General features: G+C 46.0%; 1 protein-coding gene across 1 annotated transcript; it reads left to right on the top strand.

Moving 5' to 3' along the window:
• The first annotated feature begins 48,654 nt into the window (after positions 1 to 48,654).
• On the top strand, positions 48,655 to 131,617 carry SLC45A4 (solute carrier family 45 member 4). The gene is made up of 9 exons (XM_033155927.1): positions 48,655 to 48,796; positions 90,602 to 90,731; positions 98,554 to 99,214; positions 122,447 to 122,635; positions 125,109 to 125,288; positions 126,093 to 127,168; positions 128,770 to 128,869; positions 129,095 to 129,306; positions 130,845 to 131,617. The coding sequence occupies exons 3-9, from the start codon at positions 98,974 to 98,976 to the stop codon at positions 131,208 to 131,210; spliced, it is 2,364 nt and encodes a 787-aa protein (XP_033011818.1). The 5' UTR covers positions 48,655 to 48,796; positions 90,602 to 90,731; positions 98,554 to 98,973; the 3' UTR covers positions 131,211 to 131,617.
• The last annotated feature ends 12,562 nt before the right edge of the window (positions 131,618 to 144,179 follow it).

The following is a 144,179-nucleotide window of genomic DNA, read 5'->3' as shown; positions in this document are numbered from 1 at the left end:
CGCCAGAAGTGGCTTAGTCATGGTGGCCACATAACCCGGAAGCTGTACGCCGGCTCCCTCGACCAATTAAGCGAGATGAGCGCCGCAACCCCACAGTCATCCGCAACTGGACCTAATGGTCAGGGGTCCCTTTACCTTTTCCTGCAGTCTATATTTCCTAACCCCCTTGGCCTGAAGACTGTGGCTCGGGAAGGGACAAACTCCAGGTCCGGAGATGAGTTGTTGTTGCCATCTCTCTGTCTTGAGAGACAATTGGGGGGGTGCCTTTGACTTATGGGGGTCAACTGCTGTGTTATCAGCACAGAAGTGAGCTGTCTGGGGTGCAAGCCTGGGCGGTGTGTCTGGAGGTCCTGGGCTGCCCAGACGAGACCCCCCCCCCTCAGCATGGCTAGAAGAGAGCTGGTGGGATGCAGTTCTTTGAGTTATAGAATCATAGAATTGTAGATTAGGGAAGGGACCCTGAGGGTCATCTACTCCAGTGTTTTTCAACCACTGTTCCGCAGCACACTAGTGTGCCGCGAGATGTTGCCTGGTGTGCCGTGGGAAATTACTTTATATATAGTCAATATAGGCACAGAGTTAAATTTTTTAACATTTTCTAATGGTGGTGTGCCTCGTGATTTTTTTCATAAAACAAGTATGCCTTTGCCCAAAAAAGGTTGAAAAACACTGATCTACTCCACCCCCTGCAATGCAGGAATATTTTCCCCAGTGTGGCGCTTGAACCCACGGCCCTGAGATAGAGTCTCATGCTCTACCGACTGAGGTTGTTTTAGTAGGAGTCTGTTTGCCAATCCCACCCTCACCAGCTTCCCATCATGTTCGCTGAACATGCTCAGTCCTCATGGGGCTGTTTTAGGCTGGCTCCCATTTTACAGCCCTCCCTCCCCAAGTTATTTTATACTTCTGTGAAAATTTGAGGTTCCCCCTGAAAACTAGCTGATGCCTCCCCACTCTGCGGGGACAGTGCCATTCTTGCTGCCTGGTTGACATCTGTTTGTCTTGAGAGACATTGGAGTGCGCCTCCGGGGGTGAAGTCAAACCGCTGCATTAGCTGCGCCAAAGTGACCTCCTCGGGACGCAGACCTGGGCAGTGTGGATGGAGGTCTTGGGCTGGCCAGAGGACTGTGGATGGAGGTCTTGGGCTGGCCAGAGGACTGTGGATGGAGGTCTTGGGCTGGCCCCTTGGCCTTGCTGTTGTGGTCCAAAGGAAAGCAGAGAAATAGGTTTGGCACCAGCTTGACTACAGGATTTGAGTACAAGACGCCATCCAACTGTCTTGGGGACTCCACTCCAGATCTGTGCAGGGTTTACTCCTTAGCCTTTTCTTCTCCCAAAGATATCCTGCAAGGCAGCGGAGGTTTTCCTTTCCAATGCCCATCTTCCCTCAGGCAACTTCCTGAGCACAGAAGACAGGTTTGGCCTGACTGTTTGACCCTGCTAGAGTCAGCATCCATCACCTTCCCTTAATCAGAGAGCCAGTGTGGTGTAGTGGTTAAGAGCGGTAGACTTGTAATCTGGGGAACCGGGTTCGCGTCTCCGCTCCTCCACATGCAGCTGCTGAGTGACCTTGGGCTAGTCACACTTCTCTGAAGTCTCTCAACCCCTCACCTGAAATTGCTTCATCTGCGCTTGCCTTGCTGCCAATGCCTCAGTTGCAAAAACTGTTGCTCCTTCCTCCGCTGGAAGGAAACAGGGCGGCTCTGGTCATATCTGGTCTTCGTGTGTGTGTACACAGCAGCAGGAAAATATGGCTCTCTTTTCCCAGCAGGTGGACACCGCTGCTCACCAGGAGGCGGCAAGGTGGCAGGGAAGTCAGCTCGGTGCAAACACATCATCAGCAGGCGCACCAGAGAGGCTCTGCCAGTGTGTTTGTGCAGCACAGACCTCCACTGAGAGCCAGTGTGGTGTAGTGGTTAAGAGCAGTGGACTCGTAATCTGGTGAACCGGGTTCGCATCCCCGCTCCTCCACATGCAGCTGCTGGGTGACCTTGGGCTAGTCACACTTCTCTGAAGTCTCTCAGCCCCACTCACCTCACAGAGTGTTTGTTGTGGGGGAGGAAGGGAAAGGAGAATGTTAGCCGCTTTGAGACTCCTTCGGGTAGTGATAAAGCGGGATATCAAATCCAAACTCTTCTTAATACTCCAGGCATTGATTTATTCCTAACATTTAATAAATCTAAGAATTTAGGTGGAATCTAGCCCCTCACAAACTCACAACACGTTTAGGGGGATCTAGCCCCCCCCCCCAACTCAAAAAAAAAATTTTTTAAATGCATTTACTTTTTTGCTTAGAAACTCTGGTGCAAAAACAATAAACGGAGAGAGATCCCTTTTGACAATGCACCAAGAAACGACCCTTAGCCGAACGCCCTGCAACTTCTCTGCAAGTCGCAGACCTGTTTTCCAGCTACCGGGAGGTACCCAGATGAGGCTTGCTAATTAGCACCAAAATGGTTAAGCTTCAAACTGTCACCATGGCAGCACAAAGGATGGAAATTTCTCAGCTGATTATAGGATTAAGCCCCAGCTCCCATAGAGGAACTAATTCTGATTTTCTTTTTCTCTTTGCAGCTGCATGTGATATTTGTGTTGGGCTCCAGCCGTGAACCGCAAGGACACTGGAGGGAAAGGCTTGGCGAGTTGAGGAAGGTTAAGGGTGCTTGGTGCACAGCAGCCAGAATATGCGCAAGGTTCACCCTCGAATTCAAAAAGGAATAAATACACCTGGAGGGAAAACATCTGAAAGCTATTACAGACCAAGGATCTGTTTTAGGGCAGAGCTGGCCAGAGAGCCAGTGTGGTGTAGTGCTTAGAGTGTTGGACTAGGACCCGGGAGACCAGGGTTCAAATCCCTGCTCAGCCACGAAATTCACTGGGTGACCGTGGGTTAGTCACAGCCTCTCAGCCTAACCCACCTCACAGGGTTGTTGTGAGGATAGAACAGGGAGGAAGAGAATCGTGATTGCCGCACCTTACGTTCCTTGGAGGAATGGTAGGATGTAAATGCAGTAAGTAAATAAATTAATTCCTGCATTGCAGGGGGTTGGGCTAGATGACCCTTGGGGTCCCTTCCAACTCTAGAATTTGATCATTCTATGGAATTGGGAAAGAGGGGTCCATGGACCAATGGCAGCTCTCCGAGTTTCTCTGTCTGGCTTTCAGGACTCTCCCCAAGCTATACCCACATTGAGCCACATTCCTTACTAACTGTCCCAAGACAAAGGCTCATACATGTAAGCAAGAGATCTGTATTTAGACAAGTAATAGTACAGGCTCAGCAGCAGACATAGAGTTCAGGAGCTGTGATTCAAGAGTTCAGGGACCAGGCAAGGAGTTCAGAACGAGGACATCCCAACAAGTTTCCACGCCTCGCCCACCAAGATTTTGGAGACGAGGCATGGCATGCTCACTCGCGAAACTTGCTCGTTCTTGTGGGAATGTCAGGACTGCAAACACGTTTCCATCCACAGAGGCCTGGCTCTATTGCACTTTCCTGTTTAGGCTTCCAGTCAGTCTGCTGTTGTCAGCTGTCCGCAGCCCTTCCCAGCCTCCACTGAGGCTCTCTGCTCCAGGGGAAAGGGCTGGTGTCTTTGCTCTCACTTACAAAGCAGCTGAGGTCGAGACCCCCACTCCTCCAACCCTGGTTCCCACTGTTTACCACCAACAGCTCTCTGTTTCTTCCTCCTCCTGCACCTGGGCCTGCCAGGCCAAACCCAAACCCAGCCATGTTGCAAGGATCATGACACCAGCCGTGCTTGAGTGGTTTTTGCCTGCCTGGAATGCACCCTTGAATTCTGATAACGGCTCTGGCTTGCTTGGGAAGAGGATGGAGAGCCATGCAATGTGTTAGGGCGCCAACAAATTGGCGTGCTGAAGTGCAGCAGTCAGACAGATAAGCCGAGGTCGAACAGTCCGAGTCAGAAGCCAGTTGAAGTCAGGTATCAGCACGGGGTCAGGAAAAGCCATAGTCAGGAACAGTCCAAGTCAGGAGCCAGCCAAGTCAGTCAGGAACAAGCCAGGAACAAGCCAAGGGTCAGGAACAAGCCAGGAGTCAGGAACAGAACGAGCAAGAGCAACCACGCACTCAGCATAACAGTTGCAGGTGCTAGCGAAGGGAGCAGTCAGCCTTTCTTAAGTAGCTGGCCTGTAACCACGTCTCTTACGAGTTGCAGCTGCCTCTAATTGTTCCCTGCGTCTCTCAGCTCTACGCTCTACAGCTGAGAAGGGAGGAGGGGAAGGGCCCTGCCTGTTTCTCTCCTCACAAGGGCCTGATTCTGGCTCAACTTCCTCCTCCTCCTGTTCTGGTCTTTCCCCCCTCTCCATCTGACTCTTCCTCTTCTGAAGAGTGCCGGCACCAGTCCTCTCCAGGTATGAACTCCTCCATTTCCCCAGGTTCTTCCGTGGGTGCAGCCTTGCCAGGGGGGGCTTGCCACCACTCCTCCTCATCTGGCTCAATCCTGACACAATGATAGTGGGAAAAGCCTACTGTACAAAAGGCAAAATTCATATTGGTGGCTCCGCCTGCTTTTGCCTCTGGCCCCGCCCACCACTGGCATGTTCATGTTGAACTTTGCAACATAACTATGCCACTTTGCAGAAGGACTCCATCTCTCTCTCTCTCTCTCTCTCTCTCTATATATATATATATATATATATATATATATATACCGTATTTTTTGCTCCATAAGACGCACTTTTTTCCTCCTAAAAAGTAAGGGGAAATACCTGTGCGTCTTATGGAGCAAATGGTAGTCCCTGGAGCTGAATTGCCCAGGGGCCAAAAGCAGATTGTGCTTTTTATTTTGCAAAGAGAAAAGGGAGTGTTGAAAGGACCCGCTCAGCAGCTGATCAGCAAGAGATGGGAGAGAGATAAGAGTCCCCGGCTCCCTTTCAGCCCCGCCCTCCTTTGTTGAATGTGCTGCAGAGGGAGGTTGTTTGTTTCCCCAGGACATGTGACTGGCTGATTAGATTATCTGTCTGGAAACAGTAGAAATGGCTCCCTTTCCTTAAGATTTTTCAGAAATGTGAGTTAAACCCCATAAAAATGGGGCTTTTCCTCTTTGCTTTTCCCCCTTTGCAAAAGGAGCTTTGCTTTTCCCCCTTTGCAAAAAAGCTGCAAAACCTTTAGCTGATCCTCAAAAACAAAACAAAAAACAAAAAAACCCTAGGGCTTTTCCCTTTGCAAAAAAAGCTGCAAAACTTTTAGCTGATTCTCAAAAAAGGCCTTTTGCCTTTGCAAAAACAGCAGCAAAACCTTTAGCTGATCCTCCAAAAAAAAAAAACCCCAAACCCCAGGGCTTTTCCCTTTGCAAAAAAGCTGCAAAACTTTTAGCTGATCCTCAAAAACAAAAAACAAAACAAAACAAAACAGGGCTTTTAGAGGAGGAAAACCAGAAAAATATTTTTTTTCTTGTTTCCTCCTCTAAAAATGAGGTGCGCCCTATGGTCCGGAGCGTCCTATGGAGCGAAAAATACGGTATATATATAAGTGTGTGTGTATATATATATATATATATATATATATATATATATATATATATATATATATATATATATATATCCTTGTTTGTTTTGTTTTTACAAAGGGGACCTGTCCCGGTTCATTTGCACAATTAACAATTGATGGAGAAGGGTTTCCTGTTTCTGTGGGGTTAGGATTTGACAGCGTAGCCCGTTAAATGCATTTTCTATTTTAGGCTTTGCTTTTTCAGTACATCGACAATAGCTCATTCATACGCAGGCTAGCGCTGGCGTCATTGATCCCAAAACTCAATTTAAACCAGGCTTCGGGGTTCCAGGTTCCTTGTTCTTCAAGTCAGGTTGTTGAGAAATGAGCCAGCGCACCGCAGAGAGAGTGCTGCTGCTCTGTCCCTGGGCACTGGCAAATGCAGCCGACCCATTCTCGCTGCTCGTATATGCGGGAATTGCAGCTTGGTCGTGTTTTAACATGCCCAGGGAGTATTTTGCTCATGTTCTGCTTGGAAAGGCGCAGCTGCGACACAGAAGGTATTGTTCCTCCAGAGCAACCCTGACCATAGACTGGCAAGGGACGCTGCCTTCAGTCAACTCCTGGCTGTGCAGACTGCAAGAATATCAGGGCAGCATAGTGGAAGAGGAAATGATAACTCAGTTGGTAGAAAAGGAGACTCTTGAGCTCCAGGTTAAGGGTCCGAGCCCCATGTTGGGCAAAAGATAATGGCATTGCAGGGGATTGAGCTACTCGGTGACCCTTGTGGTCCCTTCCAACTTGAAATATACTCGGAGTTGAGTGTGAATTTCATGCTCTTTATTCAGCTCATCGTAGTGAGGAATGTAGTTCCCCCAAAACGTTTGCTTTATATACACTATTTACACAATGGGCCCCACATGATTGGCTAATTCCGGGATACTCCTGTATGCCAATCGGAGTGCAGATTCACTTCCACCTGGAGCTGGATTGGGTGGCTCCTGCGGACCAATCAGACTGCTGCAATCTCAATCCTATTTTTCTGGGACCAATCAGACTGCTGCAATCTCAATCCTATTGTTCTGGGACCAGTTAGACTGGTGCAATCTCAATCCTATTGTTCTAGGACCAATCAGCCTGCTGCAGTTTGGATCCTATTCAACTCAGTACATAACACAACTCTACAATTCTATGATTCTAGGAAAATGGAGTGACATTAGGGCAGGGCTGTGGTTCGGGGCTAGAGCACATAATTCACATCCAAAAAAAAAATCCCAGCCACTCTATATCCTGCAACGTCTAGGAGGGCTCTTCCTACCTGGTTAAGATGTCTGTTACCTGATTCGTTTTCCAGGAGCTGAAATCCCCCGAACTCCTGTTCATCTGCACATGTGCAATGGCTGTTTCAGACGTACACACCTCAGCTTACGTTTCCTAAAGGGATGGTGGCTGGTTTGACCAGGAAAGCACCAAGCAGCCGTATTGCTGAAGAAACTACAGGATGCATATGGTTTGTGGCTGGTGTCATATATACTTAGCTTCAAACACCAGCAGTGAGAGTATGTTGCAGCTAAATAATAATAATAATAATAATAATAATAATAATAATAATAATAATAATAATAATAATAATAATATTTTAATTTAAACCCCGCCCTCCCCAGCCAAGACCGGGCTCAGGGCAGCTAACACTGAATATAAACACAGTAAAAACATTAAAACAACAACAACAACACACAAACAAACAAACAGTTGATTAAAATATGTTAGAATACAGTTTAAAATGCAGCTTAAAATCCAGCCTCGTTTTAGTGGTAGCCCATAGATCAAAGCCATAAGGGGAGAAAATGTCAAATATTCACCGGGGCCAACTATCCATGCTGGTCCTACATGGGCCAGCGAAAAGAGCCAAGGGAAAATTTATATACAAATCCCATATAAGGGAATAATAATAATAATAATAATAATAATAATAATAATAATAATAATAATAATAAATGAGAGGGGGGTTAGACTGAGTCCTGCCCAAAGGCCAGGCGGAACAGCTCCGTCTTGCAGGCCCTGCGGAAAGATGTCAAATCCTGCAGGGCCCTGTTCTCCTGCGGTAAGGCGTTCCACCAGGCCGGGGCCAGAGCTGAAAAGGCCCTGGCGCTAGAATGAGGCCAATCTAACCTCCTTGGGGCTTGGGACTTCCAAAGTGTTGTCATTTATGGCCCTTAAGGTCCTCCGCGGGGCATACCAGAAAAGGAGGGCCCATGGGTACCATTGGTAGCTAGAGCAACAACTGAGATAGGGGCACATAACTCACTGATGTCTCACTCATCGGCACGGAAATGCTTGGGCCATATCCATCCCCTTGTCTGCCCTCTTACCTTTCAGACACCCCAGTCTTCTAGACGATAGTGCAATCTGCCTCCAGTTGAGTTTAATGCCAGAAAGCCAGTCATTTCTAATGGCACTAGGCATTACTCAAATTAGCTACTCACCCTTTCATGCACGCCTGAGGACGACCACCCCCCAAGGAGACACCTGCAACATTCGGATTGTTTTTCATTTTTAGCCTACTTTAACGAGGGACATCGGCAAATATTGAGTCATAGGACAGAACCGGGCTTTGAATGCCGTCGACACCTTAAGGGCCATCAAGCATCCGGCATACGTTAAGCAAGCAATTTTGTTTTTTTAATCTTTACTATGTGCTGATCTCATCCATCAAGGGGGGAGGGTGGGGAGCGGAAAGGCTGCGAGGGGAGAGAGGAGAGCATCTTCCTCGTCCGCGGATGTACCCAATACGATGGTGGAGGGGGGAAGAGAGAGAGAGAGGAAGAATTTGCAAGGAAGCAAGCAAGCGCTGCAGGATCGGACTGGATTTTGGAGAGCGGAGGAAGCTGGGGGGTCCTGTTTCTCAGCCAGCTGCCTTGCTGTGATGCTGGCACTGCTGGGGGGAGGAAAGAGAAGCGAAAAGGGGTAAGTCAGCAAAAACCAGCTACCGCTATCATGACCATCCCCTGCTATCAGTTGTGAGCAGAAGCAGTTTTGTTGATGAGTGGAAGGAAGACAGCTGTACTTGGGACTGTGTGTGTGTGTGTGTGTGTGTGTGTGTGTGTGTGTGTGTGTGTTTTCTATCAGAGATGGTAGAACTGGCCCGAACTGATATTTTCCTACTTTTTAAAAATAAAAATAAAAAAAGGAAGAGGGAAATGGCACTTAAGGAGCAGAATGCACAATTCCTTCTCCGATATACAGCAGCCGTTCGGGGCTGATGGAAGGCAACCCGGCTGAATTCAGACGTCTGTAAGCTCGGCTGGTGCATGGCAAGGCGAATGGAGCTGCGTTATTTGATCTTGTGTGACAGCTTCGAGTGTGTTAGATAAAGGCTGGCTGGCGGTGTTCGGAATGAATTGGGCAAGGTCACATGGGACACAGCGGAGTGGCAGGAACATAAACACACGCATGCGTCTCAATGAAAGCGCATCGTAGGTTTCTTCGACCTGTGAGATTGAGAGCGCTTCCTGGTAGAAGGGGGTTCTGAGTGCTGAATAAGGGGACTGGGTGCAGAGGGTCCGGTGGCTGGGTGTTCAATTGGAATGCAAAAGGAGGGGAGAATTTTTCACTGCTGCAGCTTCTCTCACCACTGCCTGACACCTGCCAAGAGCTCCTCTTCTTGTTGCATGTTCCTTTTATGGGTTTTTAACGTACGCATCAAATGACTGGGTGGTAAACAAATGGGGTTAATGGATCATGAAATGAATGCTGGTTCTGCAGAACCATTCAAGGTGGGGGTGGGTTTTTAACACTCGAGTGGGAGCTGCCCAGAGTGGCTGGGGAAACTCAGCCACATGGGCAGGGTACAAATAACAAATTATTATTATTATTATTATTATTATTATTATTATTATTATTATTATTATTGATTCTGGTCACCTAAGTGCTGTTGACTTTCAAGTGTGAGGAATCAGCACCTGTTACACCAGCAAACCACATAGGGGCTGCCCCAAAACCCTCTCTCCTTTTTTTATTTGCTAAACCCTGCTGTTGGCCCATAATAATAACAATAACAATAATTTATTTGTACCCTGCCCATCTGGCTGGGTTGTTCAAGCCACTCTGAGTGACTTCCAGCATACATAAAAACATAGTAAAACATCAAACCTTAAAAAAGCTTCCCTATACAGGGCTGCCTTCAGATATTTTCCTAAATGTTATATAATTACTCGTTTTTGTATAATTGCGGCAGGTTTCTGCCTGGATTCTTTTCTATGTGTTATGGCCAAATGGCTAACGCAATAAACTCTGTTAATGTTATTCATTTCCTCGACATCTGATGGCAGGGCATTCCATAGGGTGGGAGCCACCACCAAAAGGGCCCTCCGCCTGGTTCCCTGTAGCTTCACTTCTCACAGTGAGGGAACTGCCAGAAGACCCTCGGTGCTCAATCTCAGTGTCCAGGCTGAACGACTGGGGTGGAGACGCTCCTTCAGGTATACAGAGTGAGAAGCATTAGCGTGATAAAGCAAGAGGCTAAAAGAGTGTGACTAAATAAAATTGTTTTTACTAAAAGTAAGCAACGAAGAGGCTGGGCTGACTTCCCCTAGAAGCCTCTGCCAAATCCTGGACACTCCCAACCCCTGCATGTATGCCCACCTTAGCTCAGCTGGCAGCAGCATGTGAAGGAGGTGTGGAATAAAGGTCCTAGACTGGTTTGTGGGGGGTTGGCTGGGGATGCAGGGCTTTAAAAAGTCAAATCCAGCACTTTTAACTGAGCCTGGAAGCAAAGCGGCAATTAGTGGAGTCAAGAGAGGGTCCGTGTGATATTATCTGAACTCATATCAGCAGCCTCATTCTGGGCCAGCGGAAGCTTCAGGACTGACCAAAGGCAGCCCCACATGGACTATATTACAGCAACCCAGCTTTGAAGTGAGAGCCAGTGTGTTGTAGTGTTTAGAGCGTTTGGACTTAGACCTGGGAGACCAAGGTTCGAATCCCCACTCGGCCATGAAGCTCACTGGGTGACCTTGAGCCGCTCATTTGCCCCTCAGCCTAACCTACCTCACAGGTTTGTTGTGGGGGATTAAAGGAGATGGGGGGGGACCATTGAGCTCCATAGAGAAAAGGGTGGGATGTGATGGGAATGAAAGAGAGAGAGAGAGAGAGAGAGAGAGAGAGAGAGAGAGAGAGAGAGAGAGAGAGAGAGATGTGCATAAAGTTGGGAGGTCAAGAGCAAGGAACATGATGATGATTACTATCATTGTTATTTTCTAGTTAGTTATCTCCTCCTCCTCCTCCTTCTCCTCCTCCTGCTCCTTCTTCTTCTTCTTCTTCTTCTTCTTCTTCTCCTTCTCCTCCTCCTCCTCCTCCTCCTCCTCCTTCTTCTTCTCCTCCTCCTCCTCCTCCTGCTCCTCCTCCTCCCCCTCCTCCTTCTTCTTCTCCTTCTCCTCCTCCTCCTCCTCCTCCTCCTTCTTCTTCTCCTCCTCCTCCTCCTCCTGCTCCTCCTCCTCCCCCTCCTCCTTCTTCTTCTCCTTCTCCTCCTCCTCCTCCTCTGAGGGTAGCTGTCAAAGCTGGCCCAGGTTCCATCAGAGATGTAGGAAGCCGCTTAGGCACCCGGAGCGGCAAACATGATGTGCACCTGGGAGCGGGGCATTGCTATGTAGCACGCATGTGCAGCATCGCGACGTATGTGCACTACGTAGTGGGTGGCCGGCAGTGGCACTCCAGCACTGTACAGACGGTGCCGGGATCCTCTGCAGGGTGGTGTAGTGGTTAAGAGTGGTAGACTTGTAATCTGGTGAACCGGGTTCGCGTCTCCACTCCTCCACATGCAGCTGCTGGGTGACCCTGGGCTAGTCACACTTCTCTGAAGTCTCTCAGCCCCACTCACCCCACAGAGTGTTTGTTGTGGGGGAGGAAGGGAAAGGAGAATGTTAGCCACTTTGAGACTCCTTCGGGTAGTGAAAAGCGGGATATCAAATCCAAACTCTTCTTCTTCTCGTGGCTGCAGCCACAAACAGAGGATCCTCTACATGTGGCTGCAGACAAGAGCAGAGGATCCCGGCACCATCCGTACGGCGCTGGAGTGCCGCTGCCGGCAAACCACATGCCTTGTGACCCCCGGAGACGTGGCACCGGGAGCGCACCGTCCCCACCGCACCCACGTTGCTACACCCCTGGGTTCCATAGGGGCAGCAGATCTAATGTACAGTGGTACCCCGCAAGACGAATGCCTCGCTAGACGAAAAACTCGCTAGACGAAAGGGTTTTGCGAGTTTTTAGTTGACTCGCAAGACGAATTCGTCTATGCCTGTTTTTCGCAAGACGAATTCGTCTGGCGAGGTACCACTGTAAGCCGGCTTACCTTTTCGCTCTGGTCGGGAGGGGTGATGTCCGCGTCCGCCATTTTGGATCGACTGTGCATGCGCAGTCGATCCAAAATGGCAGACGCGGACAACATCCCTCCCAACCGCAGCGAAAAGGTAAGCCCTCCTGGACCCGCGGGGCGCCGCGTTGCCGGTCGGGAGGGGGCCGTGGGATCGTGCCCGATGTCGGGCATGATCCCACGGCCCTCTCCCTCCCTCCCGGAGCCGCGGAGCTGCGTTTTAAGACTGCAGCGATCGCTGCAGTCTTAAAACACGGCACCGCGGAGCTCCGTTGCCGGTCGGGAGGGGGCCGTGGGATCGTGCCCGATGTCGGGCATGATCCCACGGCCCCCTCCCTCCCTCCCGGAGCCGCGGAGCTGCGTTTTAAGACTGCAGCGATCGCTGCAGTCTTAAAACACGGCACCGCGGAGCTCCGTTGCCGGTCGGGAGGGGGCCGTGGGATCGTGCCCGATGTCGGGCATGATCCCACGGCCCCCTCCCTCCCTCCCGGAGCCGCGGAGCTGCGTTTTAAGACTGCAGCGATCGCTGCAGTCTTAAAACACGGCACCGCGGAGCTCCGTTGCCGGTCGGGAGGGGGCCGTGGGATCGTGCCCGATGTCGGGCATGATCCCACGGCCCCCTCCCTCCCTCCCGGAGCTGCGGAGCTGCGTTTTAAGACTGCAGCGATCGCTGCAGTCTTAAAACACGGCACCGCGGAGCTCCGTTGCCGGTCGGGAGGGGGCCGTGGGATCGTGCCCGATGTCGGGCATGATCCCACGGCCCCCTCCCTCCCTCCCGGAGCCGCGGAGCTGCGTTTTAAGACTGCAGCGATCGTTGCAGTCTTAAAACTCGGCGGCGCGGAGCTCCGTTGCCGGTCGGGAGGGGGCCGTGGGATCATGCCCGATGTCGGGCATGATCCCACGGCCCCCTCCCTCCCTCCCGGAGCTGCGGAGCTGCGTTTTAAGACTGCAGCGAGCGAACAGCAGCGCAGCTGTTCGCTCACTGCAGTCTTAAAACGCGGCGCGGCGTGGCTCCGGTGCCGGTCGGGAGGGGCCCCCGGACTTTTTTTCCCATAGGAACGCATTAATTAAATTTTAATGCGTTCCTATGGGAAAAGGTGCCTCGCAAGACGAAATTTCCGCAAGACGAAGAGTCTTGCGGAACGAATTAATTTCGTCTTGCGAGGCACCACTGTAGATCTTAATTCAGGGCCGGCTCACCTATGAAATAAGTGGAGGTGGTGGCCTCAGCTGCTCCTTATCTTGCAGGCACCTCTTCCGGAAAATAAGAAAGGCGCTTGCCAGCTGCGAAGGGTTTATGCACTTCCAATCTGGCACAGGGAGGGCTTGCGGGGGCCAGAGAAAGATCAGGGGGTGGCCATCAGTCACACACACACCCCATTTCACTTTGCTGAGAGCATCGCCTCATTGGCACGGCTGGCTCTTCCTCCAGGAGACGCATGGGTCTGATCTCAGCAAGGTGGACTAATCCTCTCCCCACCGCTGCCTTTCCCAAGAGCGGGAATGAAATATCCCAGGGAGGAAGGACAAATGCTAAGCTGCCATTAATGGTTGGCTCAGAAAGGCTGTGCTTGTGCTAGAATGGACGGCAAGCACATTTTTAGTCCCTCTCTGCATGGAGACATATGTCGCCTATTCGGGTAAACTGGTCCATTGGCTCCAGTCAGTGCTCCTGCCGATGAACTGGATGGCCCTTGTGGCCTCTTCCAACTCTATGATTCTATGATTCTATTATTCTAAACCAGGGGTTGTCAACCTGGTCCCTACTGCCCACCAGTGGGCGTTTCAGGATTCTAGGTGGGCGGTAGAGGGTTCTACGGCACAAGCTGAATCCTCCTTCCATCGAGAACTGGTGGGCAGTAAGGAAATTTTACCATCAAGAAAGATGCATTAGTTGACTACCCCTGGTCTAAACCATAAGAGAAGAAGAGCCCAGCTAGACCAGCCACTTAGTGTGCATTTGGTTGAGCATCCTGTTCCCACAGCGGGTGGCGCTGTGGTCTAAACCACAGAGACTAGGGCTTGCCGATCAGTAGGTCAGCGGTTTGAACCCCCGCGACGGGGTGAGCTCCCGTTGTTCGGTTCCTGCTCCTGCCAACCTAGCAAGTGCAAGTAGATAAATAGGTACTGCTCTAGCGGGAAGGTAAATGACATTTCTGTGCGCTGCTCTGGTTCGCCAGAAGCGGCTTAGTCATGCTGGCCACATGACCTGGAAGAACTGTCTGCGGACAAACGCCAGCTCCCTCGGCCTATAGAGCGAGATAAGCACCGCAACCACAGAGTCATCTGCGACTGGACCTAATGGTCAGGGGTACCTTTACCTTTTACCTGTTCCCTGGAGATGGCCAACTAAATGTTTTCGGAAGCCCACAAGCCAGGACTGTTTGATAGACCTGCTAGTCTGTGATACACAAGGTGTATTAACCAACGTCTCTCAGGTTTCATAAACCATGAGATTTCAACTGAACATCAGGAACAACTTTCTGACAGTAAGAGCTTTTGGAACAGTCTCCCTTCCTTGGGGGGTTGTGGAGTCTCCTTCCTTGGAGGTTTTTCAGCAGAGTTTGGATGGCCATCTGCCATGGATGCTTTAGCTGAGATTCCTGCATTGCAGGGGTTGGACTAGATGGTGCTTGGGGTCGCTTCCAACTCTACGATTCTATGATTTTGCATCCCAAACACCTGTCTTGGACCACATAAGCCCCTGGCTCCTAAAAGCTGCTGCTATGACTCATCCTCTTCAGTAGTGCCCAGAAACATTCTCTGCCCAGAGCATGGCCTCTCCTGGCTACAAACCATTATAGAGTTCTCAACTAATGAAATTGAGGTGGAATCTAGACACATATTTTTAAAAAGGTTGTGATAATGCTTTTTATAAAAAAAAAAAAGTTTTGGAAAAAAATGAATTTGCCATAGCTCACCATCGCCATCTAGTGTCAAGATTGTACAATGCACTTTACGACACACTTGAAACGTTTTATTTGCCGCTGTATAGCTGAGTCTCAAGTATGCACCTTCTTATGCATTCTCATCTACTACTTCTTTACCATTCAGTGGTTGGATCAAACTGCTCTGCATCACCCTAAATGAAACCTCTTTCCCTACTTCAGCCAAGACCTAGCAATAAAGCACCTTATTTTAGCTCAAACCAGGCTGTGTGCATGCCACACAGTTAAAGCACAGGGCTTTTCCAAAAGAATTGCAGTTTGCCTGTCACAGAGCACCCGGCACCCTTAACAAACTACGGTTCCCAATGTTCCCTGGGGGAAATAATACACTTTAAAGGTATGGTGTCTACACAGCTGTGGTCCATTGGCAGTGCAGATTACAGCCTCCTTACAGATTACAGATTGTTGTTGTTGTTCAGTCGTTTCCGACTCTTCGTGACCCCATGGACCAGAGCACGCCAGGCACGCCTATCCTTCACTGCCTCCCACAGTTTGGCCAAACTCATGTTAGTAGCTTTGTCCATGGAGTTTTCTTGGCAGGGATACTGGAGTGGATTGCCAGTTCCTCCTCCAGGTGGATCACGTTTGGTCCAAACTCTCCACTATGACCTGTCCATCTTGACCTGTCCATAGCTTCCCTGAGTAATTCAAGCCCCTTCGCCACAACAAGGCAGTGATCCAGATTACAGTTTAGTTTTTTTTTCTTGTCCCTGGAATTTGGGTCTCCTGCAAGACTCTCTGTCTAGGCTTCTTTCTACTGGTTTCTAGTCGCTCTTCTCCTGCTTACCAGATTCACCTTTTTTGGCACAGGCACTCCCAGTCTCATAATCACAAAAGGGAAGTTAAGGTTTGTTAAGTTTCTGGTTCCCTCTAAAGCTTCAGTTTCTTTTCTCCCGTTAAGTTTCAGTTTCCTAAGCCGACCTCCTGGACCAGTTTGTCAATATTATAACAACCTCTGGGCAGAAAGCAACCGTTTTATAAGCTAAAAACAAAAATGGCCGAGGAGTTCCATTCTTTCACCTCCTCCTAGCGTGCAAATTGCAGATCGATGAAGAACAGACATTCCATGAAAAGAATTAAAGGACAAACTGGAGTAAACTGGGATTGTGGGGGCAGATTTTCCATACCTTAAATGTGCTTGCTTTCATATGAAGACATGCGGAAAGGAGATTTGTTTGTGTACGAAATAAATGCAAGCGTGTCGGTTAAATGTTCCCCATAACTCCCTAATCAGTTTGCACTTTCTGTCCTCGGCATGTGCTGGAAGTGTGATATGACAAGGGACGCTTCTCAACATATTTTCTTCTCGCTTGGCAATTAATGTTGGTGGAATCGTCTGAGCTCCCACAGATATCTTTGGGGGAAGGCCAGGAGAGAACAGCCTAAAAATACAGCTGTGCAGACGATGTTAACCACGAGGCCCGCTGCTGGGGTCAAATGAACATGAGAAATTCCCTGTTTTCTACTGCCCCGATTCACGCAAGACAAATTAAACCCAACTCTGGTCCTCCCAAGCATTTTTATGCCCTCACCCTACTGAGCTGCATAAAAGCTCAGCCTTAAGCTGCAGCCAAGAACATAATAAGTGCCTGTTGGATCAGGCCAATGGCCATCTAGTCCAGCATCCTGTTCCCACAGTGGAAACCTGCAAGGAGGATTCGAACACAGGAGCACTCTCCCTTCCTGTGGTTTCCAGCAACTGGTATTCAGGAGCATTGCTGCTGCTGACAGCAAAGGCAGAGAGTAGCTTTGACGGCTAGTTGACAGCTTTATCCTCCATGAACCCGTCTAATCCTCTTTTAAAGCTGTCCAAGTTGGTGGCCATCGCCGCCTCCTGTGGCAAAGAGTTCCATAGTTTAACTATGCTCTAAATAAAGAATGACTTTCTTCTACCTCAAAACAAAATAAAATAAAAAATTCCTTCCAGTAGCACCTTAGAGACCAACTAAGTTTGTTCTTGGTATGAGCTTTCGTGTGCATGCACACTTCTTCAGATACACTGAAACGGAAGTCACCAGATCCTTAAATATAGTGAGGGAGTGGGAAGGGGTATTACTCAGAAGGGTGGTGGGAATGGGTGATCAGCTGATAAGTGTGGAAAACCTGTTGACGACTCTTAACAGCTGCAATTGGTCTTACAGGGAAAGGCAAGGGGTGAGATGGCTAAAGATAGCTTTATCATGTATAATGAGATAAGAATCCAATGTCTCTGTTCAGACCAGGTTTCTCCATGGTTTTAAGTCTGGTGATTAGTTGCAATTCAGCCACTTCTCTTTCCAGTCTATTTCTGAAATTCCTTTGTATTAGGACAGCTACTTTGAGATCTTTTATAGAATGTCCTGGGAGATTGAAGTGTTCTCCTACTGGTTTCTCTGTCTTGTGATTCCGGATATCAGATTTATGTCCATTAATCCTTTGGCGCAGGTTTTGGCCTGTTTGTCCAATATAGAGAGATGAAGGGCACTGTTGCCATTTGATGGCATACGCAATGTTGGAAGATGAGCAATTAAATAGTCCTGAGATGGTATGTTTGATGTTGTTGGGGCCAGTAATGGTGTTGTCCGGGTTTATGTCAGGAACTTCCTGACAGTAAGAGCTGTTTGACAGCGGAATTTGCTGCCAAGGAGTGTGGTGGAGTCTCCTTCTTTGGAGGTCTTTAAGCGGAGGCTTGACAGCCATCTGTCAGGAATGCTTTGATGGTGTTTCCTGCTTGGCAGGGAGTTGGACTGGATGGCCCTTGTGGTCTCTTCCAACTCTATGATTCTATGATTCTATGTGGCAGCAAAGTTTCTTCTACCTGTCCTGAATCTTCCAAAACTGAGCTTCATTGATTGGGCACAAGTTCTAGTGTAATGAGAGAGGGAGGGAAAAACTCTTCTCCACCCACTTTCTCCATGCCAGGCATAAATTTATAGACTTCAATCACGTTGCCACTGACTCACCTTTCCTCTGAACTAAAAAGTCTCTAACATTGCTCCATCCCCTTGATCATTTTGGTTGCCCTTTTCTGAACCTTTGCTGACTCTACAATATCCTTTTTCGGAGGTGAGGTGGGATAGCTCAGTCAGTAGACCATGAGATTCTCAATCTCGGGGTTGTGGGTTTGAGCCCCACTTTGGGCTAAACATTCCTGCATTGCGGGGAGTTGGACTAAGACGACACTCGTGGTCCCTTCCAACTTTACAATTCTATGATTCTTTGACCAGAACTGTACACAGTATTCCAAATGTGGTCATACTGTATTTCCTGTAGAATGTATTTCCTGAGAATGCTCAGGGGATTGAATCTATCTCAGCACCTACTCCTGTCCTATTATCACAGTACCATTGAGAGTGTCTTAACCTATAGTATACTATCGTGGTATGGGAGCATCTCTGTAACGGATAAAAAAGCTTTACAGAGAATAATTAAAATTGCCCAGAATGTTATTGGGCTCCAACTACCAACCCTGGACGAGATCTTCACATCTCGCTGTTTGAAGAAGTCACACAACATCCTGAGAGATCCCACCCATCCTGCTCACAACCTTTTTGAACTGTTGCCTTCGGGCAGAAGATACAGGATAATGAAAACTCGAACCACACGCCTTCTGAATAGTTTCTATCCAAGAGCTTTGATTGTACTTAATAATGATCTCAGGGTCAGTAGTAAGTAATAGTAAGCAGTGAGTAGTAAGGAATGAGACAGGCTTTTAGGTTATGCTATGCTTTTAATAGGTTATGTTATATTCTGGATTATGTTATGTTTTAATAGATTATGTTTTAATAAGGATGAGAGTGTTGGAGAGATGTGCAAATGTGTATGGTAAATCCGGTCTTTGGGTGTTTGATTTTCGTTGTTGTGTATACTGTGTATATACGGACAATGACAATAAATAAATAAATCTAAATCTAAATCTAAATAAATAAATAAATAAATACTGCAGTATGGTGTTATGATACTGGCAAGTTTCATTGTCAATTGCCTTCTTAATAATCCAGAGTACGGAGGTTGCCTGCTCACAACGGCTTGTGTCAATCTGCCTACACTTGAAACTATTGAGCGGGCATAGGTTCGTGGTAGAGAATCTCCTTTGCGTGCAGAAGGTCCCAGATTAAATTGTAATTCAAGGACCCGACTCCCGCATGCAGAAATGAAAACTCAATGACACAATAAATTTTGGTTAATGGAAGGGAAAAGGCCACAACTTTATTGGTTACAGCATGTGAGTGGTATTGGCTTAGGCACTGGGTTGAACAAACTACAGTAGACTCCCCCCGCAGAGCGTGGTGTCACTCAAGGGTTAACCGCCCAGTAGGTGGAGCCTGTTGATGCAAAATACAACAGGAAGCTCCACCCCTGAAGTCACCGGGGGTCGTGCCATGGCCCTAGCCACCAACAGGGCGTCGGACAGGATCCATGACCGCCGGATTCCTTTACGGAATACCCAGCAGTTGGAGGGTTAGGCGATGGCCCGAACCTTACCCTCCGATACCACACTAAACCCAATGCCTAACCGCCACTCGAGCCAAAGGGGCTCGCCGCCAAATACCATCACTGCTGCAACCAATTCCTAAGACTTTTGGTGATGTCAGAGAACCAGATATCATTTCCCATATCAGAGAACTGGACGCCATCCTTCCGGAACAGAGCAACGTTGCCAAACTTGATGTCGGCATGCTCAATCACAAGGCCAATGGCGGAGAGCACCGCCGCGGCTGCCTTAGGCAGCTAAAACCCTGCCCCTGCATCAGCCCTATTGGCTGATTGCTAGGGGCGCGGCGCGGCAGCAGGAACAGGTAACGCTGGGGCGAGACGTCCCTCCGGTGATGGAGGAGCCGGCTCCCGACCACAACCCCTCCCCTCCCGGAGGAGAGGCTTTCTCAGCATCACCAGGTAGAGCCAAGATCCCTGTGTTCCCAGACAGCTGATCCCAGACAACGTGCAGAATATTTAGCTACATGGACCGAGATCATAACCTAGAGCCACCCTCCATCTCTCCCTGGCTGATATCAACAAGGCCAGACAGAGGGCTTTTTTGGCTGTGCGGAGTTCCAGCTACGGAAAGCTCTCAACAAAAATGTTTGCCTGGCGACAGCACTGAAATCCCCGAGACACCAGGCAAAAAACGTTTTTATTTAGCCACGCATTTCAATGTCATTGCATTGTGGGGGGGGGGGTTGTGGTTGTGGTTGTTGTTTGAGGTTTAACTGGTTGCTCTTAACTTTGGTCTGTGTTTTGCATCCTGAAATCTAGACTGAATAAGGTGGCATCTTAAACACATCAAATGCGTGAAAAGTAATGCGCTGAATTGACGCAGAGCTGCCAGTGCAACGGGGATAACTTAAAATGTTACTCAGATGTTCTCCTCTTTTTTAACCCATGGAAGACAAGGGATCTCTTATGCCAAATGAGTCCCTGAAAATGCTTGGCACTTCAAAATCCAAGTTTGCATAGGGTAATAAATACTTGGTCATTTCTGCAAGGCAGCAGCACTTACATTTTTTGAACTCTGAGACTGCAGAAACACTGCACATAACAAGGTTCAATTGTCCAGACCACAGTTGCGTGTTAAGACCCCCCCCCAAGACCTCCCAAATAAAGACACAATTGACGCCGAATTTAGTTTAAGGTTATTGGCATAATTTTGGCCACAACTTTATTGATTACAGAATGTGAGTGGTTTGCTTAGGCATTCATAGAATCATAGAATCATAGAGTTGGAAGAGACCCCAAGGGCCATCCAGTCCAACCCCCTGCCAAGCAGGAAACACCATCAAAGCATTCCTGACAGATGGCTGTCAAGCCTCTGCTTAAAGACCTCCAAAGAAGGAGACTCCACCACACTTTGGTTCCCGACTAACTGCACCTGCAGCACTGACGACTGGACCACACAAGGGTAAACATCCTGGGGGAGCATTGGACCAGGCACAGACTCAAGCTCACCCCAAATGCTCCCAGGGGCTCTGGCGTGGCCCTAACCCCTGGAAGGGGATCAGACAAAAGCAAGGCGAGCCCCTGGATTCCTTTAACGGAATACCCTTTCGTGCATTGGGAGGGGCAGGTGTGACAAACTCCCCGCGACCACACCTTGAACCAATGCCTAACCGCCAAACCTTACAAAGTTGTGACGATTTGCTACGTGGCAGGCGAAACCCAAGTGGCACCAGCCAATCAGCCAAATGGGAAAATTCCCACTGGGCCCCTGTCCCAAGAACAGACGACCCAAGACGGCATAGCAAGGTCATAGCAACACCTTGGCGCCCATGGGTAAGACGGCCCTGACGGCTATGTTGCACTAGTAAAGGGGCCACAAATGTGATAAATGTGGGTGCACAAATTTTATGCAGATCTGTACCCCCTTTTGCCCTCCTTCTGTGGTAATTCACTTCGCTACTTCTGCTGCTGAGCTTTGGCCGAATTCCCTGACAAGCCCCTATTATGGCCCCCCCCATCACAATAATTTTCCGATGCCTCGTATTAAGCCACAATTATATTCGCAAAGTGAAGGCCTGATCTTGCCCGCCCCCTGCCCCCCCATCATTTCTGTCCTTACCAAATCTGATCTGTATTCCTGGCAATTTATTTTGCGGAAGGAATTCATCCTTGGGTTGTCTGCCTTCTTGCTAGCGGCTCAAAATTCCAATTATCTTCAAGCCTAATGCATTCTCTCTGGACTTACCATTAATTTATAAGTTTCTGAAGGAGCTGGATGTTCTGTTCCATTTACTTAAAAGAGTCGTTTTATCATCTATGTATGATTCAGGCTCCCTCCCAACCCCCCCCCCCCCGCACTTTGCTCTCTCCTTCCTTGTTTCAGTGCTTCGGCTGCTTCTAATTAACCTAAAGTGTATGAACGCCTCAGAAGAAGAAAGCTGCATCTCAAGAAATGTGCACCTATTTACTGCGCGAGCCATAAAGATAATATTCAGGAATGGGGGGGGGGGAGAGAGAGAGAGAGAGACATTGCCAAGGAAAGATTTGGACAAGGAGAAGCCTTCAATAGCAGTGACTTGCTGCATCAGGAGTCACCAATACAGCTCCCATAGGCAAAAGGACATCCTCGAGGTGTTCTGTTGGTGCCCACAAACCCTCTTTATTATATCTACCCCGCCCATCTGGCTGGGTTTCCCCAGCCACTCTGGGCGGCTTCCAAGAGAATATTAAAGACATGAAAAAACATCAAACATTAAAAACTTCCCTAAACATGGCTGCCTTCAGGTGTCTTCTAAAAGTCAGATGGTTGTTTATTTCCTTGACATCTGTTGGGAGGGTGCCACCACCGAAAAGGCCCTCTGCCTGGTTCCCTGTAACCTCACTTCTCCAGCGCTCCAGCTGGGGCTCCCCGTGTGGGATAGGAGGTGAGGGCGGCCAGCTTGCAGCCCTCCCGGGAGCTGCATGAGCGGCAGCGGCTGCGCCGGCGGCACACGAGCGCCCACCCGCCCGCACGTGGGTGCAGGGGGGTTGGGTAGGGGGCGCACGGTATGCCGGCGGGCTCGCGGGGGGCCCTGGGGGGGGCAGCGCCCTGGCGCGGCACGCCAGTAGCCCCTATAGATAAGACAGGGCTGGGGAAAGGCAAAGGACCTCTGGGTGGTTAAGTCCAGTCAAAGGCAACTATGGGGTTGCGGCACTCATCTCACTTTCAGGCCGAGCGAGCTGGCATTTGTCCACAGACAGTTTTTTGAGTCATGTGGCCAACATGACTAAACTGCTTCTGGCACAACAGAACACCGTGACGGAAACCAGAGCACACAGAAATGCCGTTTACCTTCCTGCCACAGCAGTACCTATTTATCTACTTGCACTGGCGTGCTTTCGAACTGTTAGGTTGGCAGGAGCTGGGACAGAGCAACAGGAGCTCACCCCGTTGCAGGGATTCAAACCGCCTACCTTCTGATCGGCAAGCCCAGGAGGATCTGTGGTTTAGACCACAGCCCCACTTGCGTCCCTTTGGCACATGCACATGGCTAACCACCATTCACATATAGCATGTTTGCCGCAGGAAACAGTGGTGGAGGAACTGCCCCGTAAAGTGTGAGGAAGCACACATCTGATGGGATGCAAGTGACACCATGAGCGCTGATTGCCTACCCCCTTGCCCAAATGGGACCCTTCATCTCACAGCTAACTCTCACAACAAAACATAGATCCCAGGGTGAAGCTGCAGGAACGAGCTTGCCTTCTTTTATAGACGTTTTATACTTGGCCCCTGGAACTTTCCATCGTCCAAAACCTTGCACAGCAGGGCTGACCCAGACTCTAAATGGTATCGCTGTGCCTTCCTCTCTCACAGGCCATTTTTAGCACACTCAGCGTGTGCTTGCAAAAAGCCAAAGATGCAAGCAAGCGGCTGCACTGCTGTCCCCTCATTTGTTCTCAGTGCCGAGCGCCCACTCCATTCTTCACCGATACTGCAAGGACAGAAAGGATCTCTGCTTGTTTGTTTTTAGGGTGGGGTGGGGGAGTGAGGAACCTCAGGGGGAACAGTGAAGGGGTATGGGGTTTTCCCACAAGATTTATATTGCAGGGGTGGGTTAGTAAACCTCAGGCCCGGGGCAAATGCAGCTCTTCAACCCTCTCTATCGTGTCTCCCTAGATCAGGGGTTGGCAACCTGCGGCCCATGGGCCGGATGTGGCCCATGAAGACCATTTTACTGGCCCGCAAGCCGCCCACAAACCGAGCCGCCTGCTCGGCAAGTCTTCCACATGCTGCGCTAAACCAGCGCAGCACAGCGCGGTGCGGGGACTCGCCGAGTGGTGCCGGAAATGGCATCTGCACACAGACTGGCTCAGCGTGATCCCAGAAACCGCGTCTGCGCATCTCCAGACGCCGAAAATTGCTTCTGTGCAGGCGCGATTTTTGGTGTCTGGGCATGCGCAGATGCGATTTCCGGCATTGCGGACATGCGCAGACATGATTTCCAGCATCATGCTGCGCCAGTCCGGCCCACGGACGATCTCCATGGAATAGAAGTGATCCGGCCCATGGCCGGTAAACCTTGCTGACCCCTGCCCTAGATGAACCTTCCTAGGTCCTTCAGTATGCACCTTCTCTCCATCCCATTAACATCAGAAGCACAGGTGACACGAGAGCGATCCCTTTCTGTGGCTACTCCTGTGTTGCAGAATGCTCTCCCAAGAGACGTTAGACTGGCTTCCTCTAGGTTATGCTTCTGGCAACAGGCTAACACTAGGATGAACGCTGCCATAGAGGCTAGCTTAGTTATCCAAGGCCCAAGTGAGCAAAAAAGATGGTGGAAACCAAACGATGGTGCCAGGTGTGTTTCCCTGGAGAGAGCCTTCCACAAAGCAGCCAGAGATGCTAACCATGGCTAGACTACTGTAATGCACTGTGTGGGGAGCTAGCCTTGTACCTTGTTTGGAAGCTGCAGCTAGCACAGAATGCAACCGCTGGGGGGCTTTGTTTTACCCCAGTGTTGAAAGACTTCATTGGTTATTTGTTTTCATGTTTGCGAAAGTGGAATCTTCCCATTCTGGTTCCAATCCCAGGTAGCAAAAGTGCCTTGGGTGCGTCCTCGTTAGAGACTGCTGAGGAGACCAAAGGAGAAGTCATTTCATTGTGGCCATGGAGGCCTCTCTTGGGAAGAATCAGAGCTACCACAACTTCCTTACACAAAGGCACAAATTAATTGGGCAGTTGATGTGTACAGACTCCAATGTGCCTCCTTTGCAGAGCTATGCGTAACTTTGAGAGTATTTTCTCACCCACCGCACTCTGTTTATTTTAGTCTGTTTTTCACTTGGGCAATGAAATAGGTGGCTCTTTTCCCACATCAGTGTGAGCCAGCAAATATTATTACTCTTGGCTTGACCCCATTGGTACTGATGGGGAGTCTAGTCTCAGAGCTCTGAAGGCCTGGAATCCTGAATCCCCTGGAATTGTTCTTGGACATGGACCACTTGGCAACTGTTGCCATAGAACCAAGTTGCCCAACAACAGAGCCCGGCGCATATCTGTGCACAAACAGAAGGTGGCCAATCTCCAACTGCTAGAAAATCAACTCTGATTTTGGACCTTCCTTGAGATGCCTCATTTGGGATCAGCCTACTGAGTTTCTTGGCTCCTCTTCTGCACTAGGTGAGCTACATTGCCATCACGAGAGCCTTCTTGTCACTTATTTCAGTGGTAAAACCAGACCTAGAGTAGTGATGGGGAGGAAATTTGGTTCAGTTTGCATTTAAAGATGAACTTTCTTAATCTGCACGTCCCTAAAACAATATGTGAACCAAAACGATGCATCTCTGAATTTTGCAATGCAGCTCTACAGCTAAGCAATATGTACAAAAATGCATATACCGGGGGCAAAGTATGCATATAAATGTGTATATTAGTGAAATTAACATATAAAAATGTATTCAATTGGGGGGGGGAATTGCTTTGCAAACTTGTATATTAGGGGGGAATTGCCACTCAAATACTGGTGAATTTTCACGAGGAATTTAAAAGAAATGCAGAATTATGATGAAATTTGATAGTGGAAAAACAGAAAATGGGAGAAGCTTACAGTTCACCCATCCCTGCACTCAAAGCCGCACATCTCCCTTCCCTGTAACATGAAAGGAATGCCAAAATATGGGATGTAACATCACCATGTTGTCACTGTCCTGGCCGCAAGTCATTGGCTGCCGTTTCTGGGGGCCGGGAAACTTGTAAAACGATGATATCGCTTCGTGTGCTTTGCAACAGATGGCATTATCGGAAGGAAAGGTGAAGAGGAATTGATGCGGGACTTCTGCTTTTGAAAGCAGCGCCTTGTGGCCCATCATGATGTCCAGTTCTAACATAAGAAAGTGTCGTTCATTTCACTGTGGTTCACGCTTTTGGCTCAATCCTGAGCATCAGGATCCACCACTCAGAACAAACTTAGAATGGATGGGTTTGAAAGACTAATGGCCAAAGCCATGTGCTTGTGAAAGTTCTAGGAATCTCCAGGTTCCTGGAAAATGGCAAGAAGATGAAGGCTGTGATTCCCCTCATTAAGCCAAGAGAGGGGGGACTGTTGGGTCGGCTGGGGGCATACGACCCCCAGTCATATGTCAGGAACGTTTCCAGCCCGTCTCTCCCATCAGAGATGAGCGTGCAGCTCTAGGGAGTTTTGACAGCTTCCCCCAACGATTTATTATGACTCCTGTCTTGGAGAGACTGAGCACATATTCCAGATTCCAGCAGAGAAAAACGCAGACTGAGCTAGGCAGAGGTTGTGCACTAAAAGCCAGTGGCATAGGAAGGGCCACTGGCTTTTAGTGCACCCACTGCCCGGCACCCCCGTCCGTGCTTCTTTATGAATGGGGCAGCCCCACAACCCACCACTCGCTCACTGGCTCGCAGTAGCGCATCTGGCAGGTGCTGCTGCTCCAGGCATGCGCAGTGCATCCGACGCACTGCAGCATCACGACGCATGCGTCGCGACATCACGGCACATGCGCTGTGATGCCGCGCCCCCAGGGGGGTGCCTCCGCACTGCCGCCCCGGACAGCACAGAGGCTTCCTCCGCCACTGCTAAGCATAAGGCAGAACAAAAGAAAACATGTCTCCTCTTGCTGGAGAGAAGTCTGAGGAAGAAGAGAACAACAAACGGAAACAGAGTGCAGTAAACAATCTGTTAAGGAATGCATAACACAGACATGTGATAAACCAATCCTACACAGTGAGAGGAATAGAAACCCAACAGGGACTTCCCCCATTATTTATTGCAATAACTTTGGGGAAGTGATGTGGGGGGTACGAGACAATTTTCTGCAGAGCTATCAGCTTCCATCACTTGCTCATCGCCATGCAAGGAAAGGTGTTGGATATTTTCAGCATAGGGCATTTTTTTATTGATGCGGTAGCAGATGTGGTAGAAAATGCAAGCTAGCCACGAATCACGGATGATGGCCTGCTCTGATCTTACCGCTTAGTTCTTACTACTTCTGAGTTCGCCAGAGCTCGCCCCACAAGTTAAATGTCAGAGGACTCGAGGAGGGGTGCAGTAAGCAGAGACAAGGCACAATAGTTGCCTGCCTCTCGCTGGTCCAGCTTCACATCCCAACTTAAGAAACTTAAAAATGGCCAGCTGCATCAGGCCAATGGCCCGTCTAGTCTAGCCTCCTGTTCTCACAGTGATCAACCAGAGGCCTGTGGGAAACTGGGGAGCAGAACATGACTGCAAGAGCTCTCTCCCCTCCCGTGGTTTCTAGCAACTGGTATTCGGAAGCACTGCTGCCTCCTTCTCTGGAGACAGAGCATCGCCATCATGGCAAGAAACCATTGATATCCCTCTCCTGCATGAATTTGTCTTAAAGCCATCCAAGTTGGTGGCCATCACTGCCTCCCAGGGCAGTGAGTTCCACAGGTTAACTATTTGCTACATGGAGAACTTCCTTTTCTCTCTCCTGGATCTTCCAATATTGAGCCCATTGGATGTCCACAAGTTCCAATGTTACGAGGGAGAAAAACGTTTCTCTATGCACTCAATCCACGTGGTACACATAATTTTATAAGCTTCTATCATGTCACCTCTTTTTTAAAAAAAAATTATACTTTTCAGATATATTTCACTGATTTTACAATCATTTTGACATTTTAAAACTTGACTTCCTTCCCCCTCTTTCTGCGGTTCCTTAAATTTATTTTTAATATCTTCTGCGTATCCAAATTCACTTAACTTACTCATTTACTTGTCTTCTTTAAATATATACTCTTATGTAACTGCAAGTTATTACAATTATCCTGCCAGTGTTTCCATCTGTTTACAATTAATCTGTAAATATTCAATAAACCATTTCCACTCTTTTATAAAAAGCCTTGTTATCTTGATTTCTCCTTATTCTGGTAAATTTCTCCATTTCTGCATATTCCATAAGCTTTCGTATCCATTCTTCCTTTGCTGGGACCTCTTCTTCTTTTCATTTTTGCGCAAGTAACATTCTTGCCGCTGTAGTGGCATTCATGAATAAGTTCCTATACAATTTAGGTAGTTCTGTCCCTATAATCCCCAAGAATTCACCTCTTGCTCACCTTTTATCTGAACTAAAAAGTCCCAGACGCTGCAACCTTTCTTTGCTTCATCCCCTTGGTCATTTTGGTAACCCTTTTCTGAGCCTTATCCAACTTGGCAATATCCTTTTTGAGGTGAGATAACCAAGTGTTTTTGCCAGGCTGCAACATGATCCTTGGGGCCCTTTCCAACTCTACAATTCTGCAACACTATGAACTGTGGGTGGCGCTGTGGTCTAAACCACTGGGCCTAGGGCTTGCCGATTGGAAGGTTGGCGGTTCGAATCCCCGCAATGGGGTGAGCTCCCATTGTTCGGTCCCAGCTCCTGCCAACCTAGCAGTTCGAAAGCACAACAGTGCAAGTAGATAAGTAGGTACCGCTCTGGCGGGAAAGTAAATAGTGTTTCTGTGCGCTGCTCTGGTTAGCCAGAAGCAGCTTAGTCATGCTGGACACATGACCTGGAACCTGTACGCCGGCTCCCTCGGCCAATAAAGAGAGATGAGCGCCGCAATCCCAGAGTTGTTCATGACTGGAGGGGTCCCTTTACCTTTATGAATTGTTGTGGGATGTAAAAAGGACAGGAGCAGTCAAACACAACTTTTGCTAGAGTAGACATAAAGGTTGTCTCAGTCCTCCAGCCGGAACTTCCTGCCTTCCTGGACTGAGACAAAACTTCCTTATATGTAACTTGAGATGGATGCGGTCTCTCCTTGAAGAACCACAGGCCGGGCCTCCATTTTGTCTCTTCAGTCTTCTTCTCTCTCATTGCCATCTTAACAGCAGCATTACTAAGATGCACCCTTGGCTCTAGGCCAAGAGAAGAAAAGGGGGACTTTCTCCCATAAGGAGATAGTCACCACATGTATACTGTTTAGTAACTTTTAAGTCTGCCTCTGGGATCCTTTGTGTGAACAGATGATTTCTTGTGAGTAAACGTTTTATACTTTACTGAAGACTGTGTAGTGTCTTATTAAAAGAGGGATTAAAAGGGGAAGACACCAGGATAATATTTCTAATGACTCTAGCGAGCCTGTGCAAGCTATCCGCTGTGTGTGTGCTAAAAAGGGAATGTTAACTCTGCAGATATTATAGAACTTGTAAACACAAGTTGAGACAGGATATCTTAAACAATATATCCTTCCCCACATCCCTTAACATTCCCACAATTGTGATAATGCGTCTATGCGTGTAGGTTTGTGAACACACTTGCCTTCTGTACAGAGGTAAACTTACCATTCATTGGTCTGCCTGCTTTTGCCTTTGGCCTCCTCCCCGCACCTCCCCAAAATGGTGCCTTGTGGCCCTTGGAAAGCTTCCCAGAAGGAACATGGCCCTCGCCACTGAAAGGCTTCCCACCCTGAGTGACATGATGATGTCGCTGTGGGCAAACGCGGTCAATGGAAAGATAGCGCAACCAGGGGTCAGAAAATGAATGAGATGACCCCACGATAGTCATCAAGATTGAGTTGTGTGGTGCATCATTGAGAGTTGACGAAGCTAGTTGGTGGGGCAAGCAAGAGAAGGGGCAAAGCAAATGAATTTCGAAGCGGTGCTGGAAAATAGTTGGGAAAGGGATGTGTTTTTCAATACTGTTGGAAAAACTCCTCACGTTTGTCTCGAGCAAACTCCTTCCCTAGCTAATTTTAATGCCCGCTTTCCAAATATACTTGATAAGAAAGCATGAATAAAATGGGGGGGTTAACTTTCCATTTATGGAAGCCTCTTGTTGCTAAGTGTGTCGATTTACACATGCACTGAGGGGCTTTCATTGTTGCCATGGTAACTAGCGTAGAAGAGCAGTTACATAAGAATGGGAAGGTGCATTCACCTGCCTGGTGGATTGCTGAAATTAATTGCAGGACAGGGAAATAAGCAAAGAGAGGAGAAGGGAGAGATCTGCAGATCTGGGTACACTAGGGTCCACCCTGAGCTGTGAAAGGCTCCTGTTCTTTAAATCACTGCAAAACAGGCAGAGATACAGCATGCTGGGGAAAGCTATTTCTGTTGAATTTCTCCCTGTCATACAGATGTGAAGGGATCAGGCTCCCTGCCAGGAGGGCCGTGTGGAAATGTGGCAACTCCTTAGCCATGGACAGCAGTTTTGGGGAGGTGACTGTCTCATGCTCCATTCCTCGTGTGTAAAATGGGAACAGCTGGAGTGCAACAACATCTGGAAGGCCAAACTGTAGGTTCTTCTCCATCCTCGGTCGGTACTTTGCAGGTTAAAATCAGGACTTCGAATTACAGCCAGAAATGGACCTGCTGCACTAACTCTTATTTTCTACCGGTGCGTGAATAATTCTGGTCGGACTGTCCAGTAAGTATCGCAGTAGATCATAGAATCTAAGAGCCGGAAAGGACCCGGAGGGTCATCCAGTCCAACCCCATGTAATGCAGGAACCTTGCCCACAGTCCTGGGTAGGTTCGAACCACCAACCTTCTGGTCAACCTGGGGCAAGCTGATGAGACAGGAAATAGAACACTAGACAGGAGTTCTTTAAGGGGGGCAAGTGACCCCATCCAGGTTAAATAGCACCCCTCTGTCCAAACCAAACACAGCACCTCCACCTTCTCTGGGCTGAGCTTCACCTTGTCGACACCAATCCATTCCAATACTGATTGCAGGCCTTGCGCAGCTTCTTAGAGGGAAAAGAGCGGCGGAGCTCAGTGCCCTCAGCAAGCTGGCGATACCTCACTCTGGATCCCCAGATAATCTGACTCAACAATTTCGCACCATCATACAATAACCCCACCTGAACCATTTTCATAGTCATCCTAGGCAGCCATCGATTTTGATCGCTGCCTCCTGGGGGAGTGAGCTTCGGTAACTCTCGATGAAGCTTTTCTGTGTAACTCTAAAGCCTGCAGAAAGGATGCGGGTGGCACTGTGGTCTAAACCACTGAGCCTCTTGGGCTTGCCGATCAGAAGGTCAGCGGTTCGAATCACTGCGACGGGGTGAGCTCCCGTTGCTTGGTCCCTGCTCCTGCCAACCTAGCAGTTTGAAAGCATGCCAGTGCAAGTAGATACCGTATTTTTCACTCCATAAGACACACTTTTTTCCTCCTGAAAAGTAAGGGGAAATGTCTGTGCGTCTTATGGCGCGAATGCATGGTCCCTGGAGCTGAATTGCCTAGGGGCCAAAAGCAAATCATGCTCTCTCTTTTTTTTTTTTTACAAAGAAAAAGCTGCACCACTTTGAGCGGATCCTCAAAAAAACAGGGCTTTTCCCTTTGCAAAAAAAAAGCTGCACCACTTTCAGCTGATCCTCAAGAAAGCAGGGCTTTTCCCTTTCCTCCTCTAAAAACTAGGTGTGTCTTATGGAGCGAAAAATACGGTAAATAGGTACCGTGCGCTGCTCTGGTTTTGGTGTTCCATTGTGCCAGAAGCGGCTTAGTCATGCTAGCCACATGACCCAGAAAAACTGTCTGCAGACAAACGCCGGCTCCCTCGGCCAGTAAAGCGAGATGAGCGCCGCAACCCCAGAGTCGTCTGCAACTGGACTTAACTGTCAGGGGTCCTTTACCTTTACCTTTAAAGTCTGCATGCACGTGCTCCAATAGAAGACACCTTCACGTTCCTCTGTACAAAGGCAGAATGGCATCGCCCGCTGCCAAACCACTAACCTTGAATGTAATTATTGCATGATATTTTACTGTGGTCACAAACATGAGGCCTTTGACAGATGAATAATAGCTTTTGCAAAGCCTCTCACCCCCTCTCCCTCTCCCTTTTCTGGGTCTTAAAATAGCTTCTCTAACTCCCCTTCAGCAGCTAGTATCTTCCCATGAGGACTGCTCTGATGGGATGGAAAAAGCAGGACGCTTCCAGAGAGGGCTCGAGGCCCATCAAGAGCAGGGGAACTGCAGGCCTCCTGAATAGTTTATGGCCTTTCATGCCACTGTGCCTCATTGCTGGAGCAATGGGCCTGTCACTCATCTCCTGGGAGCCTCTCGAGATGGTTCTGCAAGTAAGCCGTGTAACGAGGCTTCCAAAATTGATTGCTTTTTAGCGAAATGAGAAAACTGGCTCGAATGGAGCATGGCTTTTGCCGGGGATGGCGAAGAAATGTATTCGGCTTGCCTTTTAACATAAGTGTCCCAGCTTCACTTGAAATTCTCCGATTTTCTCTGACCAAAGAATGCATGCGAATATTCGCACGTCGAGGGGAATAATTTGCAAAAATGCGTTCTATAAGGGGGGGGCAGTGGGTGGTGGAAACCTCTCTGGCACCCAGTGTGGGACGTCAAGGGGCGAGGCGAACGGCCCGGCGGCGCACACATGACGTCCGTATGGACTGGGCAGACACGGCATCCCATACGGTCGCCGTGCGACAGGCAGACCGTACGGACGTCTGTACGGACAGCAAGCGAGAGCGGCAGCGCGTAGGGACGCCATACGAATGGCGCCCATACTAACTGCACACGCGGCCTCAGCCATTCTACAACTTGGGGGGAGCGGGCCAACTAATCACACACCCCCGAGGGGTGCCCAGGGCGGCCCACTCCACCCCCACCCCCTTCGTACACTCTTGGGGGAAACAGGTGCTTATATTAAGCGAAGTTGTTCGCTATGTGTGTTTTTTTGCGGATAAATGCATACAAATTTCCATGTGGACTTCTTTTTTTAAAAAAATGCAACGGGGCGAACTGAATTTAAGAATGGAAAAAATGAGAAACCAAGAGAAACAAACAAACAAAAAAAGGCAGATTACCCCATCCACAATTTTTGCCTCCCAGTGCTTGACGTCACTGTTATTTGTCATATATGCTCTGCAGTCGCAGTATGGATGATAGTAAAATTCCCACAAGTGTGGGGTTTGTGGCAAAAGTATTAGTTTTACCAAAGTGAACTACAACGACTGGCTTCTCCAGGTGACATTTTTATTGAGCATTTGTCCTGATTTGTTGCACAGAGCTTTTGCTGTATTTCGACTAGAGGTATGCCTGGTCCTTATCATTCATTCTGATTTGTGGACAGGGTAGCTATATAACAACACTGTTTCAACCCTGAATTTCTTGCGAGGTGTTTACATGTCTTCCCATCAACCATCCATTCGTCCCGCATTTTTCAAAGCATTCCACTGTCACTTTCCAAACTGCAAAAAGTCCAGGCTTTTTTTCTTCTTCCTTTTTTTAAAGTGAATTTGTTGTGTAAGGGTGACAATGCACTATAAATCTACTTAAATGCAGAAACCTAAAGTTCTGGTATGAGCTCAGCTCTCTCTCTTCCCCCCCCCCCTCAAAATACAGTCTGGAGGTCCCCAAAGAACTCTGGAGCAAGGAAGAATATATATTTTAGCAGGTTAGAAGCACGATTTGCATTCTTTTAAAGCAGGGGTCAAGGGACATGGGTGGCGCTGTGGGTTAAACCACAGAGCCTAGGGCTTGCCGATCAGAAGGTCGGCGGTTCGAATCCCCGCGACGGGGTGAGCTCCCGTTGTTCAGTCCCTGCTCCTGCCAACCTAGCAGCTTGAAAGCACAAAGTGCAAGTAGATAAATAGGTACCGCTCCGGCGGGAAGGTAAACGGCGTTTCTGTGCGCTGCTCTGGTTTGCCAGAAGCAGCTTAGTCATGCTGGCCACATGACCCGGAAGCTGTCTGCGGACAAACGGCGGCTCCCTCGGCCAGTAAAACGAGAAGAGCACTGCAACCCCAGTCGTCCGCGACTGGACCTAATGGTCAGGGGTCTCTTTAAAGCAGGGGTCAGCAAACTTTTTCAGCAGGGGGCCGGTCCACTATCCCTCAGACCTTGTGGGGCGCCAGACTATATTTTGAAGGGGGGACATGAACGAATTCCTATGCCCCACAAATAACCCAGAGATGCATTTTAAATAAAAGGACACATTCTATTCATGCAAAAACATGCTGATTCCCAGACCCTCTGCGGGCAGGATTTAGAAGGCAATTGGGCTTTATCCAGCCCCCAGGCCATGGTTTGTTTACCCATGTTTTAAAGCATCTCCTGCCAACCTAGTGCTTGTGGAGGCTGATGGGAGTTGTATTCCAAAACATCTGAAGGGAATTTGATGAGTGAAAGTGGCTTTGAACAAACAGCAGCCTCTGTTCCATAAAGATTTGGAGAGATCTACCTCGCTCAGCTCCTGGGAGGGAGTGTTGTTTGCTTGTTCACAGCTTCATTTCCTTCCGCCCTCCGATGAAAATGTTGTCTTAAGTGGCTTTTGCCGACACGTGCAGGATCCCCAGAAGGATGATATAGGAAACGGCGAGTTTCCTTTTCGGTTCACTTTCTATTCAAAAGACAAGGGAGTTCCCAACTTAACGGGTGATGGATTGCAACTTATCTGACCCTTTGGCCAGCAGCAATCATAAGAAGGAATTTTTATTGCATCCAAGGGTAAGTGCAGAAATGCGCTGGCTAGTATATAACGATGGGGAGGTGCTTCCTGTACAAAATAAAAATAAAAATACAGCTTTACCACTTTAAATTCCACCTTATAGGGGGTTGGGAGAGCTGTAAATAATGCCAATATATTTCGCTTCTGGCAACCAATGTGCCCCTTTGGTTTCAGACAGTGCATGGGTAGACGATTCTAAAAAGCGCAGGACACAAATTTTCACGGCCCTCTAGCAGCTATGGTGGCTCGTTTTCCAGAAGTAATGTTTTCGTGCTAACTATGGATGTGTAGGGACACGGGTGGCGCTGTGGGTTAAACCACTGAGCCTAGGGCTTGTCAATCAGAAGGTGGACGGTTCAAATCCCCGCGACGGGGTGAGCTCCCGTTGTTCGGTCCCTGCTCCTGCCAACCTAGCTGTTCGAAAGCACGTCAATGTGCAAGTAGATAAATAGGTACCGCTCCGGCGGGAAGGTGAACGGCGTTTCCGTGTGCTGCTCTGGTTCGCCAGAAGCGGCTTAGTTATGCTGGCCACATGACCCGGAAGCTGTACGCCGGCTCCCTCAGCCAATAAAGCGAGATGAGTGCCACAACCCCAGAGTCGTCCGCGAATGAACCTAATGGTCAGGGGTCCTTTTACCTTTACCCATGGATGTGTATACTCAATTCTGACGAAACTGAGTTTGATGAGGCATGATTCCACTTTCCATACTATTCGTTCCTGCCATTTCAGGGCATGGGCATAGCCAAGGGGGCAGGGGGGCAGCTGCCCCCCAAATCAATAAAAATCTGAGGCAATCATTTATTCAAAAATGGGATGTCTACATGAGATGTCTACAGAATAATAACAGTGGTACGATATCTATGGCAGCGTTTGAATACCCTTGTCAAAACGAACTGTTAAGAAACAAGCAAAAAGGTACGAATCGTTGTAAGAAGGTATTAGAAAATAGAGAAAGAGTAAGGTAATAATGATAAGTACACCCATCACCAGAAATTTTACATGCATCGGGAAGTGATAGGAAGTCTATTCTACAGGTGAAATTCGAAAAATTAGAATATCGTGGAAAAGTCCATTTATGTAAGCAATTGTTTTCATTAGCTACTGGAGTTTAATATATGAGATAGACTCATTACATGCAAAGCGAGATATGTCAAGATATGTCAAGCCTCTGTTTGTTATAATTGTGATGATTATGGCGCACAGCTGATGAAAACCCCAAAGTTGAAATTGTTAAATTGGGGTTCTCATCAGCCATAATCATCACAATTATAACAAACAAAGGCTTGACATATATCGCTTTGCATGTCATGAGTCTATCTCATATATTAGTTTCACCTTTTAAGTTGAATTACTGAAAGAAATGAACCTTTCCACGGTTTTCTAATTTTTAGAGTTTCACCTGTATGTTAGCAAAAAGATAGGAAATAAGAGATTGTATAAATTTAATTTAATTTTTTGTAAACATATATAAGATTATCAGTACACGGTTGTTTTCATCTTGGTATATTGTGTATGTTATCTATGAATTTCAATAATAATAATAATAATAATAATAATAATAATAATAATAATAATTATTTATTTGTACCCCGCCCATCTGGCTGGGTCTCCCCAGCCACTCTGGGCGGCTTCCACCAAACATTAGAATACATTTAAAATATCACAGTTTAAAAACTTCCCTAAACAGGGCTGCCTTCAGGAATTTTCTGAATGTCAGGTAGTTGTTTATTCCCTTGACTTCTGATGGGAGGGCGTTCCACAGGGCGGGCGCCACTACCGAGAAGGCCCTCTGCCTGGTTCCCTGTAGTTTTGCTTCTCGCAGTGAGGGAACCAACAGAAGGCCCTCGGCACTGGATCTCAGTGTCCGGGCTGAATGATGGGGCTGGAGACGCTCCTTCAAGTATACAGGACCGAGGCATTTAAACTGGGGTTTGTGGATAAAAAAAAATCTGAGGTTCTTCCCCCCCCCCCCAACAAAAATCCTGGCTACACCCAGGTTCAGGGCAGATATGCTGCCCTTTTCCCGATCAGTGCCTGTCCCATATTTTTCTCCTGAAATCCCATAACTTCTTATACCACAGAAGTTCAGAAGGGGTGCCTCTGTTTTGTTGTGCTGCAGCCTGAGAGTGCTGTTCCAGGTGGAAATGCACTGTTATTGCATCAATACACCTGCAGGATTATATTTAAAAAAAACAAAAAAAAAAACAAAACACCAGCCTGCCTGGAGGGTCCCTGGGAGTGTACCTCCCGTTTTGCTCAGTCTAGGGAATCTGTTCAGGAGCCCAAATTATCTCGCCTGCTCAAATTCTCTTCATTGCAACTCCTTTGTGAATAGGGTTGCCATATTCCAAAAATCCAGGACCCCCGAAAGTTGCTGAGCTTCTTTTAGGAAACACCCAAAATTGTTGAGCTTTTTTCAAAAAACAAAAATGCCAAATCGACTTGTCCAAGATCCAGGGAACCAATTCTTGCCTTTGAAATCCTGGTAATGCCTAGGAAAATCTACACATATGACAGCCGTATTTGTGAAATGTTTCTGCTGCACTTTGCTAGCTCTTTCTCTCCCCCCCCCCGCTCCCGCCAACTGCCCTGTTTTTCTGACTTTGTGTAACTCAATCCCTCCAGCAGAGGCCAGGCAATTTGTAATCTAATTACCGCAGGCCCTACTTGAAACTCATCTACTCTTCTCTTTTAAAGCAGTCGGCGACGATGCTTTTCAAATCCACCTGCAAAATAGGATCCACTGTGTTATTTTTATTTTATTTTATCCAGCAAATGTCCACCTTGTAAATGCCCTCTTTGCTCCTACTTTCTCAACTTAGAAATAGCACCACAAAAGCTTCGGCTCTTGAGCTGTGGTGCGACCCTGTCAAATGGCCTCCAGTTGAAGACCGATATAATAATAATAATAATAATAATAATAATAATAATAATAATAATAATAATAATAATTTATTATTTATACCCCGCCCATCTGGCTGGGCCTCTCCAGCCACTCTGGGCGGCTTCCAACAGAATATTAAAATACAATAATTCATCAGATATTAAAAGCTTCCCTAAACAGGGCTGCCTTAAGATCTCTTCTAAAAGTCTGGTGGGAGGGCATTCCACAGAGTGGGTGCCACCACCGAGAAGGCCCTCTGTCTGGTTCCCTGTAACTTGGCTTCTCGCAGCGAGGGAACTGCCAGAAGGCCCTCAGCGCTGGACCTCAGTGTCCGGGTGGATTGATGGGGGTGGAGATGCTCCTTCAGATATACTGGGCCAAGGCCGTTTAAGGCTTTAAAGGTCAGCACTTTGAATTGTGCTCGGAAACTTACTGGGAGCCAATGTAGATATCCCATATTGCCAATGTAGTTGCTGGACTCCAAGTCCCATCATCCCTTTCCAGTGGCCATGTTGGCTGGGACTGATGGGAGCTGGAGTCCAGCAATGGCTATATACAGATAAAGCCCATTTCAAGCACACAGAAACACACACACACCAAGAATCCTGGGATTTGTAGTTTGTTGAGGGTGCTGAGAATTGTCAGGGGAAAATTCTCTCAGGAAGCAATGTGTTTTACTTGTATGGTGCATATACCGAATTGTTACGGAAATTACCGGGTCGAGAAGGCTCAGCTCCCGGTCCTACGGAGGAAGCCCGTGGTTCGCTGCGGAGGCAATGGAGACCAGCCGGAGATTGGAGCAAAAGCAAAGGAGTTTATTGCGCAACAAGGTTCAGGAGGATCCGAACCCCGAACAAAGGGTGTCCTGGACTTTTAAAAGTTCCCGCGACAGCCCAGAATACACAGCGAAATACATCACAGAAACGTCAGAGATGGGGAGGGGAGAGAGGAGGTTACAGTAAATTTACATAGGGGAAAAACAAGTTTTGCATATCAGGAAGGATGGCAGGAACCAGTGAATGGATCTAGGGTGGGTGAAATACACATTGAAGGTTTCCTCTGCGTCAGGACAATAGAACGCTCCTAGGAGGATGTCTGCTGCTATGGTAACTGATGGATGGGTGCTTGAGTGGATTACCGGGAGGGGTGTATCCCCTCCTGCGGACGTGACTCGCTGCTTAGGGGATTATGAAAGCCACTGAGTGGAGAGTCCAAAAATAGTGCAATATCGAAATACTATACTTCCGATGATCGGAGGATGGCGGGAACCGAGGGGTTAGAAAGGTTATTTTATTAGGAGCAGATAGACACTTGAACCAGGCAAATCGGACACTGCGTTCAGGAGTTGTGGATTTTTACAATAATAAACATTTCGAGCTGTCAAAAATGGGCCACCCAGCGTCTAAATTGTCCATTTGATACATTGTTGCAAGTTATAATTAATAGTTTCCCCAACTGGTTACATTTTGGTTTCGATTCCATTGTTCTCCCAGCAGGGAGCCTGTCAATACCCACTTAGCGTTCAGTCAAGCGTGAAGGTGATGATTGAATCATAGTAGCTGAGCTGAACGTTCCATTTTGCAGGCTGAGCTGAATGCATGCTCCTGATTGGTGGGTTTGCCGTTCATTGAGAAAATGGAGCGCGTACGGAGCGCTGTTTTGACAGGAGCGCTTCTCCGGAGGCAGATTGAGGCTTGGGGGCGCAGATCGGGACATTTAGGGGAAACCCTTTATCGCGAGGGTTTTATGTGGTGCTTGTGCGACTTGTGTGGTGAAGGGGTACCCGCTCATCGTCGGGGGGGGCAAAGAGAAGAAAAGAGGCTTCCAGGTCCCGCATTTGGCAGCGCGGGAGTCCCGCGAGGAGGCTGCACGGTGGGGGAAGGTGGCGGCTGGAATTTTCCCTAACAGTATCCTCTTTTAAAGACATCCAGGTTAGTAGAGTTCCACGGGTTAACTATGTGCTGGTTGGATAAGTACTCTCTTTTATTTGTCTTGAAAAGTTAAAGAAGCTATGCACTGCGATGAAGCTTCAACTTAAAAATATATATATAATGCACTGAACTCACCCACCTCTCTACATCGGAATTGTTTTGAACCCTTCCACCTCTAGTTTCCATCATCACATTAGCAGGTTCTTTACTAGCTTATAAAGCAGCGTGCATTTGGGTGCACAAGACCTATGGCTGAAATCCATGGAGATTCTGTAGGCTTAATCCTCTGTTGGACTCTGACCAATGTATAACTTGCCATGGAGGCATGTCTCTTGCCACACCCACTCTGTTGCAATCCTGCCCCCATCTTCTGACCTGTCGATCCTTCAGGTTGTCCCTCTAAAGTAGAGTTGCCATATTTCAATAAGTGACCAAAATCGCCAAAAAAAGGACGTGGTTTGCCATACGTCTGGATCAGTGCCAGATTTACGTATAAGCTAAAGAAGCTATAGCTTAGGGCCCCACTCTGTTGGGGGCCCCAAAAAAATTTAAAGGGGGAAAAACCTGGATGTACATTTCCAAAATATAAGATAAAAAACAAATAAAATATTTCAGTTCAACAATTACTTTGATAAAATACACATTTTGTTATGTTCAAATGGCTTTACATACCCATCAGGGGCCAGAGAGATAAACAACTACCTGTCATTTAGAAAATACCTGAAGGCAGCCCTGTTTAGGGAAGTTTTTAATCTGTGATATTTTAATATTTTAATGTGTTTTAATATTTGTTGGAAGCCGCCCAGAGTGGCCGGGGAGACCCAGCCAGATGAGCGGGGTATAAATAATAAATTATTATTATTATTGTTATTATTATTATTATTATTATTAAACACAAAACAGTGACTATTTGTTGTTGACAAAGGACAGCTGGACATATAAGGGCCCCCATTACCTTCAGTAGCTTAGGGCCTCATAAAACCTGCCAGACATTTTCCCAGTTTCCACTCGGACACTGCTTCCGACTACAATATTCCGGGTATGTCTGGGAAATTCCAGACGCATGCCGACCCTATTAAAGGCTGTGAGCCTGTTGGCGCGCCTGGACTCGGCCAGCTTCCTCTGTGCCTTCTCAGATGGGTTCTTCCCAACATCATTGCTTGTGATGTATTGGGAGAAGTCAGCCAGCCTGGGCCGGCAACCAGCAGTTATCACTCCTGCAACCTTGCCATCTCAGGAAGATGAGAACAGGTCAGGAAGAATAGCTGTGGAGACATTCTCCAACACTGACTCCTTGAGATGGATGCAAATTTCCTAGTTTTTTATCTTTGGGACCTTATGCCAAGACTTTTTTTAAAAAAAGGAGTGAATATATGCAAAGACAGAAGTGTGTTCTAATACTGACCGAGCACAAACACTGACCATTCCGCTTTCCTGGCACTGTCCTTTGCAACGCAGAGTCTCAGAGAAATAAACATATTAAGCATTACAGTAATCTGAAGGACAATAGAAACGGAGGTGGCAGGTACGAGCATGACTGTGCAATACCAGCTTACAACGATAAGGGACACTGAAGGGAGATCCACACTTGTTTAAGGAGGTGTGGATTCTCTGTCTCAGGATGCTTTCAAAATGCACGTCCTCACCCAACAAAGCCATTGCCACAGTTGCAAAATGGTAGGGTAGGGAGAGGCTGGTGTAGTGGTTAAGAGCGGCGGACTCGTAATCTGGGGAACCGGGTTCGTGTCTCCGCTCCTCCACATGCAGCTGCTGGGTGACCTTGGGCTAGTCACACTTCTCTGAAGCCTCTCAGCCCCACTCACCTCACAGGGTGTTTGTTGTGGGGGAGGAAGGGAAAGGAGATTGTTAGCTGCTTTGAGACTCCTTCGGGTAAGGATAAAGTGGGATATCAAATCCAAACTCTTCTTCTTCTTCTAAGTGGGCGTTAGCAAGCACAAACCATCATCCCTGCCCAATAACACAGTACTATTTATAAGATACAAAAGAGTTTACTTACAGTCATCCATGAGTTACAGTACAGGGTCAGGGAAGCAGACAGGCTTAGATAAATGTATTTACTGTACATGTAGAAGCTAACTCCATAAGGGAGGAAAGCCTCTTTGTGCTCTCTTGGCTGGGAGCCGAGAGAGCATCTTCTCCTAAGATGTTGCTTGTTCACAAGACGATGCAAAAAAAGGAAGATGGGGGCTGCTTCCTGTGGTTTTGTGTAAACCTGCCTAGGTGAAGCAACACCCATCTCCAGTTACATGGAGGAAGTTGTCTCAGTCCAGGTAAACAGGAAGTTAAGGCTGGAGGACTGAGACACCTTCATGTCCACTCTAGCAATGTTTTGTTTTGACTGCTCTGTGTTTACATCCCACAGCAACAGCACTCTACCCACTTGCAAATCCCAACCACTGGAATGGAATTCAGAGGCATTCTGCCTCCAACAGTGGAGGAAGGTTACACAGCCATCACAACCAGGAACCATCAAACGCTTTGCCCTCCATAAATTTGTCTAATCCTCTTCTGTAGCCACCCAATGCATTTCACTGGAGTTGGCTAGCAAATCCAGCTGCAAAGGGTTCAAGTGCTTTTTTTATTTTCAAAAATCATATTAGACAAGGCTATCGTACAGAATTAGTTCAGATCAAATCCTGCAATTTCCATGCTAACTAGGCTCATCTGATTGTCAAAACGCCCATAGGTGCTAATCCTCTGGGTCTACATCAGTCCCACAATTGTACAAACTCCCCTTAAAGGTAAAGGGACCCCTGACCATTAGGTCCAGTCGTGTCCGGCTCTGGGGTTGCGACGCTCATCTCGCGTTACTGGCCGAGGGAGCCGGTGTACAGCTTCCGGGTCATGTGAGCAGCATGACAAAGCCGCTTCTGGTGAACCAGAGCAGTGCACGGAAACGCCGTTTACCTTCCCGCCAGAGTGGTACCTATTTATCTACTTGCACTTTGACGTGCTTTCGAACTGCTAGGTGGGCAGGAGCTGGAACTGACGAATGGGAGCTCACCCCATTGCGGAGATTCGAACCGCCAACCTTCTGATCAGCAAGTCCTAGGCTCTGTGGTTTAACCCACAGTGCCACCTGCATCCCCTTATCCCCCCCCCAAAAAAGTATATCATAAAGCTATTTCTTCCTTCCTCCCCATAAAGGCTTATAAAGCTAAAAATCTTCCTCATTAATGTAATATTCCACATTTCCTTTCTCCAGAATCTCCCAGATGGCAAGTGTGTGCCCCCCCCCCAATGCTTCTGCTAATAATAAACATGCCATAGTTAGCTCTTCACCTCTTTAAACACTTGTGTTCCTGGACCAGTTTTAGGAAACTTGAAAACCTAGGGCAAACACTCACACGGCACGGCTCAAAATCTCTCTAGCCATCCCTTGCTGGTTTCTAGTTGCAGAGATGGCCATCTCGCTACTTTCTCCTGCATTTTCAAGGTTAACACTACAGGTCAATGCAAACATTATTGAGCAAGGTGAGCTAATGCTCCCACCCACTACAGTTAAAAATTTAATTTGTTCTGGAGGTCCGTTCTTAACCTGAAACTGTTCTTAACCCGAAGCACCACTTTAGCTAATGGAACCTCCTGCTGCCGCTGCGCCGCCAGAGCACGATTTCTGTTCTTATCCTGAAGCAAAGTTCTTTATTGGTTTTATTTACACACATTAAAAAATATTTACAATCTCATCAATATAAATTTAAAGAAGAAGAAGAAGAAGAAGAAGAAGAAGAAGAAGAAGAAGAAGAAGAAGAAGAAGAAGAAAACAAAGAAAAAGAAAACAAAAGAAAAAAGGTTAAAATTGGTTTACATAACCACACTTCTCACATACATACAAGTCTTCCGATCTTTCTTAATGTACTTTCGTTACATCATTGTTTGTCTGCACAGTTTTGATCTTTATTTCTCGTTCCTTTATCTTCAATAGCATTCAATATTTATTTAATTACAAGTATCACTCTAGTTCTGCTAATATGGCCTTAGTATTGCAATATATTCTTATGTATTCTTTAAATATTTTCCATTCACCAAAAGTTTTCTGCGTCATTTCTCCTCTAACTCCTCCCGTCAATTTCGCCAGCTGCAAATAATCTAACATAAGCATCTGCCATTCTAAGATTGTCGGTACCGATTCGTTTTTCCACTTTCTAGCCACAAGAATTCTAGCTGCTGTGACAGCGTACATAAGCAGCGTTCTCGTTTCTTTTTTAATTTCCGGGGGTAAAATCCCTAACAGGAAAATCTCTGGGGGTTTTTTAAATGTAATTTTAAACAATTTCTTCAGTTCGTTATATATGTTATCCCAAAATTCCCCAATAATTGCACACGTCCACCACATATGGTAGTAAGACCCCACGTCTTTTTGGCATCTCCAGCAATTTGGTGGCCCTCTTTTTTGATAGTTTCGAGGGGGTGTGGTGCCACCTGTAAAGCATTTTCATGGTGTTTTCCCTTAGGGTATAACAGGCTGTAAATTTGAAGCAAAGTTCTTAACCTGAAGCGTTATTTCTGGGTTAGCGGAGTCTGTAACCTGAAGCATCTGTAACCTCAAGCGTCTGTAACCTGAGGTACCACTGTGTAAGGAAACTTCCTATGTTCCAGATACACAACCTGATTTAGACCACTTGATGTCTTCCCTGCTGCCCGGAGTACTTATGTCTCTGGCTGTTTATTGTTGTTGTTGTTGTTCAGTCGTGTCCGACTCTTCGTGACCCCATGGACCAGAGAACGCCAGGCACGCCTATCTTTCACTGCCTCCCGCAGTTTGGCCAAACTCATGCCAGTCGCTTCGAGAACACTGTCCAACCATCTCATCCTCTGTCGTCCCCTTCTCCTTGTGCCCTCCATCTTTCCCAACCTCAGGGTCTTTTCCAGGGAGTCTTCTCTTCTCATGAGGTGGCCAAAGTATTGGAGCCTCAACTTCAGGATCTGCCCTTCCAGTGAGCACTCAGGGCTGATTTCTTTAAGGATGGATATGTTTGATCTTTTTGCAGTCCATGGGACTCTCAAGGGTCTCCTCCAGCACCATAATTCAAATCATCAATTCTTCGGCAATCAGTCTTCTTTATGGTCCAGCTCTCACTTCCATACATTAGATATGAAAGAAGCTGTTTATTAGATATGAAAAAAGCAGCCATCACAAATGTTGATCTGCATTGCGGATCTTGAAAATACAGAAGAGCAGGCCTTGGGAGCTTGCATTGGTGCTCTGTTCCCAAGCCTGGCACACAGCTGTTTCTGAGTTAGCAGCACAAGACATTGGCTTCGTGTATCCTTTCTTACAGTGCCTCAAAAGCACACCTTGACACAAGTCCTCTGGGTTTTGCCAGACAATAGCCACCAAAGCACCAGACACTCGATTCATTACTTATTAACCCCTGTGGTCAAGAGAATGTGCCCTGGCAGACTATTTACTTTAGGGAGTAGTGGAATTTTCCCTTTTCTTCCTGCAGGAGAGCTAGGGGTGTGTGGAGTGGACCGCATTCTGGTCCTTACTTTACGGGGTAAGAACTATGGGAAATAATCAGCTCTCGTGAATCTCCTGTCTTTATTTATTAAGTAAAGCATTTCAAATCCACCTATCAGGCCACACAAAGGAACTTCCAAGGAAATGTTTATCACGAAAAAAATTTTATTAAGTTTTCCAACCAATAAACACATATTTAACATCACTACAGTGTCACAGATATTAATAGGGAGCACATTCTTGCTTTTCTGCATCACTTTGCTTTTCATTCAACACCAACTGCCACACTCTAGACAGATCGGCTACAAATAGATTCTCCAACCTCTTCCAGTTTTGTGAGATTTCCAGATGTGCTGCTACCAGGAGTTTCAGGAACAAGTATTTTAAGATGAGTGGCTTTGTTTACCTGTTCGCTAAAAACTGACATTAAAATGTTTCTCTGTGAATAAAACCGGCCAACTTCTCAACTCTGCCTGGATTAAAGATGCTTTTAAATAAATACAATTGTTCTGGACATCTTGTAAAGATTAACCAGGTTTTCCCTGACCATTAAAATTTGACTCTTTTTACCTCTGGGTTGTATCTAAAGCCAGGCCTACTCAGAGTAGACCAATTGAAGCTAATAGTCGTCGTAATAATAATAATCTATTATTTGTGCCCCAGCCACTCTGGGTGGCTTCCAGAATATATAAAAACATAGTTAATTTCAATGGGTCTACTCTCAGTAGAACTTTCAACCCTCAAATTTTATTATACTGTTTTTATGTTTGCATTTTGCATACCACTTCAGAGATTTGAAACATTTAGCAGTTTAGAAATGCTTTTAAATAAATAAAACATTATTTGGTAGGATCACCATCATTGCCTTGATGGTTGAATCTTGTGGACTCCATTGGAAGGTAGTGGACTCCCCTTCACTCGAAGGTTTTAAAGCAGAGGTTGGATGGTCATGTGCCACGGGTGCATTAGCTGAGATTCCTGTATTCCCAGGGTTGGACTAGATGACCCTCAGAGTCCCTTCCAACTCTACAATTCTATTTGGTTTGACAACTGCCTATCCTGGTAATAAATAATGAAGATCTGACACAAAATCCATGTGGGCATAGCATGAAATTGCAATTCTGTAGACCTCATTGGTTGACTCAGGCATGACCAGAGAGAAAAAGAGAGTGAGTTTTTCAAAGCTGTGGGTAAATTTTAGCCACAACAAAAACTTAGCGGCATTTTTAACTACTCAGCTAATTTGGGTGCCCAACACTTAGCAGAAGATTTTGCCTTGAGGCTGCCCAAGCTGGTTAACTCAGTTCTTGGAAAAGTCACAAGGCTAAAGATAATTAAGAGACAACTGATTATTCTGAACTCTGTGACTTGGAGCTGTAGTTTCAAATTTTCTCCCACGGAAACAGGAAGTTCGGTAAAGCATGTGTTCCCATTTTAGATGAACCAAAGTTTACTGTGTTGTCCAAACCCTAAGCTACAGTCAGTCTTATCAATGATTACTGAGAACAAGCCAGCGTCATAAACTATGGTTTGCAGGTGACTTGTTTTCAGTACTCATAGAACTGAGTGGTGTTTGCTGAGCTTCAGTCAACACAGCAAGATGCAGTTAATTAAAAAACCGAAAGTTTCAGCTTCTCATATCTTCCTTGCAGGCACACTGGAGGAGGGGTGTGTGAGCTCAAGGCTTGCTGCAGCGCATTACACCTGAGCAAGGTAAGAGCCTTACCACAACCCACAGGGATTGGTTGTGCACAGTGATTCCCAATTGGCAGTCTGTGGACCACAGGGGGTCCCCATAACCCACCCAGGGAATCCGTGGCACATAACTGCCAACTGTCTGGGGCATCCCATTTTTTGCACTGGGACATGTTGGAGGGTACGGTGGCACCGTTCACATAACAAAAGCTACCACAGATAGCAACATTTTCAAAAGTAGGGGGTCCATGGCTTGGCTTTTGAAGAAGAGGGAGTCCGCAGTACTACTGTAATTGGGAGCCGCTGTGCTAGGATGTACTGCAACCCTCCAATGATCAGTAACTATAGACTTTTCTGTGCTGCCACCTTGTTTGTGGAATTGTTGTTGTTGTTGTTGTTGTTCAGTCGTTCAGTCGTGTCCGACTCTTCGTGACCCCATGGACCAGAGCACGCCAATCCTTCACTGCCTCTCGCAGTTTGGCCAAACCCATGTTAGTAGCTTCAAGAACACTGTCCAACCATCTCATCCTCTGTCGCCCCCTTCTCCTTGTGCCCTCCATCTTTCCCAACATCAGGGTCTTTTCCAGGAAGTCTTCTCTTCTCATGAGGTGGCCAAAGTACTGGAGCCTCAACTTCAGGATCTGTCCTTCCAGTGAGCACTCAGGGCTGATTTCTTTAAGAATGGATAGGTTTGATCTTCTTGCAGTCCATGGGACTCTCAAGAGTCTTCTCCAGCACCATAATTCAAAAGCATCAATTATTCGGCGATCAGCCTTCTTTATCTGAAGAAGTATCTGAAGTATCAGAAGTATCTGAAGAAGTGTGCATGCACACGAAAGCTCATACCAGGAACAAACTCAGTTGGTCTCTAAGGTGCTACTGGAAAGAATTTTTCATTTTGTTTTGACTATGGCAGACCAACACGGCTACCCACCTGTAACTGGAGCCTTCTTTATGGTCCAGCTCTCACTTCCGTACATTACTACTGGGAAAACCATAGCTTTAACTATACGGACCTTTGTTGGCAAGGTGATGTCTTTGCTTTTTAAGATGCTGTCTAGGTTTGTCATTGCTTTTCTCCCAAGAGGCAGGCGTCTTCTAATTTCGTGACTGCTGTCACCATCTGCAGTGATCATGGAGCCCAAGAAAGTGAAATCTCTCACTGCCTCCATTTCTTCCCCTTCTATTTGCCAGGAGGTGATGGGGCCAGTGGCCATGATCTTAGCTTTTTTGATGTTGAGTTTCCCAGAGAATCTGATAGACGATATGTTTTTCTGATTGCTTCTTGCTATTTTCCAACTAACTTTAATTGGCTCTTTTTCTTTTCTTCTTGGTAGCTTAATTATATTTCATTCTCAATTGCTTGTCACAAGCAGCTATTTGTTTGTTTTTAAAAAGTCCATTTTTCAGGATTCCCTACTATGGCGTTGTTGACTACATTGTACCAAATTCCAGATTCCTTGGGCAAGGCAGGGTCCCTCTCAGCCTTGCCTACCTCATGGGACCGTTGGCATTACCTGAGATCGGGCAGATCTGAGTTCCTTGGGAGAAGATTTTGGTTGCCCATACGGAGAATGAGCAAACGAGCCTCTGCCACACGAAATGCACCTGCTATAAACCATTCTCGGCAGATCAGTTCAAAGCCAGGCAAGTGCAGACATGTGTAGGATTTCTTTTGCACCATCCATCATGTGCAGAAGGGTTTTTAGAGAAGGGCGTTTGTTATTTTTAAAGCCAGATTAACTTTAGGGAATAATAAGCATTCTGAGGCTGCTTGGGAGTTATGCACTCCGCGGGGCTTGTTTTTGAGCGCGCGCGCGCGCGCGCGCACGTACCGGTTGCAAAGTAGCCGGCGCCTATCTGCACTAGCAAAACGTGCAATGCCGGGGATCCTTCTCCGCACCTTTCCCCAGGACAGGATGATGCACCCCATTCTAAGTCTCCCCCGGCGCGCACATGCAGCGCTTGCCTCTGCACCCCCCGACGAGCTCCCCCGCATCCACGAGGCCTTCCCTCCCTGCCCCCGCAAGGTGCTTTGCGATTCCTGCCACTCGCCTCCGCCATTGACTCTCCCCATGCCCCTCTCCCCTCCCTCTGATTCCTAGCGGGCGCCCTCTGAATAGCTCCCCTCCTTTTGCCCAGGCTTTGCGCTCCCGGCTACGCTGCAGCCCCATCAGCAGCGTCACTGGGCTCAGCAGGTTCTCCCACCTTCACGATGCGCGCGTTCTATTTCCTTGCGTGCGCAGCCAATCGGTGCGCTGCGGGGGGAAGCCCTGCCCTCCCCCTCATTGGCTGGCCGCCTCCCCTCCCTCTTTCTCTCTCTCTCTCCCCCCCCCCCGCCCCACTCTTCGCCCTTCGCTCCCCGCTCGCCCCTATTTGCATATTCATGAGGCGGGCGGGCGCGAGGGAGGGGCGGAAGCGGAAGCGTTGCGCGGAGACGGTTTCCGAGGAGCCGAGGGTATAAAGCGCCCGCCTGCGCCGCCCGCCGCCCGCTTCGGAGCCCGCTGCCGCCTCCGCCGTTGCCGCCGTGACAGAGCCAGACGCTCGGCCGCCCTGCCCGCGACCCCGTCCCCGTCCCCGGACCGTGACCGGACAGGACCCGGCCCCAGCGGAGCAGCCCGGCGCAGCAAGCAGCCCGCCCCTGCGAGGGGGAGCAGCCGGGCCCCGGCAGAGCAGCGCGCTCCGGCAGGAGCAGGTACCGGCCGCGGAGGGAAGGGCCGCGGGGGGCGGGGGGGGAAGGAAGGCGCGCGGTCCACACGACCCTTCTGCCTCGCGACCCTGACACGCATCGGCACGTCGGAACGGGCCGCCGGGAGGGGTAGGAGGTTTTTGTGAGGGAGGGATTGCGGAGGAGCGCGTCCACACGACCCTCCTGACCCGAGATCCTGACACGCATCGGCACGTCGGAACGGGCCGCCGGGAGGGGTAGGAGGTTTTTGTGAGGGAGGGATTGCGGAGGAGCGCGGTCCACACGACCCTCCTGACCCGAGATCCTGACACGCATCGGCACGTCGGAACGGGCCGCCGGGAGGGGTAGGAGGTTTTTGTGAGGGAGGGATTGCGGAGGAGCGCGTCCACACGACCCTCCTGACCCGAGATCCTGACACGCATCGGCACGTCGGAACGGGCCGCCGGGAGGGGTAGGAGGTGTTAGTGAGGGAGGAATTGCGGAGGAGCGCCGTCCACACGGCCCTCCTGACCCGAGATCCTGACACGCATCGGCACGTCGGAACGGGCCGCCGGGAGGGGTAGGAGGTTTTTGTGAGGGAGGGATTGCGGAGGAGCGCGTCCACACGACCCTCCTGACCCGAGATCCTGACACGCATCGGCACGTCGGAACGGGCCGCCGGGAGGGGTAGGAGGTGTTAGTGAGGGAGGAATTGCGGAGGAGCGCCGTCCACACGGCCCTCCTGACCCGCGACCCTGACAGGCATCGGCACTTGCTGCATGGAGGGGTAGGAGGTGTTCTTGAGGGAGGGAGAGCGCAGGCGCGCCATCCACACGACCCTTCTGACCCGCGACCCTGACACGCACCTGCATGTCAGAACAGACTGCCTGGGGTGGGGTGTTTCCTTGAGATGCACCATCCACACAACACTTTCGTCCCACGTCCCTGACACGCACCTGCACATTGGAGTGGTCCAGCTACAGCAGTCTTCTGTGTTGCTTGCCCCCCCCCCCGCAGTCTGAGGGATGGGCATAAGGTTTCACAGCTTTCTCTGCTGCTGAATGCCCCACCCTGAAACAGGTGGCATTTGGAGGTACAGTGCCTCTGCCCCTGGAGGTTTTACTCAGCTGTTGTACGTAAAATTGCTAAAGAATACCCCCCCCATGAGATTTACTGGCATTCAGGGGTAGAGTGATTCTGAACTTGTAGGTTCTATGCAGATGTAATGTAAACTCCCGAGAACACATTTATTCAAGTATGTGCTTGGCTACATTTTGAAAAAAATTAAGCAGTCTTCAGGATTTGTTTTCGGTGTGTATACTAGCCTTGCAAGTTGCCTTGTGTTGGTGGGGTTAGTGGTTTGAGTGTTGGGTCTGGGAGACCAGAGTTCAAATCCCCACTCAGCTGATGTGTGTCACTCCGTAATTTTGGGTCAGTCACTACCTTCCCAGCCTTGCCTACCTCACAGGGTTGCTGTGAGGATTAAATTGGGGAAACGGATGGCACCTTGAGCTCTTTGGAGGAAATGTAGTACTAAAATCTTTCCCAGTATTTTTTTTTATATATATCTTAGTCTGTCTGGTGCTTGTAGGAAACCCACAAGCAAGGCCTAAGAGCAGCCAGCAGCAAAAATAAAAAATAAAAAATTGTGCCCTTGGAATATGAAAACCATACAAGTAGGTCCTGGAATTTGGTGTGAAGACACATGAGGCCACCACCTCATGTGTTTGGGTTTAGTCACTGGATGGGAGACACCTTAAGAACCACATTTATGTCACCTTGGGGGGAAAGTGGCATGTAAACATAAGGAATAAAAATGTAGCGGGAGACATGCTTTTCTGGGCTTCAGGGTATCCTGTTTATACCCTGAAGTTCTTTTTTGGTGTGGCTGACAGCTCCATAGCCCCATGTGGATTTCCCAATCATTCCCTGCCACAAACCAGTTAATCTAAAGGCTGCCTGCTTTGTAAAATATATATATCTGTCGGACCAGCGGAGCAATTCAGGGAACCAAGCCCACATCAGGGTGGGCTTCTCCTTGAGAAAGAGAGTGGTGGAGGAAACGACCCAAAAGGAAACACAAAAAGGGGTGTCTCTTTAGGGAATTTGCCTTGATAGAGGATTTCATGGCTGGGGAGGGGGCATTCTTATGGAAAGGTGTGTGTATTTGAGTAGGGGTGTGTGTGTCTCTGGTGGGAGTTGGAGGAGTGCAGAGGCTCTTGTGTGACTGATGGATTTTTGTTGCTGTCATCCATCTGTCTTGGGAGACACTGGAGGACTGCGCCTTTGGGGTGACGTCAAACTGTTGGTGAGTTACAGATCCTGCTGTGGCTGTAGAAACCGATACAGGAGGGACATGTTTTGTTGCAGCTGGGGCAGATGGAGGCGTCTGGTTGTGATGCTGCAGATGCACCAAGGCGTTCCTCCTTTCTGCGCTCCTCCCAGCGGTCATTCCTCCTCTGGACACTGCTGTGGCTGCACAACCTGACTCTGTCTCCAGGCACTGAGGTTGTCTGTAAGAGATTCCCACACGGCGGGGTTGATGTTGCCAGCCTTCGTGTTTGGAGGCATCTTTATAACGCAGCGTTGGTCTGCCAACACAGCGCAGAGGAAACCTGGAGTGTGTACATTGACTTGGAACAGGTGGGTAGCCGTGTTGGTCTGCCATAGTCGAAACAAAATAGGAAATTCTTTCCAGTAGCACCTTAGAGACCAACTGAGTTTGTTCTTGGTATGAGCTTTCGTGTGCATGCACACTTCTTCAGATACGTATCTGAAGAAGTGTGCATGCACACGAAAGCTCATACCAAGAACAAACTCAGTTGGTCTCTAAGGTGCTACTGGAAAGAATTTCCTATTTTGTATTGACTTGGAAGTGAAAGATACAAGTAGGGGATTGGACTAGATGACCCTCGGGATCCTTTGAACAGCAGATTCGAGAGAGAGACCCTAGCAAATGGGGTTCAGAAGAAGGGCTGGGGTGTTGTTGGAGAGGAGGATAAGGCAGAAAGGGGGCAGGTGAGTTTGAGAGGCAGGATTTTAGGACAAGGGAGAGAATTGGGTTTGGTGGGGGATGCAAAAAGACAGCCTGTTGAAAAGAGGGAGGACACATTTTTTGAACTATTCTTGAGATGTTCTTCAGGGAGTTCAAAAAGGTGAGCAGAATCCCAGCGGTTGAGTGAGAAATAACTGCAGAAGCAAAAAGTTTGTTGCGTGTCCAAGTCTGTTGGTTGATGGGAGGAAATGACTGGGGGTGGGAGAAGATCATAAGGCTGTCTGATAAGGTAAGAAGAGGAGAAGAGATCACATGTTGGGATCTGTGTGTGGAGCATGCAAGGGGTGAGAAAACTGACCCTAGAAAAATCAGGTGCTGAAGGGGCTGTAAGAAAGAGAGAGAGAGAGAGAAGAGATTCTTATCTCTGCAAGGTCAGGTTGAGGAGGCAGGATGAGTTAAGTGTGGGCAAAGGGCTTGGGGTTTGAGACAAGGAGTTTCTTTCTAAAGCAGGATGTGCAACGGGGAGAAAAGGGAAGAAGCAAGAAGCAAATAAATGTGTCGATCCTGGAAAAGAGGGAGGAACTTTGCTCCTTGTAGTGCTTGAGTCGGCAACTATCAGAACAGACTTCGAGGGCGGAATACAGGGTGGGAAAGAATCACAGGGAAGGTTGCAGTGACTTGTGGCAAAGGGGGGGAGTGTTTGGGGTGCAAAAACAAGAGGGGTGCGGAAAGCCAGAGAAGCGGAAGGGGAGAAAAGTGTCGCAGGTAAAGGACTGCTGGTGTGTTGAGTGTCCTGCAGGTGACCAAACAGGGTGATTATAGGAGGAGGCAGCAAAGCATGAGAGAGGGATTTGTTGCCATCCTGAGAGGCATCCACTGGGGGAGACTTGGAGGGCAGCTTTTGGTATGCATTAGCTTTATGTGGAGATGTGGCTTGTGGGTCATTGAATCATAGAATTGTGGAGTTGGAAGGGACCACGAGGGTCATCTAGTTCAACCCCCTGCAATGCAGGAATCCTTTGCCCAACCTGGGGCTCAAACCCACAACCCTTAGATTTAAGAGTCTCATGCTTTACCAACCGAGCTGTTCCACATGTAGCCTAGCGGGTCAGCCCCATTGTATCTGTTGCACCCAGAATGTGTATTGGGTTTTCCCTTTCAGTGTTGGGGACCTTTCCTGCATGACAAAACTTTGTTTCATTTGGGGTTGGGCTGGTCTGGCAGGAGGAGCAGAAGCTTAAACTGGGTGTCATCAATAAACCCAACAATCAATCCTATTTTGCATCACTTTGCCTGTAATGCAAAGGGTCAATTCATTTTGCTGATCAGGTAAAGTGCTTCAATTTGCATATTTGTGGTTTGACCCCAACCAGGGTGGAATTTTTTGGGCCCCCCCTTATTATAAATACGCAGGAATAGCATTTGTAAAGTTATGTTACAGATGCAAACACAGTTAACTGCATAGGATTTCTGAAAGCAGGCATTCCAGATCTAAAAATGCAAAAGTAATTTTTGTGTGTGTCAAAGATCTCTCCGATATTGTTTGGAATGTTGTACCCGAAGCCACATGAAATATATTGAGTTATTTAGGCATGGCTGAAGTGTATTTAAAGAGAAATTTCTTCTTGGTGTTTGGGGGGGGGCGGGCATGGTTGACCTTGAGTCTGCTCCTGGAAAAATGCAATTTGCTTTCTTGATAACTATCTCCACAGCCCATAACGCTTTAACTGCATGTTATCCTTACATCAGATCCTTCACCCGTTATTTTCGTTGGTGTTGTCAGCGATTCCAGCTTTAGAGGAACTAAAAGGAGCGAATCTGGTGTTGCACGTGGATTGAGAGGCTGATTAGTTAGCTGCCTGTTAAGAGGAGGAGGAGGATCTGAAAGAAGCTCAGCAGCAATGCTTGGCTCTTGTACGTACTGTGTTGACTGATGCCCAAACTGAGGGTTTGGTCTACCAAGGTATGTGGATGCCCACTTGCAAACTGTCCGTTACCTAGAGTTGTAGTGCTGATGGTATGATCCCTTTACTGCCATTTAACTTCTGAAAATGTATACATTTAAAATGGCTTGCACTGCACTCTGCTCTAGCATAATTATCAGTCTGATTATGATCTGTTGCACTGCCTGGCTTAAGCACTGCTGGTAACATTTGCTGAAAATCAGCCGCATCTTCTGCTGCCTGCTTTCGGCGCAAGTGGGCGGATATTGGCTTGGCTTTGAAACAGAAGGGTGAGTGTGTCTCTAAACAGTCTGATAACTGGGAGGCGGGGGAGATCCTTAAGCTGTCATACTTGCTTCACAGCATTCGGTTAGTGTGTTTATATGTGCACTCTGCTCTGCCCCGGCACATATTATTCTGCCTGCAGTTGCTTCATAGAGCAAGATAGCCTTGCTGGCGAGAACTGTAGCAAAATTGCGAGCCTTTGGTCAAAGAGTCCGTGCTTGTTTTCAAATAAGGCTGCACAATTGGGGCACTATGCCTTTAAATGAATAGCTCATTTGTAACGAACACTTCAGAACCAATCTTCCTTAAGGAACGGGCTCGGAACTCCAAAGGGGAAATTGTACAGTTTATGGTTTCTGAGCAATCTTGTCCTCTACAACAAAGGGTGAAGTATCTCGAGCTTCATTTATGTTTTTGAAAGCGGTTATTCAGGGCTACTTTTTACTGGGGCCGCTGCCAAAAAGATGACAAGCGCTGATGCCGAACGAAATGCAGGCACTTAAAGGTAGCAGCGGCGGCAGCAGCAGCAGCTGTTGTCTTGGAAATAAACATTAGGCTGGGGCTTTCAGGAGCACAGTTTTCATCTAGCGGGCATTGGTTGTTTTTCTCAAGCAGTCGTTCCAGGGACATTGCTTGAGAGAGGCTCCGGCAGTCGGAGAAAAAATGGCTGATAAGTCAGGCAGGGATGCAAATGCTGGGCATACGTAGATGCTTTGCTTTACACATTCAGACAAATGAGACAGAATTCTGAGATGATAGAATACAAGGTACGATTTGATGTATACCTGAAAGAGCGTCTCCACCCCCATCGTTCAGCCCGGACACCGAGATCCAGCGCCGAGGGCCTTCTGGCGGTTCCCTCACTGCGAGAAGCAAAGCTACAGGGAACCAGGCAGAGGGCCTTCTCGGTAGTGGCACCCGCCCTGTGGAACGCCCTCCCATCAGAGGTCAAAGAGATAAGCAACTACTTGACATTCAGAAAATACCTGAAAGGCAGCCCTGTTTAGGGACATTTTAATGTATTTTAATATTTGTTGGAAGCCGCCCAGAGTGGCTTGGGGGACCTAGCCAGATGGGCGGGGTACAAATAAAATAATAATAATAATAATAAATAATTGCCAGGGATGAGGGATTGGGTTTGAATGCCACAGCACATAAACAAAATATAAAAAACGGGGAGCAGTTGGGGACAATTTCACTGTTATCTGCATGCTAGTTTTCTACTGAAGGGAGCTTTTATGTGCAGTAATGCTAAAAAATGGGGTTTGCACACACACACACACACACACACACACACCCCGCACTTGGATCCTGAAGTGGTACATTCCACCTCACAATTTTACCATCTCATTCTGCTGCAAGGTGTTGGCCGGGTCTGACACTGTCAGGTCACTGGTCTCCCTCGCCCCCTTTTAACAGCATCTCTCAGCAATCTTGGCCCGGGGTCTTTCCCCCACTTTGCTATCTGAGATTCTTTCACTGGGGATGTCAGTGACTGAATCCGAAATCTTATGCAATGCAGGGCGTTAGTTCTGCCACGACGGGCACACTCCAAATATTGCATTTGCACTCCACATTTCTTTCAGAGAGTTCATCTGGCATTGTAGCTTAATATAATATTGCCCCAGCTGTACAACTCCCTTCTTGCAAACTCATGGGAAGGTTACATCATAGTTTTTCAGCTGTTGCTTACACAGTGAAGGAGCCTGAAACCAGGCATAAACCTAGCTTATATAGACTGCTGCTGTTGTGCATGCTTCACAATTCAGACCACTTATTCAAGCAGAAGAGGCAGCAGGAACGAATAATCCTGTGTTTCTGCAAGTGTTTTTACTTGGCTTTGTTCACCAAGTGGCCCTCTCAACATGTTGTTCGCTCTCTGATTTGAGTGCATTGTATTTGGGTTTATTCATACATCAGGCTTCAAGAAGATTATGGAGGTTTAGCACTTTTCCTGTTTTTAGCTGATTTATTATGGAGCTTTCATTTTTATATAATTTCAGAAGGTAACTTAAAAATGCAGATCTCACCAACTCCCTGAGACAAGACCTCCTCATTGCAGAGGGGAGGAGTTGCGAGCAGGAGCCGTTTCCCGCTTCTTGCAGGGGGGGGCGTGTTCGGCCCCCTGCCTTAGCCCCTCCTTCCTGCCGCGCCAAGCCCCATAGCCAGCCAATAGGGCTGGCTGGGGGGTGGTGTCTGACCACATTCAAGCAGCCGCAGCAGCGCCATCTTTCTCATTCTGGGGGGTGGAGTCTAGTGTTGCGTTCTTGTCAGGATGGATAAAAATCAATGATTTTTTTTAAAAAAAATTAAAAAACGGATTTTTAAAAATTTAAATCAGATTTTTTTAAAAATAAAATGCTTTTTGAGGAAAATTACCATCCAAAGGTTATTCCATCATGAAATAAAGATTAGTTTTTTAATTATGTAGAATAAGCCTGTATATGTTTAATTTTTTGGTAAATAAATTCCATTAATCCATTCACAATGTCATGCTCTTCCAGAGGTTTTTGTAAGATTATTGGGCAGTTTCTCTGCCTACAAGATATTATCACAGATGCTTGGTTTACTTTTGCCGTTCTCAAAACTGAATTTGACTCAGCAGAGATCACATGCCTCTTCTTCACAACAAAAATGTTATAACATGAACAGAATTGAGAAAAAGACCTTAATCCTATTGTTCTACAAACCTATGAATACAGAATCAACCCCTTCAGTGCTGAGTTTCAAGAAGTTCAGTGAATAGAATAGAAACAATATTTTTCTGATTGTTTAACCTATTAAACTGGGGATAAAAAAACTAATATGAAAAGTTGTTATTCTAAAAATCTTCATCTACTTGCATATTAAAGTTATACCAGCAAGAATTAGTCTTTATGTAGAAAACTATGATTTAAATCAAGGCTTACTGACTATTGATTTAAATCAGTTTGATTTAAATCAAATCCACCCTGATTCTTGTCCAGTGCCTAAGCCAATACCACTCACACACCATAACCAATAAAGTTGTGGCCTTATTTTCCCCATTAACCTAAAATCATGTGTCCGTGTGTTTTATTTACTCCACCCGGGTGGTGGGTCATCGACTCGCAAATGGTTCTACAGGTGAATTACTTTCTCTCCTTGCCTAATTAGCTTTGGCTTTAGATTTAGAACATAAAATGATGCAAAGCCAGAGTGGGGAGTATTCATAGTTTGAACCATCCCGTGTGAAGGGAGCAAGGTGAGGAGTTTATAGCAGCTTCTAGAGTTCAAGTTCACTTTCCAGGGATTTGGGGCTATGATTACCAGCGAAGAGTACTTAAAGATCTCTTTATGGAGACTACTTTAACGTAAGCTCTGCTAAGAATTTTGCAAATGCCAAGATAAAAGCTTAAGTTGTTAAAGCCCAATGTAGTTGAGAAGCTGGCACTATTTATACCTGATATGTGCTCAGCCTCCCTTTTAAATTCAGCAGTTCCCCTTTTGCATATTAAGATACTCATATTCTTAGCCAAGCTCCCTTTCCTGGCTCTTTTTTCATCAGACCTGTCTTGCAGAATGATCCTTCTTGACTTCTTACACCCTGCATTCCATCCACTTGGCTGGCTGAAGGGCTGAAGTTCACCCCAAGGTCTGGGGCCATTGCCAAGGTCTTGGAAAAAAGATGTTTGTTTATCCTAGGAGAAGATGTCATTGGCTTGGCAGCTCACAGGCATCGCTCTGCCAAGCTTGATTGTGGACTTTGATTGACTGCATAACATGGCCTTTTTTGTGCTTTTACTGGCCCCGTGCTTGGCTTTTAAACTTGCAGATGGAAACAGGAAAAAAAGCATCTCATGTAGCTAATCTTCATTTGCCATAAACCTACCCAACTTCTGAAGTGTGGCATTGTGTGAACGATCTATTAGATGGTGATCACATTGGTGTATGTGACCAGTCTTGTTTCTGCTACTCGGCATTACTGTAACTCTAATGCAAGAGTTTGAATCATGTGTCCATGCTTGACACTACCAGTTGTCTTTGCATGCAAAAGGTCCCAGGTTCACTCCCTGGTGCCTCCAGGCAGGGCTGGACTCCTGCCTGAAACCCTGGAGAGCTGCTGCCAGTCCACGTTGACAATATTAATCTATATGGACCAATGATCTGACTTGGTATAAAGCAGGGTTTTTGTTTTGTTTCTCCTACGATGTGCTCTCTGCATACCTACTGGGTGTGATCCTGTGTTGCACCAGCAGGTGTCTGCTTCTGCAAAGGGACTTCTTCAAAACCTACATCCCTCTTTGGCCTCCTAGTTCTGCTCCAAAGGCTAGAAGAACTTTTGGAGCACGGGGACTGGAGGGGGAAGAAGAGGGACCGAAAACCCCATTGTATATGTGGGTTTCTGTTTCACAAGCAAATACAGTGGTATCCCGTGTTACACACGCGATCCGTTCCGGATTGCGCTATGTAACACGGGCGTGCTTAACTCGAACGCCCCCCCAAACCCCCAAAACCCGGGGGTCACGTGGGGGTCGCACGCGCTCCGGAAACACTTCCGGGTTGCAGGCGTTCTTAACTTGAACATCCACAATCGGGGTGTGCGCAATCCGGGGTATGACTGTAGGCCTAACCGACTATTACCTACCGGTACTATTTTTATTTCTCACTTGGGCTGGATCTACACTGATCTATAAAAACGCTGTTAAAGGCCATGAAAAGAGTTATATAGCTCTCAGTGTAATTTCCCATTGCTGACGGGTCACTACTCTGCAGTGCCCTCTGGTGTCTCATTTTTATAACGTATTTTTGACGTTATAGCCCGCCAGTGTAGATCCGCCCTTCATCAACCATTGTTCCCTGCTGCATTTCAGGTTTAATGTCCCCCCTCCATCTGCTTCATGTAGGCTTTGATTTGTATAATATCCTGGCTCAACAATCCAGGTTCCTTCTCTAAGGTGCCACAATACTTGTATCTGCTGCAACAGATTACTGTGGCTACAGTTCTTTAAAGTACAGTGAGTTAAGTTATACTGAAACTAGCTTTTAACTTTGACTGCTCACAAAACACTAATTTCACAGGCAAGTATGGTTAGAATCTCTGACATGCTGTAATCAAGCCTTGATCTTGGACAAGTGTGTTTATATGGTGCAAATACCTGGTTTTAACCAACACTTTGTGTTTAGCTGTGCCATATCAGGCACACACTAAAAAGCTAACATTTGAAGAAGCCCTTGGAAGTGCAATGTTCAATAATTTTAAAATACATTTTAATGACTTTTAAAATAATTCTATGTATGTATGTATCTCTTTTTTACATATAAGGTGGTATTTTAATTTTTTAAAAAAATAGTATTTCACTACAACAATTGTAAACAGTTAACAATTACAATTTTTAATCTATGGTATTTTATATGAATGTGTTCCAAATTTCATTATACTTGTCCATGCAAAGTCTGTGTCTATAAGCAATCCACTAGTCAGGTCTTCAACACATTGAATAAATAGAGTTGTATATTTATCTTTCCAGTGCAGCAATACCAGTCTTTTAGGCAGATTAAGAGCACAGAGAATCCATTGTCTATTTGTCAAATTCCATGTAGTAGGTATATAGTTCAAAAAAATATTATCCTCTGAAAAATTTAGCCTTTTTCACACAGTTATACTTACATTAATCCACTATTTTCTCCCCAAACTTAGTAAGTGTAAGGCATTGTTAGAAACATGTGTTTTAAAGAAGCATGGTGCTTATTACATCTGCAACAAATTGTCTTAGACAGTTCTTTTCTATGTAAACATAGTGTCCGATAAATTCTAAATATTATTTTCTGTTGTATAACTCAGGTCCACTGACAGCCTTGCTATAAAAGTTAAAACACTACCATTGTTTAGGCAACATAGGAACCTCCAATTCTTTATTCCATTCATTTCTTAACATCTGCATATCAAATTGAGTTATTGATAACAAAAATAAAAGGTAATCACTTTTTAAGTTTTAAAGTATTTAGCCACTTGTTCTAGTATCTCAAGCATCTCAGAAACTGAAAATGCTGCTGGTCCAAACAGAGTTGTTAATAGAATGTTGTAGTTGCAAATATTGCCATTGGGTTACATCCGATAGCTGATATTTATCTCTTAATGCCACGTATCTTAAAAATTCATCTTTTGATTTAACAATAATTTAATGTATGTCTGCATATATGAATTGGGGAATATTCCAAATTTCTTAGGTACATGTTAAGCACCTTCCAGCCACCCGCAATTTCTTGTGGTTTGGCAGTGCTTGCCCTTGTTCTGGGTCTAAATTCAGGCAAATCAATGGACGAAAGGGGTCACAGGGAGGCTACATTGATCTGTGATGTCTTTTGAAGTGCACAAGGGAAGGCTCAAAGGGAAGCAAATACGTAGAAAAAGTTTAGAGTTCTACTTTTGCATGCATGTTCGTTTTGAATGCATAGAGAGCATCCATGAGAACTGTCGTCAAAGCGCATTTCATCCTTTGCCTGCGGTCCCTCCCAGCCGAAGCCCTGCATAAATCTGATTTCGATCGCTTGGCTGTTCCCTGAAAGCTGCTTCCATTAACATTATGATGTCATGGAACGTTAGAATCCTAATGTTTTCTGTTACGGAGTCATCAGAAGCTAAAAGCATCCCTGCTCGAACTTCGGGCAGACCATCGTGGGTAGGGCTCTTTGGGATGAGGGTGGTAATGGTTCTGGCAGACAAAGTTCCATTCTGCTAGTTCATCAAGCTGACTCTTAGTTGCACTATAGAGATGGGTCGTTGTGGACTGCATGTTGGAAGGAAGCAGAGCTTTCCTGCCATAATAAGCTAACCTGCTGCAAGGTTCTGGTCACTGAAACTTTTCAATCCAGGGGGGCAATTTGCCCAGTCCTGCCCTGTTTCAGTTCAATCACAGCTGCAGTGTGCGCCTCATCTTTTGGAAGCTGTCAGATGTATTTTGCAAGCCAGGCTGATTAGATTGGAGCTGGCCTAATTGCATTCCCCTTGGATCACTTGTCTCCTTGCATATGCTCCTGCCCACATCGTATGCTACAAGCCTTCACATATTTGGAATTCCATCTTGCTTCTTCAAGAAAATCCAGGGAGTAAACAAGATGTTGCATTCAGTCACGGCCAGGATCACCATTCCAGAAAATGTTCCAATGACAACACCCCACAACCCCTGATACATAGATTAGCGCTGTGTAGGCAGCAGTGTTAAAAACTCAGATATATAAGCAGGTGCCCAATAGCTCCTTAAACCAAGGTTTCAGTCAGGGTGGATAAAAATCAATGATTTAAAAAAAAAATTGGATTTTTTAAATTTAAATCGGATTTTTTTAAATAAAATGCTTTTTGGGGAAAATATATTACCATACAAAGGTTATTCAATCATGAAATAAAGATTAGTTTTTTAATTATGTAGAATAAGGCTGTATATGTTTAATTTTTTGGTAAATAAATTCCATTAATTCTTTCACAATGTCATTAATGCTCTTACAGAGGTTTTTGTGAAATTATTGGGCAGTTTCTCTGCCTACAAGATATTATCACCGATGCTTGGTTTACTTTTGCATTTCTCAAAACTGAATTTGACTCAGCAGAGATCACATGCCTCTTCTTCTTTTAAATAGATCTAATAAATCTATTTAAATTGTTATTATTAAGGTAATAATAATTGTGATTTAAATCGTGATTTAAATCAGTTTGATATAAATAAAATCCACCCTGGTTTCAGTCGCCAAAATGGAATGTCTTGTTGACATTTTTGGGCAAGACGTGTTAGTTTTTAAAGTGATGGACTGTCTGAGATATCTGGCTAGTTCAGATGACAACCTTGAGCTAGGTTAAGAGCTTTGAGAACTGAAAGAAGAAAAGTCACTTGATCCAGGGACGGTCCACACATATATTGGCCTATGCCAACCCCTTACTGTTAATGGTGACTGGTCTTGCTCAGGCTGCACAGAAAAAGCATTTTGGTTCCAGAAATTCATTCCGAAGATGCAGATAAAATGTAACTGAGAGAATTCTACACGATGTGGTTGGTATTGGTGTGTGAAAACAGCCGGGGTATGATCCCCAGGCGTGCACCTCCAGATGGTGGAGATGTCAGGTGCCATCCTGGCACCCAGGCATCTTCACCTGGTTGCAAGTGGTCAAACACCAGGTGCAAAATGTGCCTGGCGCCTGGCTAATTTCAAACACTGGAGTCAGCCACTGATGGATATATTTTTGTGGTATCTTTGTGGTGGTTCTGTAGCAGTTTATATTTGAGCATCAGTCTAATCATATTTACAGGTATGAGGGATTCTGCGGTGAAGTATTTACGCTTCAGCAAGTGAAGCATGCCAAATAATTTTGGAAAGTGTGGAACTTGGTTGTACTAATTCTCCAGTTAACCAGCTGGTATAGCTTTTTAAAAATAGCATAGTGATTGCACAAACACCTCTTACGGTAATTGCTGGGAAAGATTTCAAATGGTAAAACTCTGAGTTCCAAACTAGACGTGACTTCAAAGTTGCATTAAGTGTGCCAGTTTTTGTTTTGTTTTTATTGCGAATAGAAGGCACAGAAGATGTTGGTCTTTTGAATCTCAGCATGCCTCTGAAAGCGACACATTCTTTGCAAATAATTCCCACACTGAAATCTAGTTTGACCCTTACAGTTACCACGAAGCCAGATTATGTAGAATTTGCATAATAGGTAGAATGTTAGCAACAGGGAGTTTTCATGAAAATCTCCTGTTGTGATCCCCATTTTTAAAATTGTTGGTAACACACTATTGTGCAAGTTATTTCCAATGGCCCGTACCTATCATCCCCAATGGAAATAACTTTAATAGAACACAAATACCTTTCTGAAAATAAGCAAAGATTTACCTTTACTAGGTTTGTCTATATGAACTGGTTTTGTTAAAGGAAACGTATCAATAAGCTGTTGCCACTTTGGTCCCAGCAAATACAGTACTGTACAGTGGGACCTCGGTTTAAGAACAGCCCTGTTTATGAAGTATTCGGTTTACGAACTCCGCAAAACCAGAAGTAGTGTCCCGGTTTGCAAACTTCACCTCGGTCTAAGAACAGAAGCCGAACGGTGGAAGGGCACCGGCGGCGGGAGGCCTCATTAGGGAAAGCGTGCCTCGGTTAAAGAACAGTTTCAGTTTAAGAACGGACTTCCAGAACGGATTAAGTTCGTAAACCAAGGTACCACTGTAAATGTTACTGTTGTGTCAAGTTGGTCTAATCTATTGGCTCCTCCATGTTATAACTATCTCCTTGTGGAAGGCTAGCTTGTGTGAGAGAGATTAACATCTAGCTCTTCTCTAGAACACAAAGGGTACTCATCAATGGCTCCTCTTCATCCTGGAGAGAAGTGACTAGTGGGGTGCCACAGGGTTCTGTCTTGGGCCCAGTCTTATTCAACATCTTTATCAATGACTTGGATGATGGGCTTGAGAGCATCCTGATCAAGTTTGCAGATGACACCAAATTGGGAGGGGTGGCTAATACCCCTGAGGACAGGATCACAATTCAAAATGACCTTAACAGATTAGAGAACTGGGCCAAAGCAAACAAGATGAATTTTAACAGGGATAAATGTAAAGTACTACACTTGGGCAAAAAAAATGAAAGGCACAAATACAGGATGTGTGACACCTGGCTTGAGAGCAGTACATGTGAAAAGGATCTAGGAGTCCTGGTAGACCATAAACTTGACATGAGTCAACAGTGTGATGCAGCAGCTAAAAAAGCCAATGCAATTCTGGGCTGCATCAATAGGAGTATAGCATCTAGATCAAGGGAAGTAATAGTACCACTGTATTCCGCTCTAGTCAGACCTCACCTGGAATACTGTGTCCAGTTCTGGGCACCACAGTTCAAGAAGTATACTGACAAGCTGGAACGTGTCCAGAGGAGGGCAACCAAAATGGTCAAAGGCCTGGAAACGATGCCTTATGAGGAACGGCTTAGGGAGCTGGGTATGTTTAGCCTGGAGAAGAGAAGGTTAAGGGGTGATCTGATAGCCATGTTCAAATATATAAAAGGATGTCATATAGAGGAGGGTGAAAGGTTGTTTTCTGCTGCTCCAGAGAAGCGGACACGGGGCAATGGATTCAAACTACAAGAAAGAAGATTCCACCTAAACATTAGGAAGAACTTCCTGACAGTAAGAGCTGTCCGACAGTGGAATTTGCTGCCAAGGAGTGTGGTGGAGTCCCCTTCTTTGGAGGTCTTTAAGCGGAGGCTTGACAGCCATCTGTCAGGAATGCTTTGATGGTGTTTCCTGCTTGGCAGGGGGTTGGACTGGATGGCCCTTGTGGTCTCTTCCAACTCTATGATTCTATGATTCTTTGGTATGCTAGTCTTCTGCACGCAGGGAGATGGTTTTCTAGGTGGAAGAAAACTCACAGCATGCTGTTTCCCCACCCATAGGCTGAAACGTCGGAGGAGGGCTTTTACCACATGTTTTAGTTGAGCATGTAGGCTGGAAAACAAAACACCTCAATTTTCCATAATATAGGTTTCAGATTTTGGGAGGAAACCTCGTAAAAGCGATGATGATTAGCTTTTCACGTACTGATGCTAATTAAAACCTTAATGTCAACAGTGTGCTTGGCACTGCTCAGAACTTAAGTGGCGGGGCCCCTGCCAAGAGGAATTGTGGTGTGCAATCAGGCAAGCTACCTTGTCCCATAATTTGCACTAATTCTAATCTTAGATCATATTCTTTGGAGACGATCGAGCTCTCTGGTGGTTAAAACTTCTAGTCAACAAGCCTCAGCGGTTAAACCCTCGAACACAATCCAGCAGCTCTGGGTGCTGCGAAGCCAGCGTTTGCTTTTGGGGGGGGGGGAGAGAACCCGAGCGATCTTTGTCAAAATGGATGGCGTACTGCACTTACCCTCAGGTTATGGCTTCCAGATTTAGTTGCAATTTAAATCCTAGCATGCTTATGTCATAGTAGTTGCTTGCTTTGTAATTAGCATGTGATAATGACTTACCTGGAGGCTTATAAACTTACATACTATTATGTGTACTTAAAGGCCTGCAGACAAAAAAAAAGGTGTTTAATTATTCCAAATTAGAACTTCAGCCTTCCTCGCACCTTCAAGTGCTAGTTATGTCCATGTCTCCCCAGGTTGCCTTCCCCGCTCAGGCTGCTTCCTCTGACCTGATCTTTTGCCTTAACTACTGTGTAATGTTCTCTGATCCAAATACTGTATATTCTGGCGTATAAGACTACTTTTTAATCCAGGAAAATCATCTCAAAAGTCGGGGGTCGTCTTATATGCTGGGTGGAGAATCTACGGTCCAGTATATCTCAAACTCTATATTTTAACTGGAAAAGTTGGGGGTCGTCTTATATGCCCAGTCGTCTTATACGCCAGAAAATACAGCATAATTTTCCTGGGCTTCCTGCTGCCTTCTGTGCTCCTTGACTTGCCCCTCTGTGGCCAGAGTACTGTTACTCCCTCGGACGTGAAGGTAATTTGGCCGATCATCATTGATAAATGCCTCACTCTCATTGCCAGAGTAGATTTAAGGCAGCTTTGTATTTAAACACTTAGCTGTTAGTCCTAGGTGACATGGAAGTCCATGCGGTTGAGTATAGCTGGGGAAAGGCCTTCATTGCACCCAGGAGCAGCATGCAATCGTCTTGAATAAAAATAAAAATAATAGTAATGCTCCAACTTGACCTTTGGGGAGTTTTCTGAGGAAGAGCTCATGCGCTGAAGATTGCCAGCTGACACTGTCAGCAAATGGATATTAAGAGTTCCATTACTGACCAGCTAAAAGCATGTTAGAGATCTATGCTCTGGGCTGGTCCTCAAGGTTTAAAAATGTGATATGGGGGAGGAAGACCAATAAAGTAAGGTTGGTGTAGAAGTAATGTTTTGAAACTCCAAATGCAGGATGTTCAATTCCCTAGCTACATAGAGAATGTGAGGAAGAAAAGGCACGCAGTTTGAAGCCTCAGAGTGCTTGCGCTAGCCAGAGGCTTCTAAACGTAAATTTGGCTTGCACATTTCAGATACTGGGATCCACAAATTCGTTTCGTCGTGGAAGGTGTCCTTCCATGTGTGGTGAACATGATGAGTCCCTTGCTCCCTGCCTCAAATCTAGGATCCTCAGAACCTCATCTCACACTGCACTTTGGGCTAGTAGCTCCAGATGTGCCTCCAAAGTTCAGTGTGAACTCAAGCAAGGATCCCCCTCTCTTTTCCTGAGTCCTGGTATCCAAATCATCCTGCGTGTACTTTGGTTCATACCATTTGATGGCAACTTCCATGTACACAAGTCTTGGTTGTAGCATTAAAGTATTAAAAGTTTTTTTAACGTGGTGATCAATATCAAGTTGTACTGATCTTACAGTAAGGGGTGAGAAGTGGAGTTTTTCGCTGGAGTCTCCATTAACTTGTCTGCCTTTGTTTAAAGGGGAACAGTAATGTTTTTGTAGCCGAATATGACACTCGTGTTTTGCTGACCCTGCATATTTTCCCTCTTCAGCTGGCGAGCCTTCTGTTGCACGCACTGCTGGCTCATTAAACGAAAAACAGAAAAGCCCAGTGACTTCAAAACAAGTCCATTACCAAGTGCCAAATAACTGGAGGGGAGGGGCGAATTTAAAGACAAACCTCATGAAGATTGTCTGTGCACTTAATTTCTCCCATTCTTGCCCTTGGTTTTATCTGATCGCTCTGCCCTGGCCAGCTTCCAGTATGCTGTGGTTCAGTCACTCGATGCCGTGTTCCAGAACTGTGAAGCTGACCACCCTGGCAGTTAATTTCCTGAAAACTCTGATCTTTTTTTTTTTTGCAGTAGCGTGTTTTTCACGCAGAACCTGCATTCGCTGCTGTAGAAAATGCTCCTCTAATACCCCGTAGGAATTTGACATTAAATGTTGTTGAGGCAGGAGCTGGGAGCATATGCGTAAAATACAGTGGTGCCCCGCTAGACGAAAATAATTCGTCCCGCGAAAATTTTCGTCTAGCGGGGTTTTCGTCTTGCGGAGCGGCAATGCCCCGCAAAAACGAGAAAAAAAAAAGACGAAATTTTTTCGTCTTGCGAGGCAGCCCCATAGACTTTTTCGTCTAGCGGGGCAGCCTCCCGCTAGACGAATGCTTTCGTCTAGCGAGTTTTTCGTCTAGCGAAGCATTCGTCTAGCGGGGTACCACTGTAGATTCTGGTGCTTCTCATGCGTACTTGCTTTGCGTTAGCATCTTCCATTTTTTGTTGGGACACATGCGTCGAGTCAAGTGGCACAGTCAGCATCTAACTTCAAGGCTGTCACTGGCCACAGTGCTCTGTGAATGAGGGTGGGGGCACCTTTTTACCCCTGCATCTATATAGTGCAAGCCCTATATGGCTGGCATTGGCCCAAGCTGTTTGTAATTCTGGACATGTCCATCAGGGCAGTGTTGGGACTTGGACCTCTTTGAGCCCAGGAGCCCCGTAGACCTAGGAGCAGTCTGAGCTGTGTCCAGGGGGGATGTGAGCGCCTCTGTATTCATTGCTAGTCTTTGCCCCCTCCCCTTCTGATAGTGAGTGGGAGATGGCAAAAGTAACTCTGTGAATCTTGAAGTAGCGGAACGTCAACACCAACTGTTTTGGAGAAGTGGAAGCTGACATTCTCATTGACCCCGGTAGCAGCAGTGGCCTTCATGCCATCAAAAGCCTTCTCTAGCAAGTGCTCTTTCCCTGCGTCTTTACAGTGTAAAGAAACGTGATGATTGATTGATTGAATGCCATACTCACTTTTCAGGAAGGCATGATATATTTTCTCTGTTGGTTTATGCTTACTAGTAAAGGGATAACTATGTGTGTCTTGGATGCTGGCTGGGGTGGTCCCAGATGAATGACTCGGAAGTCTATGTGTTGTTGCTCTTTGCCTGGTCTGTAGACAAATGGCCTCTCTTTGTGATTTAACATCCCAGTTGTTCAGGCGATTTCTACCTAAGCACCAGCTTTGTAACAGCTACAGCTCTATTCTGGGAGCCGGCACATGTCTCCCTCGGAAGAAAGTGGGTCCTGGAAGAGGCAACCGCACTTGGTTCTCTGCTGCCCTCCACCTCTGCGTGAAAGAAGTCCCTATTCTCTGACTTTCCTTTATCCTCTGATTTGGGCAGATCTTGGAGCTTGTGACTGATAGCTGGAAAGCTCAATGATCACCATACTAATTTTTATGTTGCCAAATGAAACTGGAGACAGCTGCTTTGCGCACATAATTTGATATGCACAAGGAGCTCTAGTTACCCTGGAGTACTCCTAGGGCCATGGCGTAATGGGTGAGGACACAGCAGAGGGGCTCAGCCCCCTGCTCCTTGCAGGACGAGGCTGCAGAAAAATCGTATTTCTAAAGTGCCTCCAGGCTTAGGGCTGTTCAATATCAGGACAGATTTGCCTGTCTGCCTGCAGACACTCAACGTATAACGATCATTGTGGCAGTAAGGACACATGAGGAGGAGGAATATTGTATTTTTAAAAAGGTGTAGAGGTGATTTAGGGTGGTGGATTTGACCCATGAACCCTGTACATGTAGACATCTGAAAAGCAGATGTACCTGTTTTTATGATTACCAATCTTTAGTTAAGAACATCAGAAGAGCCTGCTGGATGAGGGCAAAGGGCTATTCGCATCTTGTGTCCAATGAGGATTAACCAGAGTGCCTTATTTAAGTGTCAGGTAGGTAGCCGTGTTGGTCTGCCATAGTCAAAACAAAATAAAATAAAAATTCCTTCCAGTAGCACCTTAGAGACCAAATAAGTTTGTTCTTGGTATGAGCTTTCGTGTGCATGCACACTTCTTCAGATACACTGAAACAGAAGTCACCAGACCCTTAAGGGAGTGGGGAGGGGTATTACTCAGAAGGGTGGTGGGAATGGGTGATCAGCTGATAGGTGTGGAACAGGTTTTCCACACGTCAACAGGTTTTCCACACCTATCAGCTGATCATTTAAGTGTGTTCATTGTATTTAAACAAGCAAGTATGTACAAGGGGTCAGCATCTAAGGCACTCCTTTCCTGGAAAGTTCATTAAAGACTTCCAAGGACAGTGCGAGTCCATCTGGTTAAACGGAGACTAAACAAATGGGTGTATATTTTGTAAAATAGATTTCCTTGCCCTGCCTGTTTTAACTGCTGCACATCCTTACTTTTCTGGATTCAAAACACAGACTTAAATAGTTTCCTATTATTACTTAGTCGTGGTACTTAAGCCGTTAGTTTAAAACTAGTGTTAAATTGGTCTAGTGTTCTAAATAATATTTCTGAGCTGTTGTTTCCCCCCAAGTGGTTTGGGTTACTTCTCTATTCTAACACCTTAGAATGCTGTCCTACTCTACGGTAAAGGTACCCCTGACCGTTAGGCCCAGTCATGGACGACTCTGCGGTTGCGGCGCTCATCTCGCGTTACTGGCCGAGGGAGCCGGCGTACAGCTTCCGGGTCATGTGGCCAGCATGACTAAGCCGCTTCTGGCGAACCAGAGAAGCACACGGAAACACCGTTTACCTTCCCGCCAGAGCGGTACCTATTTATCTACTTGCACTTTGACGTGCTTTCAAACTGCTAGGTGGGCAGGAGCTGGGACCGAGCAACGGGAGCTCACCCTGTCGCGGGGATTCGAATCACCGACCTTCCGATGGGCAAGCCCTAGGCTCTGTGGTTTAACCCACAGCGTCACCTGCGTCCTCTAGGGTAGTCATATTTAATTCACAGAGCAGAAACATTATATAATAGAGATTGGCCCAAATTATTTCGTAGCAAGAGCCATGCAGAAATACGTTGTAGATGGTTGTTGGCATCCGTTTATCTTGAGAGACAATGGAGTGCGCCTCCAGGGGTGAAATCAAACTGCAGGAGAATCCCAGTGCCTGCTGTAGCTGCAGAGACCAGTAACTTGTGATGCCAGATGGCCTGCAAACCTCTTTTGGAAGCATTGATGTCAGGCTTCTGATTGCTGAGCTGTTGATCTGAACTTGGTGTTTCAACACTGTTGCTTCATTTTCACTTCTGTTTGTAAAAAAAAGGAAAGAAAACAGAAAACAAAACGCAGCTTAAGCAAGTTTTGCTTCCTGACTGACTCACCACACTACAAGGCTAACATATATCTTGGAAATACATGTTGAAAATGCTACACTTTAGTCTAATGCAGAATGCTTTATTAATCTGCCTGAATGAGTCATTGCTCTACTGATAAATCGAAACATCATTTACATAAACAGATGCATTGTACAGTACTCTGAGTTTCCAACCCTTTAATTCAGAAGTTTGTTTGTTTGCTTACTTATACCCTTCCTTTTCCCCTGACTGGGACTTTTGTCAACAGATCAATTGTTTTTGACTTGGATATTCCTTCCATCCATGTGAAGTTTTGCATTGAGACTTGTCGGCAGAGTGTGCAGCAGTTCAGGGATAAGCTGGGACTTTGGTGATCTGCCTAATAACTTAGCATTTATTGTGTGCATAATTTTCTGGACAAGTTCCAGAGCTACCTATTGTAACTGAACAGGTGACGCGAGAAACTCGCCCTTTGAACTCTAGAAGATAATAGTAGTCAGGCTTTAACTGCGGTGTTGAAATAATCCCGTATTCTGTGCTGAGGACAACAAAATCCTGTGACCTCAATACATTTTTGCAGACAAAGAGAATTTCCTTATTTCTGCACCATTCTGCTCGAGTGAAGAGAAGGCATGCTGAGCCCTGAACATTGTTCAACACCCACAGACGTCCAAGTTTCTGAGGCCCTCGCTGCATGTTCTCAGATTTTATCTGAGAGGCGGAAATTTTTAAAACACACCTTATAGATCTGCAGTTCTCCCACGGAAGTGTTAAATCTGTGTCTCGGCTGCACCACTTCTGACCTGTAGGTGCGGGCTCATACAGTTGAATAGCCCTCCATGGAGGAAAAGGAATATCTGCTCTTAGAAAACTCATTGGTATTATGGGAAGCTAGGGGCTGTGAAGCAAGCTAGATGAAGACCAGAGTGCAAGTGTTGCAAGTCTCGCTCTGAATCTGACTACAGTCAAACCTCTGTTTACGTAACCCTCTGGTTACGTAAACTTTGGGATGCGCGTGTGGCAAACCCGGAAGTATTTTACTGGGTTTCGCCGCGCTCGCATGCGCAAAAGCAGTCCACAGGTTGCGGAAACCTCAGGATCCGACCAGATCTCCGGAACGGATCCCATCCGCAACCGGAGGTACCACTGTATTGGCCAAAGGTCAATATTGGGATGTTTCTGGATCTTGCTTTGCCACTGAATGCTCAGGTAGCCTTGATGGCTAGGAGCTCCTTCAATCAGGTCTGGCTGTGACAACTACTGTTGTTTCTGGGCCCAGGATAGCTTGAGCACAGTCGGCCAGGCACTGGTGACTGCAGCATGGGGCCACTGCAGTGCACTTGCATGTGGGACTTCGCTTGTTCATGCTCCAGAAACTGTAGTTAGCGCCGATCTGCAGAACTGGCACTTTTACACCTGCCGCATAATATTCCGTACACACTTGCAAGGATTGTATCTTCAGTATGAAAGCACTTGCACTTTAGGACCCCCTGCCCACTGACATTAGGGAGGTACTTCCATGGTAGAGTGGCACCTTGATTCCCGAACGCCTTGGCCCCCGAACAAATTGCCTCCCGAACGCCGCAAACCCAGAAGTAAGTGTTCCGGTTTGCGAATGTTTTTTGGAAGCTTGCGCGGTTTCTGATTGAGTGCAGGAAGCTCCTGCAGCGAATCGGAAGCCACGCCTTGGTTTTTGAATGGTTTCGGGAGTCGAACGGATTAAGTTCGAGGACCAAGGTACCACTGTGCTGTTTTGGGTGTCTGCTAAAAACTCTTTTGTTTAGGGCAAGATATGTAAATATGACATGTATTTTAACATGCAATTTTATGGCGTTTGTTTCGGTCGACCTCTTTTTAGCATCCAGTTTTCTTTGTATTTTTTTTAAATGTCCATTTTATGTAAATCACTCAGAGATTTTGATGATAAAGTAGTGCATAAACCCTGTTAAGTATGCGAGAAGGTTGAGCTGGCATATTCTTCCTTGACATCTAGTTTTGTATATGGATGGAAATGTATTTGTATGGAGGAATGCTCAGTTACGTTCGTCCCCACCTGCAGTCTGAAGTGGCGTAGCCCAGAGCTAGGCTTGCTTTCTCATCGAGGATCTGACTTTTAAGATTGTCCTGCAAGCATTCCAGTCTTAAGCCACGTGGAATACAACGAATGCCAGGGCAGGATGTTCGTTGGCATAGCATTACCGCCTCGGGGGTACATCGTGACCTGCGTTAGGAAACCATCAACTCAGAATATCACCCACACGCCCTGCCAATACTAGCACATAATGACAAACACTTTAGTCGCTAAATTGTCTCCATGTGGCATAACAATACGGCAAAAATACTTAGGGCTATGGCAAGCCGTTGCATGTGTGGACAGGGCATGGATCCTAGCAAGGAAAGTAACAAAGTGATTCACTTTTTGGGTTGGAAGGTGTACCTATTGAGCAAGTGGATTCGCTAATGAAAGCATTTAGTCCCACCATATCATGTGGCCAGGATCCAGCACGGGCAAGTCTCTGGCTGCCTAATATTTTTCCCATGGGAGTTCATTTCCATGCTAATCCTGTGTGTAGCAATTTGTAGAACTGCCCTTGCAGGTGTCGTTACTGTGCTCTGCGTTTTGTTCCAATGGACCAGAGCCAGCTTTGAGATGCTCTGTAATTGGCGCATAAGCGATATTGGCTCTGCCTGCATGAGTCCTGCATCTGCTCAGGACTCTCACCTGCTAAAAATGGGTGCCTCCAAGCTCCCCTCCTCTCCCCGCTTCTTCTCTTTGCCTCCTGCCAAGCTCCCTCATCTCCAACCCAGGTGTTGGTGTAGCCCAGGTCCTAGTCTCATTCTCTGATGTAAAGAGTGGATAGCAAAAACAAGCAGCACAACTTGTCAGGACAAAAATAAGATAGAAGGAAGTTGCTAAATGGAAGGCACTTCAGTAATGTGAGGTTGAGCTGAAATACTGGATCATGTCCATCAAGTTGGGCCGCCTTGAGTAACCACCAGCCGTTGTGCCAGAGCAGATCTCAGAACTGCACAAAGTCCTTTTTTGTTTTGTTTTGTTTTTGCGTCCTTGAGATTGTAGTCGGGCAAGATGGCTGTGCCAATGTAGCAGGATGGGAGGAAAGAAATTGCTGCAGTACAAAACTTAAGTATTTGCTGTCCTGGTGCCATTACAAGATGGTACAGACTTTTGCTCTATTCCATTCTGCTGGAGCTGTATGTGGCATGAAGAGCCAGACTGGCCAATCTTGAATGAGAAGATGAGCATCGAGTAATCCCCCCCCCCATGTCGCACAGGTGGCTGATTTTTCCCCCTGCAGCTTGTGTAGTTCCTCCTGCCAGCCCACCTCCATGTCAGGGAGCCTAGTAACATCTGTCTGGAGCTGTTTCAGCTTTATTTAGCTGTTGCAAAATCGGCTCGTGTTCAAGAACACTCAAAAAGCCGTACCTGGATTTCCAAGGTACAGCTGACTTGTTACCCATTGTAGAAAGCTGTGTGTATTTATTTCTGAAGCAGTATGTGCACATACTTAAATGAAAAGTGTGGAGGGCAGGGTAAGGAGAGTATATTCCATGGCAGTTGTCTTCCTATCTGTGCACAAAAAAGCAAAGCAGAGGTCAGTGCATGGACTCTTGTTCTGGGCCTGCAGGGGACCAGGGAAATTAAGTTGATGGTTCTCGCATCTGCAAAGCCATTCCAAGGAGCCACCAAGCAGGATGGCTGGGGAATGTAAGGCGTTATGGTGTAGGAATGTCTGACGTTTTGGCTGAGCACTTGCCAGCATCCAGAAACTGGGTCCTCATGCACATGGACCATTTTCCAAAGAAGAGCTTTCCTGCCCGTCAGCATCATGCTACGCATGATTCTGATGAAGCTGGCTCTTAGTTTTGATTAAATTTTACTGCTTCCCTTTTGGCCGCGGCTTTTTGAGATCCCTAATTTGATGGATTTGTTTCTCACAGTAAAGCAGTGCCACTAATGGAATGCATGAGAGGGTGATGGATAAGGCAATATGGTCTTCCTCGCCAGGCTTGCTAAGATGAAAAATAGGTTTCTTAGGTAATGGGCGCCTTAAAAAGTATCAACCCCCCCCCCTCCATGAACTCTTAAATTGGCATAATTTTTAAAAAGCCTTCCTTCCATTTCTCTTCTTGGACCCAAAGTAGTGTATGAAAAATGTCTGAACAAAACTGCTTTAACCTGGAAGTATGTAGGCTGGTCTTCTCCACCTTCTGATATCTGAGGCTCTGTTTATTTCTGGATTAAAAACAGGGTGGTCCTGTGTGATGACTTTTGCCAGGAGAAGAGGAGGAATGTGACCTTGTTCATTCTCTTAGTTCCTCTCACTTGCACACAGTTGGAGAATCACCAGTTTAGGCTTTCTCGCCTTCAGGCGCATTTGCTCTGAAGAGCAAAACCTTGCAGGCTGACATTGGTATTATTTAAAATAGTTTTTTATGCCTTTGTTTTGCATTGGTACATGAGCCCTTTCCTCCCGCGTCAGAAAAGATAGCAGCCCGTCAGGTGGACCAGCATTCTGGCTCTGTGGATGGCAGCTTCTTCTGTTCAACAGCTTTGGACGACTTTCTCATTGCCACCGTTTGACTGCAGCTGCAAATCTTTGCAAATGTTGCCTGCAGGTTTGCTCTCCCCCCCACACACACACCTCCTGGTGTTGGAACTCACTGTTGGCAGTGCTAGAGAAGCATTTTGCTCTAGGCAGCATATTAAAACGAGCCACCTACATACTGATGCTTGGAACACCTGGGATGGGCTGCCTCTCCCGAACCTGTATTTTCCGACTGTATCGGTTATTTAATCCTTACTGTGGTCCTCTTGAATTGTGTGTAGATCCCTGCATCCCTCTTCCTCCAGGCCAGCCTGCTACCCTCAGCAAGTCTTGAGCTCCTTCCCCTTACTCTCCATTTTCCTCTTGCATCTTGTGTAAAGGATATTTGAGGGCAGAAAGGTTGAAGCCACTGTTCTATGAAGTCAGTAACTCATACTCACGGCCTCAGTTTAACTTTTTGACAGCTCACTAAACAACAAATAGTGTTCCACCTGCTCAGCAGGACTTTCCCTTCCCCTCATCTCTGTACACCCCAAAAACCTGCATCGTAGGGTCCCTCAACCGCCTGGAACAGATTTTGAGTGTGTGCTGGGGTGTGTGTGGGGAGTTCTGTTGCGCAAGTGGAAGTCTGCTGCATGAGCTGGACACAGCAGCACTGGGCGCAACATTACACAGCTAGTGATTAGGGCTGTTTTTATCATGTACAACTGGAACGGGGTAAACCATAACAGAAAAGACAGCATAGTTTTTCTCCTTGATGAGGCTGGCTCAGTGATGGGGATGAAGGATGCCCAGTGCTTAAAACAAAATGATTTTCACATTAGTGATCCCTTCAGTGTTTGGATTAATGAATTGCTTTCATATCAGCTTGCCCATAGTTAAAAAGTCTACTGAAGCTCTCCTGCCTCATCTGAGATGAGGTGGCTGTCAGTGAGAGGTGGAGCTTTTTCGGCTGTGACAACCTAGTCATGGAATCCCCTCCCTAAGGTGGCCTGCCTGGTGCCTCCCCTGCTGTCCTCTAGGCACCAGGAAAAGACTTCTTTTAATTCAATGAGACATTTGCAATTTTGTTGCTTTTAGTAAATTTCAATATAATTCTTTCTGTTACTTTTATTCTGGTTTCGTTAACAAATTGAGTTGCTTTTTTCTTTCTCGCAAGCTGCTCTGAAATCTAGGTGGGTGGTGAATGAATTATTGCACCTCAACACAGCTGATTAATTTTGTCTGGTTTGGTATATAGATAGTTATTATCATGGCTAATAATGAAAAGATTGTGATTGAAGCATTCATGTTTAGATGCAGTGTGTCTCTGAATACCTAGGGGGTGCGGGGAAGAGTTAGTGAGGTCCATTGCTTTTATACACTGTTTATAGACTTCCTGGAGGCATCGGGCTGCCCAGTTCTGGAAACAGATCCAGTAGGTCTCATGTTGGCTCTTAAAATGAGATACAAAAGGGATGAAGGCACTCCCTTTTGAACAACCTATGTTAGCATGGGGACTGTAAGCTACAGTGTTGTACAACTCTTTTATCAGTTTCTGTGCAAGCAGGAACTGTCCCTTCTTCACAAGAGGTAGGTGTGATTTGGTCTGTTACCTTAAAACTACAGGATAAAAATAATGAAGCTGCCTACTGCAGCTTGAATGAAGTTGTTTGTTCATCCTCTTTCAATAATGAAGATGCCACAACCTTTGCATGTTTTAAGATGTTAGCAGAGGGCTTGATGATTAGCTAGCTTACGGGTGCATAAATAGCTGCCGAGCTGCTCAGAGGAAAACCTGATCTATCTACCGTCAGCATTTGGTGCCATGTGAGATTCTACGTCAGGAGATTAAAGGGCTAGCTGTGGCTAAAAATATAAGCTAGTCATGATAAACATTGAGCTCCGGGCCATGTGAACCTCCACAAGGAATGCATGCTGTGTGTACAGCACTTCCTCGGGACGAGAAAGGAGTTGCTGAAACTGCCTGAGCACTCGGCGTGGGAAAAGAGTTCTCTGCCCTCCCTGGGATGCATGATTTTCCTGGGTTCCTCTTCCTCACCTGAGAAGGGAACGCAAGAATTGCTAGTAAGCGGTTGTAACCTTAGCACACTTCAGCCTTGAACTTAAAATTTCAGACACCTTGGGAAAATATACTTTGCATGTTAACAACCCACTAACCAGTATCTGCTTTCCAGCTTCGGATTTTACCACGCAAGGCTGTTGGTGAAGATCTAGGAGCTTGCTTGGTAATTATTGCAAAGCAGAGAGACATTTTCATGTGTACTGAATTGGTTTCCGGCATGGGGCTAACACCCTTCAGATGTTATCGCCTGGAGATCTGGGTTCCCACTCGCATGGGGAGCCTCCGAAGGTATGCAAGTCTTCTCTGTAACCATGTGGGGTTGTTAGAAGAAACCCACAACTCTGGGGAGTTCTCTGTTCACTTGAAAATACCCGAAGAGGACTACTAACCTTGCAGGGATACTGCTAGTAGTTATGGACGTAGTCTGGCAAAGATGATCAAGGGTATGGAAAGCAAGCCTAGGGGAACTTGGTTGGAGGTGTTGGATATGGTTTAGCCTGGAAAAGAGGAGACTCAAATATCTAGAGGGCTATCACATGGAAGATGGAGCAAGCTTGCTTTCTCCTGATCCGGAGGCTAGGACCCAAACCAATGGTTTCAAGTTACAAGGAAGGAGATTCCAACTGAACATCAGGAAGAACTTTGACAGTAAGAGCCGTTTGACATTGGAACAGCTGGTCTCTCTGGAAGATTGTGGATACTTCTTCATTGGAGGTTTTTGGGCAGGGGTTGGATGGCCACCTGTCATGGATTCTTTCGTTGAGATTCCTGCATTGCAGGGGGTTTGGGTCACAGGACCCTCAGGGTCCCTTCCCACTCTACAGTTCAATGATTCTATATGTGCTGCAGCTGAGAATAAATGAGAAACCTGGCCAGAGCTGTGTTTACTCTTGTGATAAAGGCAACAACAACAAAATGCAGCTAAGCCTCCATTTCTTGCCACAAGTCTGACCATGTTAGTCTCACTTAGCTCCCTGCACCCAGCTGTTGAGGAAAAAAATCAACAGAACGTAGAACTCTGGGGTGTAAAAGAAAGTTCCTAGGACAAGATCAAACGGGGAATCTTCAGTTTTCAAGAAGCTGGATTTTGCATGGCAGCTCTTGTAATGACACAGCTACCTGTGCTTATAAAGTCTAAAACTCAGAGCAGCCTGGACTCCCAAAGCAGATCTGCAGATGACTAGATGTTATGATGCACATTGCAAGCGTTGGACGTCTGTGCTTTTCAAACAGTAGATAAATCTATGCCAGCTCAGTCTTTAAGCTCATGAAAAAAACATATGTGCAGCCAATGTTTTCTAAGACATTAATGTATCCTGTCTCTCCCTACTGCTGAGGCCCCTCGTCTTCCAGGGGTGCCAGTTAGTTTCCTAGCTGCCCTTTTCTCATGCCCTCTATACCTTCTTTCATTCTCCGTCTGTGCTTTGCCAATGGCTTATCTGATGGAGAGGCTACAGACAGGATGCAACAGGAAGCAGAAAGGAAATGACTCAAGTTTTTTTTAGGAAAATGTGCTTGGGATTAGGGATTAATAACGAGCCGGGTGCCAAAGACAGTATTTTGTCCATGAGAAAAGGGGGGGAAATACTGAAAAATGGTGTCAACAGTTCCCTCCCACGTAGACAAAAGAAGTTTGTCTCGGCGCTGGATTTCAAACATTGGAGTTGTTTGTGGTGCCAAGCTATTCTTAATGGCAAATTTTGTGTTATATAAGAGTACAAAGCGTGAATTTTAAACCTTGCCTTGTTTTAGTCAGCAAGAAAGTTTTTGAGCATGATACTGGCTAGATCACTGTAAATGCAGGTTATATACGGATTTTCCATATGGAGGACAGTTCCATGGTTAGAGAGCCTTGGTGACTGCTTGGTGTAGAAGACATTAAAGGACCATCATTTGCGTTAAGTGGGAGCTTTTGTGGTGTTCAGGGGTGGGGTGGGATCCATGATCACAGCTGTGAAAGAAAGGTGCAAATTTCCCTCCATACTCTGGTCCTGATGAGAATAACCTCTATGACAAAACATATTGGGAAGCAGTATGCCTCTCAACACGGAATGGTGGAGATTCAGAAGCGGGGAGGGCAAAGCTGTGCTCCTGCTTGCAGGCTTCCTGTAGGCGCCTGGTTGGCCACCCTGGGAACAAGATGCTGGACCAAAGGTGGGCCTTTAGTCTCCAGAATTCCTCCTATGTCCTGCCGGTCACCAGATGGGGCTAAAGCTTGTGCCAGCAAAAGTGTGTGCGTGAAACTTTGGTCAGCTTTGTTTCCTTGATGGTGACATTTGTACAATTTAAAATTCCCAGTTCTCCCATATAGCTTTAGCTGCTCGCCACGTCACCACTAAATCATCTGCATGCACAATTTGAAGTCAAACTTCTCTTTCCTCTGGTTTACTATGCATGGTCCCATATACTCGAAGGAGCATCTCCACCCCCATCGTTCTGCCCGGACATTGAGGTCCAGCTCCGAGGGCCTTCTGGTAGTTCCCACACTACGAGAAGTAAGGTTACAGGGAGCCAGGCACAGGGTCTTTTTGGTAGTGGCTCCCACCCTGTGGAACACCCTCCCATCAGATGTCAAGGAAATAATCAATTGTCTGACTTCAGAAGACATCTGAAGGCAGTCCTGTATAGGGAAGTTTTTAATGTTTTGTGCTGTACTATATTTTTGGAAAGGGTACGGATGACCCTCCCCCCCCCGCTTTAGCATTCAAGAAGCAAAAAATAGTTGGTAAACTCTGTTGGAACCAGATCTAATTTAAAACTGTTACGGACTTGAAAAATGAACTATAGAGCTACAATGGAAGCTCCTGCAGCATTCTTAGCACAGGATTTAACACTGTAAGAGTAAATGCTAAATGAGTGAACCTGGGCATCAAAAGTTAAAGGATACCTGCTTAAGCTGCATATAGGTTGCAAAGCAGATTTTGGAGCTTTTCCGTGTTCTGGCATCAGTACTTATTTCCCCCAGCCTATGAGACAGGAAGTAGCTCTTTCAGAAACCCTGAAGTCAGCTGCGAATATACCACAGCTACTACTCTTGGAGCTCTGCCGATGCTGCAGACTCCACGAAGCACTTATTGCACATAAACTGCTGTTTTGAAACTGGGTCAGCCGTGTGTGTGCTGCAGCATTTCTGACGGCATGCTTTTTGCAGAGTTGAAAATCGGTGCAGGAATGCCCACACTCACCATTTGCCACACTTAAAAATAAAATAAAAACCACCTTAAAAAGCCAGTTGCATAACAAGACCATCACCATACTGCTTGGGTGTTTCGTCATCCTAATATAACAAAAGCATTTATGGCTTAACTCTGCTTTGTTGTTGCTGCTGCTGCTGCTGCAGCAACTACCGTACTTCCATGTTTTTTAGTGGTGTTGTACGTGCAGTCACTTCATTCAGGATTTTTGCGCAATAGAGTGGGTGCTTGGGGGCTTAAGGGATAGATTTATTCAAAGGTTGGATATGCATTTCTAAAACAAGTCGAGAGCCTCCGTCCAGGTTCCTTATGCCAGAATGGGAAAACTTCAAGCCTGTCAGATCTACCTCCCCCCACCCAAACCCCAAGATCTACTGGCCAGATGGGTGGGGTATAAATAATGGATTTTTAAAATCATAAACAAACAAACAAATTATTGTCATTCTTATTACCAGCCAGATCAAATACAGTTAAAATTAAAGAACAGGATGCTACTGAGCCTATAAATTTGTTTTCAGTATGAGAACTGAGCTCAGTCCTCTCGCACAAGTCCACTTTCGGTTTTTCTTGTTTCTTAGCCAGATTTTTTTTTGGGGGGGGGAGTTGTGGTGGTGTTAGACCAGTTGGGGAAACCAAACCTAGAGGAGCAGTGATTATATACAACAAAACAAATGAAGACAAGGTCTAGATCATGGGTAGGCAAACTAAGGGCCAGGGGCCAATCGCCTTCTAAATCCGGCCCACGGACAGTCCGGGAATCAGCGTGTTTTTACATGAGTAGAATGTGTGCTTTTATTTGAAATGCATCTCTGGGTTATTTGTGGGGCATAGGAATTCGTTCTTCCCCCCCCTCAAAATATAGTCTGCCGCCCGCCCCCACAAGGTCTGAGGGACAGTGGACCAGCCCTCTGCTGAAAAAGGTTGCTAACCCCTGGTATAGATAAATATAATATATTTCCTTAGCGTATGCGTGCAAGAATTTAAAAACAAGTATAGGCCATCACCATTTCCTCTTTGCACAGAACGAGCAAGAGACAAATCATGCAGCTGGCATTGCAAAAGGAGTCTTTCTTCAGAAAATACTTCCCCTGCTGGCGATGGATAGCATCATGGGATGGGGAGGGGGGAATATTGATGCCAGCTGATTGTGCAACCCCATCTCCTATCCGGGTCATGTAGTTCACTTGCCTGATGATATTGTTGTGGTAGTTATAGAACTGTCCTCCATGGACAGAATGGTTAGTTCTTCATTTCTTGCTGCCTAAAAGCATAGAAATGTGCTTGAGTGATTTAAAAAAAAATATCTTGAACTTTGGCCATAGGAAACCAGATGTATCTTTAATACGGTCAAAGACCAGCAAGAAAATTGTACCGTCCAATTCATATAATTGGTATCTTTGGTATCTTTTGTTGTTGTTGTTCAGTCGTTCAGTCGTGTCCGACTCTTCGTGACCCCATGGACCAGAGCACGCCAGGCACGCCTATTCTCCACTGCCTCCCGCAGTTTGGCCAAACTCATGTTAGTAGCTTCGAGAATACTGTCCAACCATCTCATCCTTTGTCGTCCCCTTCTCCTTGTGCCCTCCATCTTTCCCAACATCAGGGTCTTTTCCAGGGAGTCTTCTCTTCTCATGAGGTGGCCAAAGTACTGGAGCCTCAACTTCAGGATCTGTCTTTGGTATCTACCGGTACTTAATAAAATTACAATTATAATTTTGCAGATTTTTAAAAGTTTTATAGAATTCTTTGGTATCTACCGGTACTTAATAAAATTACAATTATAATTTTGCAGATTTTTAAAAGTTTTATAGAATTTTTATGGATGGATCTTAACCAGGTGTCGACATTCCTGCAGTGGTCCTACGGTAGTTTGACTTATTGTATCAGTCACTGGTATTTGCTGTCATCACAGTGAGTCTTAATCATGTCGCTATGTAGCAAAATTTTGCAACAATCCTAGTGGTCTCTATGTCTTTGTCAGCTAAAAGGTATCTGGTGTAGGCTTCCTCTGATTGACCAGGCTGTTTCACCAAGAGCGGTTCAATCAGTTCTTTCCTTGAGTTGCAATACAGTGGGCAATATAAAAGGGCGTGCCCAGTGGATTCGATCTCATTGCCCTCATAAGGGCATAGTCTTTGGTATGGGGAACCTGTGGCCCTCCAGATATTGCTTGACTACAGCGCGCATGATTCCCGAGTACTTGCCATATTGTTTGGGGCTGGTGGCCATCGCAAGTCCAACAACCTATAGAAGACCACGGGCTTCCCATCCCTCTTTTAAAAGCAGGAAAGTCAGACAACCAACTCCTCTGCTCAACAGGATTGAAAAACGTAACAAGTGCCTCAAATCCATGGTTGTCAAGCGCATTTGATTGGGGTAGGCCAAGGTTGTATCATCCACTGTTCACCTTTTTAACTAAATGGGGGACCCTCCGTGTCCAGGGAGAGGAGTTCAGGGACCAAGTAACTTTGAATATCAGGCACTGGAGGCAAGCAGTGGAGAGAGGCATGGTGCCCAGCTTGTGTGTTTCCTGCAGCCATTGGCCAAGCCATGGTTGAAAGCAGAATGCTTAGGGGACTGAGTGGTCCCTAGATCTGATTCAGCAAGTCGATTAAGTCCATTGTTAAGATGTCATAGGTGATCTGGAATTTCCTTCGTGGTGGGGGATAGGTGAGCTGACAGGCGTATTGGAGGAGTTGGTGGTAGATGGCTGCTCCAAGGGACTGTTTCTGAAGACGTAATCTTGTGACCTACCCCTCCCCCCGGCGCCGGTTTTAATTCATGATTTTGAGTGGCGAAGTTAAAACTTGATTTTTCAAAACAGAGAAAGGGTCATTGGAGTCACGCACCTTTCTAATGAGAAAGCAAAATAAACCAGGCTTCGTCTCGATATAATCTTTGGTTTCTTTCCTTCCTCTCTCAGGAAAGCAAACATTTTAAGAATGTGAGGATCTGCTAGCAATAAAACACGATGGCCTAGAATGGCCTAGAATTAGTGAACCCAGACGATTGGCTGGAATCCTTGAAAGGGGGCTTTTCACTGTCGAAAACACAGTATTATCTCCTCCCAGGACATCCAGAACTAGTCTTAATCCTTTGCCTGTCTGTAAAACTAAAATAGGTTTGTTCATATCATGTATTGAGATGCATAGTGCCTCAAGATTAACACTCTAATAATTAACCTAGTTAATGGAGGGAAGGGAAATGTTATGGGGCCCTAATATATATATATATATATATATATTGTGCACAGAGCCATGTAGCCCCAGCTGGTTAAAATGTAAAGCTGAGACATTTTTTGAAGGTATGAGTGTAACTCAGGAGCCCAACCCTTTAACCCAGGGGTCAGCAAACTTTTTCAGCTGGGGGCTGGTCCACTGTCCCTCCGACCTTGTGGGGGGCCAGACTATATTTTGGGGAAAAATGAACAAATTCCTATGCCCCACAAATAACCCAGAGATGCATTTTAAATGAAAGGACACATTCTACTCATGTAAAAACACGCTGATTCCCAGACCGTCCACAGGCCAGATTTAGAAGGCGATTGGGCCACATCCGGCCTCCAGGCCTTAGTTTGGGGACCCCTGCTTTAACCCCAACCCCAAAAGCTGTGGTTGGCTACAGAAGAAATGGTTAAGGAACAGGCCACCTCTTCTTCAGTCAGTTTGCATGTTCAGAGAACTGGTTCCCAGTCACAGTTCAGGATAGAGTTAAATACAATACCTAAAGATACGCCTGAAGTTCTTTGTGACTGGAAAGAGGAAAGGTCGGGATCTTATATAATACACATAGATCAGTCAGCCCAAGTGGTGTTTCTGTAGTATCTTGGGAAGAAGTCTCTGATGCTTTATCTGGAGGTGCCAGAGATTGAAACAGGAACTCTGTGTGCAAATCATGCGCTTTGCCAGACAACTGTGGCTGCCTCCCCATTATAAATTACAAAAGAAAGTATGAAACGTCCTTGCATTTTCCCCCTCTGCGGAAATCTTATAACTCCAGCCTTGGTATGTCTAGCAGTATCAAATGATTGATGAATGCCATGCTTGAGTTTCCAATATCACCCTGGTTCACGAGTCTCAATAACCATAACTTGAATTGTGGTTTGATGTATTTATTATTTTGTGTGTGTTTGTAAACGGCTTAGAGGATTGTTTACAATAAAGCAAGCGGTATGAATTTTGAGAAGTAATGTGAATGAGCAGGATGTTGGTGCTCAAAAGTTCCCAGAGTGTTCCTCCCCTGCTCCCGCCAGCTCCACTCCAGCTAAATCACAGCGACGTCGAATTTTTGGTTTGCTTTCCTCCACACCAACCACACACAGCCGCCAAGATTCATTTGGGACTTACCCTTTGAGCCAAAGATCACATAACATAGCAAACCAAACCCTGGCTTGGTTCGTCTATAGCAGGCATGTCCAACAGGTAGATCATGATCTACCGGTAGATCACTGGACCTCTGCAGTAGATCACTGGTAGATCATTGGCTTCCCCCAAAGAAGCTGAAAAACTGGCTCTCCAGAAAAACCTCCTCCCTAAAAAAAGCTCAACAACTTTGACTGGTAGATCACTGCCAGTTTTTAACTCTGCGAGTAGATCGCAGTCTCTTGGGAGTTGGCCACCTCTGGTCTATAGCATGGGTAGGCAAAGTAAGGCCCAGGGCCCGGATCTGGCCCAATCGCCTTCTAAATCTGGCCTGCGGACGTTCCAGGAATCAGCGTGTTTCTACACGAGTAGAATGTGTGCTTTTATTTAAAATGCATCTCTGGGTTATTTGTGGGGCCTGCCTGGTGTTTTTATATGAGTAGCATGTGTGCTTTTATTTAAAATGCATCTCTGGGTTATTTGTGAGGCGTAGGAATTTGTTCATTTTTTCCTCCAAAATATAGTCCAGCCCCCCCCCCCAAGGTCTGAGGGACAGTGGACCAGCCCCCGGCTGGAAAAGTTTGCTGGCCCCTGGTCTATAGCATGGTAGGAGCAAGGGAGGGTGATGGTTTAATGTGAGTTGTGACCATTTCATTATTGCAGCAGAATGCTTTGGGGAGGCTTGGAGATGAGTACAGAACCAAGGTTGAATGATTCAATTATAGCCAGGATCTGTGGGTCTCCAAGGCGTCGGCAACATCCCCCAGAGTGTTTTATCATAATACCTTGTAAGTCAGTGTTGGCCAAACTTGGCCCTCCAGCTGTTTCGGGGAGTGCAAGACCCATCATCCCTAGCTAACAGGACTAGGGGTCAGGGATGATGGGAACTGTGGTCCCAAAACATCGGGAGGGCCAGCTTTGGCCATCCCTGTTGTAAATGAGAAGTGTGCATGTGCACGAAAACTCATACCAAGAACAAACTTAGTTGGTCTCTAAGGTGCTACTGGAAGGAATTTTTTATTTTGTTTTGTAAATGGTTGAGCTAGTCACCGTTCAGTGGGAGCATCTGCTCACCCAGCACTGGCCTTATGGAGCTGTGACATACGATGAAAGATGCCATAAGCCAAGGTTAACTGCATGATACTCACGGCTCAGAACTGCATTGAGGAAAGTCAGCGTTGCTTGGCATTGGTTGCCTTTACGTTTCAAACAAGGCAATACAGGAAGTTGTTAATTCGGACAACAACAGCAGCTTTGCTCCTCCACTTTGCATCAGCAAACACCAATTACGTGGCAGCAATGCCTGCGTTGATGCAGCTATTAAAAGGCAACAGAAACAGGGCCTGTGGTGTTTGGCACACTTTTGGGGGCGGGTTGTGGCAATAATCCTCTAAATCTGAATAAAATCGCAACCAACAACAGTGTTTGTGCTGCAGGATTAGAAAGAGTTGAGTTGGGTCCCTGAGTGAAGTTTTGCTTCTTTGAAGCTCAGAGCTGTGAAAGGAGCATGGAGCAGAGTGCTCTTCAACCACGCCCCTAAATACATTCCGGACTTGCCTTTTAAGACTTTTTTAAAAAGGTAAAGGACTCCTGACAGTTAAGTCCAGTTGCAGACGACTCTGGGGTTGCGGTGCTCATCTCGCTTTACTGGCCGAGGGAGCCGGTGTTTGTCCGCAGACAGTTTTTCCGGGTCATGTGGCCAGCATGACTAAGCTGCTTCAGGCACAACGGAACACCGAAACCAGAGCAGCACACAGAAACACCGTTTACCTTCCCGCCGGAGCAGTACCTATTTATCTACTTGCACTTTTTGACGTGCTTTCGAACTGCTAGGTTGGCAGGAGCTGGGACCGAGCAACGAGAGTTCATCCCATCAGGGGTTTTTGAACCGCCAACCTTCTGATCGGCAAGCCCAAGAGGCTCAGTGGTTTAGACCACAGCGCCACCCGCGTCCCCTTTCTATAAAGACTTATGTTGAGTTAATTGTCGTCCTCACCCGCTCTCAATTTTTTGAACAAAATCCACTGGTTTGTTGAGGCTCTCCCTTAATGGCCAGTTTAACAGCGATGCCTCTCTCCACTTTGACTGCTGTTCAAGTGAGAGATGGGCTGTGAGCCTTCACCAGGGTTTTCTGACAGCTCTTGTTGCTGACTTCCTCTCATGCTGATGCCAAATGCAATGCACGGGGGTTGGCTGATGCACAAGGTTATAACGCATGCCTCATCAGAAAAGCGTCAGGTGCAGAATAGCTTTAGTCAGTCTCAGACTAATAAATAACTCAATGTAGCTATGCTAGATGGCAATGGGTTTAAGTTTGAAATAATTGGTAAGCTTTATCGTTGTTGTATTAATGAAATCTAAATTTTAAAGATGTCCATAGTTGCAATATTATTCCAATTTGCATAAACATTCTTAAAATAGAGTCCCATTTTATTGATTTTTAAAATTTCTTTACCTGCCCATTGGGCACAGAGTGTTGGATTCTATGCTGGTTGTCAGAATTGGAAGCCCAAATTAATCAGGGGCCACTGTGGTGACCCTCTCCTTTGTGCCAGATAAAAATTGGGCTGGAAGGGGTGCTATTCCAGAAGTTAATGGCAAGAGGAATGCTTACAGTTATGGAGAGAGAGAAAATAATGGTTTTCCACCCTGGCACTCTTGACAAATATACCTGAGAATTAAAAATGGCAGTTCAGTAGAGCAAGTTGAGAAGTTCTTATATTTGAGATTAACTTTCTCTGTGTCTGCTTCGTGGGCTCCATACATTGCCAGAACTAAATATGAAAGGCTTGCCAGTGGATGCGGTTGGTATTCTTAAGCCCATGGAAATATGTGCAGCCAACTGGAAAAAAAACAAGGCAACAGTAGGAACCCACAACGAAGCTTGCTTGTAAAATAATGTCACTCAAAACATAAATTTGGCCAGACCAGGAACTATGAAAATTTCACTCAGAAAGGGGGGATTGGCCCCAGTTGATGCACATTCCAGGATGCACGTCCTCTGAGCCAAACCTCCCTGTCCCTATTCCCTGTTTCGGTCTCTCCCAGCTAGCAGAGGGCGGTTTACAACCTCAGTTTCAAATCTCAAACCTTTATTGGCATATACACAAGATTCCGAAAGGTTCAGTGGAATAAAATTGCTCGGCAAAGTCTGCATCTAATGATGAAAATACTGTTGTATAACATTCAAGAGAGCCCGTGTGGTGTAACGGTTAAGAGTGGTTAAGACTCATAATCTGGGGAACCGGGTTCGCGTCTCCGCTCCTCCACACGCAGCTGCTGGGTGACCTTGGGCTAGTCACACTTCTTTGAAGTGTCTCAGCCCCATTCACCTCATAGAGTGTTTGTTGTGGGGGAGGAAGGGAAAGGAGAATGTTAGCCGCTTTGAGACTCCTTCGGGTAGTGAAAAGCGGGAAATCAAATCCAAACTCTTCTTCTTCTTCTTCACGAATCTCCTTTGCGTGTTGCAGAAACCTGGCTGCTATCGCCATCTTATCCCCGTCCCAAGTAAACATTAGGAAGGCTACCTTGCAATTCGTGTTACTGGCACTCCCTGCTAACAACCAACTGATGAATGAATTTAGATCGAATTATCTGATACAAGGGGCAGTGCAAAAGAACATACACAAGTGGCTCTATAGGACTCTGTCTACAGGGGATAGTCTCTCTGCGAGTAGCATTTTCTGGAATCTCCTGTAGTATTGCTGTTGCACTCACAGCCCCCGGGCCTGCTAGATTTTGCTTGGGGTGCTATTTGACCCCCTGTATTTTTCAGCATCGGCGGTTCGAATCCCCGCAACGGGGTGAGCTCCCGTTGCTCGGTCCCTGCTCCTGCCAACCTAGCAGTTCGAAAGCACGTCAAAGTGCAAGTAGATAAATAGGTACCGCTCCGGCAGGAAGGTAAACGGCGTTTACGTGCGCTGCTCTGGTTCGCCAGAAGCGGCTTAGTCATGCTGGCCACATGACCCGGAAGCTGTCTGCGGACAAACAGCCAATAAAGCGAGATGAGCACCACAACCTCAGAGTCGTCCACGACTGGACCTAACGGTCAGGGCTCCCTTTACCTTTTTATTTTTCAGCAAGGGTCAAGACCACCTCCTACCTTCCTTCTCCACTCCCTGCACCACCTTTGTTTAGGCTTCAAGGCCATGCACTTGTGGCTTAACCTCTTTACTATACATAAGCAAGCATTGGCAATTTTACATTGCTAAAGTGAGTCACCTTACCACTGTCCAATTCTCATCTGGAACATTTATTTTTATTTACTTTTTAAAATGCATTTGTGTTCCCATTTTGCATTCTTATGTTGCATCCACCTTGTGATCTTTGGATGAAGTGTGGTATGCAAATATAATAAATAATATTTCCTTATGCAAAACAGAACCACTAAATGTTGGTCTCCTCCTCTTCCTCCTCCTCCTCCCGAGTTCCTTTGAAGTTGTGCTTAGGGTGAACTGTGACTTTTGCCCACATAGGCCTATATGCAATTGGAGTAATCCTTCTGTTTAGTAAGCAAGGTAGAATATTTTACTTGTGCAGATGAAATGGTTCGAGCTGGCACTCCCGCAGGTTGAAAACTGAATACGGGAAAGAATTGCTGGCACTCCTGTGCAGGAAAGCTCAGCCACGGCTGAGAGGATTTTTGCCTGGAATGTTTCTATTTGGCCTCTCCTCTTGAGGCTTGCTTTAGGAGTGCCAGGCTGCAAATGCAGCATTTTCCACTCATAATTTTTGTAGCTTTTAAAGACAAGTATCCACATTATGCTTACTGCTCAGTGTAAGATACTGAAGACCAACCTTGCTGCTTGTTTGAATGCTGTGCAGAAAGGAGGTTAAAAGCAGCTCTGACAGGGGAAATAGATGCTCCTCCTTCAAAATGTTGTTGTTGTTCAGTCGTTCAGTCGTGTCCGACTCTTCGTGACCCCATGGACCAGAGTACGCCAGGCACGCCTATCCTTCACTGCCTCCCGCAGTTTGGCCAAACTCATGTTAGTAGCTTCGAGAACACTGTCCAACCATCTCATCCTCTGTCGTCCCCTTCTCCTTGTGCCCTCCATCAAAATGAAGGAACTGCAATTTCTGAAAGTGTTTATATCGGCCAACAAATGCCCAGAGAGTTTATTCAATAGGTGCATTTGCTAACAGCATTCCAGTTGGTGGAACAAGCAGCCATCTTGTCTTACTGTGTGAAGCCCTGCATCTGAAAAAGGAAGCTATTTTTGTTTGCTAAGTATCTTTTATGCCAGAACTGGGTTTTATGCATATTTCACAGTGAATTAGGACAAATTGGATTGATGACTTAAGTTATTCACAGTATCACTGGCTGCTTTTTTTGCTAGACGTTATCTGTAGCAAATCATCTTTAAGAGACTGATAAGTGCCCACAATACTCCCACAATGTTTGCCCTCTTACAGTTTAGCTTATATGTGTGCCTTCCTGCTACAATCTTAGCTTTTGACACAGAGGCCCCCTTCTCTTTCAGTTTGGTGGAATTAACATCAGCATTGCCAGACTAAAGCCTTGGAAGAATCGCAATTACCCCTCTTCAAAGCACACACATTCGCCACTTACAGAATTTGCCCCTGGGGCTTTTTACAGCCTGTTTGCTTTTCTGAGTTCTCTGTGAGTGTATCTGAAGAAGTGTGCATGCACACGAAAGCTCATACCAAGAACAAACTTAGTTGGTCTCTAAGGTGCTACTGGAAGGAATTTTTTATTTTATTTTGCTTTGACTATGGCAGACCAACACGGCTACCTACCTGTAACTAGAGATACTGAGACACGGTTTCACATACCGGTACTTCCGATAGCTGAGGCGCATTGTTTGTTTGAATTGGAATAAAAGCCACATTTCTGCTCGTACGCTCCAAAATATTTTTAAAGAGTGTCTAGCAATTAATTGCCTCCAGAAGAGTCCATCTGTTTCTGTCACTGCATGAATTATTGGCCTGGGAAGGTGGTGTTTTTCCTGTCGGGAGGAGGCAATGTCTCGAGAACAGCAAGTCCTTGCATTGGGCTTCCTTCAACAGTTGGTCACTCTGCTGGATTGGAAGCAATTGAATGACCCCACTTTATCCAGTGCAGAAAACCGCATCTAGATAAGACTGAAGGGAGGGAGGCAAAGCTCACGGTGGAGGTCGTGTGGAGATGCAATTGGTGGATACTCCTCTGTGGGTGGATACTTTGGGACCACATCTTAATTAATTTTATGACAGCGCAAATATTATTATTATTATTATTATTATTATTATTATTATTATTATTATTGCAAATACTAAGAAGGAAGAAGCCAAACGTCTGGAGTGGATGGTAGGGGGGAGTACCGGGTTGTCCTAAGTTGTTGTGAGCCCTATATTGATTGTCACAATGCACTGATTGTTTCCTCCTTTTGCATTTAAGATGCCCTGAGGTTTGTCGGTCTCATCACTATAGACGTTGCCTGGGTAAAACTCTTTACTGTGCCTCTTCATTTGCTCTGCTTGAGGAAGGGAAGCCAGCTGTATTAATGCCTAGACTGCTTGAATGACAGGTAAAAATGGCCACCCAATGGGTCGCTTGCAATAATGTTGTCTGAGAATGCTTAGACGTTTAATAAAAAAAATTACCGGGTTTGTATTTTTCAGACCTTCACTGTCTTTCCAGTGCAGAGTAACTGCTAATTAGTTTTCTTTTGTAATGCATGAAAGGAGAGCCCTTAATTGCCAGCCTCTATGAGCAACTATCTCGTGGCCATTTATATAAGCTCATAAGCATGCATTGGTTCATTTAATTTTGTTCTGGTTCTTTTTTCTTGCTGCTCACTTTGGTCATATTCAAAAAAGGTACATCTCACACCAAACATACTCAACTGCAAACGATCAAATTGAAATTGAATGTATACTGACACATGGGGCTGCCCTTTCTTGTAGATGGGAGACATTTTTTTGTGCCAGGTCAATTCAGACATACAATGAGTTATGCAAATCAGTATAATTTATGCAAATACGCTTTTTCTTCATGAACTTGCTCATTTTGCTTACAGCGGTCTGGGCAAAGTCTTTGGGTTTTGCAGAACTCTTTTTTTGCAAGGAGTGAATTGGAAACTGAAAATATAACCTGAGTAATGCAGGCAAAGTTGAATAAACCTAAGCTGCTTTTAAAATCAAACTCGAGTCCTTGGCCTCTTCTAGATTGCAGTGGTCTTTGGCATGCAAATCCAGCTTGCAGTGAAGGTGCAACAAGCAGCACGCTTAGCAGAGGGTTAATGGTATCCCTGGATGGGAATAAGGGGCCAACAGTGATAAGGGGCTGGGGTACAGTGATGTCTAAACTCATGTCTTGGCTTTTGTGTCTGTTCTGCACTGCTGTCTACCTGAAAGCTCAGTAGCCTAGAGACAAAGCCACACCACAGCAAGATACGTAGTACAGTGGTACCTTGGTTCTCAAACGCCTTGGTACTCAAACAACTTGGAACGCAAACACTGCAAATCCGGAAGTAAGTGTTCCAGTTTGCGAACTTTTTTCAGAAGCCGAACGCGCTCCGTTTTGAGTGTTATGCTTCCAGTTTGAGTGCCGCACTTCTGTTTTAAGTGTTACGCTGAGGTCTGTCTGCTTTTGCTATTTAATTTGCGTTTTTGTTTTTGTGGTTCTCTTTTTTTTGAGACTGTGTGGAACCCAGTTCAGCTATTGATTGATTGATTGATTGTGTGACTGCAGTACATTGTTTATTGCTTTCATTTTACGCATCAGTGGTCTCGTTAGATAGTAAAATTCATGTTATAGATTGCTGTTTTAGGGGTTGTTTTTAAAAGTCTGGTACGGATTAATCCATTTTGCATTACTTTCTATGGGAAAGCGCACCTTGGTTTTGGAACGCTTTGGTTTTGGAATGGATTAAGTTTGAGAACCAAGGTACCACTGTCCATTGGTACCGTATTTTCCGGCATATAAGACGACTGGGCGTATAAGACGACCCCCAACTTTTCCAGTTAAAATACAGAGTTTGAGATATACTCAACCGCAGATTCTCCACCCGGCGTATAAGACGACCCCCAACTTTTGAGTAGATTTTCCTGGATTAAAAAGTAGTTTTATACGCCAGAATATACAGTACTAAAGGTTGTGCGTGAATCACAGAATTGTAGAGTTAGAAGGGACCCTATTCCAACCCCCTGCAGTGAGTGACGCTGTAGTTTCTCCTTGTGGCCTTGGCTTGTGACACAGCCACCAAATGATTGGTCACACACCCGTTGAGGTTTGGGCAAGTGGCTTTGGTTTGGTGACTCTTGAGGTAAGACTTCCCTGTTTCCATATGGAGTTTGACATTTATCCATTAGAATACGGGTGATTTTAGGAAAGGGAAGCCTCATTAATCATCATACTGAAATCCTACAGCAGTTAAGACGCAAAGCATCCCATCCTTGAATCACACATAGCTGCTGATCCCCCAAAGAGCACAAATTCTGGGTACGGAGAGTTGCTGTATACATCCGTACAGGCTGGTAAAGAGAGATGTTGTCAACATCATGAGACTAGAAGCAAGTCACATCTTGCTCTCTATCTCTCCATTATGAGGCAATGGGCCATGATGAAAGAACTCTCACATTTCAAGCTGGTAACAAGGGGCACACAAAGGGCCTCCTGTAATCTGAGAGCGTACACCCATGGATGATACCTGCAATATTAGATGCTGAAAGATAGCATCTCTGAGATAATTCCCTATTGGTAAAGCTCTAAAGGCATGCAGTGGGACAGATGCCACTCCTTGGCCTATGCAGCATAGTACACACTGGGTGCTGTTGTCATGCTTGGCTCATGGAGCCAGACAAATAACTGCCTGCCTTCTGTCCTCCTTGGGCAAGCGCAGTCTGAATGCAACTGCAGATTTTGTAGCATTAAAATGGCACATCTGGTTTCCAGAATCTGAGCAGCATGGGTGCACCATTGAAGTACGCAGGTGTACAGTTCCTGGGCCTGCCACACAAATGAGGCTTAACGTTGAGGTTTCGATGCACAGAGGTTCAGTTCTGCATAGGTTGCTTTTCGGTGTTGGCATTCAGGTTCTCGGGACCTCCTGAGCACTAACTTGCCTCGAGCCTAACCCAGAAAGTTTCTTCATGACATCAGAACAATGGCAGATCAGTAGGATAGATTTGATATCCAGGACCGCTATAGCATGTTAGCATGTGAGCAATCAAGAGAAGCAAAGGGGGAATCACAACTATCTGATACAAGAATCCAGGAGCAATAGACTCTTCCCATTTGCAAATCTAATCCATCTTGTGGACCTTTGCAATGACCATACAGTCTATCCGTAAGTTAGGGTGTCTTATAAAGGGATCGCTAACTGTGATAGTCTTGCTTTAAGTAGTCTTTCTTAAATGTTTGCCCTTGTAATCAATAATTGGCATAAGGTATAATTAAACCTGCTAACCTTTGCCTGGCATCAAGACAGATCATGAAAAGTCAATGTCTTCTTTATCTTAGGGGATGTGAACAGACACGATACTACAACTGCAGCCGAAGTTTTATTGCCCTTTCAGGCCATTGCAAAATGCTAGAGAAGCAAGACTCTGATTGGCATGAAGGGAAAGGGTGTTGCAAGCTAACTTAGGAATATTGAAAATGGGTCACCATTTACAAGTGCTCCCCAAGGCCCAGTGAGATTCTGTGGAGACAATTCATCCATGATGCTTCATGTATTCGGTGTTAGCATACGACACCGTTTTCATTCCTGCCACTTGGGCTGGTCCAGTTAGGTGCAGATCTGCCAGTTGCCTTGCCTTGATGGATGGACTTATCACTCTCCTATTTGTCTCTGAGTACCAAACTGTTCACTCCGGCAGGATCCTGGTGGAATGTCTATAGTGATCCACACTCATTAGGAACCCCGCAGGATCAGACCAAAGGTCCATCTCTTTCGGCATCCTGCTTCCCATAGTGACAAGTTAGATGCCTTGGCGAAGCCCACAAACAGGGTGTAAAGACATGGACGCATTCTGTTATTTTCTTCCCCTGGACGTCTTAGATTCACTGCCATGCCATCACTTAAGCATGGAGGTTCCATGCAAGCAACATACTGTATATTCTGGCGTATAAGACTACTTTTTAATCCAGGGAAATCTTCTCAAAAGTCAGGGGTTGTCTTATACGCCGGGTGGAGAATCTGTGGTCGAGTATATCTCAAACACTATGTTTTAACTGGAAAAGCTGGGGGTCGTCTTATATGCCCAGTCATCTTATACGCCGGAAAATACGGTAGTCATTGGTATGCCTAGCCATCCACTACTTGTATGAATGAGGATTGTATTCATGCCTCAGCCTAAATAGAGCAGAACTTGGAGTATCACTTCACACGCTGTGCCGTGTGCCAGCCTTGCAGGAGATCTTACTGCTAGCAAAGTTAGAAAACAACAACAACAACCTTGGATCTTGTTAGGTTGTGTGAGCTCATTCCCATAGGATTTAGATCGGTGTTGGATAAAACTTGCTGTATTCCTGGAACGTAGGAGTTTGAAATTCAAATTTTTAAATTTTATTGGAATTTTATTTACAACATAACACAACCCCCCCCATACACAAATCCACCCTCATTAACCGTGAACATAACATACAGTGAACATTGGAGTTTGAAATTCAGTGCGCGGTTACTCATTTTGGACTAATGCTTCTCTTATCAACACTTTTTATATTCAGAAGGTGTAAGTTAGTTCTTTTGTTTCAACTTCATATCATACAATTGTAGAGTTGGAAGGCACCCTATCTTTATACATTAGTTAGCATTTCTATCAAGGCGCTACAATCTCAATGCCTACACCCATTATTACAACAGTGATTCTATTCTACATATTTAAGTAATCTAGCCATTAGTATCTTGGTTGCCACTATTTTCCACTCTTTTTCCATTTTTAAATCATTTTTAAATCATCGCTGCCAATAGTTGCAACAAGTCCAGTTACTGTTATGGAACAGAAGTAGAAGTGTGCATGTCTGAATAATCATGCCTCTAGTTCTGGGGACATTTGTTTCCTGCTTTCGACAAGCAGCCTGCAGTGCCGCATGGCAAGCTCATTTTGAAACCAAGGGAACTTCAAAAGTGGCTTGTGATGTGGCCTGGAGGTCTGCTTTTGAGAAGGAGCGGCCTTAACCTGTAGCTCTTTAGATCCTGAACACGGAACATAACAATTTCTTTGTCATATTCTGAATACTGTAGCTGCAAGCCGTGTCCGTGCAGAATTTGGCGAAATATCCTGGAAAATCCATTGTCGGTTTTGCCAATTTGCCAATCCTCAGAAAAAGCTCAATTTTGCAAAAAAATAAAAATAAAAAGGTCAACAACTCAAAGAAGCGCAAAGCTCAACAATTTTCCTTTCTGGATGTTCACTTTTTGAAAAACAGCAACCCTACCTATGCATAACCAGGTTTGCGTTTTGCAAGTGATTTGAAAAGCAAGCACATAATTCGGCATCATTGTTACAGGAGCAGATTTTTATTTTTAATACAAAACAATTCACTGTGTCAGTTTCTGCTGAAAATTAGGTCAGAGTCGCAGGTTTCTTGAACTGCTATAGGCCAGCCCTGTGATAAGCTCCACACTTGAATAACAGAAGCTGAAATATTTGTCCGCAAGGAACTGCATTCACATCCTAGTGAAGTATCCCTTTTGCCATTCATTTGCTCCTGTTTAATGTGATTTTGGTTTGCATGTGAGCTGGGTTTCATTACCAATACTTCCCCATCAGCAATGCATGCAGCTTTGATGTACGGCTAGATCAATGTGGAATAATTGAGCTAATAACCAGTGGTCATCTCCAGTCGAGGACTCCTCTTCCCCAGTTTCTAAAAGTCTCTAACAGTTGTGCAATAGCACATTTCACTTGTTGGGCTCACATCTTGTTTGTTGTGGAGGAGACTTGTACCGAGCACAACTGCCAAACAAGATCAGCAACAACAGAACATATCTGCTTAAAGTTTCGTGAGTGTTTATGACTAAGGAATCTTCCAGATCATTTCATAACTTTGAAATTATCGTCGTGGAGATTATAGGCCTGAACTTGTATGTTTGTGCATCTTTCTGACCTAGAAAGATAAACCATTGTTGTCATTTGTGATCCACTGATAATGGATGGAGATAGCAACCCCAGCATTGAATTTCTCAAATTTATTTCCGGAAAATGGTGTGGGTGGGGGGTGGGGACTGAAACATGGGGATGTTTTCATCATTTCACCTTCTTGCAGTCCACAGTGCTTGCTTCAATACATGTATATTGGTGCATAATAAACTGTGCAGAATTAGATGCAAATTGGACAGAGCAGAGAATCATTAGATAAATAAGATTGGCATTAGCACACTGTAAACAGTGTTGACACCCTAAATTTGGGCTGTACGCTTTAGTCACTGAAAGCTGTCATTTGTTCTTTAAGCAAATCATATAGCTAACTGAACAGCTGGATTTGAGCTCTCAAACCTACCCTTTCTGGAAGACCCCAGTGTATTCTACTTGCAGTAGTACATCCTAGAAGTCTGCTCAACGATACTGATATATAATTAACAACAAGTGCAACGATGACTCTTACCAGGACTAGCAAGTGTTTGATGGTTGTTTACTCCCAGATATCAACTTACAAATTGCTTTTAAAAATTACTTTTAAAAAATGGCAATCTCTGGCTTAGCTTTTTAAAAAATGACACAAAAGGAAGATGGATCGAGAGAGTGGAGGAAATAAGCATATTTGAGCCCTAGTTCTCGTTTTTTGAACTGTAATTCGGCACAGCCTGATCAGGGGAATTGAACAGCCACAGCCCTTTCAATTGCCTCAAGCTGCTTCACAATGTTGAGGACATACAGGTGATACTCAAAAAAATTAGAATATCATGGAGAAGTTCATTTATTTCAGGAATCCAGGATCCATCTGTGTGTGGTGGCTCTGGATGCACTAACTCCAGCCTCAGTCCATGCCTTGTGAAAGTCCCCAACACATTTGAATGGTCCTTTCCTGACAATCCTCTCCAGGCTGTGGTCATCCCTGCTGCTTGTGCACCCTTTTCTTTCACATTTTCCCCTTCCGCATAACGTTCCATTAATGTGCTTTGACACAGCACTTTGGGAACATCCAACTTCTTCCGCAATTACCTTTTGAGGCTTTCCCTCCTTATGGAGGGTTTCAATGGTGGTTTTCTGCACAGCTGTCAGGTCAGCAGCCTTCCCCATGATTGTGATTCCTACTGACCCAGACTGGGAGACCATTTAAAGGCTCAGGAACCCTTTGCAGGTGTTATGGATTGAGTAGCTACTGCACCTTTTCACAATATTCTAATTTTCTGAGATTGTGAATTTGGGGTTTTCATCAGCTGTACGCCACAGTCATCACAATTATGACAAATAAAGGCTTGACATCTCGCGCTTTGCATGTCATGAGTCTGTCTCATATATTAGTTTCACCTTTTAAGTTGAATTCCTGAAATAAATGAACTTTTCCACGATATTCTAATTTTTTGAGTATCACCTGTATGTTGGATCCACCTTACTGAGTTCCCTGATTGAAGAAAATATAAATGTACTAAATAATATAATAAGAGTTACTTAACATGGAGCCATAGATTCCATGGAGCTATGTGTTCACAGTAAGAGCACAATTTGGGGACATGTCCATAAGCGTGGTGGAAGAGGCCTTGATTTGAGTTCATTTACATTCCTAGAACAGGGAGATGAGATGCAGCTCGTCTCAAGGTGCCCTAGTGGTCTGTGACTCGCAGGGTGGATTTGATTTAAATCAAATCGATTTAAATCACAAGTCAGTAAGACTTGATTTAAATCTTTTTTTTTACAGAAAGACTCGTTCTTGCTGGTATAATCTTAATATTTACATCCAGATGAAGGTTTCATTTTTGGAATAATACATTTTCAGAGTTGTTTTTACAGTTCTATCAAAAATTACTGATTTGGTTGTACTATTAGAAATACATAGACAGGTAATTATGAAATTATTGTGAGGTTTAATAAGTTAACTGTTTATATTTGGACAACTTTTCTGCTGTACTTTATTGGAAGGAGAAAAACAATCATTTCCTTAATAACAATTCAAACAATTTTATTTAACTAAAACTATAACATTATAGCACACGTATCCAGGTTTCTTAACTGATGTGGTTAAACAATTTTTTTAATAAGAAACTTAGGCTGAGTTTTAGCACACATGAAAAACTTAAAACAAATCCTTTGGACTATAGTGTAACTTAAATAGAAAATTATCTTTAGAAAGATTTTTCCTCCAAAAGCACTCTATTTTAAAAATCCAATTTAAATTTTAAAAATTAAATAATCATTGATATTTATCCACCCTGGTGACTTGCCTTTTGTCCTTCTTTGCAGATTAATCAGCCACTCGATGGGGATTACCAGTGGAGCAGCTCTTTGTGTCACCTTTCAACCTTTGTGTAGCAAACAAAACAACTTCAGCACCTCTTCAATAATAATTATGAAACTGGTATTAACTGAATGGCAATTATGGATTTTTAACTCTAGTTCACAGTAAGCAAAACGCAAGCCCAGCAAGCCATATGTTGAATTTCCTACCAAATAGCTTTTTGTTCCTCTGAATGTTTCAACGCCTACACACGAAATTGATGACGGAACCTGTTCGTAACGAGGGGAATTACAAATATTGCTTGCACGAGGAACGCGACGCCATCAGAAAGAGAAGACACCGTAACTTATCGTTAGAGATGATAGTGTTATTTATATAGATAGAATAAATAAATAAATATATAAATATATATTATATATATTTTTATGGTAATGAAAATGGCTCCCCAGAATGCTGACTCGGAATCTATGCAAGTTCAAGAGCTACCCGTGGTTCAGCTTCAGAAACCGGAAAACGAGAATGAGAGTAAGGAAGAGACCATAAGCGAAGGATCCATAGATCGGATACCTGTTCGTCTCTGGGTGATGCACGGGGCCGTGATGTTTGGCAGAGAGTTCTGTTACGCCATGGAGACAGCTTTGGTGACGCCAGTATTGTTACAAATTGGTAAGTGGAATTGCATAACCACGAGCAGTCGCCATCGTTCATCCTCTGTTATCCATGAAACAGCAGAACAAGTTGGCCCTCTGGAGGCGTTCTCTGATTTTGCTGTACACATCTCTTCAAGAGGCAAGCAGAGACCACGGCATACAAGCCACTGGTTCTCAGTAACCCACTCCTGTGTTGGAACCGTCAATCCACATCAGTGTAACCGGGAGCCATGCGGGTTGAGTGGATCATGCGATTACTTTCCATACCAGTGTCTAGGCTCCAAGGGAAGTGCCATGCTGACATGAGAAGTAACCCCATCATCCAGCCGCCCAACCCAGTTTGCCTCCCTGTGTTGCCAGCCGATCGCCATGCTGCAGCGGTTTATGGATCGGTCTCAAGTCAAAAGTAAGGGTAAAGGTAAAGGGACCCCTGACCATCAGGTCCAGTCGTGTCCGACTCTGGGGTTGCGGCGCTCATCTCGCTCTATAGGCCGAGGGAGCCGGCGTTTGTCCGCAGACAGCTTCCGGGTCATGTGGCCAGCATGACAAAGCCGCTTCTGGTGAACCAGAGCAGCGCACGGAAACGCCGTTTACCTTCCCGCCGGAGCGGTCCCTATTTATCTACTTGCACTTTGACGTGCTTTCGAACTGCTAGGTGGGCAGGAGCTGGGACCGAGCAACGGGAGCTCACCCCGTGGCAGGGATTCGAACCGCCGACCTTCTGATCAGCTAGCCCTAGACTCTGTGGTTTAACCCACAGCGCCACCTGGGTCCTTCAAGTCAAAAGTATCATTCAACAAAACCCTAGTTCAGGAAGGAATATCCAAACCCTACAAGGCTGGTATGGTGGGGTTGGGAGTTAGAAGGAACTGTAACCTTCACTGTATCAGGCAGGTTTGTAGGTATCATATGAAGAAATTAACTGATCCATTATTGGTGTGTTTGTGTTTCCTAAGAGTTAGCTTAATTTTTCTGCCTTCTGTGCCTTCCCTTTTCCTTTTTTTACCTTGCAAAACTTTTAGCTTCTGGCAAGGTGGATTTTATTTAAATCACGATTTAAATCGCTAGTCAGTAAAACTTGATTTAAAACTTTCGTTTTTACAAAAAGACTCATTCTTGCTGGTATAATCTTAATATTTACAACCATATGAAGGTTTCATTTTTGGAAAAATAAATTTTCAGAGTAGTTTTTACTGTTATATCAAAAATTACTGATTTAGTTATACTATTAGGAATACATAGACAGGTAATTATTAAATTATTGTGAGGTTTAATAAGTTAACTTTATATTTAGACAACTTTTCTGCTGTACTTTATTGGAAGGAGAAAAATAATGATTTCCTTAATAACAATTTAAACAACTTATTTAACTAAAACAATAACATTATAGCATTTGTATCCATTTGTTAACTGATGTGGTTAAAACTGTAACCTTCACTGTATCAGGCAGGTTTGTAGGTATCATATGAAGAAATTAACTGATCCATTATTGGTGTGTTTGTGTTTCCTAAGAGTTAGCTTAATTTTTCTGCCTTCTGTGCCTTCCCTTTTCCTTTTTTTACCTTGCAAAACTTTTAGCTTCTGGCAAGGTGGATTTTATTTAAATCACGATTTAAATCGCTAGTCAGTAAAACTTGATTTAAAACTTTCGTTTTTACAAAAAGACTCATTCTTGCTGGTATAATCTTAATATTTACAACCATATGAAGGTTTCATTTTTGGAAAAATAAATTTTCAGAGTAGTTTTTACTGTTATATCAAAAATTACTGATTTAGTTATACTATTAGGAATACATAGACAGGTAATTATTAAATTATTGTGAGGTTTAATAAGTTAACTTTATATTTAGACAACTTTTCTGCTGTACTTTATTGGAAGGAGAAAAATAATGATTTCCTTAATAACAATTTAAACAACTTATTTAACTAAAACAATAACATTATAGCATTTGTATCCATTTGTTAACTGATGTGGTTAAAACATTTTTAAAACAAGAAACTTAGACAGTTTTAGCACACATGAAAAACTTAAAACAAATCCTTATTTCTTTATGTATAGCCTTTGGACTCTAATGTAACTTAAATAGAAAATTATCTTTAGAAAGATTTTTCCTCCAAAAGCATTTTATTTTAAAAATCCAATTTAAATCAAAAAAATCCAATTTAAATTTTGAAAATCTGATTTATTTATTTTTAAAAAAATCCACCCTGGCTTCTGGTCAAGGCCGATATCACCAGCAGCACATCCAACTACCTGGCAATAGATACTGCTACATATTGCACTCCACTAAATTAAACTTAAGTCGCAATAGCGTTGATCTTCCAGTACCAAAGTCCATCTTCTTCCAAAGTTGATTCAGCTCTTGAAGTTCACGTTGTTGTTGTTGTTGTTCAGTCATTCATTCATGTCCGACTCTTCGTGACCCCATGGATCAGAGCACGCCAGGCACCCCTATCCTCAACTGCCTCCCGCAGTTTGGCCAAACTCATGTTAGTCGCTTCGAGAACACTGTCCAACCATCTCATCCTCTGTCGTCCCCTTCTCCTTGTGCCCTCCATCTTTCCCAACATCAGGGTCTTTTGCAGGGAGTCTTCTCTTCTCATGAGGTGGCCAAAGTACTGGAGCCTGAGCTTCAGGATCTGTCCTTCCAGTGAGCACTCAGGGCTGATTTCTTTAAGGATGGATAAGTTTGATCTTTTTGCAGTCCATGGGACTCTCAAGAGTCTCCTCCAGCACCATGATTCAAAAGCATCAATTCTTCAGCGATCAGTCTTCTTTATGGTCCAGCTCTCACTTCCATACATTACTGCTGGGAAAACCATAGCTTTAACTATACAGACATTTGTCAGCAAGGTGATGTCTCTACTTTTTAAGATGCCATCTAGGTTTGTCATTGCTTTCCTTCCAAGAAGCAGGCGTCTTTTAATTTCGTGACTGCTGTCACCATCTGCGGTGATCATGGAGGCCAAGAAAGTAAAATCTCTCACTGCCTCCATTTCTTCCCCTTCTATTTGCCAGGAGGTGATGGGACCAGTGGCCATGATCTTAGTTTTTTTGATGTTGAGCTTCAGACCATATTTTGCGCTCTCTTTCACCCTCATTAAAAGGTTCTTTCATTCCTCCTCACATTACTCAGTGACTAATACATATACCAGTGTCTCCTGATGGTTTGAAGCTGTTGCTTGTGCAATAGGAGTAATGCTTTGAATTAGATTTCAGTTTAGATGCTCCATACGTCTGATACCTGGGCTCGTAGAGCAGCAGACCGCAGGGCAGGTGCAAAGCCTAATGTAAGTCATCGTCTTTTTTTAAAAAGAAGCCCAGGTAGAACAGTAGATCATATTGCATTCGCATATGCAGAAGAAAAGGGGCCAAGTTGCTGTATGGCCTTGAGCAAGCCACATTTCTTACCTAACACTACCTCACACCGCGTTGCTTAGAAGCACCAATTTCGTTTTGAACCCTCAGGATAGTGCGGGAAATCTGAACAAATTAACTTACTTAAAATGACTCAAGGATGTCTACACAGAGCATTTGTAATGTTAACCTTAGAGTGTGACATGCATAGCATACGGGATAGTGGTTATCAAAAGGGATTGATCTAAGTTGGAAGTGATGTGCAGCTTTCAGTAGTGTTGAAGACTTTATCTTAAGATGCAAGACATGTCTCCCAATTAACTGCAGATCTCTCAGACAGATTATCCACAATGAGTGAACGTTCAGCGGTTTTGCTGCATAATTTAAAGCTGTCAAAAAAATATGGAGGCGTACAATAGTAGGCAGAGCTTCATTTGCGAAATGTTGCCTACAAATAGGGAGCTCAGCTTGCGAAATATTGGCCTGGAAAGGTGTTTGTGCCATAACTCTTCTCGGAAATCTTTAACGCCTCTCTTTGACCCCGGTGAGCTTAATCTGGCCGTAACTTGCCCAAAGACCCGTGGTTTGGATGGCTCAGAAGGAACCTCAGTTGGGAGGCAGGGCAGGCTTTTACACTCACCCAAGGGTGTGCCAGTGTTCTGGCGTTAGCAACTTAAAACTGCCCCTTGAGAATTGTGTGGGGCAGGTGTGCCTCCTGGCGAGAGACCGAGGTGAGCTGCCACATACCCTTTCGGGCAGGGTAGAAAATTGGGTGGTGTAACATCGGATAATTTTAACCTTTTGAATCGTAGGTTGGTTTCTATGCATCCCTCTCTGTTCTCTATCCAGGCAAGCACAAGGAGGTCAAGGACACAGTCTAGACAGGCAAAAACACTCAAGGAGGGTGCAGAGTTAAGAGGCGTGGCCAGGGAGAATTCCAAGGGAGGCCTGGGTAGCCGCATTGGGCCCCTAGACATGACGTTCCCCATCCCAATGGAGAATGCACTGAACCGGTCCTTGCTACAGATGGCATCATCTCCCTTGTCAAGGGAGCCTTTATCCCAGCAAGTAGGTAGATGCCAGGAGCAAGCCAGCGGGAAATCACACAAAGTTAGTGGAGTTAACTCTTTATTAGAAAAACAGCAACAGGATCTGCACAGGAGTGTCTGGACTAATGAGCACAGCATCTCCTCTCCGGCAGGTCTTGCCCCCGCGAAGCAGTTGCAGAGGCTGGAGGTTCCCACCTCCCCACAGCTGCCCAAGTCCCCTCTTCTCCAGGGTTTACCCCAAGCAATCTGAGACTGCGCTTTCTCCACTCTCTTCAGACCTCTCTTGGTTCTTTAGGGAGGAAGGGAGCTTGTCCCAGCAGGAGGGGGAGACACCCTGGCTTCTTTACCAGCTGCACTCATCCTTTCCCCTTGGCCTCCCTCCTCTTCTGCTTCAGCTTCTGTCGCTGATTCTGGACATTTCTCTACCATAGACTCCTCTCACTCACTAAGCCCGGTTGCCTCTTCAGCTTCAAACCCCTCCTCTTCCCAGTCTTCTCCCTTTGACCGCTCATCTTTGGCCAACCACTAATCCCCGGGCTTTGAGCCTTCTTCCCTTGGGAGTTCCCCAGCTGGCTCCTCCCCGCATTCCTCTGCACCCAGCCAGTCCAGTAGAGGAGTTATTTTATAGGCAGAGGAATTCTTAAGATATACAGTACTCATGCCATGATAGGTTCTGATATTTTTAAACAATGCCTGGTTACCATTTAGTCCTGGCCCTCACCTTCAGAAAAGGATGGGATAAAATGTAGATACAGTATTAGAAGAGGTGATAAGTGGGTCACAGTATTGCCTTCCTCTCTGTGACCTCAACGGTGATGCTCTCTACAGCCAGTGATCTGCTTCCAGGCTGTCCTCTAAAAAAAACAGGACCAAGCTATGCAAATTTAAGGGGAGCGACCTCATTCATGTGCTTGTGTGTAGAAACTCATACTATGCCTTGTTTTCAACATTGAAACCTGGACTCGTGCCCTCATCGCTTTGAGGTGTGTTGGCAAGTAAGTTTCAGCAGCCCCTCATTTACATAACTCTGCATGTTAAGTGGAGTGCTGCCGACATTTATATGTGCAGTTTCTGAAGACTTAATTGAGGACACTTCCACTGACATTCCATTGCAAAAATGCCTCCGCTGTGCTTGTGTTGTGGGTTTTTTTTTGTGACTTTCGAAATTGACTTGCAGTAACCCTGGTACCAGTTGCATGGAAGAGAACCTTTGACCTCCGCTAGATAGGTCTCTCCGAACAAACCCTCCATTGTGGCCATTCATTCGCACGTGTTCTTGTTCTAAACTGCGTTACCCTTCGAACAGTGCTTTCCCCAGATTAGTAGCTGGAAGCATGTAACCATATCCGGGGCCTTAGTGGCATAGCAACAAGGGGAAAGTAAGCCCTATTTTATCAGGCAGGTTTCTCTTGCATGACTTGCTTTTCTGTTGTTCTTAACCCCCCCAACCCCAGGCTAGCAACTTAAGAAGTAGGGGGGGGGGTGAATAGGAGTCGATTAGTGAATGTAGCACACTGGGAAGCATCGGTTCTCTGGCGTTAAAGGTGAGCATCCTAAGGAGGTGCAGATAATTTCCGGGAGAAGCAACAGCTCTTTCCACGTCTGGCTGCAGCCTGAGAAGGAGTTAGGGAATACACAGTGAGTGTCTCTCCCATGGTAGAGTGAGGATGTTGTGATCTACCATGGCACAGGGCAGGGTAACACAGCTCCCTTTCCCCATTGAAGTCTAGCTTTCTTGCATGCTAACTAGAGTTAATTGTTTTGTGAGTTATTAGTCAAAAAAGTAAGTCTGTAAAATGCACAAGAGTCCAGTTCTTGTTCCCGGTCCTCTTTGGGTCTTCAAGAACCAGCGAAATCTAAGCTTATTTTCTACCTTTAGGTGTGAAATTAAGTTTGCTGTCTGCCAAGCACAAGCATCCCTCTTGCTTGGTCGTTCTTTGAAGTGATGCAAACCACATTGGCCGCAGATGGTTCGTGATGATTTAAGTCGCTTGCAAGTTTGTTCTGTTTCCCAGTTTGGAAAGCTGGCGGCTAAAGCCGAACGAGTTCTTTAGCAAAGAGAAATCAAGACATACCTGCTCTGTGCCTTAACAAAAAAAAACAAAAAGAGCTTCATGTCGCTTCAAACAGGATTTCTACATTGTCAGGGGATTAAGCTGACTCAAGAATGCTCCACTTGAAATCCTCAGATATTGAGAATGACTTGAAACTGCGGCTCTGTGGTAAACCTGATTTCTTGCCTTTTGTCTTGCCAACTTCAAATTAAGCATGTCAAGAAGGATCGGTCCCATTTGGGATTCTGTGGCTTTCAGGTAAAAAATGCAGGTAAAGGGAAGCAACAACCCTGCTTAATCTTCTTGATGTTGGAAGAAGCAAATAGTTTTTTAACAACCCTTGATGGCCTGGGAGAGAGACTTTCTCCTTTTATATCCCATCAGCTGTGTATCTGAGCCACCTTGCGTTTAAAACGCTTACAGTATCCTGCTGTGTTTTTGCAGAGATTCTCAAATTTCAGCCACTTTGGAATCATCAGGTTTGACTTGCTGGGATGGGGGAGCAAAATCTCCTGCTGTGCTCCCCGTGCCCCTCCCCACTCCAAATAAAAATCAGTTTCTAAAATATGCTTGCAGGGGGGTTGTAGAAGGAGCAGACAGTAGACTAATGTAGCAGTATTAATTTTATCACTTCATTCAACCGGCATTGCTGAATTAACTTTATTAAGTGCTGCAAGGACAATGGCCCTTTTAATACCCTAAGCACTTATGGTCCTCCATTCATGAATGAGCTTCAGTCATCAACCGGCATATTATATAGAGTGCTTCCCAGAGCTGATTGTCTAAATAGCCAACCCCACACAGAATGAAGCCCCCACAGTTTTGCACTAAATAGGATTTGTGTATCTCGCTCACAGCTACAGGAAGCATCAGCTTCAATAAAGGCCACATGCCTCGGAAGTGGCAAACACTTTTTTTTTTTAAATGAAGCTTAGTTGGCAATTATTTTAGAACACCCTCCCAGTTCCAGGTTTTCAATGAACAGTGGGGGCTAAAGGGATTGATGGATCTATTGGAATGCTTGGAACGTATAGATCAGCAACTGCGTTCCCTTTTGACGACAAAAGAATTTGGGCGAGTGGTTCTTTTTTGTGTGTGTTTGGAGTGCAGTAAAACCACCTCCGAATACCCCAACTGTGGGTCACAAACACCCGGGGGGGGGGGGTTAGTCGCTGTGCATTCATCGCCATTGTTGGTTAGGTAATCGCAGGCCTTTTTGAAAGGATAACAAAGATTGCGTTTCGTTTTGTAATGGGTTGGTAAATACGGCGACTCAGTGGTTTCCTTTGCATAGTCTGCAGGAAACTTAAACCTTCCCTTTTGCTGTTCTGGTGTGTACTGCAACACCCACCCGCCCCCCAAATCAACTCATCTATAGAGAGAAGCCCCCCACACAACTACCGCAAGCCACCGGCATATGGCAAAGGATTCTAGGGCACATTCTTCATGGAAGGTGCTGGCCAGCCCATCATGCCTCCTCCCTGTTGGCTCATGTGTGTTCTTGATGTGACGCATCTAAATTCCCCTGCATCCTGTGGGGAGCTTGAGCTTCAGGTAAAGCTGTTCTGCGGATACTGATCATCTCATGGTGCTCAACTCCCAATAAGCTGCTTAAAAAACCCAGGGTTCCATCAGGCCTATTTGAAACCCCCACAGTACGTCATATGGAAATAAAACCCCTGAGCAAATCAAATAATATTTGAATTGCAAACAGAGACCATCCCAGGGCAGAACGTTGGTGAACTTGGGACCCAGAAGGTTTTGGAGGTGGGAAGAGATTTTAGCACGGAGCATGTGAACTTGCAGAAAAGAGCCGCGTTTAATGAGAAGAGATGGGAGAAGGATCCAGTCCTTGCTTCAACAAGTATATCGAAGTGAGCTTAATTGCTTTAAAGTCTAATATGAAAAATGGGTGCTGCTAATAGCATCACATTGCCCAAAACATGCAGGGCCTGTAGAGTACCTGGTTTGCGCACCCCTGGCATCTCCCCTGCCTGAAATTCAGGAGAGCCGCTGTCAGTCACTGGGCTATGTGGGTCAGTGGCCTAATGCCATCTTAAGACAATTCCCTATGTTCCCATTAATGCACACATTTTCGCTTTTGTGTTTTCCCATTCCCACATCTCCAAAAATTAGGGATCCAGTTTGGGTTTTGGGGGGGGGCACACTTTCATGGCATTCATCTTGACGCATTTTTGGAGCAGCATAGATTGCACCCTAACGCTTCTTAATACTAATTTCCATTTCTCTGTTTCTCTTTTGCAACAGCAAATACGTTAGAACCCTTTAATTTGGAACAAATGCAAACGGTTGTAGAACACGTGACATAAAATAGTATTCCTGCTTTTCCAGAAAATTGCAGCAGTTCACACTACTGTGCTCTCTCTCTCTCTCTCTCTTTGTTGTTCATTGTTTCATGGCACTCTATAGCATCCAGCTGCTTTTTTCATTGATTCTAGCAAAGTGTTCTCTAACCACATGTTTACAAAGGACGTTGGTTCTCTGTCTGATGTCATCAGTTTTGTTGTGCTGCCCCCACTGTTTCCCCCAAAAATATTTTAATTTCTCTTTCCTCTGCCAATAAACCACACACTGCTTCTTGGATCATTTTGGAAACCATTTTCATTAATCTCTGCCAAATTTTTTGGACAACTTATTCATTGTGAGTCCCTCCTTCTCAGCCCGCAGCATTTGCTGGCATTCCATCCAAGGGATAATGAGATCATTGCCCATAACTTGTATAAACAGGGTTCCCCCCCCCCAACTTTGAAATTGATATAGGTAATTCTCATTTTAGAGAGACAACTAAGGTTTTGTCAAGACAGATCAATATTGTCGTCCTGGTAGCAGGCCAGGGATTTTAACCCTGATAGTGACTCTGTGAGGTCCCAGAAAATAACCTGTTCGAAATACATACAGCCAGGTTTTGCCCCTAAAGCTTCCCCATCAAACTGTACTGTGTGCATTACCCTTATGGGAACTTGTTCCTAAATTGGTCAATATCCTTGGAATTGCAAAAAAAAAAAAAAGCAGCTCTGTTGAGCTTTGGGTAAACTGGGCTGCTGCATGTCTGTGGGCGACACATGTCATTAGAACTAATGTCTAATCTTTCAGCGAGAGCACTGCAGGCTTACATAACGCATGTGGCGCGTAAGTGGGGGCCTCATGTGCAGCCTGTGCGTTTTAATTACAGCCCTCCGGAGATGGGGAGGGGAAGATTATAGCACAGCGGGAAAAACCGAGCCCTTGCAGGCTAGCATCTCTCGTGGAGTATTCGGGAAGGTCCGTGTGATCTTCCAAGTGCCTCGCTGACCATTTGGGAAAGGCTTGATCCTTTTTTGGGGCAGGCCCAACTGTACCCACTGTATTTCCTTCCGTGCGTGGGGCAGTGCTGTCAAGTATTCAAGTATCCCATTTTCCCCGGGATTCTCCCTTATTTCAAGCAGTTTCCCGCTGCTCTCCCTTATTTTTTATTTCCCTTAAATTTTCCGTTTTTAATGGAAGCAGCTCCTCCCCTGCTGGCTAGGGACTGGGTGGGAAGACCTCGCCTACTTGGAGAGAAAAGCCTCAGCCCTCAAAGCAAGTGGGAGCCGTTTCCCGTGCTTACAGGGGGGTGTATTCCTCCCCCTGCATCAGCCCCTATCCGTTGCCACCGAGCCCCTCAGCCGGCCAATAGGGTTAGCTGGCGGGCGGAGCCTGGCAGCCTTTGAGCAGCTGCTGCTTCCTGTCCTGTTTTGATGGGATCAGACAAGAAGATGATGGGGCTCCATCGCGCGGAGCACATGGCTGCCCTCCTCTTTGTTGGCTGCCCTCATCTTTGCTCCGCTCCGAGCCCGAGGCCGCTTGGAGTTTACATTGCTGCTCCACCCACTTTTTGCTTCTGGCTCCGCCCACCACTGATATGTGACTGTGCCCGGGATAGGTGAGACTGCTGATCCCTTATTTTCAAACCCGAAACTTGACAGCTATGGTGTGGGGTGCTTGTGGGGTTTTTTTTTATTAATTTACTGATTTTTCCATGTATACTTCTTCTAACAATATATCTTTAACCATTTTTCATATTTCCACCCTCCTCCCCTGGACTTCCCCATACTCCCGTTTTGTTTTATTTCCGTATTGTTCACCCTGCGTATTGTTTCCCCAAAATTTCCCCAATACATACAGTCTTGTTTTTTGTTGTATACAGTTGTGATTGTTTACTCAAACCCTGCCAATGAGTCCATTTCTTTATGTTGCCTCTTCATATATGTTCCAAATGGTTCCCGTTCTCTTTCATTTATTTATTTTTCATATCATTTTTATTAGTTTTACAGTAATCCTTTCCATTGCAATATCTCCTCTTGGCTTTTTAGGGCCCTGACTTCCTTCAAACCTTCCTTATGATTTTCTATCTTTCATTTCAGATTTCTGCATTTTCACTATTTAACCGTTGCTTTAAAATAAAATAAAAAAACATTAAAACATCGTACATTCTTATTCTTATCTGCAGTGGTTTTTGTACTTTTCCTTACAAAGCTTCTTGCAACCCTACCAACGTATTTGATTGAATACAATTGTCTTTCAAGGTTCCCATTCTCTTTTAAAGTCTTTGTTGCCCTTTTCATGTAGTAGTTCTATTAGTTTTGCCAGTTCTGCATATCCCAGAAGTTTCCCTTGCCCATTATTCTTTCGTTGGTATTTCTTCTGTCTTCCAAGTTTGTGCTAATATAATTCTTGCCGCTGTTGTTGCATACATAAATACCGTAATTTCCAATTTTCTTTTTTTTACTTCTTGGTCTAAAATTCCTAGGAGGAATGCTTCTGGTTTCTTAACAAAAGTCTTTTTAAACATTTTTTTCAATTCATTATATATCATTTCCCAATAATCTCTAATCTTTTTTCATTCCTGACACATATGATAAAATGTACTATCTTTTTCTTTACATTTCCAAGTTTTTGATACCTTTTTATACGTTTTAACCACTTTCTCTGGTGTTATATACCATCTGTACATCATTTCCATATACTTCTCTTTCTGTAAGATACAATCTGTAAATTTTAGGGTCACCTTCCATATCTTTTCCCAATCTTCAAGTGACCTAAATCTTGAGCCCACTTTATTTGTGCTGACTTTACCATTTCATCTAACGTTTCCCCGTAAAGTAGGAGATTATGCTGGTTATCAGCTGCCTCCTGTACCTGTCACTCCAGCTGACTAACAGCGGTCCGTTGCAAAGTCAGCAAATTTCTCAGTGTGAGCATGTACACTGGGGCTTGGGGGGGCAGTTTACAGGTATTCACTAAGAGTCTCAAGGAATATGCATTGGAGATGGAAAAGGGGAGTTGGGGCTTTGACACACACCTGCCGGCATCCCCTCCCAACATTTTCTCGCCCAGATCCATCTCTGCTTTTTGTTTTTTAGTGAATTGAGATGAGCTTATCGCAAGGCCAGTGGCTGAGAATCGCAGAGGGAGGAGAGGGGGCCGTTGCTTGTGGCCTTCACATGAACATCTGGTTGACCACTTGTGAGAATGGAGTTCTGGCTAAGTTTAGCCTCTGGCCTGATCACAGCAACCAGGTTCTTATGATTGTAATTCGCATACAACAAAATTCAAATTCCGTGGACTCAAAAAGCAGTACTGCGGCAAACCTCTCTGAAACAAAACAGGGTTATCTTCCTTCCTTCCTTTTTTAAAAGCAGATTTATACTTGTTTTCTGTCAAAGAAACACAGAATTGGAAGGGACCCCAAGGGCCATCTCCTCCAACCCGATGCATTGCAAGAATCTTCTGCTCAACATGGGACTCTGACCCACGACCCTGAGATTAAGAATCTCATGCTCCATTGACTGAGCTGTCATTTGTGGTCCATTGTGCACCTACAAGCCACAAAGTGAGGCGAACACCCGATGCAGATGCCTGCTCAGTTTCATCCCACTGGCTGCCACCCAAATTCTTATTTCCCCCCAGCAATTCACAAGCCCTGGGAACTTGCTTTTTAAAATAAAGGCGGCTGTCAGGTTCCACTCTTGGGCAACGTTGCTGGTGACATGTATACCCTGCTCCTCTGCTGCCTTTTTGGCATGTACGTTCTGCCCCGACGGCTTTTTGTTGCACAGCCAATAAAACGTGACAATATCCAGCAGCATAACACTAACTTAGCTCGGTGTAGCACAGAAGGATGGCAGGGACCGCAGTGACAGGGTAGGATTCAGTGAAGAATGAGCAGATGGGATAATTGGCAGCAGGAAGGAGGGCTCTCAATTACCTCCACTGGCCTGTTGACCCCTTTCAGTGGGGCCTAATTGCTCCCTCGTCAGACTCCTCTTGGTTCTGTTGCATCAGTAATTCTGCAAGCATTTCATCTGGTCAAAGGCAAAACAGCTTAACCAAGGAGGGATGCTACTTGCTCAAGTACATATATTACTTGCAAACCAGTGGTGCTTCAGTACTCGGAGCCTCACTTCAGTTTAAACAAGGCCATTTACTTCAAAAGGAGGACTTAAGAAGATGTTTCATGCTTGCTCTGATCTCGTGGAGCAGCTCCATCCAAATGAAATGTTTGGGGAATGGCAAGAAGCAGGCAGCGTCCGCTTTGTGTTCTGCAGAAATACTTGTTTCCTGCATTTAAAAGCACATTGTTTTGGTCTTAGATCTCCCTGCTCCAAAGGTTTAAAGCGCTCTCTCTCTTTTTGTTTGCCCAGTAAAATATTTCAATTGTTCCTTCACTGACAGAATCATAGATCTGTAGATCCAGTTACAGGTGGGTAGCCGTGTTGGTCTGCCATAGTCAAAACAAAATCGAAAATTCTTTCTAGTAGCACCTTAGAGACCAACTGAGTTTGTTCCTGGTATGAGCTTTCGTGTGCATGCACACTTCTTCAGATCTGAAGCTCATACCAGGAACAAACTCAGTTGGTCTCTAAGGTGCTACTAGAAAGAATTATAGATCTGTAGAGTTGGAAGGGACCCCCAATGGTCAACCCCTTGCAATGCAGGAATCACAACTTACTCTGAATAGGTGCTATTGATAAACAACAGGGTTTCTTCCAGAGAATCATGGAACTGTGCTTTGTTAAGGGTGCTGGGAATTGTAGTTCTGTGAGGGATGAACTATAGCTCCCAGGACTTTTAAATGCATGGTGTAGATAGGCGCTTAGTTTTTTCTGCCTCCTGAAAAGTATTTAAAAAAAAAAAAAAAGAATAATAAAAACTACAACTCCCTTGCACCCTAATGGGAAGCAGTGCATTAAGAATGAGGCCTTTAAATCTTTTCTTGAAAATAGTGTGCCACTCCCTGCTCCTGATCTCCAACCTTGCACTTCAAAATCAGTAGGGTTGCTTGAGGGGAAGTTGACTGCTGGGTGCCAAACTCAATACAAGCTGGGTTCTGCACATGGCTTGTATTGTTAGAATTTCAAAACCGGGAGAGTTTGGTTTCTGCCCTCCTGTGGTTCCAAAATTGGAACTCCATCCACACTTCAGCTGCTTCTCCACAATCTCCTGAAAAGTAAAGGGTGGGTGGGTGGGTCTCGTTCTAGAAGTACCGTTTATGCTTCTGTAATGGTACAGGTTTGTGTGTCAGTAACTCAGGAAGTGGGTGCACAGACTTCATTCCTTCCCAAAAAAACTGCTCCCCAAAAAAACAGCCTCCGAGGACACAACCTTGATAACTAGATAAAAAATGGCCAGCGTTGGCAGCCTCCAAGGCACCTGGAATATAAGGAGGTGTCCTTGTTTCCACGTGGCAGATCTGAAACCTGAAAAGACAGAAATCTCACGCACGTTGCATCATTGAGCAAACCCGAGCGGGCAGCAGGTGGCAATTTCCACTGCCAAGCCTGTTCGGAGCAGCAGTCATTCGCCCGAATGGTCACGCAGGGTGTGTTCCCGTTGCTGGGTCACCCTCCAGATATAAAAGATACGCCCTGAGCCAACTCTGCAATTAACCTGTGCAATTGAAACACTCCCCTTGCCATAGCTGAGCAGCTTTCCACGAGAAGAGGGTGCAGTCGAACAATAAGGAAATCGCTTCCTTTGATTAGGATCTCGGTGGACAGGAGCCAAACCACCTTTCCTCCTCCTCTGCTCGTGAGCATCGTGTCAGTTTGCACGCCTGTGGAACTGAGCACGTGCAGAGTTCATTCCTCTTGTACTTGCTCGTATGGGGGCAGAGGGGAATTAAGGGCAAGTAGCCCATGTCCCTTGAGACCCTGCAAAGTGTTGGTGCTGACCTTTAAAGCCCTTGTAAACAGAAAATCCCAGGTGTGGGACTGCCCAGGCACCTGGCCCTTGGGGATAAGCCTACTGGTTTCTGCGGAGTTAAATAAAAAAAGTCCAGCCCCTGGAGCAAGGACAAGACAGGGTTTATTGCGCAATAGGTTACAGTCAAACTGCACATCTAGAGCAGCGTTACAAGAACTTTTAAAAACTCCTATCATATCCCAGAATACAGTTTGGAAACATTATCTGGGAGAGAACAATGGGATTCCAGCTGAGGGATATTAGCCCAGTGGCTTCCTGAAGCACCCAGAGATTACCTGCTGAGGCATTTCCCTGTGCAGTGGTCTCTCACCTACTGGATCATGGCGGAGAGATGGGTTCCCTTAAGGGCATCACTCCATACCCCAATGAGTTTGCTCAGGAGGAGACTTTGCTTGGGTGACCCCCCCCCCCAATAATTTCCGTAACACCCTAAACAGCCTCGGTCCAGTATACCTGAAGGAGCGTCTCCACCCCCATCGTTCTGCCCGGACACTTGAGGTCCAGCTCCGAGGGGCCTTCTGGTGGTTCCCTCCCTACGAGAAATGAGGTTACAGGGAACCAGGCAGAGGGCCTTTTCGCTAGTGTTCGCCCACCCTGTGGAACACCCTCCCACCAGATGTCAAGGAAATAAACAACTATCTGACTTTTAGAAGACATCTGAAGGCAGCCCTGTTTAGGGAACTTTTAAATTTCTGGTGTTTTATTGTGTTTTTAACATTTTGTTGGAAGCCACCCAGAATGACTGGGGAAACCCAGCCAGATGGGTGGGGTATAAATTACTTACTTACTTACTTACTTACTTACTTACTTACTTACTTACTTATTTATTTATTAACCTTGTGTTCGTGCATGAGCAGATCCTCCCAGGGGAGTGGATTTGTTTCTGCCAACCACTTCTGCCTTTCAAAATTGCGGGCTATGGAGTGTGTGTTACTCCCTATTACAGAGGCAAGGATTACCTTCACCCACGAATGCCGTTTTTGATAGCAGGCCTGTGTCTGCTGCAATCATAGCAAGCTGACTTGCACTGAGTCACGCCTTGCATCTGTTTGGCACGATATTGTCTACAGTCAAGTGTTCCTCAAACCTGGGTCTCCAGCTGTTGTTGGAACAAAACTCCCATCATTCCTAGCTAGCAGGACCGGTGGTCAGGGCTGATGGGAGTTGTAGTCCAAAAACAACTGGAAACCCAAGTTTGAGGAAACACTCTGCGCTATCTAGGATTACGGGCACGGGGGACACTCTCAGCCCCAGCTGGAGATACCAGGGATTGAACCTGCACCTTCTGCATGCCGAGCAGGCGCACTACCAACTGAGCTACAGGCTTCTCCAAGCCAGAGCCAGGATAGCTCCATTGGTAGAACAATGAGACTCTTAATCTCAGGGTCATGGGTTTGAGTCCTACCTTGGGCAACAAATTGCTGCGTTTCAGGGGGTTGGACTAGATGACCCACGTGATCCCTTCCAACCCTTCCAAATGCTGCTCCCAATTTTTCTGGGTGAGAACACCCAAGAGGAGGGGAAACAAAATAGAAAATTCTTTCCAGTAGCACCTTAGAGACCAACTGAGTTTGTTCTTGGTATGAGCTTTCGTGTGCATGCACACTTCTTCAGATACAAGAGGAGGGGGTGAGTCCTCAGCAGTTCAGTTGTTAGAACCATAGAATTATAGAGTTGGGGGGAGCGGAGGATCATCTAGTAAGTAAGTAAGTAAATTTTTATTTATACCCCGTTCTCCCCAGCCAAGACTGGGCTCAGGGCAGCTAACATCAAATACCAAATACATTAAAACACTGTCAAACAATTGATTAAAATACAGCTTAAAAATTAGAATCAGGGTAAAATTAAATGACTGCCCACGAATTACAACCATAGGGGTCGGGAACCTCCATATTGGTCCCACATGAGCCGATAAAAGGGCCAAAGAGGTAATTTACAGGGTCCCATGGGGGGGGTCAAACTGGGCCCGGACCGAAGGCCAGGCAGAACAACTCCATCTAGTCCAGCCCCCCGGCAATGCAGGAATATGCAGCTGTCATATGCGGGTATCGAACCTGCAACCTGGGCGTTCTCAGCACCACGCTGTGACCAACTGAGCTATCCAGGAGAAAGAGCTTCCTTGTGATAGCTGAAAACTTTGGCCTTAAAAGTAGGACTCTCTGCAGTTCTTTTTCTCCATCCAAGATGGTTCTCATGCAAGATCCCTGTCCCTGCAGACCTTATCACGAAAGGAATATTGAATGTGCCGTGTGACTGAGACTCGTGCTAGCAATTTCCTGTGAACAGCCAACTCCTCAGGTCCCACTATTGTTGCCCAGTCAGTCATTGGGGCTTTTTTTGTGTGTGCTATGTGTCTGGAGGGGGGGGGGAGAGAACAAACAAAACTTATTTACTGTAGGCCCGTGTCCTGTTTGTTTGTAGCTCGCTGGGAAATGCCATTTTTCCAGAGTCTCAGCAGGAGCAGCGGCCACAAACAAACGAAATTGTTTTCTATTGATTTGTGTGGGCACGTCACAGCTTTGTGCAAAAGGCAGGGGGTGTTTTTTTTTAAAGTTACAATCGACTTTGCTTATCAGGGGTGCTTTTGGGTGACCTGTTTTCCCAGACTGTTTTGCAGCACTTCCTCAATAACTTCCAGGAGAGGTGTTTCATTCCCACCCGCTCCGGAGGTCAACAGAAACAAATGTGGGGGGGGGGGGAGCTAAGCATTACTCAGGCTAGTCCCTGATAATGAGCGCTGCCAAATCATTTCGTTCTCTTTTCCAGTTATCCCATCGGAATAAGCATGGCTAGAAGAGAGCCGGTGGGATGCAGTTCTTTGAGTTATAGAATCATAGAATTGTAGAGATGGGAAAGGGACCCTGAGGGTCATCTACTCCAACCCCCTGCAATGCAGGAATATTTTCCCCAGTGTGGGGCTCGAACCCAAAGGCCCTGAGATTGAGTCTCATGCTCTACCGACTGAGCTATCAGGGGCCTGTAGGTTGTTTTAGTAGGAGTCTGTTTGCCAATCCCACCCTCGCCAGCTTCCCATCATGTTCGCTGAACATGCTCAGTCCTCATGGGGCTGTTTTAGGCTGGCTCCCATTTTACAGCCCTCCCTCCCCAAGTTGTTTTAGACTTCTGTGAAAATTTGAGGTTCCCCCTGCAAGCTAGCTGATGCCTCCCCACTCTGCGGGGACGGTGCCATTCTTGCTGCCTTGTTGGCATCTGTTTGTCTTGAGAGACAATGGAGTGCACCTCTGGGGGTGAAGTCAAACCCCGCTGCATTAGCTGCGCCAAACTGACCTCCTCGGGACACAAACCTGGGCAGTGTGGATGGAGGTCTTGGGCTGGCCAGAGGACTGTGGATGGAGGTCTTGGGCTGGCCAGAGGACTGTGGATGGAGGTCTTGGGCTGGCCCCTTGGCCTTGCTGTTGTGGTCCAAAGGAAAGCAGAGAAATAGGTTTGGCACCAGCTTGACTTCAGGATTCGCATACAAGGCACCATCCAACTGTCTTGGGGACTCCACTCCAGATCTGTGCAGGGTTTACTCCTTAGCCTATTCTCCTTCTAAAGATGTCCCGCAAGGCAGCGGAGGTTTAGGAGCAGAGTTTTCTTCCTCCTAGATAGGCCACTTTCCCAGGTTGACGAGCCCCATCCCTCTTCAGCACATGCAGAAACTACTTTCTTGACCATGGGACCCACTATTGGTCTCTTCCGCTCAGTCTGCTGGAGCCAGTCTTCGCTTGTAGAGGAAGTCCCTAACTCTCAGAGGGTTTGAGACCTAATGACTACCCTCACCTGGTTTAGCCAGCCTGTCAAAGCTGTTCCTGAGGTGTGGCTGCTGTCACATGGCGGCATCTTCTAGGAGCCACAGGTGAGAGCTGAGTGCAGGGTGGGGTCCAAAGGTGCACAAACTACCCCAGAAGGAGCACAATATGTTCCCCATTAGAGGTTCTACCCCCTCCCCTAACACCCTGTACGTCTCTCTTGTTGTATAAGCACCAGCAATTAGTATACATATACTAGGGGGGTCTGTAACAGAATGTTGCAGTATGGGGTGCTCATGTTTACTGTTCCAGTGAGTCAACCGTACTTTCCTTCCTACCCCCAAATAGGGAGAGTGGTCATTTCTTGAGGGCGGCCAAAGTACAGGGTGTTCCCAGATAGCGCTTTGAGAAGGAGCACAGCTTCTTTTCCTGCTGTGTCGATCGTCATTTCTTACTTTGAAACTGAGAGCTTGAAGGATAGAGGTTGGTTTAGGCTTCTCGGGATTTCGGCGAGACCTTCCAGGGTCGCACCGCAAATCCTCTGTGGGCGTAGCCTGACTTGCGCCCTCAGTTGCGAAGATCCGTATGGAACCCCTCAAGCCTTCGGGCGGGTTTAAGGCGCCAAGAGGCATGGCAAGCCCAGGTAACTCCTTGCCAAGACGCCTGATTTTAAATCACTGCAAGTAACACTGTGTGGGCGACAGGGAAACATGGTGTTCCCAGCCCTCCTTTTGGCTTACGATGCTTCAAAGCCCTGCAGCGCTCGGTCTCCAAAACAAGAGCGTATTCCTATCGGCAGCTGAAAGAACATTTAGAGTGGGTTTTAATTTTGTGCTTGGTCAGTTCGGATCAGATTAAGAGCCGCTCTACAAGCTAAGGGTGCTTGGAGTCCCTTTCTCTTAGTTGTCGGTGGCAAATTCAGAGACAGAGCCCTCCTTTATGCGGCTGTACCTGGATCTAAATTCCTGACTGTGTTTTGTTCCATGTCAGATCAGGCGATAGGGTCGGAGACAAGCAGCATTTTCACAATGCTTAGCTCCCGAAATCCTCCCCCTTTCCTTTTTGCTGTGCTGTTTGACTGAGATCTGAGTTGTACTTGCGATGTACTAAAAAGGGTCCCCAAATCAGTTCCCCTTTTTGTTTTCACTGCCTACGGGTTTGTTACGCTTGTATTTTGTCTCTGGCGCATTGCCTGCATTTCCTGGATTTAGACTTGGAAATGCATCCCCATAAGGGAGTTCCTTGCCCCTAGCCCAGATGTATTGCACTCAGCTGGTCTTGTGGGGTGCTACCAGCATTAATTCCTAAACAGCCCGCTAATAGGTTTTGGTGAATTAATAGAAGGCTGCTCTATGGCTAGAGCACCCCTATCCCTCCCCCGGGGACATGGTACGAGCACCCGCAGAATTAATGTCCTTAGCCATGCCCCACTCCTTTTCTATTCAGCCCCTGCTAGCAGCAAGGAAGTCTGCCATAGCTCTCTGCATCAGATGCGGTTAGATCACTTGGTCACTCCCATACACGGGTGCAGCAGCAGTGCCCTCCCTCAGAAGAAGCTGCCTGTTGCATCTCTGCATGAGTCCCTGCTCCAGTCAAGGGACTTCCTTAGCTCTTGCAGAAAGAAACACAGTTGATTGAATCTTGCACTTTTGGAGGGGGGGGTGGAAAGCTCCAGCTTTAATAAAGGGTCTATCAGAAGTGGGGGAAACCTCTGTAACAAACTTGCCTGTTTTGACATAGTTAATGTTGTCTTCAGTGCTGATACTAAAGCCAGAGGGGAGCCGGAACTGTTTCTGTGTTCGCTTTGGGATTCTGCAACTAGAATGAATTAAACAAAGCAAGCAGTGTGCATCCAGTTTTGAATTTGGGAAGAATTGTTTGTTTTAAACTGAGCCTAGGGTGGTGGAACGAAAGGAGTGAACTGGAAACCGAGATGAAATGGGTGGTTTCTGGATTGTGGAAAGGTGTGTTGGACTTCTGGAGGGGTGGGGTGTTGGGAGAGAGAATACCTGAGGGAGCCCATGAAATGGGCAAACTGGGATTGCCGCCTCTCTCATAACCGCTGCCTCAAAGACAACAGATGAGTCTCATTGCTTCCCATACACCTGTGAGCTTTCCCTCTGGTGGCATCTAGAATCTTACTCCTCCTTTTAAAGAAACCCACAGTGCTTGGCGGGTGCAGGGAACCTTTGACTTTCCGGGTGCTGCTGAACTACAACTCCCATCGGCTCTAGTTATCACGGCCAGCCGTCAAGGTTGATGGGAGGTGTAGTTTAGCAAACACCTGGAGGGCAACAGGTCTCCCTATACGTGATACTCAGACCCATGCATACACTGCTAAATTCTCTGCTGTATTGCACAATTGCAGCCATAATAAGTATTTCAGTGAAAGCTTCGGATGGTTTTCTGCAGGTGGGTGCCCTTCCCTTGTTTATACGCCACACAGCGAACGTCCAGCAACCTTAAAAAAATACTGTGTACTAGTCAGGTTTGTCCTTTCTTTCCTCCTGCCAGCTACAGTTTTGACAGGCTTATTAAAACAGGCTGTACCAATTTAGGAATGCAGGCGTCAACAAGCCTGTTTGAAGGAGAGGTTTTCCAGTCGGCAAACAGCGTAGCTGGTGAAATTGCTGTTGGCATAAAACAGCACACCCAAAATATATCTTCTTGTTTTTAATCGATCCCTCTTTGCCCCTTGTCTTGCTTCTATCCTCTCAGGTTGTAAATGCAGATTAAAATTAATCTTGGGATTGTTACTATTATTGATCCAGAAGCTCACACTACCATGCGAGAATTTGCAGCTTGCGAAGGCAAGATACAAATTCCACGCGTTAAAAAAACCTAAACGCCGCCACCTTATTTTGCTTGGCATTGGCTTTTGGCGTCAGAATCTCAGCTACATCTTTTAAAAACAAGTTTCTGCTCCTTACATTTGGGTTGAACATTAATTGGATTGTTTTAAAGGTAACCTTAGATGCATGTTAAATGTTTCTGTTCAAACGCTACAGGGTTTTTTTTGGAAAGGCCTGCGTATTATCTCACAAAGTAAGTCTGCAGGAAGATTAAGATCTGTCCGTGCTTTTAAATAACAGCCCTTTTAGTCTCGCCTAAACAGCCGCTTCAGCTTCTCAGCCACAGATTGCGTAATCCCAATGGCAAATACAGAGCAGTAATGTAACCTTAAATGCATGTTGATCATGTTTGCAAGGTCAAATCCTAGGCACAGCCTCGCCATGTCTCTTTGGAAAGCGGATGTTTTTACCACAGTGGGGTTTTAAAGATTGGCCTTGGTTGCCCAGTTGCTAATTGGGACCTCTCAGATGATTATTTGAAGTGGCAAACATGGTTGTATATTTTTTGGGTGGGGGGGGGGGGTCCTCCTTTTTAAAAGCAGCCTCTTCTGTCACATTATTCCGACACTGGCACCATCTACAGGCTACAAGTTAGCATTACACAAACTAAGTAATCTCTTCAATATACAGTGTTATCTTTTCCCAGATACTCAAAGGTGGCATTTCACAGCCAGTAAAACAGCAAACCCAGCATATAAATGTCTATTTGTTGGGCTTCATAAACGGCGGAGCAATCAGCTGTCTTGTTGCTCTCTCCCTACTTAGTGGAATAGTGAAAAATTAATAAGGGGCCGTTCCGCTCAGGTTTTGGCTTTCTTTGGCACAGAGTTAAAGCGCTTTGTAAGATTTGCTATATTTGCAAATATGCAAGGAGAGTGTGAGTGGGGGCAAGCAGCATTTACTCCTAGGTAGAAAATCCACTACCCCACATCCATAGAAACATAGGAAGGGGACTTATCCCTTGGTCCATCTAGCTCTGTATTGTCTACACTGAGTAGCAGCAGTTTTTCTGGGGTTTCAAGAAAGAGTCTGTTCCCAGGCCTACCTGCAGATACTGGGGGTTGAACTTGGAAGCTTCTACCTACAAGGCAAATGCTCTACCGGCGCTCTGCCTCTTTAGGGAGAAGATTTATCAACACTAGGTGAAGTCAGTGTTGAAAACATTCGGAGCTGTTCAAGCAGACTGCCACAAGAGGTGGTGGACTCTCCTTCCTGGGAGGTTTTTAAACAGCGGTTGGGTGGCCATCTGTCATGGGTGCTTTAGCTGAGGTTATTGCATCACAGGGGGTTAGACTAGATGGCCCTTGGTGTCCCTTGCAACTCTAAGATACTGTGATTCTATGATTCTAACTCTGCAGTGGTGGCACTCACACAAGCGGCACCACAATGCTGTTAACCTCTTAGAACTCCTGATCCCTCAAAGATTATTTCCTTCCAAATGTTCCCCATCCTTAGCTGTTGCATTCCCTTGTTCCACTAATGTTTAGTTATATTTATTTAGCATGGATTTCCGCATTTAATCCGTACGTTTCCATTCTCATTTCCAAGTGGGTCATGGGTGGGCTCTAGTCAGTGAAAACAAGGGAGGCACAAACCGTGGTTTCATATCCTGGCTTGTTCACTAGTTACAAACTGCAGTTCCCTGAGGTTGGATGCAACAGGGAACTGTGGTTTGGTTAAAAGCAGAAGCGAGTGCTTATAATCTCCTTCTCGTGGACCCAAAAGGAGAGTGCAAGCCCAAGGGTCATTCAGCCATAATCTTGTAACAGGAAAGCATGGTTTGTTTCCTGTTGCTTCTAAACCAGGCCAGCGTTTGCTTGGTTGACTGCATTTCTTAAACCTACAACAGCATTGGCTAGCCTGGGGGTCCTGTGTTGAGTTGAAGTTGTTCGCTTTCCAAAATGTAACCAATAACCCTCTTGAATTCTCTGTCTTTTAGGTCTTCCTGAACAGTACTACAGCCTCACTTGGTTCCTCAGCCCAATCCTGGGCCTGATCTTCACTCCTCTAATAGGTTCGGCTAGTGACCGCTGTACTCTCAGCTGGGGCCGCCGGCGGCCTTTTATCCTTGCCCTCTGCATTGGTGTTCTCTTTGGAGTTGCCCTTTTCCTGAACGGCTCCATTATAGGTAAATCAGGGGAATATGCTTGGATCACCGTGCTGGATGCTCAAATAAGCAGCAAAGGACTGCACTCCGCAGCCAGCTAAAAAAGCATTAATTGCGGAGACGCTGTGGGATTTTGCTACTGAGCACCCGAATTCTGTGACTGGAACAAGCTGCAGAAAGTAAAGTTGTCTTAATTTGCTTGGGTGGTATCCAGCACTAGTCCTACTTACTCAGGCTTGTTAATTTCAGTGCCTTAGCCTCTGTTTCTTCTCTCATCAAAAGCGGCTGCCGGGCTTATCATTTGCAAGCTCACCTTCCCACCAATTCAGTGGTTACCAGCAAAATCCTAGCAGGTCTGAAACGACCGCAGCCCGCTCTTGGCATGGGAAAACTGTAGGAACCTGTTCACAGGGAAATGTTTCCTGTTGTGTTCTGATTTCCCTTTAATGCATATCTGGCAAACATATCCTGTTTCCAGCATTATTTGAAAGGGGGGGCGGGCGGGGGAGAAGGACAAAAAGACCGTTTCGCTTTTTCTTGTTCTGTTCTTAGGCTGAGGAGGGGAGAGGGGGAGAACACAGCGAGATCTAAAAATTGTTTATCAAATGACTAAAACGGGGAAGAATAACTCTTTCCTTTATCCCTGTCGGCACTGTTGGAGCAGCACTCGGGGGGGGGGGGGGAAACAATAGAAGCTGGGAATTTACCTTCTTTGGGAATTCAGCCTGAGGCGAACTCTGTTTGCAGCCTCTTCACGTTTGCTGCATATTGGCAAAGGTGGTTCCAGTGGTTAAGAGTGCAGGGCTAGGACCTGAGAGACCAGGGTTCAAATCCCCGCTCGGCCACGAAGCTCGCTGGCTGCGCTTGAGCCAGTCACACACTCTAAGCCTACATTATTATTATTATTATTATTATTTGTACACCACCCTTCGTCTGTAGATCTCAGGGTGGTTTGCAGGATAATAATACAAGATAAAAACACAAATGACATAATAAAAACAAGAACTAAACAAAACAGTACCCCCCCCCAGCTTGTTGTGAGGGTAAAAAGGGGAGGAGGAAAAGCAGAATATAACTGCAGTATCTGAAGAAGTGTGCATGCACACGAAAGCTCATACCAAGAACAAACTTAGTTGGTCTCTAAGGTGCTACTCAAAAGATTTTTTATTTTGTTTTGACTATGGCATACCAACACGGCTACCCACCTGTAACTGCAGTAATAAACAAATTTGGAAAACAATTAGTTCCCCCCGCTTCTGTGCCATTCTCATCCTGAGGACAGGAGCACCATCGAGTGCTCACGCTTTGTAAAATAGGCTCCCGAAGCTTATGGAAAGGGAATGTGTTGGAACTTACAAAGCTGTCTTCTGCAGGGAAAGGCTTCTCTCTGTACTGATCCACGGTCTTTCCCAGCCCTGCCCGGAGATATCATGTATTGCACTTCAGAGCTTCTGAATGCAGAGCTCGCGCTGCACCTCCGAGATGCAGCCTCTCTCCCCTGCTTGACTTGAAGCACTTCCTCCTGCTCTGAACTTAGAAAGCCTGCAAGCTCTGATCTCCCTGAGGTGGTTCAGTCCATGAACATTAGATCTGCCCCACTAGAACGCTCAGGGCTTTGCCTGCAATTGAGGATGTGGGTGGCGCTGTGGGTTAAATCACAGAGCCTAGGGTGTGCTGATCAGAAGGTCGGCGATTCGAATCCCCGGGACGGGGTGAGCTCCCGTTGCTTGGTCCCAGCTCCTGCCCACCTAGCAGTTCGAAAGCACGTCAAAGTGCAAGTGCGGTGCTCTGGTTTGCCAGAAGCGGCTTAGTCATGCTGGCCACATGACCTGGAAGCTGTATGTTGGCTCCCTCGGCCAGTAACACGAGATGAACACCGCAACCCCAGAGTCGTCCACGACTGGACCTAATGGTCCGGGGTCCCTTTACCTTTAACACGTGTATTTTAAAAGCCCCCCTTGCCCCGCAGTAAATGCTTCAAATCTTGGCAGCTCTGGTTTTTTTTAAAAGAGTACATTCCTCACTCTGGTGTGGTTGTAGCCATGCACATTTCATTACTTCCTCCTTTTTCTGTTTGGGGTTTTTTTTCCCTCCCACAAGTTGTGTAATAAACTTTTCGAACACCACCTTAACCTGAGCTGACCTTCTCGGCCAACTTTTGTCTGACAAGGGAAGAAGCAGGTAACCGAGAGCTCCCAAGGCAAAATAAAAATGTGCTCATCGAAAACACATTGTGTCAGTCCCTCGGATGCAAAACAAGCCCTCAAACCAGGCCTGGCCTAGCCCATGCCACAGGGTTGAAATGCCCACCCAAAGCGGCCAGGGGATATTCCCAGCAGTTCGTCTTGACAGCCGATCCGTTAAGGAGATCCGTTTGTTTCCTTAATAATAAAAAGGAGTGTTATTTTGTTATTGACTCGGTTCTTTACGAGGAAAAGAAGAAGGGAGAGAGAGAAAACGCGCTCCTGTTTTCTTTGCTCTTCTTTCCTGCCAGGCCTGGCTATCGGAGATGTCCCAGACAAGCAACCCATCGGCATCGTTCTCACTGTGCTGGGTGTGGTGGTCTTGGATTTCTGTGCTGATGCGACGGAGGGGCCGATCCGGGCCTATCTGCTGGACGTGGTGGACAGCGAGGAACAGGACATGGCGCTCAACATCCACGCCTTCTCAGCTGGTATGTGATTCTGTCTGTCCTTTTCTGTAAAGAAACCTGCCCCAGCTTCTGTCCCAGGCATCTTTGGGTAGGGCTTGGGAATGCCTCCTGCCTGGAATGCCAAAAAGCTGCTGCCAGTCAGTGTGGGACAGTGCAGTGCTAGATGGATCCATGGGTCTGACTCCGTATAAGGCAGCTTCCTGTGTTCCTTAAATAATATTTATTTCAATTTATTCCATAGAAGAGCATACTTAAACTTCCAACAGCACTTCCCTTTTAAGATTGTACCCTGTTTCCCAAGGTGGCTCAGTTGAGATGACACCAAACCACGGTTAAGGAAAGTCAGCTGTCACCAGAGTTCTTTGGGGGGGGGTTGATCAGCCAGCAAAGCAGAGCAAAGAAGTTTTGGTTTGAAGGAAACTTGAGAGAAAAATGTTCCTGGCTTTACTGTATGGTTGGAAGTTCAAACCACGCTTTGGGTTCCAAACCATGGTCAACCTGAAACCCTGGCTTGGCTTGATTGCTGAAATGACTGCTTTCGGCTCCATTCATTTGCCCGCAGCTGTGCCAGAAGCAAGTTCTGTCTGTTTGGCAAGCTGCAGTTCTCAGCTGAACTAAACAAATTAACTGTATCAAACTTAGGGAGCTTCTGTTACCGGATGCGGAACCTGTTCCCCCATTGTTGATGGATTCCAAAAAGGAAGGCCTTTCTCCTCTTTTACGTAGCGGCCAGATAGGAGGCACCGCTGCCTCGCCCTCTTGCGTGGTTCCCAGCCTTTTCCCAAAGCCCAGCGCAAAACTTTTTGCCCTTCTCTCCTTCCTTAGGTCTCGGAGGGGCCATTGGCTACATGCTGGGAGGCCTCGACTGGATGCAGACGTTCTTTGGGGTCATCTTCGTCTCCCAGGAGCAAGTCCTCTTCTTCTTTGCCGCCATCATCTTCTCCGTCTCCGTCGTCCTCCACCTTTGCAGCATTGAGGAGGAGCAATACAACCCCCAGCAGGACAGGATCGACGACGAAGCCGACACCCTTTCGAGCGTCAAGCTGAGCGGCAGCCTCCCTCCCCTGAGCCGCCTGAACGTCATCAGCGAGGAAGACCATTACAGGAGCTCCATGTACCGGGACGAGGTGCAGTCTGAGCAGGACCTCAACATGGACTTCCTTGACGTGGACATTGTCCGCAGCAAGAGCGACTCTGTCCTACACATGCCCGACGCCACCTTGGAGATGGAATCCGAGCTGCTTTTCCTCCACGAAATCGAGCCTTCCATCTTCCAGGACTCTTCCTACCCCAACACCCCGCACAGCGCCAGCCAGGAGTACATGAAGTCCAAATTCAACCGCCTGTCTGCTTTCCTCAGGGAGAACGAGAAGGAGGAGGACATGTTACTTGATAATCACTTGAACGAAGCCAAAGCCCCGAACAGCAACGGCTCCCTACCAAAAGACCTCCTGAACGGGCACACGAGGATCGGCATGAAGCAGTCGAGCACCTCCAACTCCATGCGCAGGCGCAAGCACATGTTCTACCGGCAGCCTTCCCACACCTTCTCCTACTACGGCAAGATCGGCTCCCACCGCTACCGCTTCCGGCGGGCCAACGCCATCGTGCTGATCAAGTCCTCGCGGAGCATGAACGATATCTACGACATGCAGAAGAGGCAGCGGCAGAGGTACCGGCACAGGAACCAGAGCGGCACCACCAACTCCAGCGGCGACACCGAGAGCGAGGAAGGCGAGACCGAAACCACCGTCCGGCTCCTGTGGCTGTCCATGCTGAAGATGCCCAAGGAGCTCCTGCGGCTCTGCGTCTGCCACCTCTTGACCTGGTTCTCCATCATCGCCGAAGCCGTGTTCTACACCGACTTCATGGGGCAGGTCATTTTCAACGGCGACCCCAAGGTGAGTCGCAAAGCTTGCCTCCGCAACGTATTCTACTCGCAGAGTCACTCCTCCTCTCCATAGATATTTGGCATCGCTCTGCAAATTAGCTCAGCCCAAGCAGAGGGTGCTGCAAATAAATTTCCCAAGGTTTGACGGCGTCCCAGGTTTGTTTCATCACCATTTGCCTCGGGGTGTCGCCTCCAGGCAACCTGGCAGGCGAGAGCTTTTGAAGTTTGGTTCTTTGTGGCCTAAAATCGCATTGCTTTGTGGCCGATTTGGTCTTGATTTCACTCCTTTTATTGTTCCGAGTTTCTCGAGAATCTTTCTTTGAAACACAGATTGAAAATAAGCTAGATGAATAAGCGAAAGTGTAAATCCTGGCCCAATTGCACTGGGTGCCGATTAGTTTCCGGGCCCAATTCAAAGTTCTGGTTTTGACCTGTGAAGCCTTAAATGCCTCAGGACCAGAATACCTCAAGGGCCTCCTCTCCCTATAGGAACCAACCTGGACCCTCCAATTATCTTCTGAGGCCCTTCTTTGTGTGCCTCTTCCGCAAGAGGTTCAGCGGCACGAGAGCAGGCCTTTTCTACCGTGGCTCCCCGTTTGTGGAATGCTCTCCCCAGGGAGGCTCGTCTGGCACCTTCATTAGATTTTTAGGCACCATTATTGACTGGCAAATCAAACTACAAGAACTAGCTGAGTTGGCTCTACTAACAAATAATTTAAGAGGAAATACAAAGCAGAAATTTGTTGGGAAATGGGAGGTCTATAAAAGATCTATGTGTTAAAATATAATAAAAGCTTGGTAACCATGCCAGTATTTGAGGGATAAAGGGAATGGCAATAAGTTGTAAGAAAGAATGAGGAGTAAAAAATTATTTAAGAATGTACTGGAAAGTATGTATACGAGATTATGCTGTGTTGTAAACATTCAAATCAATTTCAGTTGAAGCAAAGGGATTTGTCAGGAAGTTGGTCTAGAGGGTGTAGAATTAGAATTTTTTCCCCTTTGTGTGATTTTTTGTTTTTTTGCTTTTGTCGTTTTTTGTGTTTTTTTTAAGATACGACTTTTAGTTAAGGTATAGAGTGATTAGTTTTGTAAGAAGAAAGTATGATCCAAATAACTCAAATAATTATATAAGCAAATTTATTTGATGGTGTAAAAGTTTTGGTGAATGGTTGGATAAGATGTTTATTTCTACCTGATATTGGTCAATGTATTTTTTTTTCCTTGTGAACTAAAAGAATTCAATAATAATAAGAAGAAGAAGAAGAAGAAGAAGAAGAAGAAGAAGAAGAAGAAGAAGAAGAAGAAGAAGAAGAAGATTTTTAGGCACCATGCAAAAATGTTCCTCTTCAACCAGGCCTTTGGCTGATTAATATTCTATGTGCTTTTAAATGTATTGGGGAGAGATATTTGTTTGTTTCTTGTTTTTATTATCTGTTTAATGTTTTTTAATGTTCTGAGCTGCCCTGAGATATCCGGGTGAAGGGCTGTGTGCAAATTTAATAAAATCAATCAGTCTTTGGCTAGGCAGAGAGGTGCAAACATTGACGCTTCCATGCTCTTGTTCATAGTGTGGCCTTTGCTTAAATCTCTATTAATGCTTCCCTGCAGGCCCCTTCAAATTCCACCGAACTGCATGCCTACAATGCCGGCGTTCAGATGGGCTGTTGGGGATTGGTCATCTACGCTGCTACTGCAGCTGTATGTTCAGGTAAGAGGTTCTGCGCCAGCAGCTGAAAGCCTGTGCACCCCAGACCAGAGAAGTCGTGTGTGTGTGTGTGTGTGTGGCTGACAGATAGAATCGAGTAAGGGGGAAGTTAGCCGAGGAAGACCCTGGCAATGAAGTGCTTTAATGAGGGAGAGTTGGGAGCCTAATTGCACCCAGAGCGCGGGGCGCTTTTCTCTAATGGCGACATGCTTGTCCCCCTTTCTGCAGCCTTGCTACAGAAATACTTGGACAACTACGACCTCAGCATCCGAGTGATCTACATCCTGGGCACTCTGGGCTTCTCCATCGGCACGGCAGTGATGGCCATGTTCCCCAATGTGTACGTCGCCATGATCATGATCAGCTCCATGGGCATCGTTTCCATGAGTATATCCTACTGCCCCTACGCCCTTCTAGGCCAGTATCACGACATCAAGCAGGTATGTGGCCGTGGGCCGGGTGTGCGCCTCCCCTCTCGTGTTGGGGAACGTGAGTTGGGCAAGAACCATCAGACCCCAGATCCATCCAGCCCAGCCACTGTCTGCTGCAGCCTTCCCCGACCAGGTGTCTTGGACTACATTTCCCATCAGGCCCAGCCAGCACAGAGGGGCTTGGATGCTTTGAAGCCATGCCACGGCATACTCAGACCTGCAGAGTCAGTCTTTAAGCTCTGGAGGAGAGCCTTCAGGGAATGGGAAGAGAGGGAGACAAGCCCGTCAAATCGTAGTTTGCAGCTGGAAAGCCCAGTATCCAGCAAGCAGCACTTCAGGCTGCTTTTGGCCCAAGGATTGCCAGTTCCTCATACATATACATATACATATACATATACATATACATATACATATGCGTACAGGTAAAACTCGAAATCTTATATATGTTTACAAAAAATAAATTTAAATTAAATTTATACAATCTCTTCTTTCCTATGTTTTTGCTAACATACAGGTGCGACTCGAAAAATTAGAATATTGTGGAAAGGTTCATTTCTTTCAGTAATTCAGCTTAAAAGGTGAACTAATATATGAGATAGACTCATAACATGCAAAGCGAGATATGTCAAGCCTTTATTTGTTATAATTGTGATGATTATGGCGTACAGCTGATGAGAACCCCAAATTAACAATCTCAACTTTAGGGTTTTCATCAGCTGTACGCCATAATCATCACAATTATAACAAATAAAGGCTTGACATATCTCGCTTTGCATGTCATGAGTCTATCTCATATATTAAACTCCAGTAGCTAATGAAAACAATTGCTTACATAAATGGACTTTTCCACGATATTCTAATTTTTCGAGTTTCACCTGTATACATATAAACACACACAAACGCATTCTGTTATACAATTTAAAATACTCATTTTAACATCATTAAAATATCAATGGCTTCCGTTCTTCTCCTTCCATGGTTCATTTTTCATATCATAGATTCCTGCGCATTTTACAAAAACTAAACCATTCAGTATTCCATCAATGCATCCATCAAACCTTATTTACTCTGTCGAATTTATCCTAATGCCGCCAACCTTTTCAGGTGTGCACAGTTTCCCCCCACATATTCAATAAACGTTTTCCGATCTTCTCTAAACGTATGTTCTTCCCGTTCTCTACTTCCATATGTTAAATCTGGAAGCTGCGCATATAACCTTTCTTTCTTTCTTTTTTGACACTTGGGAATTTCATTCTGAATTATCCCCAACAGAAAGCACTCTGGTTTTTTTTTTTGGATTTGTAGTTTTAAACATCCCCCCCCCCCATTCATTATAGATTATTTCCCGATACTCTTTTACAGGTCCACCACATATGATAGAACATTCCCTCCACCTCTTTGCAGTTCCTGACCACGGACCACGTAGAGGACTTGTCCCCAGGCTGTCAGTCCCCAAAGCAAGCTGCTTCAGATATCGCAACGCGATGTGTGCTCTGCTACCTGATTCCCTGTTGGTTGATAGCATCTCCTGTCCCTTTCTCTTTCAGTATATCCACCATAGCCCTGGGAACTCAAAGCGAGGTTTTGGCATAGACTGCGCCATCCTGTCCTGCCAAGTCTACATCTCCCAGATCCTGGTGGCCTCTGCGCTGGGAGGAGTGGTGGACGCTGTGGGCACCGTGCGGGTCATACCCATGGTGGCGTCGGTAGGGTCTTTCTTGGGCTTCCTGACGGCCACGTTCCTGGTGATTTACCCCAACGTCGGCGAGAGCCCGAAGGAAGAGCAGAAAGGTCTGGCGCCTCCCGAGGCGGCCGAGAGTGGCGGTGATGTGGATGGGGAGAAGCCGACCGTGATAAAGCTCTCTCGGAAAGAAGCCTCCATGGCGGAAGTGGAAAACGAGTCGGCCGTTTGAGCGAGCCGCCGCCATTTGCACACATTCCAAGCCGTTTCAGGTGCATGAATCGGGACGTTCTTGCAAAGCGGAATCTGAACTTTTCAAAGGACATCCTTGCTGCAGCATCAGATTGAAATGGTTCTTTCATGCAAAAATGTAGATGAAATTCCATAGTCTTAGGGTAGCCTTGAATAGGTAGCTTTGATGCTGATTGCTTTCTCTACAATCCAGAAAAATCTCCTTTCTTAGAGGTATTTTTAATGGCGAGAAAATGCGTTTCCGGGGTGACTTTTATTGATGGGCAGGAAAACGTTCTTGTGTGGTTTGCTTTGTTTTGTTTTTTTAGACCACATGGCGGTTTTTCAAAATTCTCAAATTACCCATTTGGACAGTTTTATTTCCCTTCCGCCAGCACCACCATTTTTTTAAAATTGTAATAAAAAACGAAAGCAATTCTGGCTGCGGCTTTTGCAGAGAAGTTTTCTGATTTTTGTTCTGACTCCTTCAGACCTTGCAAGTTTAGTAGGTTGGTGTATTTTAAAACTGATGCAGTTTTCAGCCACGGTTCTCTACTTTATGTTCCTCACCCCTTGAACCATAGTCTGGATTTCATTATTTTTCCGTGCAATTACTACTAAGTATTTCCCCCCCAGACTTCCCTTGGACGTATTGCATCAGTTACTGCAAGAATTGCTGTCGCTTTAATTTTTATTATTGTTTTGTTTTTGATCCAAGCTGTTTGGAGCACCCGTCCCCACCGACTGTTGCTTGCCGAGGATTCCTCGAGTGTGATCTCTTCGCCGTAGAGATGGCAATGTTTCGGTGGTCGGGAGGGACTTTCGGCAGGCCTCGGGACGGGGGGGGAGGCGGCATGTGTAGCTCTAAGGAGCACCAGTGGAACATTCTGTGACCTGTTTTGATCGGCGAGCCGGTCAGAATTTGACTTATTTTTCTTCTCATCTTTTGGTGGCGCCTGAAAGCCAATCATCTCCTTTGTGACGAAGCTGCTAATGGGAACGCAGATTCCCCGCTGTCAGTTTCTGCAGGCGGGCTGTGAGGTTCCCCTTTGTTTAGAAAGGGGTCGTCGATTGCACTTTTTTCTGAACTTCTGGGCTGGAAATTGCGATAGCGGAGAGTTTTGAAAGGCGGTCTCGCTCCCGCAAGCGTAAACCAAAGGCCTACCTCTTGATAACTGCAGCCTGGAGAGAAAGAGAGAGAGAGTGTGTGCGTGTGTTGTTGTTATTGTTGTTGTTGTTTTTAAAAAAGAAAATGTATCTTGAAACAGCTGTGGGCCTTAAAGAAAACAAAATTCACCATTTTTTAAAAATGCTGTAACTTTATTCCTAGGTATGCCGGAGTCTTACTAAGCTGTTTTCCCACGTCCTTTCAACCCAGACTCCCTCCCCTCCCAATCCCCAAATTCTGAGTTCAGGACAATAGCAGTAACACACATAGCAGGTTGTTGGGTAGGCCAGGCTCTGATACCAAGTCAGGTGTCAATGCTGGGGATCGACAGGCTGTTAGAGGATGTCCTTAGGAACAGCCAGCCTAGAAGGTCCTTCTCATTGGAAGTGGGGGGGGGGCGCACCTTCTCCTTGCATGTTTCCCTTGCGCCTTGCAGGCAGCGAGAGCCAAAAGAGGCCGCAGCTGGTTTGCAGGCTGAAACCGCAGTGAACCCAGGCTGCTCTTGCGAGAGATTTCTGCTGCCTCAAACTCGCCTATTTAAAATGCATGCCTTGAACCATGCTGCAAGTATAGCAATTCGAAAGCAAAAATCCTATCTATCCTATATATTTCAGAATGAAAAGCAGTTTTTAATCAATTACTTGAATTGTCAATGTATGTATGTTTTGACCTAGCTGAAATGGAAATCGCCTGGCTGGCATCTCTGGGTAGTTTGATGGCATCTCCTGTTTGTTTCTTAGCTCTCCATCAATTTACATATTTTTACCTCTGTCAGTTGGGGGGGGGGCAGGGAACAGGGTTTGCATAGGCTTTTTAGAGGCCAGGAGGATTTCATGAATGCTCATTTTATATACAGGGTTTCACAAACTGTTTTTTAAATGTATGGGGTCCCCCTTAGGTCCCCCACCCCTCCCCCCAAAAAGACGACTATTTGGTGCATTTTGTTTGAAACTTCTTTTCAGAGCACAGTATCAGACTACTGAAGCAATCCAGTTATTTGGGGGGGGGGGAGAAAAAGAAAAACCTTTCAGGAGCTTGTAGCCAACCAAGAGTGCTCTCGCCTCCACCAAAACGGAAAGTCTCCTTTCACTACACATGTGACTTCTTCTTTTTTGAAAAACTACTCCATGGCATTAATTTGAGATAACGGTTCTCTGCATAAATTGCACCTTGTTCTAAGTGGACCCCACTTCATCGCTCTCGAAAGCTTGTAAAAATAGGAAGCTGCCACTTGAGGCTTGAATCCTGCCTTAGGCTTTGAAGAGGAGGCGAAAAGGGAACACTCTCCGTTTCAAACGCCTCATCGCTCTCTCAGTTGGATCTCTCCCCTTGGTGCAGTTTGTAGGTCACCCATTTGGCCTTGACATTTGTTTTCCTTGAAAGCTCTCTTTCCCCCCCTTGACTCCGCCTTGCTCTGCGCAAACTATTGAGAATGAGGCAGGCAAGTGTTTATTTTACTTTTATTTTCCAAAAAGGGGAAAGCTTTCTTTTCGGAGGACTCAAAAGCTTATTTTTAGAAGAGCACGTCGAAATTTGGAGGCTTCCTGGCAGTTCCTTGGTTCCTACGAACACTTGCTTTCTGACCAGCTCTGCTGTTGCGGCGTCACTGTTGGCTCTGCCAGAACCTGAAACGCGATCGTGCATTATGGTGCTAGGAGAGAAATGGCAGGTCTTGGTAAACTTTCTGATCTTTTGGAGCCTTGTTAAGAGAACATGGGCAAACGAGAGATTTAGCCTTGTAGCAGGGCTTAAACCTTCCTTGTTACTTTCAACATTCATGGCATAGAATTCTGAATGGCATTTCCCTTCCTGCACTCTAGAATTTGCTCTTTAGGGCTTCTGAACTACAGCCTCCAAGCCAAGACATGCTGCTGTCTGTGGAGAGATGCAAAGAACTTGGAGCGAATGGGCCTAGATGAGCCCAGAGCCAAGGTGGGAAGAGCAATCCCCAAATTCTGTCTGGGAGCCAGTCGTGTGTTTTCCTCTTTGTAGATGCATTTAGTGTCTTGGTCCCGTCTCATTAAACCCCAACATGGGATCATTGCCGTTCCCATTTGCCTTCTTCAGATGCTGAAGTTCACATTCAGTTGGAACAGAACTGAATCGGGAAACGTCTTCCTATGCAGGCTGTGAAAGCTGTTTAGACATGCTGCAGGGAGCTATGAGGCAGATCTAAGGCCAACACACCCTGGAATTGTAGGTCTGGTTTTGGCTTTGGGTCTCTGGATCCCCCACATGCTAACAACCCCACCATTTCCAAGGTTCCTTAGGAGAAGCGTCAGCCACTGAGTTTTTTTACATCATTTTTTACATCTCATTCTTTCGTCTGTCTCTTACAGAGCACACTGTTGCTGGTTTTAAATAACGGGACATTTCCTTTTTCTCATTGATTTTGAGACGTCGCACCTTCAACCAAATCTTTGTGGAGCAGAGTCTGCCTCACAGGCACGTTTAACACGCTGGAAATCTTCTGTAGTTGCCATCAGAAATCTGGTCATGTGGGCAGCATTTATTGGACTTTGTGAGGCTTGATAGGGTTATATGTAATCTTTTTTAAAAAATAAAAAAAGAACAACCCACACAAATTGATTTCCTGTGACAATATCCAACTGGACTTCAAGCTTGTATATTTAAGATAACTTGTGGAGAAAAAAAGCAATAACCTCTTCCTCCTTATTTGCACATGGGGATTTGCACCCAAATACTCTTTTCGATACTCGGATCTCTCCCCTGCCTATTCCGTCAACCAGGCTTTCTTCGGGATTCCCAACCACACCATGTGGGCGACTGATCCTCCTCTTTCTGTCTTAGGAGACGAGGCTGTCGGGAGATTGGAAGACCGGAACCTGTGTGATTCTTCCTGGCCCCATCCAGTGCTTTTTACTTTAGGCCATTCCATGAAATTGGTGGTTAAGAAAGCTCTCTTTAAAGGATCGGCAAAGGAGGCCATCTTGCCTCTGCCGGGAATGTCTGTTCTCTTCCTCCTTGTCGGTTCCTATGGCTGAAACCTCTGGCAAAGGGTCCCTAGGCTGGATTTTTCAGAAGACAAATCTTAGCCAGGATATATTGGGGTGGGGGGGAGGATAGCATCAACTGCCCTGAGTTCCAGTTTTGACTTCATTCTGCTGAAACCTGTTTGAGAAGGGCAGAACGGCTGCAATTTCTGGTCTGCAACCCAGAATATGACCATATCATGAGAGTGGCAGTTAACCTCATCTGACCTTACCTGCATGGAGTCATAATCTTGAAAGGTGCCACTCGGTCTCATTTCTGTGGTCTTTAAAGGCAGCTTTCAGTACCCGTTTTAAGACACTCTCTTGTGCTGCGGAGGGAGGTGAAGCTGTTCGGCTGCAAAGCCAAAGTTGACACATCCCTCCACCCCAAAACACAGCATGATAACTAAAACCCAGCAGAGTATTTCTTCTTTGCAGCTCAATTTGGGGAGCTCGCCTGGGCGTCTGGCATTCTTCTGGTTCCACCTTTTCACTATTCAGTCGCCGGAAAGCTTTTTCTGTATTTTAAAAATGAAAAGGGGTTGGGCCTGGTTAAGGATGAATTAAAATGGAACGGGTTGGGCCTCGTTCTGATGCTGTTGTCACTGTACGTTGAAACATGGTGTCCCCTACCCTTCCCTTCTGTCTGCTAGCAGGATGCAGTCAGCTCTGACTTGGATCCAGGACCCATTAGTTGTTTCTTACACAACCTGAAATCTTGCATGATTCCCCACGTAAGCACATGTACCAACTTTTGAGTAACTGAAGTGTCTTGGGGGGGGGGGAGTGATTTGGTTTTTATTCATTTGCAGCTACCCCTTGATTTTTTCCTCCCTGTTAATAGGCCAAATAAATGTAACAAGACACAAAAAATATTGCACAGAAATGGGGAAAAGTGACTTGGGAAGAAAGAAAGAAAAAGGATACCAAATTTCACCTGTGTGTGTCTTCTCCTAACTATGGATTCTTAAACGTGCAGGCTTTGTCATTTAAACAGCCAGGCTACAAGGTTTTCAAGACTGCATTGAGGGGGGAATTCCATTTGCAAAACGAAGAAAAAGAAGCAGATATTATCTACCCAGGGTTCATGTTGCTCCCATAATAAAAGTTTTACTGAGGATGGATCTTCTGCTGAAACACTTGTTTATGCCCCCGTTTTATTTTATTTTTTGGAGGAAGGGTTTCGGAAACACCCACATGAATTCCAGGAGCATAGAGCTCTTACATGTACAACTTCCTTGTGGCAGTTAAATTCAATTCAATTCAAGAGTCAGGTGACACTTGGACCTTAGATGGGATGAATTCTTCCTTTCAGCAACTTGCAGGTAGGCTAGCCTTAAGGTGCTGGGTTTTTTGTTTGTTTTTTTCAAGTTGCCGGAATAATTCCTGGGTGCAGAAAACTTGCTGTGCAAATTCTCCGTGCGTGTTCAAGGTGGTCTTTGCCAGAAGCTGTGAAGAGGCTTCTGCACAGTTTGTAGACCGGACCACCTTTGAGCAAGCGGCGTTGATATGATCCGTTTGCAGATCTGCTCTACGAGAGCAAAGACTAAATCCACTGCCCGAGGGCTCTGGTATCTTTTGGGGAAAAACAAACAGTTGCCTAAGAGGGAGAATTCCACCCGCTGCAACTTCTCTCGCTATACGCAGCTGTGGAACAAGCAAGAGCTGCTGGAATTCCTTCTAAACGCATCTCTCTTCAGATTCAGTAAATTTCTCTCCACGTGCACCTAAAAGCTCTGATGCAATAACTTGAGGAATCACCCTAGAGTTACAAAATGATGCCTGATAGGTCTTGCAGCCACCCTTGTCTGATGTGTAGGAGAACAGGACATGCATACCATGTTGCTTTCTGATAAACAGAAGGGGCGTTGGAGAGGTTATGCATTTTCCAGATAGTTGTCTGTAAATTAACTTCCTATGAAAAGCGCCCAGGTAAATAAAACTCTGGGGCAGAGGGAGAATTCCAATGTAAACTCTTCTTCTTCTTCTTCAGGTAACAAAATAGCTTACCTCATTGATCAAAAGTCAAGTGTCGTAATTTCATAAAATTAGAATCCAGAAAATCTCAGCTCTGTCCAGCTCGGCCATCACCCGAGTTAGCATTGACTTTCAGTTCTGTTTTGTTTTTAAATTCGATAGAAGCATAACCTCCCTCCTGGATAATACAAATTTGATCATCTGATCTTTCCTACGCTATGTACTTCGCTGTTGTTGTTGTTGTTGAATTTCTGCTGCAACATGGACCTGAAACCTTGGTAGCCAAATGGCCAACTTGAATATAAAAATAAAATTTTAAAAATGCCTCCCCTGGTGAAAAGCGGCATATAGGCATCTCTTAATGAAAAAAAATATAAGTAAATATATATATTTAGTTCCATTGTGAACTGGCCATATGACAACTTCTTGTTTATCAACTTATTAAGTTGGGGCAGTATACTAGCTCTTGCTGAGTTTAGCAATGTTTATAAGTGTGTGTTAAACACATAAATGTTTCGAGTTTTAACGAGGAAAAAGGGATAAATAAGAAATGTGACCGATGAATGTGTCTGAGTGGATTAGATGGCAGAATGTTCTGAGATTTGATTTTGACACAGAGCTTTCCTTTTCTGGTTTTCAAGGTAAAGACTTGTTGCATGAGAAACAGTTTAACTGTTCTGCACTTTTGGTCTCTTTGTAATTTCCCCCACACCCACCCATTTATGGATAGAAATGGCTGAATGTAGAGTTTAAAAGAGAGAGAAAAAACCACTATTTCACATTTACATGCGTTCAATCCATTGTTATACAGTTCAATCTTAATAAACATTTCAATATGAGCCGGTGGATCTGGGTTTTTGTGTTTGTGGGGAATGGGAAATAAGTCAGTCCTGCTCTTACATAAATCTAAATAATTGAGTGCACATAGAATTTAAGAGAGCCAGCCAGTTCTAGCCCAGTTCCTCTCCAAATCTGTCTGCTAATGTTTCGGTTCCTCTTCCTTGTCTTCTGATACGCAGCCCCTCAGTAATAAGAAAATGGGGGACACCTGGCTTACTAGCAGTACATGCGGGAAAGATCCAGGGGTCTTAATAGACCACAAGCTTAACGCGAGTCCACAGTGTGATGCAGCAGCAAAAAAAGCTAATGCTATACTTTAGCTACATCAACAGAAGTATAGTGTCCAGATAAAGGGAAGTAATAGTCCTGCTCTATTCTGCCCTGGTCAGACCACACTTAGAATATTGCGTCCAGTTTTGGGTGCCGCAAATCAAGAAGGATATTGACAAGAAGGATATTGACAAATCAAGAAGTGCAGAGGAGGGCAACCAAGATGATCAGGGGTCTGGAAGCCAAGCCTTATAGGGAAAGGTCAAAGGAGCTGGAAATGATGCCTTATGAGGAACGGCTTAGGGAGCTGGGTATGTTTAGCCTGGAGAAAAGAAGGTTAAGGGGTGATATGATAGCCATGTTCAAATATATCAAAGGATGTCATATAGAGGAGGGTGAAAGGTTGTTTTCTGCTGCTCCAGAGAAGCGGACACGGAGCAATGGATTCAAACTACAAGAAAGATTCCACCTAAACATTAGGAAGGAACTTCCTGACAGTGAGAGCTGTTCGGCAGTGGTGGAGTCTCCTTCTTTGGAGGTCTTTAAGCAGAGGCTTGACAGCCATCTATCAGGAATGCTTTGATGGTGTTTCCTGCTTGGCAGGGGGTTGAACTGGATGGCTCTTGTGGTCTCTTCCAACTCTATGATTCTATGTTTAACCTGGAAAAGAGGAGAGTGAAAGGAGATACGATAGCCATCTTCAAATATCTCAAGGGCTGTCACATAGAAGAGGGAGCAAGCTTGTTTTCTCCTGCTCTGGAAGGCAGGACTTGAACCAATGGATTCAAGTTACAAGAAAGGAGATTCGGACAGTAAGGGCTGTTCAACAGTGGAACCTCGGGAAGTTGTGGGCTCTCCTTCCTTGGGGGTTTTTAAGCAGAGGTTGGATGTCCTTCTGTCATGGATGCTTTTGTTGAAATCCCTGCATTGCAGAGGGTTGGACTAGATGACCCTGGGGTGTCCCTTTCAACTCTGCTTTTCCAGGATTCTAGGTTCCTGGGTCTGGCGTGAAATGCTACTGCACCTTTGTACAAACTAAGGCCGCAGTATTGCTCGCTCTCTCCTCACTTCCTCCCACTACCCCTGGGAAGTGGAAGGTGGTTTCAGACATTACACAAGGAGCTTGGAAGAGTGTGCACTGTTCCTTTGAAGGTCCATTCCACCCCCACGTCCTCCCTGCTTCCATCTAAAGCTCAAAGTCATCCTCTTCTTGCTGAGCAGCTGACTCTCCCAGCCTTTAAAACGGTAGATGCAAGAGGACAGACAGCCATGTCCACACCACTGAAGACTTCACCGCCAAGGAGCAGGAAAGCTGCCCATCTGGTACTAAAGCTGTTTGCGGCTGCTTGTGTGTGGCAGCAGCCCAAGAACTCCTCCTTCCCCTCTCACTAGCTACGCCATTTGTCATTTCTCTGTGCCAAGTGAGCAGTTATAATGCTCATGTATACATAACGCTGGCACCGAAGTGGTGAGCTCTGCTCTGTAAACATCCCAAGGCATCTTGGTGCCTTGGCTCACTGAGCCAGAATTGCCACCTCTGGGCCCATGGCAGACAAAAACAGTGCTGACGACTTTAAAAAAAAAAAGTTGTTCAACGAGACAAGGCTCCCAGGGAAGCATGGTTAACATTGCAGCCTCAAAGTCTCAGAAACAAGTCTTTTAATCTGCATCAACCAGCTGTTTCCACATTAGAAGCCCCCGGCATACGGACTCTACTGATAGCTTTAATTTTATTTTTGTATTCCAGGTTGATGCACGCACACACCACTTGGCCAAATGATCTCCAAGGCTGCTTACATAAAACACTCGAGCAATGCAGAAGGGGGGCCTACCCAGTGCCCCCTTGATATTGCAGAAAAGATTATCGTCACGGTATATTATTTGTTCCATTATTGTTTTGTAAGGAATGGTAGCGACATCTTCAGGCGCAAGGAGAGCCCAGGCGATTTCGAATGTCTCCTCTCCGCAGACGCTGAAGAATATCGCCCTCTTCTTGGCGTCGTTGGTGACCCCTTTAGCTTCTAGGAGGAAGGTGAAACAGGTGGCGTACCCTTCCCAGTCTCCTGATGCTGGGTTGAATGGCGAGAAGCTGCTGTCGGTTGCCATCTTGAGTTCCTTGGGACCTGGAGCTGAAGCCTGGATACACGGTGCGAGGCAGCAGTGCGGCAGGTGGCGGTGCTGCGGTGCTGTGTGTGGCGGTCAGCTCAGCGGGATCCCACCTTCATCGCCAGTGAAATATACTCGGAGTCAAGAGTGAATTTCATGCTCTTTATTCAGCTTATAGTGAGCTGGACCTCAGTGTCCGGGCTGAACGATGGGGGTGGAGACACTCCTTCAGATCTACAGGGCTGAGACCATTTAGGGTTTTAAAGGTCAGGGGCCAGCCTGGTTTTGGGGAACACATCTGCAGCTGTCCCTGCCCCTCCTGCTTGCTAAGTGCTGCGCCGGCTGCAGTCCACACGCTCCATTTCTCAGATCCATTTCCCAAGATCTCTTCCCCTATGAGTGTGCTTCCCCCCCCCCCCAAACTGCCTGGCAATGACAGAAGCACTTTCCGAGCATTTATGCAGATGAATGCAGCAGCAGTGACAAACCCCATGGGTGGTATTGCCGCTATTCAAGCAGCGCCTGTGTTAGTTGCCAGACTCTGCTAAAGTGGAGTTATCAGTCACGTTACAAAGACAACCCTCCAGGCTTTTTTTCAGGCTTTTTAAAAGGCAAATGATGTGTCGGCACGATTCTGCTCCTGACTCATGCCATGCTTATGCTCAGTTTCTTCACCCCGCCTAGTAAAAGTTTGTGTTGGAGGTGAGAAGGGACAAGCGAGTATTTAAAACACCCCCCCTCCTTCCCTTTTCCTAAGCGGAGATGAGAGGGAGGCTTCTCTTTGCCTGAAAAACTGCAAGGCAAAAACAAGGCCATTTTATCAGGACCAGGGGGTTGTGCCATATCAGTATCCCTCGTCCGCTTCCAGTCCAGAAGCCTACAGAAAAACCAACTGCTGTTTCCAACAAGCTGTTATTTAGTGGTGGGGGCTGGGCTAGGAGGCTTTAAAGGGAGATAGGACAAAATCTGTTAACTGCTTTGACAGCTGTCAGCAGCTTTTAGCTCCGATAGTTACGGTACTTGGACCTTTCGGAGACAGTATGGTATGCTATTGAATGCCAATTACTAGAGCATTAGTACACAAGGACCGCTGCCTCCCTGCATTGCTTCCTGGTGGAATAGGACGTGGAGCTGCTCCCCATTCAGTCAGGAAGCTCATTGGGTGACCTTGGACCAGTCTCACCTACCTCACAGGGGTGTTGTGAGGTTAAGATGGGGAGGGGGGTAATACATGCCAGCAGATACAGCTCCCTGGAGAAAAGGTGGGAGGGAAATTTAATCAATAAATTCAGCAAGCCTTTTTCTGATGTCCTTTCTCCACCATCTACCGGAGCACCAAAGCTTCTCTTTACTTTGCTCCCTGCATTGAAAAGGATGGCAGAGACTGGCCGCATGGCCCTCATATTGCAAAGGAGTGTTGTGGAGGATGCTCTGTGCCCGGTTTAGTGGGCAATACAGAAGGTGCCCAGTACCAGTTTGACACATTTGCTGTCCCCTGTGCACCTTCTTACACTGCAAAACCCACCATGCTCAAGAGCTGTATCCCAGCTGATCAGTGAACAGAGGAGGAGGAGGAGGAGGAGTTTGGATTTGATATCCCGCTTTATCAACACCCAAAGGAGTCTCAAAGCGGCTAACAATCTCCTTTCCCTTCCTCCCCCACAACACACACTCTGTGAGGTGAGTGGGGCTGAGAGACTTCAGAGAAGTGGGACTAGCCCAAGGTCACCCAGCAGCTGCATGCGGAGGAGCGGAGACGCGAACCCGGTTCACCAGATTACAAGTCTACCACTCTTAACCACTACACCACACTGGCTCTCAAGGGAGGGAGGAACCTATTCAATCAACATTTGGGGCAACCTTAATGCTGTTAATCCCTTTACGGCCACTGTTTGAGGCCCCAAGAGGCTACTGCACCTCTACCCCCTCTTGGACGTCAAACCATTGCAAGTGGCTCCTTGCTGTTGCAAAGCTGACCCATTTAAGAGCACCATATGGAAGAAATGTAATTTTTGAATACTAAAAATCAATTGCCCCCCCCCCCCAAAAAAAATACATAAAGACCAAGCTTCCCCACTCATGTGACAGAGGTTAGAGAAACAGAACAAAAAGGGGAAAGGAACTTTAAGCATTCAAACTTTTCTATTCTGTATAATTACCTATAAGCCCCTCATATGGTTAAGCATATAACAGAGCAAGAATCCTCATTCTATCACAGCAAGGCTAACAGGTGAAGAAGTGCTTGTCTTGTGTCTCTCATTTCTCAGCCACAAATGCCAGGAAGGAGAGAAAGGAGAAGCAGCTGTTGCCCCGTGGGCTACTCATGACTAGTTGTGCCAGGAAATCCAGGAGGCAGCCGAGGTATAGCCACGTGGGAGACACTCGTGGATTTGCAGCTGCGTTGACTTCTGCACCGCTCCAATCTGCTGGAGAAATCTGCACCTCTTAGAGGTAGAGATGGCAGTGCAAAACATAAGTCACAGTTTCCACACATATATGGATACAGGTGTTCGATGTGAGCTGAAGTGTGAATCCAGTCCTCCTCAAGTTGATCTGTGTATTCACTATTCCAACCTGTTAACGTTTCAGTACAGATTTTTCAGTAGCTAAAAAAATGAAAGGTTAGCTTCCGCTACTCCAAAAAGGTATGGTTTTATTAGTAGATAGAAATCCTTCTGTTACACACAGGGTATATGAAATTAGCGATTTGTAACACTTCAATCTTTTATTAAACTGTTTTACAAAAATAGCAAACATTTCTATCTTTACAATGCTATCCAACACACTATCCCAATACGAAAGTTAAGACCATCAAAAGTTCCCTTCAGGCTCACGATATAATTACTTTATATGTTAAAAAGTTGGGAGGACAGAATTACTTATTTACATTTCAGCTATAAATATTTTTTTTAAAAAAATGGCAGGGGAACGACTCATTTGTGAGTAAAGATTCCTGGCGTCAATGTCTGTTGAAGGGAAACGTATCAGAGAGCCAGCTGCTTGAAGTTGGCATTTTGTGCAATGCGCCTGGCAATGTAACTTACAAACTTTTTGAAAGGTTGTGGGAAGTAAGAGCATTTGAAAAGGGGGGAGTGGCATAGCTTACGTTTGCAAATAAATGGGAGCACCTTTGAAAATTAAGGTACAATATAAAATTGTTCCATCTCACTGGAGTATGTTAAACGTATAAACAAGGAAAGTATCAGTCCCACTTTTAGGGAATTGAGAACTTTGTTTACAATTCTTCAGATCAGCAACTGTCAGGAAAACCCCCTCCCCGCGACTGCCGGCGTCGCGGGAGCGTTTAGCATACAGGGATCCACGTCCGCTGTTCACGAGCTCCTCCTCCCCCTCCTCGGCCGGAAGCGACCATTCCTCAAGCAGGGAAGGGGAGGTGGAGCCAGGAAGGCAGTGCAGGGGCTTGGAAGGGGTCAGAGAGCCTCAGCACCGCAGGGAAAGTGGGGAGCGGGGTCAAGTTCCCACGCTCCGAGGTCGGATGCAGGAAGGACGTGGGAGAGGGAGGCGGGGGTTCAGAATCCCGCGGCTTTTTTGCTGGACAAAGAACCGGAAGACTTCATTCCTGGACTCTGCTGATGATTGAGATGGACGTTTGATG

The sequence above is a fragment of the Lacerta agilis genome, chromosome 7 (genome assembly GCF_009819535.1).
Source record: "Lacerta agilis isolate rLacAgi1 chromosome 7, rLacAgi1.pri, whole genome shotgun sequence".
In the NCBI taxonomy this organism is placed as follows: Eukaryota; Metazoa; Chordata; class Lepidosauria; order Squamata; family Lacertidae; genus Lacerta; species Lacerta agilis.
The sequence above is the reverse complement of the archived record's forward strand: the minus strand, read 5'-3'. Positions and strand labels throughout refer to the sequence as shown.

Coding starts and splice junctions, on each gene's coding strand:
- SLC45A4 (XM_033155927.1), top strand. CDS start 98,974: ATGGTAATGAAAATGGCTCCCCAGAATGCTGACTCGGAATCTATGCAA. Junction 125,289..126,092: donor CATCCACGCCTTCTCAGCTG/GTATGTGATTCT, acceptor CTCCTTCCTTAG/GTCTCGGAGGGGCCATTGGC. Junction 129,307..130,844: donor AGTATCACGACATCAAGCAG/GTATGTGGCCGT, acceptor TTTCTCTTTCAG/TATATCCACCATAGCCCTGG.